Source organism: Haliotis asinina, chromosome 14, assembly GCF_037392515.1.
Source record: "Haliotis asinina isolate JCU_RB_2024 chromosome 14, JCU_Hal_asi_v2, whole genome shotgun sequence".
In the NCBI taxonomy this organism is placed as follows: Eukaryota; Metazoa; Mollusca; class Gastropoda; order Lepetellida; family Haliotidae; genus Haliotis; species Haliotis asinina.
In genome coordinates, this window is record NC_090293.1 from 54344044 (window position 1) to 54451999 (window position 107956).

The window sequence follows — 107956 nt, forward strand, 5'->3', positions numbered from 1 at the left end:
CACCATTTCAGACAAAGATGTATCACGCTGGGGATCAACTCTTCAAGGAAATCATGAAATGTTGTTCAATGCTTGAATTATTTTCCTCCATGAAAGATAGCGTCAAGTATTATAATTGCATTAGATTAATTGATGTCAAAATGTAAAGCTTGAATCTTGCAAAAATCATCATCTTGTAGCAGAAACAGGCACATATCACAAACTACCATGGCATGAACGACTAGGTGTATTTCGTACGATTGCATTTTGTGTATTATCCCGAAAGTTGAGGTTGAATTCTTTGAGAGTGCCTATTTTATTCAGATTTGTGCTACAGTCATCATACGCAATAATGTCATATGTTCCCCGCTCATGGCAAAATGTTTTCAGTATTTTCGAGTGTCTTATCAGAAAAAGGGTTGCAAAATATGTCTTTCTCTCTTTGAAAAAAAACGTAATTCTGTTTTCAAAGAAAAAAAACCCTGTTATTTATAAAGAACGTGTATTGATTGCATTATGTTGCCTATACCATATGCTGGCAATGCCTAATTTAGCCATGTTTGTTGTCTGAGTTCCTGTCATACAGTTGCTATCATGCTCTATACTTGTACAATGAGTCTTGGTTCCTGTTCGTGAACAAACATCATCATAAAGTGTCAGTGTAAAACATAGCCTTACCTCTGCAACCGCATGACCCAGACCAGGAACGGACATAAACTACATCACTTTACATCTGCTGTAACCTCATTGATACCCTACAAACTCCCATAGACAATTCTCATTTAGCACTGTACATGCGAATGCTGTACAGATGGCCTTTGTCATCATGACTGTAAAACATTATAACCTTAGGGAAATATATTTCATTGTTTCCTTATCCAAGATGTAAAGATGATCATAAGAAATACATTCTTTTGCAGTAGGACATAACCTTCGGCAAAACCAGTTCGTTCATGTACCTGCCATGGGCTCGGGTATCAGGTATTTTTCGTAATATCATCTGAGATAGATGAGTTTACAGGAGAGCAAATCTTGTCATTTTTACCCCTTGAAATTTCATCGTCAAAATGTACGTTTCTGATGCAAGCTATAGTATGCAAATGAGACGTACCCACTGTTGGTTTACATACATATTATAAAGAAACATCTCATGCCATTCATCATTTATTTATTTTATCTTAATTGATATACAAAATTAATGATCTTATTGATTTTCTCTGTACATTTTTTCATGATTCGTGACAGTGTGACCTGAGGCGCTGTGACCACCCAGTCTAGATCACATCAAAGGTTGTCGGCATACAGCTACTGATTGATACAAACATCAAAGACAAACCTCGAGGCAATGATCGGCGCACGAGGAGACAACAAACAGATTTGGAGGCTCGGTAATTGTTTTCTTTTAACTCTGTTTGATATGTAACACCCATCATTGCCATTTTAAATTGTTTGAGTCGTCTATGTTGTTTTATGGAAGCTTAATAGGTCTACAGTCTAAATGTTTTTGTCATCGAATCGACTATATCTGCGTCTTCGTAGATGACATTTTGAAATACCTTTAAAATACTTACATCTAAATTTACTTCAAGAAATATTTTCATCTTCGTCGACGATATTAACATCTCCGAAAATGTACGTTCATCTAGGTAGAAGACACTGACATCTACTTAAATGTACCTTCATCTAGGTAGAAGACACTGACATCTACGTAAATGTAAGCTCATCTAGGTAGAAGACACTGACATCTACGTAAATGTACCTTCATCTAGGTAGAAGACACTGACATCTACGTAAATGTACCTTCATCTAGGTAGAAGACACTGACATCTACGTAAATGTACCTTCATCTAGGTAGAAGACACTGACATCTACGTAAATGTACCTTCATCTAGGTAGAAGACACTGACATCTACGTAAATGTACCCTCATCTAGGTAGAAGACACTGACATCTACGTAAATGTACCCTCATCTAGGTAGAAGACACTGACATCTACGTAAATGTACCTTCATCTAGGTAGAAGACACTGACATCTACGTAAATGTACCTTCATCTAGGTAGAAGACACTGACATCTACGTAAATGTACCTTCATCTAGGTAGAAGACACTGACATCTACGTAAATGTACCTTCATCTAGGTAGAAGACACTGACATCTACGTAAATGTACCTTCATCTAGGTAGAAGACACTGACATCTACGTAAATGTACCTTCATCTAGGTAGAAAACACTGACATCTACGTAAATGTACCTTCATCTAGGTAGAAGACACTGACATCTACGTAAATGTACCTTCATCTAGGTAGAAGACACTGACATCTACGTAAATGTACCTTCATCTAGGTAGAAGACACTGACATCTACGTAAATGTACCTTCATCTAGGTAGAAGACACTGACATCTACGTAAATGTACCTTCATCTAGGTAGAAGACACTGACATCTACGTAAATGTACCTTCATCTAGGTTGAAGACACTGACATCTACGTAAATGTACCTTCATCTAGGTAGAAGACACTGACATCTACGTAACTGTACCTTCATCTAGGTAGAAAACACTGACATCTACGTAAATGTACCTTCATCTAGGTAGAAGACACTGACATCTACGTAAATGTACCTTCATCTAGGTAGAAGACACTGACATCTACGTAAATGTACCTTCATCTAGGTAGAAGACACTGACATCTACGTAAATGTACCCTCATCTAGGTAGAAGACACTGACATCTACGTAAATGTACCTTCATCTAGGTAGAAGACACTGACATCTACGTAAATGTACCTTCATCTAGGTAGAAGACACTGACATCTACGTAAATGTACCTTCATCTAGGTTGAAGACACTGACATCTACGTAAATGTACCTTCATCTAGGTAGAAGACACTGACATCTACGTAAATGTACCTTCATCTAGGTAGAAGACACTGACATCTACGTAAATGTACCCTCATCTAGGTAGAAGACACTGACATCTACGTAAATGTACCTTCATCTAGGTAGAAGACACTGACATCTACGTAAATGTACCTTCATCTAGGTAGAAGACACTGACATCTACGTAAATGTACCTTCATCTAGGTTGAAGACACTGACATCTACGTAAATGTACCTTCATCTAGGTAGAAGACACTGACATCTACGTAACTGTACCTTCATCTAGGTAGAAAACACTGACATCTACGTAAATGTACCTTCATCTAGGTAGAAGACACTGACATCTACGTAAATGTACCTTCATCTAGGTAGAAGACACTGACATCTACGTAAATGTACCTTCATCTAGGTAGAAGACACTGACATCTACGTAAATGTACCTTCATCTAGGTAGAAGACACTGACATCTACGTAAATGTACCTTCATCTAGGTAGAAGACACTGACATCTACGTAAATGTACCTTCATCTAGGTAGAAGACACTGACATCTACGTAAATGTACCTTCATCTAGGTAGAAGACACTGACATCTACGTAAATGTACCTTCATCTAGGTAGAAGACACTGACATCTACGTAAATGTACCTTCATCTAGGTAGAAGACACTGACATCTACGTAAATGTACCCTCATCTAGGTAGAAGACACTGACATCTCCGAAAATGTACCTTCATCTAGGTAGAAGACACTGACATCTACGTAAATGTACCTTCATCTAGGTAGAAGACACTGACATCTACGTAACTGTACCTTCATCTAGGTAGAAGACACTGACATCTACGTAAATGTACCTTCATCTAGGTAGAAGACACTGACATCTACGTAAATGTACCCTCATCTAGGTAGAAGACACTGACATCTACGTAAATGTACCTTCATCTAGGTAGAAGACACTGACATCTACGTAAATGTACCTTCATCTAGGTAGAAGACACTGACATCTACGTAAATGTACCTTCATCTAGGTAGAAGACACTGACATCTACGTAAATGTACCTTCATCTAGGTAGAAGACACTGACATCTACGTAAATGTAAGTTCATCTAGGTAGAAGACACTGACATCTACGTAAATGTACCTTCATCTAGGTAGAAGACACTGACATCTACGTAAATGTAAGTTCATCTAGGTAGAAGACACTGACATCTACGTAAATGTACCTTCATCTAGGTAGAAGACACTGACATCTACGTAAATGTACCTTCATCTAGGTAGAAGACACTGACGTTCATCTACGAAGAAGATACTTTCATCTAACTTCTTCATGTTTCGCTTATTTTGACACTTGAGTGAGTATTGCATTATGCCGCATCAACAGGCATTCCCTAGTTCCTGAGAGTGTAGTCGGACGTGTGTTTGTGCGTGTCATGTGGGTAAAGAGAAAAACCTTCTAAACAAATGCTACAATAATCTTCCAGAGTAAATCAACACAGTGAATCATTAGGTCATACAGCGACTACAAGTGCTTTGTCATTGGTCACGTGTATGACTCCATGTGAACACAGGTGACACGCCTGGGTTTATTTCTCTGGTGAAACCTGGCGTCTGTTGCCGTGGGCGTTGGTGACAGTTTCATCACCTGTTACCACAACGACATCACGTACCACCCTCTCCTGCAGGCGTGTCGGGATCAATATTCTGATACAAAAAGGAATAGTCATCAGCACGCGGAACCATGTTGAAGTACATGATGGTTTTACTGACGGATCATGCGATGCTATCACAGTGTGAACACAACCTTGTCATAATGCTTTAATTACTGATAGCCCACACAGAATACAACTAGTGATTACACATCTACGGCGATTGTGTACACTACAGCACCAACATACAATCCATACACAGCCCAATCCATTTACACGCGATTGATTGTATTGTAGCTAGGCGGTTTCTGAATGGCAAGCCAGGCGGACAGAGACCCACCCCAGACCTGATAAGGTGACCCCACATGGAGAGGAGCGAGGGGTACAAAATACCTGTTCTGTCCAGGTGACCTCATGGGGTGAGAACAAAGGACAGCAAGAAGCCTATCCTGCTCGAGGGTTACAAAATACCTGTCCTGCCCAGGTGAGCGCACCTAGAGATAAGCGCTGGATGCTGAAGGCCTCCCATACCACTAATGTTTTCAATAGTTATATAAAACACCTTTTATGGATAACAACAGTTACTTCTTTATTTCGTTATCCACTTCGAGATTTCGTTTGCTGTTATCCATGAAAAGTATTCGTTTTTGTACGCCTCAACCTAAAAAATGCCGCCCAAACGACCGTAGACTACTTAAATTATTCGACCCCGTTGAAAGTGAGACCCTGTTGCCATGGTAACATTCCATTTGTAACAGACATAATTGTGTTTTGATGTGTGTCTCCGAGACAGTTCATTATCCCACAATTACAGTGATTTTAACAAACACTTGTGACCTGTTCAGTCGTTATCCGTGACAGTTAAGGCATCACGGGTGGTCACTGCAGCAGGTCAAATAACCCAGATCGAACTGGCGTAATTTGCTTATCATTGCGGACACCGTGATAAACCTGAAAATTGCAGTGTTTACCGAACGGTGAAGGACGATGAGGATGAGGATGAACTGGCATCTCGGGTAGAGTTTGATCTATCATTACCAAATGGAACCTAACAAGAATCTAGCGTGGAGATTCTAGCACGTCAAACCATGACCAGACATTTAAGCACATACACGCCCCACCCTTCCCATGAAGTCATTATCATAGACGATATCAAAAGCAATGACCAACATCACATCAAGCCCTTGCGCCAATACTCTCGGGGCGGTAAGGTAGCCTAATGGTTAAACCGTTCGCTCGTCACAACGAACATCCATTTTCGGTTCCCCACATGGGAACAATGTATGGGTACAAAGTCCATTTCTGGTATTCCCTGCCGTGGTATTGCTGGAATATTGACTAAAGAGGCATAAAATCAAACTAACGCACTAACTCTTGGATCAATATGTCATTTGTCTTTGCAGTATACTTGTTCCAGGATCCAGTATACTTGTTCCAGGATCCAAGTATCTAGTTCCAGGGTCCAGTATACTTGTTCCAGGATCCAGTATACTTGTTCCAGGGTCCAGTATACTTGTTCCAGGGTCCAGTATACTTGTTCCAGGATCCAGTATACTTGTTCCAGGGTCCAGTATACTTGTTCCAGGATCCAGTATACTTGTACCAGGATCCAGTATACTTGTTCCAGGGTCCAGTATACTTGTTCCAGGATCCAGTATACTTGTTCCAGGGTCCAGTATACTTGTTCCAGGATCCAGTATACTTGTTCCAGGGTCCAGTATACTTGTTCCAGGATCCAAGTATCTTGTTCCAGGATCCAAGTATCTTGTTCCAGGATCCAGTATACTTGTTCCAGGGTCCAGTATACTTGTTCCAGGATCCAGTATGTCATCTAAGTAATCTCTGGGTATCAGCCAGTTCCCTAAGCCTGTTCTAGAAACATGTTATTTTGTTTAGCAATAAGCATCCTTCCTAAACATCCAAAACATGAAACGATGACTGACTCACGATGTGAATTCAGTATACAAGCGCTTGCTTTGAATTTGTCCGTTGTCCTGTGCTACGGATATATCGACATTAACGGACTGTCAATTTGTGGAGGTATCCGATTACTTTCTCCAGCTACCACGGAGGGCATGCTTCAAGGCCTACATTTATTTATGTTTTGTGTGATATATGTTTTCAGACACCAGCTAAATTCCATGAGGCATAATTTATGCTGGTAATCTGTGTCACCTTCTCGCATGAATGCAGCCAAAGAGTGTTTAGCTGTGTGTCTATATACACAACGCTCATATAGACCCACTGAGCCCGTCTAGTCAATCTTTCTATTTAAGTTCTGCAACAAAGACACATGCAGGCGCGATATAGACTCCCGTGGGTTTATTTCAGGTGAAGATTTACAAGCCAGTTACTCACTCTATTGCTCCCTCTCAGGTTCGCTCATGCACAAAGGCGACACTTAGGTTTAAGACGTCCAGCTGTTATGTATGTCGAATGTTTGAAAGGGTAAATATATTTGATAGCTTCTTTGGTCCCGTGAGTCACGTTATAAGAACGCCCAAAGAGTGTCCACACAGCTAGACCAATGTGTTTATCGATGCACCGTTTCCAACCTATAGGTCAGCAACTATGCAAAAGTAAATATCATTTTAATGGACATGATGTGTTCCGGTTCCCTGGTGTCCGGTTATGTAGATGAGGAAGACGTGACCAATGTACGGCGTCGTAATGGATGGCAACATCCAACACAGGACCAGTTATAATGTCTTATCATAATTCAGAGTCTGTAAACGTCCCGTTCAAGTGGATGTCACTTAGGTTTTCAAATGCGTTAGGTTTAAAAACTTTAAAAAAGAGAACGGGAATGTTGGCCCCTATGGTCGAAGACGGCGTTTAAATGGAATTAGGTAACTGCTAATATTCTGTCATGTCATATGATCTAAAAAAATATAATTATGTCATTCCACTCAAAAGCATTTTTGTCATACGCTTCAAAAAGGTAAATACACAGGCAAGCACTAGAAATATTTCCATGGCACTGTAAGTCTTAAACTTGACCGTTCGCTTGTCGTCTTGTTTGACTGATACCTTGATGAAACTGAGGATGGTCTTGTCACATGGGTGTCACATGGAACTTTCCGGTCAGGATGTTATCACGGGCGTTCACTTCCTCCGCACATGTGGAATTCTCCTCCAGTCTCCCTGCGCCGCGCCAGACAGTATTGAGTGTGGCGCATGTTGACGCTGACGAAAACCTCTGTCGATATCTTCCCACGGATGACCTGGAAGCCAGTGATCCGACACGGATGACCTGGAAGCCAGTGATCCGACACGGATGACCTGGAAGCCAGTGAACCGACACGGACACCTGCATTATTATTATATATTGCGTGAGATGTAATGTAGTCATGTCCATACAACGACCTCTATCGGTCGATAATCGAATGTGATGTTGAGGAAGCTTGTCGATATATCGACTTTGCTGTCAGGATCCCCTTAACACCCACTAGGTCAGGTCCATTCATACAATTTTCATGTCTAGTTTTCTCTTTACAACAAATGGAATGTTCCTGTGATAGCCAATACACTATATTTTCAACAAGACGAGACACTTGTCCTTATGTATGACGTACATATATAGCTGTCTGTATCCTAATTCTTTTACTTACCCGATGAAGGAGTGAGACTATACTTCGAAACGGCGTGTGTATTTCGATAAAGAAGTTGACATCTCAGTAAAGAAGTTGACATCAATGAAATCCTGCCTCTTGTGGATGACCTTCGCATTGTCATATCTCCTGATCCACCGGCTCCTTCTTGTTATTGGCATCTTCCCTACGTCCGCACGTATGTTTAGAGATTCATTAATTTAACAGGGTAATGTTTTAACTTTTACGCGATATTGAATCTGCGGCTTATCGACTAAAGCGTATATCATCAAACATGTCAACTACCCTTTTGTCAATGTTTGCCTGTGCTTTACCACACTCTCTGTATTAGGTCAGCTCAGTGGGGGTGGTCTGTAGTCTATCTAATCTGGATCACACCCAATATAGGGAGCATATATATATATATATATATATATATATATATATATATATATATATATATATATATATATATATATATATATATATATATATATATATATATATATATATATATATATATATATATATATATATATACGCAATGTGGATATGACTGCATGCATTGACCATGAGCCGAGGATACGCATGGGTTGCTGAAGACCAGGTCCTGATTTCTCGATACAATCTTCCCTTTTACTCAAATCTCAAACTGAGATTGAGAACTTCAAACAGCTGAGTTTCTTACTCAACTTCATTTTTAAAATCAACAATCCAAAAAGGCTGAAGTAACCTATCTACCAACCCTTATCTGCATACTTTGTTTGAGTTCAATATTCCTTTCAGTGTGTTCAGCAGGGAAATACATATTCCTGACTTTTCTCAAATTTGAATAAAAATTCTAACTTAAGTCAATACTAAGATTTAAGTTTGTTTTGAGAAATCGGAACCAGTCCTGCATCTGATCTTCCCTGGGATAATATACACGTACAAATACTCTACGTAACTGTTAGGTAATGTACTTGTTCTGTCCATGTAACAGGTACGCTAGGTAATGTACTTGTTCTGTCTATGTAACAGGTACGCTAGGTAATGTACGTGTTCTGTCCATGTAACAGGTACGCTAGGTAATGTACTTGTTCTGTCTATGTAACAGGTACGCTAGGTAATGTACTTGTTCTGTCTATGTAACAGGTACGCTAGGTAATGTACTTGTTCTGTCTATGTAACAGGTACGCTTATGTATGTAGTTGTCTATGTTAGCATGCAGACTTTGTGAATGCCCCAACCTAATATGATCACGTCATATTGGTTCGGCAATGGTGGTTCACCACTTGCGCGTTTCCAGACGTTAACACATGCGATGAATGAAGATAATGCTTAACGTCATATACAATCCTGTTCGTGTATTCGTAACTCGGTGTAGAGTGGAGGTTATTTGTCAGACTCCGGTGAGTAAATGTTTAGAGATGGTTCTGGTGGTTTTGGAGAACATGTTTTAAATAAAGTGAGTGAGTGAGTTAATACTTAACGTCACATCGGCAATATCTCAGCCATATCGTGACGAGAACATTCAACAATGAAAAAGAGCATATATAAATCATAAAAACCCGTCAACGAAGGACAGTAAAACAACTAGAATATCACAATTTCAATTAAAACTAGCATGGAAAGTTAAAACTAATACCACTATTTAGACAATACAATATAAAAACAGACTATAGATCGCCAACAACAGAAGGTAGATCACCACACTAGGAACCATGGGGACTTACAGTACCTTTGCTACCTGCATGGTCCCTAGTTGGATTTACACCATCCCTTCAGCTGCTGGCGATTGTATGAAAAGTTAGCCGAAATTAAAAGAACATGAATGCTACGATTAAAATCCTGGTAGACTTAAATTTACTGTGAATGTTTGTGGACTTACGTACCCTCTCAGGAGGACAATAATTTTACAATACTTCAACCCCCTTTGAGGGTACAGCCACCAAAGATTCAAGTTACTAATTCAAACTACCAATCATTAAAATGCATCTATTTACACAACATAATTTCAAAATTCCACCAAAAAATCAATTTCTTTTAAAAAACCAATAATTAAATGACAACTAACAGTGCTAAAAAGGTCCTTGATAGTTTTGACATTGAAAAATTTATCCCTTGTGATGGAGAATTCAACACAGTCAAGCAGAATATGCTTGACCGTGACTCTCTCATCACAAGGGATACAAAACGGAGGATCCTCACCTTTTAAAAGGTATGCATGAGTGTATCTTGTATGGCCAATGCGACATCGTCGCAAAATGACTTCTTCAAATCTGGACTGACAACCCAAGTATGTATAACCAATGTAAGGTTTTATTTCATGTAGTTTATTTATACCTACTTGGGTGTCCCACTTCTTCTGCATCAGATCACGAGTGTAAGCTCTAATGCTAGCTTTGTAGTCAGAATAAGGAATAAGAAGTGGTGTCACAGATTTGTTAAGTGCTGCCTTAGCAGCAAGATCGGCCATTGCGTTACCGGAAATGCCAACGTGGCTGGGTAACCAACAGAAGACGATGTCGCATTGGCCAGTAGCAAGATCATTATATAATTCAATTATTTCTATTAAAAGTGGATGTTTACAAGAAATATTTTTAATAGCCTGAAGGCAAGAAAGAGAGTCGGAATAGATTATATATTGTTTATGTTTATGGCGTCTTTGAATATATTTAAGAGCTGTTAATATGGCGTTAGCCTCAGCGGTAAAAATAGAACTGTTGTCTGGTAATCTAGAAGATATTGTTCTGGATCCAATGACAGTGGCACAAGCCACCGCGCCACCGTCCTTGGACCCATCTGTAAATAAGGATTTATAACTGCTATATTTATGTTTCAATTCATGATATTCTTGTTTATACTGTAATTCATTAGTTTCTGATTTTTTAAATGTGGTCAGTGTTAGGTCCACTTGGGGCCTAACCAACTGCCAAGGAGGAGAAGAGAGAAGACGGGAAGGAGCTATATTTTCCAGCTCAATGCCGGCAGCAGCAAGAAATGGTTTAATTCTTAAACCAAGAGGCGGTGCAAGCGAAGATTTCATATTGTATAAGTCCTCACACAGAGGACTGAAAACACAGTTATATGCAGGGTTTGACTCACTGGAATATAATTTTGTTACATACTGTAAAGCTAATTTGATACGTCGCTGCTCAAGAGATGGCTCATCAGCCTCAACGTACAGGCTGTCAACAGGTGAAGTTCGAAAGGAGCCAAGACAAAGTCTTAGACCTTGATGGTGAACAGAATCTAAAAGTTTCAGGTTGCTTTTACAGGCTCCACCATAGACAATGGAGCCATAATCAAGTTTTGACCGGATCAGTGATCGATAAAGTTGCAGGAGGGTAGCTTGGTCCCCTCCCCATTTAGAATTTGAAACGACTTTCAACAAGTCAAGTGCCTTCAGGCATTTAGTTTTGAGGGATTTGATATGTGGTAGAAACGTTAAATGTGAGTCAAAAATTAATCCCAAGAACTTGGCCTCCTTTACAACTTTGATGGGAGTGCCATCTAGAGATAGTTCTGGGTCCTTATGTGGCTTATATGTTCTGCAAAAATGTATACAATTAGTTTTGGACTTCGAAAATTTGAAGCCGTTTTCAAGACACCATTTATTTATTTTGTTTAAACACAACTGCAGTTGCCGTTCAATAGTATGCATGTTTTTACCTCGACAAGAAATATTAAAATCATCCACGAAAAGCGATCCATCAATTGAATCGTTTAAAACTTTTGATAAACTGTTGATCTTGATACTAAAAAGAGTGACAGATAAAATACTGCCTTGTGGAACACCCTGATCCTGATTGTAATGATCAGACAGGGTAGAACCCACACGGACCTGGAATTGTCTGTCATTTAAAAAGTTGGCAATAAATTGAGGCAAACGACCTCGCAAACCAAAGTCATGTAAATCCCTCAAAATACCATGTTTCCAGGTTGTGTCATATGCTTTTTCAAGATCAAAAAAGATAGACACAGCATGTTGTTTATTAATTAGTGCGTTTTTAACAAATGATTCTAAACGCACTAAGTGATCGACAGTACTTCTGTTTTTACGGAAACCACACTGTATATCTGTGATAAGATTATTTGTTTCCAAGTACCAAACAAGTCGATTATTTATCATGCGTTCCATGGTCTTGCAAACACAGCTAGTTAGTGAAATAGGTCGATAATTGGACGGATCCGTATGATCACGTCCAGGTTTAGGTATTGGTACTACTATGGCGTCACGCCATGACGGAGGAAAGTTACCCGATGTCCAAATATCATCAAAAATATTGAGAAGAGTTTCTAGGCAGGATTCCGGTAAGTGCTTCAGGAGTTGATAATGTATGTTATCAGCTCCAGTAGCAGTGTCATGAGCTTGATCAAGAGCAGTATGGAGTTCATGAATAGAAAACGTTTCATTATAATCTTCCCCATTATCAGAATTGAAATTAATAGTTTTCTTTTCTTCTTGTTTTTGATATTGCTGGAATTTTGGTACATAATTAGAAGAGGAAGAGTGTTTAGCAAGGGTTTCACCTAGTTTATTAGCAATATCTGATTTATCAGTAAGCAATTGATCTCCATGTTTAAGATGATGGACAGTAGATTTAGTACCTTTACCTTTGATTTTCTGGACCATGTTCCATACCTTGGACATGGGTGTCCGAGAATTTATTTTGGACACATAATTTTGCCAAGATTGGCGTTTGTTTTGTTTAAAAGTACGCCGTGCTTTAGCATTTAAAATTTTAAATTTATTTAAATTATGCACCATAGGATGGCGACGGAAATAATGTTCTGCTTTCTTCCTTGCCTTCCTAGCTTGTTTGCACTCATCGTTGAACCATGGTTTTCTTATGTGTGGAACTACAGAGGAATTTGGTATACACTCATCAGCTATGGAATTCAGTTCATCAGAAAAAGATTTAATAGCATCAGGAACGTCAATAAAACGTTCTGGTTTTAGTTTTTCAGCACACAGTGTTTCATATAAAGCCCAATTAGCCTTTTTAAAATTCCGCCTTGATGATGGAGGAACATCAGATGGAGTTACAGCTTTTAATATAGTAGGAAAATGGTCACTTCCACACAGGTCATTGTGGACTGACCATTCGAATTCATTTAATAGTTCGGAATTTGTCAATGACAAGTCGAGAGCAGAATAAGTCCCAGTACCAGGGTGTAAATATGTGTTGGAACCATCATTATAAATACATAAATCATTGTTGGAACAAAAGTCCTCCAACAATTTCCCTTTAGTGTTTGTAGTTACACTACCCCAGAGTGGGTTGTGCCCATTTAAATCTCCCATTATAATACAGGGCTTCGGGAGCTGGTCATATAGAGCTTGAAGATCAGTTTTGGCAAACGTTGAAGACGGCGAAATATAGAGAGAGCATAGCGTAAATGCTACATGTAAAGTAATTCTCACTGCAACAGCCTGCATGTTAGTAATAAGTGATACAGGGCTTTGAATAACGTTTTGTCTGACTAGAATGGATGATCCACCAGAGGCTCTATCACCCGGAGGTGAAAAACAATGATATGTATTAAAATGACGAAGGTCAAATGTATCTGTTTGTTTTAAATATGTCTCTTGGAGACATAACGCTGAAGGTGTGAAATCTTGGACTATTAGCTGTAATTCATGTAAATTAGTCCTCAGTCCTCTGCAGTTCCACTGTACAATATTATTGGAATAAACTATCTTTTGGGGGGATTTATTGGGGATCTACCCCGCACTCTTTTGGAGGGCGACAAGCTATGTGCCCTTGTTTGGATGTTTTCGGAAACATCCATATCTTCCAAGGATCCGAACTTATTAAAAAGTTGGATTTTGTTACTAGACCCCTTTGAGGCTCTTCCACTTTTACCCTTTTGTGAAGATTCACATCTAGATTTAAGCTTGTTTTTCTCAGTTTCTTTCACATTGGATTGAGACGTCCGTTTTGCATTCGTCTGAGATAATTTCTCCTGTGTACAAGGTACATCCTGAACACCCATGGGCTCCGGAAGTACGTCAGCAGTTTGAGTGGATGATTCAGGTAGCAAAGTCTGAGGAGTGTCAGTATTAATCCATGTTAAGTTGGTTTGACAGCAAACAGAAGACTTGATTACATTCACGGTTGGCGAAGGCGATGTTCGGGTAACAGAAGCATAAGTTTCTGTTAAGTCTGATCTTTGGACAAGTTTTTTTGCATCTGCAAAGCTAATGTTTTGAGTATATTTGATTTTGTTGATTTCCATGTTCCGTTTCCAAACTGGACAGTCTTTTGAGAAAGACGAGTGACTTCCGGCGCAGTTAACGCATTTCTTAAAGTTGTTGGTACAATCTTCTGTTGTATGTGTCTGCTCACCACAGTGAGCACACGTGACAGACAATGTACAACTATTCACTCCATGTCCAAATTTTTGGCACTTAAAACACCTTAATGGGTTAGGAACATAGGTATCAACAGCGATGTTACAGTATCCAGCTTTCACAGATTTTGGAGCAGTTGGCGAGGAAAAAGAAAACAAGTATGTGTTTGTTGGAACAGTTTCTTTATTTTTCCGGGTTGTAAACCTTTTGACATGCATGACACCTTGATCTTTCATCTCTGTCCCAATATCTAATTCCGTCATGTCCGCAAACAACTGATCACGATCTCGAATTATGCCTTTGCTAGTGTTGAGCGTCCTGTGAGCTGAGACTGACACAGGAATTCCTACCAACATTTCAGTTGTCATCAGGTTTGTAGCTTGCTGTCGTTTACTACATTCAATGAGAAGAGCTCCTGAACGCAAGCGTCTAACATTTTTGACATCACCCGCAATGCCTTGAATAGCCTTCGATACTGCAAACGGGTTCAACTTTAGTGGTGTCTTATCATGAGTCTCGATCACTATAAAGCGTGGCCAGTAGTCAATTGATTGGGTCGGTCTGTGTTCATTATCATCTTCATCAGGGTCCAGTGGACGTTTTGCTTTTTTAATGGGGGTTTCGTAAGCCATAGTTGGTTTTAAATGGTTCATCATCCGAGCTCCCCACCCACCACGGAGTATCACAAGGACAACGCCAAAGCAAGCGGGCCTCCAGCTTGCAGCACCAAGGATACCCGGATGATATACTCCAGTAGAAAAATCAAAAGATTAATATTTCCACCAGATTGGCCCATGAGCCACCGCCTTCTGGGCATACGACTCTAGGCAAAAACAGATATAAAATGATGAATTTCAAATTACAATCTCCAAAGAGCCAAGCATGAAAAATCAAATTACCAGTTTCATAAATTTTGAGCATGAAATAGTTGTAGCTCAGGGCTTGGCGTGACCAGCCGATTGATAGAACTGGGCCAGTTCTACCACCCGTCTAGGTGAAGTAAGGGCCAAAGTGGTGTGTTGAGCAATAGGAACATTGGTCCTGCTCCCATTGCCCTCAACCACCAGGATCCCCTCCTCCACCGACACAGGGCCGCAACCCACGGCAAACGGGTTGGTGGACCAAATATCCCCCCGGGTCCACTACGGGGGTGTCGGCGAGCTCTTGGCGTTACCCAGCACCCACCACGAGGAGGTGGCTCGCCACGGGTGCCTTTAAATAAAGACGATCGTAAAGAAAACACTCGTGGCATTATGGAGGAGTGAAGACGGTCTTTTAATAAAGATGTATTTAAGTTGTTTGAAGTTGCATTTTGTTTATATATTTGCATTTGGTTGTTGATACAGAAATAGAGTCACGCGTTTTATCTTGCCACTTTATGTATGAGTTGATGTTGAAACATGCAACAGGGGTTGAGGGTGCAAGGGGTTGGGGTGGCAAGGTGGAGGATGGTTGGAGAGGGGGTACGTGACGGGAGGATGGTTGGAAAGGGGGTGCGTGACGGGAGGATGGTTGGAGACGGGGTACGTGACGGGAGGATGGTTGGAGAGGGGGTACGTGACGGGAGGATGATGGTTGACTGGTGGATTTCGAGATACATCCAGTTGGCTCGATAAATGATAGTGGATGGGTAGAGATAATGGGTGGAAATAACGGGTAGATAGATGGGTGGCACAGATGTTCATGGACATGTCCCGGGTGGATATGTAACGGGTGGATTAGCAAAGTTGGATACCTAGATATTAAACAAAATAATTAACATTGTGACGTAACATTCAATCAATCTTTTTTCGGTACTTTTTAGGTGATCTATAGTACATCTGTATACACAACATTTACAACTGAGCAACAGGACAAAATATGTCAGATATTTACAAATTACAATTTTAAATTAGATTTTCTATGTATAAATGCAAAAAAGATACACACTGACGGCTTCTTTCATTCAGAAGTATTTTTATTTATTGTGGTAGGTATAATATTAGGATGTTAAATATTTCCTCCTAAGGTTTTCATAAAAGGAACGTGGGGGTGGGAGGGGGAGCCTGGTAAAAAAGAATCTGGTTATCGTCTTCTACAGCAGTAACGTCACGTAGGCTGCAAATTCTATGATTACGAGGAATGATGATAATAAAGCCCAGTTTCAACAAACAACCCAAGCGATCACCAGCGACATAGTGTTGTACTTGTGTCCAGCACACACGAGCGAACACATGCTTCATGGCAATGATGAAGATATCTATAGCTTTACCGGGTGACTGGATGTACAATGAATTCTTATAGAATAGTGAGAATCATCATAAGACACTCAGTTGCCTCAGGTCGCCATGCTCTCTACACCCATAAGACCAGTCAAGGATGTTCTGTCGACACATCGTTTTATGCTATTCAGAGCGTGACAAAAGCTGATACAACAAGATTACCCCACAAGCAGAGTTGGGTCCCCATTGACTAAAGAACCACAGGAATGACACATCGTTCACTACAACACTACATCGTTCTGCCCAGCTAAACAGAAGGATAACAGACGCATACTTTCCACCCGGTATCCATGGTAACCTCACGGGTGTTTGAATTCAAGACTAGATGTCCATACAACAATGCCAACTGGTGTTGTGTGAATTTGGTTTGAAAGTAAAGGATACCGTAACGGTTTCTTTTAGCTGGTGTGTATCGTAATGGGAAACGACAAGCAGGTCTATAGTTGATGATTGATTTGCATCATATGTTCTCACTGATAAACATGCGAAACAAATCAATATCGTTTCCATTAACTGACTACCACGTGACATGAACGTAAAGTCGTTCTATAAAAGGCACATATAACTGACTATATCTTCAGCTAGTGTTATGTTCTGATAACTCTCAAGCAAATTAACATATGACAGGAATCTCCCGTCATGATAACGACATCTCTAACAGATCAGCTTTACTAGTTCAGGGAGCTGGTATCTGTTGTTTACTCTCGGACTTAGACATTTCAGATCCCTCGTTCGACATATCTTGCTATAACCGATCTTGCCCTTGAGATAAAAAAGACTATTAATGCATGCACGAACGTAAATAATAGAACGAAGTGGTTTGTCTGGTTTGACGACAACGGACGGTTTAGTCAATCCCGCTGATAGCGGGGCGGGTGTGTCGTTGACGACACAAGGTACAGTAAGTGTGCCAACGACAGCTATCGGGCAAGGTAACGCTACCACATATCCTAATGTATCTTAATATTTTCATAGCACCGTTGTTCATTCCTAACTTTGGTTCTTGTTTCTCACACCCGTGTCCAATCTAGTGAGTTCACATACAAGCTTCATGATGTTGTCTCTTCTTAATTTTGGCAAGACGTGAATACCCGACTTTATGTAATCCAAAGTCATGACTGACAGGAATCCAATTAGATTACAAATCCTCTCAGATCGAACTGTATCAGTGGTATTGAAACCCAGCCAAGCATATCTGAGTAATATGGCCTACCCGACAAATCAGCCGTGTGCAGCTAGGGTAGGCTGTGTTAGATGGAGCGGACACAATAGGAACGTGTCGACAACATGGGTGTGTGGCTGTTCAATGTACAATAACCCCGGAGCATATTTCACAATCACGTGGGCTGTGAGAGCTGTGAGTTTCGGGAAGGGTGAGGCAAAGGAGCTCCCTTCAACTGGTCACAACCTATCAATGTTGGGTGTGATCCTACATTCTAAACGGTGAACATTTCCAGATATATTTTCGAAGGTAACGCAGGTGTTTTCATCTCAAGACTAAAATTGGTCCCATTCTTTCTATCCATGTGTGTTCTTATGAAACGAAAATGTTGTGCTCTTCTCTGGATTATCATAATATATGATACTCGGGTATATTTGTACTGATCAGGTTTTGACTGTTTTATTGATTCTTGTCTTTTTCTCCAGATGATGTCGCCCTTGAGATACCTCTTTATACCTGGAATACTTATATTGATCAACATAGGATACTCACATCAACAAGGTGAGATGATTCGTCAGCACAGATATTAAATATCCTAACACGCGTGTCCGTTATTTAAGATATCGTTTATAACACTGTCACGTGCACGTTCTTTAATATATCATTTATAGTATAGTCATTTGCACATACATGTGTAGACACTCATGAAGTTCACGCACGCGCGTACCTAGACGCTATCTATACACAAACCATTTACATTGACTGATTATTTTCATGTTTTCATGAATACATTAAAAATGTAATTAGTTCCATGCATAACATTGTATGGAATTTACATCTCATACATGTGGCAGAAACAGTGGTATATGAATAAGATCAATGGAGTTTGCACTTCAGTCACACGGCTGAAAGATAAGCATAACACAGTTCCCATCTTTTTATGGCTGAAAGATATATACACACATACCACCATATGTATTTTACACGTAATTCATATGACTGAAAAATATACACACATAACACCATATGTATTTTACACGTCATTCATATGACTGAAAGATATACACACATACCACCATATGTATTTTACACGTAATTCATATGACTGAAAAATATACACACATAACACCATATGTATTTTACACATCATTCATATGACTGAAAGATATACACACATAACATGTGTATTTTACACGCCATTCATATGACTGAAAGATATACACACATAACATATGTATTTTACTCATCATTCATATAACTGAAAGATATACACACATAAAATCATACGTATTTTACATATCATTCATATGGCTAAAAGATATATGCTCATAAAACACCATATCCATTTTACGATTTTCTGCACATAACATGATATGGATTTTACACCTCACTGATATGGCAGGACATAAATAAATATAAAGGTTCAGTATTACCTGTATTTATATCTAAGGTCAGTTACATAGCTAGTTCTCATGTTGGGCCCAGTCCCTAACTGGTCTGGATACCATTAAGGCTACTAAGTCTTCACACAGGCCCCCGAATCTGGATGATCACAGCCTGCCTCGCCAGTGTTACGTTATGCTCAAACCACAGGACGATTCATGTTTAATATATTCTGATTAGAGTTGGATTTGGATATGTGTGTTTAACAGAATATATGGGAAATGTGAAGGGATATGCATTCCAGTTTTCAGACAAACATTATTCGACAATTTCAACAATCATGGTGTACTTCTATTTATCTGATTCTTTCTATTATAAGCATTTAAGTCGCTCTTAAAATATACAAAAGTATCTTACGCCCTTTACCCCTATACGTCTGAGGCTTGCATGTCTCGTTTCAAATGTAGTAGTTTGAACTTGTAGTCGATTTGGGGAGATACAGAAATGTCCCATACACTGAAGGGATATGTAAATATTGTATAGAAAGGGGAAGCTCTTTTGCTGAAGATTTATGTCATATATTGCTTGCATGTGAACGTTACTTAACCCTAATAAACAGGTCTCGTAAACAAAGTATCCAGTCTCACTCTGTAGTGAGATTCTTTCATCTGAAAACTTTGCAGGTGTATATAACCTATGTGTATATCAATATGAAGTTCAACACCTGAGGGAAACATCACCAAATACTTCAGTGTAATGTTTGATTCATTGAATCATGCACAGAGACGTTGTCTACAGTATGGGCCAATCCTGTTTTCCTGAATAAACTATTTGTTCCCGATATATTAACACCTCTCCACCCACCCCTTCACACACACACACAAACACACACACACACACACACAGGCACACACACAGGCACACACACACAGGCACACACACACAGGCACAGGCACACACACAGGCACACACACAGGCACACCAAGCAAACCAATGTATTGTACAGCAAACTTTTTTCCAAACCATGCTCTATATTTACTAGCATCGTAACATCCTCTGTACTTCTACACGCTAGTCGCACTTCCAAATTACGACTAATCTATCTGGTCCATCGAGCACTTGATTGTCTGGTTTCTTTACATACTATCGTAGCATGGCAGGAGGAGTGATATGAGGCGACCGGTAAACATGCTTGTATACTTTGGCACACATTCTGTGCTACCTTTGGGACGGTAAATGCTACCGGTTTCAACATTACAACGTATGTTGTTATTACCTTTTTTCGGCCATCAGTTAAAACTATCCATCTCAGTGCTTCCCTTAACAGCAAACGGAAATTGTATGAGGGTATAGTTTAGACTAGGTACTCTATGGCACTGACGTTCTATATTATATTCAAACCCAGCCGGTCAGCCTTGTATTCACCAGAAACTTGTGGAACTGTTCAGGTCTGTTCAGTATCTCGCTTTTTGTAAGTATCAGTAGTTTCCCAGTGTGAGTTGTTTAATGCCTTTGTTCTGCACACGTCAATGATAATTGCAAAACGTCAGAGTATGTTTAGTGTTGAATATCGACCGAAACAGTGATGACGCCGGGTGTTCAAGGAAAGCTTATTGTGTCCTGCTTTTCTTGAATGAACCATCTCTCACACAACTAACATTGATGTTCATTCCAAGTACCATTTCAACTCACTGCCCTACAGTGTTAGATTGATCCTATAAACTTGTATGATAATGTGGGTCAAGTATGGCGGAGAGCTATTAACTCCATGTATGGCTACTGGAATGTAACGACATAATACCCCACAGAGCCCAAGGAGCTGCTTTGTTAGACCCACGGATGTTTTGTATGTCCTCTCTTCTTCTACAGCCAGATACAAATATAGCCAGACGATTTTTGCTGAGCGCGGTCGTTGAAGCGTTACACAGAACGTGGTCGATATACTCCACAGATGAAAGGCATAGTTCCGTTCTGTCCAGTTATGTTGGTTGTAAAACAATAGACAATAGACGACACTGGAGGTTTTGTATATTTCATTCAGACCCAGTAGGGTCCTAGAACCCCGTGTTTTCTATTTGCTGGGACAGTTTCACAAAACCTGTATCCGTGTTTAGTGGTCTTTTCCTGTGGCACAGCAGGTCCACAATACCTTGTCTGACTCCAGGGGATTCAAGGACAGGCTATGGCACTAGAGTATTGACTTACTGAGGGATTCATGGGTTTTCAATGTTTCTTGTAACAGCTATGTCATAATTATCTAGAGCATATGTAACACATATCTTTGTGGTAGTCCTTGAATAATGACCAACATATGTGGTTATGTGTGTTCATACGTGACTAACATACGTGGTTATGTGTGTCCATACGTGACTAACATACGTGGTTATGTTTGTCCATACGTGACTAACATACGTGGTTATGTGTGTCCATACGTGACTAACACACGTGGTTATGTTTGTCCATACGTGACTAACATACGTGGTTATGTATGTCCATACGTGACTAACATACGTGGTTATGTATGTCCATACGTGACTAACATACGTGGTTATGTATGTCCATACGTGACTAACATACGTGGTTATGTATGTCCATACGTGACTAACATACGTGGCCAATGTAAATGATTGTACATGACGACACGAGACCACACGCGTGACCAACATACCAACATACTATCACGCCGCGAGACATGTGCTATTGTGGAACAAGTCTTTTATGTACGTTTTGAGTTGTGTATTTGGCGAGCTCAGTGAACTTCCTGCTTGACAAGTAGATCATGGCACACAAATACACTTCACAAATCTACACAATGAACACAACATCATCGTTGTCTCTGCACCACATTGGACATTTAGTGTTCCACACGATGTGACATACTGTGACGTAACTGATGTAATGTCATCCCCATCTCACTCACTCACTCACTCACTCCAGGGAAATTTAAAGATTCAGTAAAGTGAATGATGCTCCACATGACATGAACATTAGAAATATATTAATTCACAATACAGTTTCATGATGGTGTCCAAGAAAAAATCTGCTCAACGAAGTTATACATATAGTGTGAGTGGCTGTTCTAACTGAACGACATCCTTTCAAAACCCTTTACTTGTTGCAGTAAGGAGACATGATGATCACACTGTGCGGTGGTTATAAGTAAATAAAAGTAATACTTTCTGTTAGAAACTCTCCATCACAAGGCTGCGCGATTTGTTAGTGTTCTTGAAACACGATAATCGAATAGTACTTATGTTTACAGAAACACATTTAACTATTCAAACGATGTCGTATGACATATATTGAGGTCACCTGTCGGCTTATGATGCAGATGTTATTATCTCTGCTCGCTTACCGAGAGATTAACGACTCTCGTAAAGAAACCCTGGTGTAACTGTTTTTTCTTTCTTTTTTTAATCGTTTATTTCTTTGTCTGGTGATGTCATTAATATTGACCAAATGTATCGCAGTTTTTCAGCTCACCTTGAAAAATACCACGATTGCTCCCGGAGGGTTTGGAACTTTAGACGTTCAAGTCGCTGATGGGGTAACGGGCAGCGGAGCGTGGTCCAAGGATGGCAACTCACTCTCATCTGAGCAGGGCAAGTTGATGATGGCAGAAACCGGCCAATATCGTCAGCTAATCCTGTATAACGCTGGGGCGTCAGACGCTGGGATGTATACTTTCACTATTAATGGGCAGTCCACATCAGCGTATCTGACTGTGGGAGGTAGGTTCTGTAGTTCATTTATGCTATATCTGAGTATTTTCAGCCACGAACAGCGTATCGCTAAGGAAATCGTAAGTCTAGTACGTTAAAATGTGAGAGTTACGATCCCTTGGCGCTGCGACAGTCGCAAGTTTATGTTTAAATAAAGCAGTTACGATCTCTTTGGTGCTGCCTCAGCTTTAAGTCTCTGTTTAAAGCTGCGATCTCCTCAGCGCTACGATCTCTTCGTGGAACGGAGCCTTGTTAACAGGATAATACGACTTTAAAAAATATTCCATTTGTACGTGGCATGGTATATTTCACATTCCCTGTGAATGTTCGGATCGCCCGGGTTATAATGCAGTTAAGACTGACAGATCGATATGACCAAGCTCAGTTGAACCGAATGTTTACATGGTGACAGTTATATAACTGACATGATCAATGGGAACCTAAACGGCTGAGATACAACGATATGTGTCATTAGTGGCCTCTTTCGACAGCCATGACGTATGGAATAAACACAGTTCTATGTTCACATGAATCCTCCAATAGTTTCAGGTCCAGTTGACGGTAACTGGGGTAATTGGTCACCGTGGAGTGGACCCTCCTGTCCTGCCACGTGTGGTCCTACAGCCAGACGCGACGTCACCAGATCTAGGACCTGTACTAACCCAGCTCCCAGCAATGGCGGCTCTTCCTGTCCTGGTCAAAGCAGCCAAACTGAATCTCAAGTGTGTGGACCATCTTCCTGTGGTATGTACATATCTGACGCTCAGGGTTACAATTCTCATCCATCATGATACTTAGATACATCCGCTCATTATTTCCCTCACATAGCTTACCTCCAATAGAATAATTTGCATAATCCGTTTTACGTTGGTCAGGATACTTCAACGTCTATGCTGTTCATTTTATTTGTTGGTCCATGGCGATACTGGATTACAAGCTGAAAGGGTTTTATTGTCCTTGCAGCTGTTGCAGTCAATGGAAACTGGGGTGAGTGGTCACCATGGAGTGGACCCTCCTGTCCTGCCACGTGTGGTCCTACAGCCAGACGTGACGTCACCAGATCTAGGACCTGTGATAGACCGGCTCCTAGCAATGGTGGCGCTGTCTGCCCTGGTCAGAATAGTCAAACTGAATCTCAAGTGTGTGGGCCATCTTCTTGTGGTATGTATGGGAAAAACATATCTGCGTAGACCATATGAAACTATATACATTAAGGCATAAGAAACCCGTCAAGATCCGGGTTAGTACAGGTCTTCTGTATGCTTGTTGTAAGAAGCGACTAATCCGATCAAGTGAACAGGTTCGTTGACTTGGTTGACACTTGTCATCGCATCCCAGTTGCATAGATGATGTTCACTGGATTGTCTGGTCCAGACTCGCCACACTCTCACTCTACCATCAACCGTCGAGACGCGATATCGGCTTTCGTAGGTGATGATTAGGGTTCGTCACTCCCGGTGATGCCACTCCCGGTGATGCCAATTCCGATGATGTGTGACCCACTGGAGACGGGCACGATTATGTCGAACAGTGAAGATCAGGCCCCGGTAAGACCTGCGACATCTGACGTTTCTCTGCCCCAAACACCTCCTCACTGTGTCGGCACTAATTGTTCACTGGTGACGACCGATCGTTGTCCATGCAGTTTCCCTAGCCCCTAAGAAACGATTTTGCAAGTGATGATGGACAATCTGCCGATTTTCCCTCAGCCTTGTCACGGGTGGTCATCCACTGCAAGAACGGTCGGTTGTGCCTCCAGTGACTTGGACTCTTTGCTGCAAGAGGGTATACTGTTCGAACGTCAAAAATCATTTGCAAATCTCTTGCAGTCTGGCCAGAACTCAGTCTCATTAAAGCCTGGTCCCTTTGTTCCCTTGATAATCGTGGCATGGCTCTGATGTAGAATAGTGAAAGATTCGGTGCATGCTCGGTAGCTATTCTTGCATGGATGACACCTCGGGAAGCACGTGCAATGTCATTTTCATGAAATGCGCCAAAAACCCATGTCCCATCATTTCTTTAGTAACTTCGTTTTGACGACATATTTTTGTATCAAATACAGAATCTGAAACCAAATGTCCCTGAACATTGGCTACAAACCAGATCTAGCTAACATATAAAAAGTGGAAAAATAATTAAAGTTAAGATGAAGTATAACAGGTATTTTTGGTAGGGTGACGGTACTTTTGCGGTTCAGTATAAATTAAAACACTGTATTTATTGCATTTTCCTGTTGTTTGTTTCCTTTCTTCGAATAATGTGTGGGTTTATTGCTCTAATTTTGCTGTAATCTCCAAGTCTGAAAACAATTACTGACTGTTTAATTATCAATTCATTTGTAAGTGAGAAATGGAAAGACGTTGTAGGCTACATATACAAAACAACATATATTTAAATAAAGTTGGTGTCTTATTGCTGACACAGGCGCAATTGTTGTTACAGCGACGTCCATCTTTCTAATTACACTGTCCGATCAGACGCGTTCCGTCGGTGGACAGGTGATATTCCAGGTGAATCTTGCTCAGTCAGGTATCACAGGTGTCTGGACAAAAGATGGTGTCAACATAACGGCAGACGCAACTCATCAAATCGTTTCAAACAGCAATGCTGCTATTCTCTTTATCGCTAATCTTCAAGTGGCGGACTCTGGACGATATTCCTTCACAGCTAATGGTGAGACAACCTCTGCCCAGCTGACAGTTAACGCAAGTAAGTATCTGGTTTTGAATCACTGTATGCGATTAATGAAGCCCTTTGTGGATAAGTCCTTGTTGTAATAAGCAGGTGTCGTCAAAAGATACCAGTTATGGTCATCAATATGCCATACAGAGTTGTGTCCCTTGTCAGTAGTTGGTTCTTGGCATATCGTGTTGTGATGAACAGTTTGCTGTCCTGAACGTGGAAAATGGGCCTATGGTCTCTCAGTCTGTCACATGTCATATTTATACATATAAGGTGTACAACAGGAGTTCGTTTTGATCCCGTAACATAAAGAGAACATAATAACGCTTCATACATTCATACAGGGTCATTCATACAGGGTCAGTGATTACAGGAAAGTTCCCTAATAGTTCCAGGTGTGGTCAACGGGAACTGGGGTGAGTGGTCACCGTGGAGTGGACCCTCCTGTCCTGCCACGTGTGGTCCTACAGCCAGACGTGACGTCACCAGATCTAGGACCTGTACTAACCCAGCTCCCAGCAATGGTGGCTCTTCCTGTCCTGGTCAGAATAGTCAAACTGAATCTCAAGCGTGTGGACCAACTTCTTGTGGTATGTACACCTCTATTAATTTGGGTTTGAGCTCTTTGTTCACATAATGCTTGTGCCACATAGCTTAGATGCACCATTCATCACCATTGAACACTGGTCACACTCAAAGTCACACCATAGACCAGCTCCCTTTGTGGTTCATCTGACAGAGGCGTATTCACACACAGGTGTTCAGCTTTTTCGGTAGCACAGCGGTTGAGGATTTCGCTTCCGCGACCAGGTATCTTGCTAGAATATGGTTTAACCGTTTTTCACTCAAGCACAAATAATCATTCACGAACTGTTCAAACGTCACTGATGTCTGCAGACTACACCAATTTCTAAATACGTTTACTTTTGACTTCGTAAAACGTTCCTTAGCAATGTCTGTTCTCACCTTGGTATCATTAGGCATACACTCTAGTTTCACCACTGACTCATGTCACCTCCGTTTCATCAGGACAGGACATACATCCTAGTCTCACCGTGCGCCCGTCATGTCCCCTCAGATTTCTTAAACCAGAACACGCATTACCGACTCTTGTCACCTCAGAATTTCAGATCATGTACCCTAGTTTCGTTATTGGCCCTTGTCACCTCAGAGTTCCTAAAACAGAACATGCACCCTAGTGTCACAAATGACTCTTATCACCTATACCTTAGTATTATGACGACAGGACACGCACTGGGAATGAGGCAGTTGTTATTCCCCATTTATGAAATAAACAAAAAGTCAAAAGAATTATGTTTGAGCATTTAATGCACCCAAACTGAAACAAAGCGTTAAAACCAATGAAAAATCCCTACACACTTCACATTCACCGATAATGTGAATGCTAAGACTTCTGTATAAAATGTCTTCCCGATAATGGAAGCTATTCTTAATTCTAATTTAACTGTAACCCCCAGGCTGGTACTCTGTACGGACGTCTTTGTCCCGCAACAGTCATCTAACCAACTGAGAGCCTTTAACTCATAAACGCTGTCGCCAGCTATATCCACGAAATGCACGGGATATTTCAACCCACGTGCATGTACGCACAACGACGGGTGCATTCGTGCGCGCTAACCCACGCTACAAACGAAAACAGTTTCCTTCTGTTCATACCCCTCTCCTTGACAGACTCCTGTCAACACAACACAAGCATTCAATCAATTTCAATACAATGCTAGTATCTCTATCTGCTACAAACAGAAATTAAATACTTTCCAAACTTACAAGCTGAAATCAATATTATCCACTAATCCTCCAATATCCTGTAATGTTTATAACAAGTTATATAATCTCAAACAGTTCATATAGTTCATATAACATTTCACAGTCAAAGTTCAAGACTCACAGTTCACAGTTCAGTGTCAATCTTGATGTCACATAATCCAAAGTCCCAGAATCCGGATAATCTATTGTTACAATCCACAGAATCCAGTGTCTTCACAGAATCCAGTATCACATAATCCGATGTTAGAGAATCCACAGAATCCGTGTTGCAAAATCGAAGCTTCTGTATCCAATGTATCTGAAGTCACAAATCTCTATCACAATTCTCAGATGACCACTCCAGTGGACAAATCTTGTTTGCTGGTCTGGTAATCACTGATTGTCCGATTCGTACATCCACTACACGAACATGTCCGTCTCGTCCTGGATATGTCTTCACAATCCTGCCAAGGGGCCACTGTCCTCGTGGAGTGTCCGGAGAAATCACAAGAACAATATCGTTGGCACACTGGTCTCTGCTTTGAGTTCTCTATTTCCGCCTTGGATTCAGACTTGGGAGCCATTCCTTCATCCAGCGCTTCCAAAAGTGTCTCATCAGTTCTTGAATACGTCTCTAGCGCCTTCGTGGATGGTAATCTGTAGTGTCGACGGATTCTGGAGAAAATACCCCTCCGATCTGGCCGTGCAGGAAGTGATTCGGTGTCAGAGGAATCACATCTTGGGGATGAGTCGACTGATAGGTGAGAGGACGCGAGTTGATCAGCGATTCAGCTCCAGTAAATGCAGTTTCCAGCTCCTCGTCTGTGACATCACCATTCCCTAGGATAGCGAAGATGGCACGTTTAGCCGACTTAATCATCGTCTCGAATACCCCTCCAAAGTGAGGCGAGTATGGAGGGTTGAAGTGCCATTTTACTCCTCGGTTATCCATGGAACGTTGAACAGCATCCTGATCCAGCTTGTGAAAAGTTCCTTGAGTTCTTTAATGGCACCAACGAAGTTGGTTCCATTGTCCGATATTACCTCTTGTGGTAGACCTCGCCGATTTACCATTCTGTAGAAAGCATTTAGAAATGCACTTGTGTCCAAGTTGTATGCCATTTCCAGGTGAACGGCTCGTGTAGTTAAACATGTGAATAGACACAAATAACGTTTTTGACGCGCCTTTCCTCTGCCTTGCACTGTGATAAATGGGCCAGCGTAATCCACTCCTGTCTGGATGAATGCACGGAATGACTTTTTGAGTCTCATTTTCGGTAATGGCACCATCAGTGGACAAACAGGTTTTGCTTTGGCCCTATGACATCTAGCACATTCTTTCTCCCATTCTCGCATAGCTTCTCGTCCTGAGATAATCCAGTATGAACCCGACACTGCGGCCAATGTTTGATTCGTGCCCAGAACGTGTTTACCGTCTTCGTGATACTGTTTAATGATGAACTTTGTCACCCAACTTTTGCGAGGCAGAATTATGAGAAATCTTGCTCCAAGAGGCAAACATTCCGCGTCTCTTAGGCGCCCACTCATTCTCATAACTCCATTTTCATCTAGTTGTGGCTGGAATGCGTGGAGTTTAGAACTGGAAGGCAGCGCCTTTCCTGATTGCAAAGCAGCATATTCTACTGAAAATGACTCCTCCTGTGCATTGGCAATGATTCTGTGTTCAGACTCTTCTATTTGTTGTATGTTCACCTTTTATTCTGTATTCACCCGAAGTGGAACAGTTATATAAGAATCTGTATACCCACGCATTGATACGTGTGAGTTTTCTCCAGCTGGAGAATTTTGAAGGTTCAAGTCTGAACATCTCAATATCAGGTTTCTGTATCACAACTAGAGCAACATGATTCTTGTTAGTTTTTGCTTCCTTGTCATCCTTTAACATGTCAAGCGACAATGCTTTGTTTCATGGCCATTCAGATTCTGGTCCAAGCAGAAACATAGGTCCATACCACCATAACTGGTTGTTTATCAGACAAGAAACCATCATACCTCTTGAAAGAAGATCTGCAGGATTTATTTTCTGCCGAAGGTATGTGTCGCCACTGATTTGGATTTGTGATGCTGTGTATTTCACCAATTCTGTTGGCAACAAAGGGTTTGAAAGTACGACTGTTGTTTTTAATCCAGCACAAGACATTCATGCTGTCTGACCAGAAAGTAACTGTTTCAATCTCTACCTGAAGGATCTTGACGACTTCACAGGTAAGTCTGAGACCAAGTATAGCTGCCATGAGTTCAAGGCGTGGTATACTACAAGCTTTCAACGGAGCGACACGACATTTTGCAGCAACTATCCTGCTAGATTTTTTCCCGTTCAGGTAAGTATAAACGGAATATACAACAGTCCCGTATGCATCCTGTGATTCATCAACAAAGGTGTGAATTGATACTGAACAAACCTCAGCGTCTAGACGCAAACATCTTGACACCTGAACACATTGTATTTCTTGCAATTGTACGAACCATTTGTCTATTTTCTGTTGCAGGTGTTGGGGCAATTCATCATCCCAGTCATGTCTTGTTAACCACATTTCCTGTAACAGAATCTTGGCAGTGATGATGAATGGTCCTATGAATCCTAGCGGATCAAATAGTCTTGCCAATTGCCTATGAAACCCTCTCTTGGTTGTTTCTTTTGAATAAACGTTCCTGCTTTAAATGTGAAAATGTCTTTTTCAGCAATCCACATGAGCCCAAGAGCTTTTACAGATGGCAAATGGCCCTTTCAAAGATCAATCTCGGAAGCTCTGTCTTCTTCGGGGATGTTATCTAGTACTTTCAGTGAATTGAACAACCATTTTCGAGCATGCATTGCAGCACTAGGCCATAACTGAGTTAAGACTTTGTACAGTTCTATGCCTTCATCGACATTCTCTACTGAGTCCATACTGTCATCCATGTAGGTGGATTTCATGACCGTTTCAGCGGCCAGAGGGAGATCTGCCACATGTCTCTTAGCATGTCCTTGAGTTACATACTGAGCCAGGAATGGAGAAGAGGTGTTTCCAAATACAACACGACTGAACTCGTACACCTCAGGAGGAGAATCTGTATTCATAGATCTCCAGAGAAATCTGTGGTATGGTCTATCCTGTGGTGAGATTTTGATCTGCAAGAACATCTCTGCAATATCACAAATAAGGGCTACTGGTTTTCTCCTGAACCGTATCAGCACATCACCGAGACCTGGACTGATTACATCATTTAGTGATGTGTCTTGAAACTTTGCTGAACCATCAAAAACTATGCGGACTTTTGTTGTGGCTTTATCTGGGCGCAAGATTGGGAAATGAGGAAGATACCACACATCTTCTCTATTGAACCCTGCATCCCTAATTCGGAAGCTACATCAGCATTGATATAGGACCTCGTACTTGCATCATCCAACAATGCGTTAACACGAATCCTTTTATTCCCGTTCTTCAGTATTACTGGGACTGTCCTAAGTGCTATGAGAGGTTGGTCATTATCCAATGGTACGGTTGCATGCACTCTTTCAGAAAACACCTGATCATGACCTTTTGTTACAGAACTTACCTGAGCATTTTCCCTATTCGCAACTGAACCATGTCTCAAGTCCAGATTGCGTTCTGAATAATCTGTTTTGAGTGTGTCATCATATAAAAGCCTGTTATGGGTTCTCACACACCCATTGATCCCGCACCGAGATGTGTGTCTACATTGGGCACCACGATGATTGCCACCAAGACAACGGAAACATAATTTCAGTTTTTTTGCAGTGTTCCATCTCTCGGAAACAGTCATGTTTTTGAACACGTTACATTTCCATAACACATGCTGATCACTACAAACCTTGCATACAACATCCCTGTATGACTTTCTACTCTGTCCTATCTCACCGACAAACGAGCACGATTCTTTTCTTTTGCTCCTATCAGAAACACCATGCATTGTTTCTGCAGCTATTGTTTGGTATTCAGCTTCCTGAAGTACCCATTCTGTCAATGTCTCGACTGTCTCTTGTCTATCTCTATCATGAAGCCACCTCTGGTACTGAGCTACCATAGATTCTGTCAGTTTCTTTTGTAGTGTGGCATACAATAACCCATTACCTAGCTCTTCTACTCTATCTGCTTCTCTCAAATTAACGACAGCAATGTCTAAAACATCGGCAAATTTTTGAACATCTCTGACAGAGCCTGGGCGAATAGGCTTCAAATTTGTCACTTCTTCTAACTGTAACGCTACTTGACGCCTTTTACCACCATACTTCCTATCTAGACGTTCTAACGCAGTATCATAGGCCACAGCACTATGTCCCAAACCTTGAATTGCTTTCAAAGCGTCCCCAGCCAGATATTGCCTCAGCTGCAATAGCTTGTATTCAGCAGTCGCTGGTGCTTGGTCTATGCATGTCAGAAAAGCAGCTTTCCAACTTTCGTAAGATTTTACATCGCCAGAAAATATTGGGATAGAAACTCGTTTGAGTTGTTTCCATAAATCAGTTCCTATTGCATGACTGTGCGACTCAGTTTCATAACAAGGCGTGTTTTCCTGTGGTTTGTTTTGAACAAAATGTTTTTTGGTGGCTTTGTTGTGAACGCTTGGTTCACTTTGAGCAGATAGTTGTCCAGATTTAAACAATCCAGGAAGTCCCCTACTTGACGTAGATGTTGCATCTGTATTATTATCTAAGTGAGCTTGTGCCTGTTCAATCATAGCATTAGTTTCATCTTCAAGATGACTAAGTTCTTGTTCTGTTTTACTAACATTTTCACCCTGTTGATTCTTTGCATAAGCCAAAGTGAGTTTTGTCATAACATTGATTGCTTTCACCTGACATTCGTTCACTTTATTTATGCCATCTCTAATGTCTGTACGAGATGGTTGATTAGGCGATTCTAGTTGACTGTACAACTTGTTTTTAGCTTTGGTGAATGTTGACTTTGCATTGGCTTTTACTTGTTCCAGTTTCAAAATGTTCTCAAGTTCTGACTGAGACCCGTTTGGTTCTTGGGGATTGAATTTGCCATTCTTTATAGAGCCTTTCTCCTGAATGTCAGACATGACTAATTATTGACTTACCGTTTAGTTAACTGACTTACCGCTTGAAACCACGCTCTGCTACCATATGGAAATGAGGCAGTTGTTATTCCCCATTTATGAAATAAACAAAAAGTCAAAAGAATTATGTCTGAGCATTTAATGCACCCAAACTGAAACAAAGCGTTAAAACCAATGAAAAATCCCTACACACTTCACATTCACCGATAATGTGAATGCTAAGACTTCTGTATAAAATGTCTTCCCGATAATGGAAGCTATTCTTAATTCTAATTTAACTGTAACCCCCAGGCTGGTACTCTGTACGGACGTCTTTGTCCCGCAACAGTCATCTAACCAACTGAGAGCCTTCAACTCATAAACGCTGTCGCCAGCTATATCCACGAAATGCACGGGATATTTCAACCCACGTGCATGTACGCACAGCGACGGGTGCATTCGTGCGCGCTAACCCACGCTACAAACGAAAACAGATTCCTTCTGTTCACGCACTATAGTTTCACCAGTGACTCTTGTCACATCAGTATTCTTGAAGGACATGTACCTTAGTTTCACCAGTGACTCTTGTCACATCAGTATTCTTCAAGGACAGGTACCCTAGTTTCACCAGTGACTCTTGTCACATCGGTATTCTTCTAGGACAGGTACCCTAGTTTCACCAGTGACTCTTGTCACATCAGTATTCTTCAAGGACATGTACCCTAGTTTCACCAGTGACTCTTGTCACATCAGTATTCTTCAAGGACATGTACCTTAGTTTCACCAGTGACTCTTGTCACATCAGTATTCTTCAAGGAAAGGACATGTACCTTAGTTTCACCAGTGACTCTTGTCACATCAGTATTCTCCAAGGACAGGTACCCTAGTTTCACCAGTGCCTCTTGTCACATCAGTATTCTTCAAGGACATGTACCCTAGTTTCACCAGTGACTCTTGTCACATCAGTATTCTTCAAGGACATGTACCTTAGTTTCACCAGTGACTCTTGTCACATCGGTATTCTTCAAGGACATGTACCGTAGTTTCACCAGTGACTCTTGTCACATCGGTATTCTTCAAGGACAGGTACCCTAGTTTCACCAGTGACTCTTGTCACATCAGTATTCTTCAAGGACAGGTACCCTAGTTTCACCAGTGACTCTTGTCACATCAGTATTCTTCAAGGACATGTACCTTAGTTTCACCAGTGACTCTTGTCACATCAGTATTCTTCAAGGACATGTACCCTAGTTTCACCAGTGACTCGTATTCCGACGATGGGATTATTAGATTTCTGAATATAGAACCTTCATTCTGTTTTCTTTACTTATCCACAAACTTTGAATATGATTAATCTGAATTACAAATTAACGTGTCCGAAGTCAAAAGTGAGTTTGGATGAGTCCCTGTGTGATCTATTTCTAAAACATTTAAATGCACGCGGGACTCCTTAATTTCAAAGTAGGTATTGATCTTTATACCGTATCAAGCAGGACTTGCAGAGTACAGCAGTGACGTTTTGAAGCTGTGATGTATAAACTTCCGTCAACTTCCAAGAAAATTTATGCTAATGAATTTCTTTAACCTTTAGATCGCACAATATTTGAGGTGTGCGTAGAGCAGCCTGAAATACCCTGATGTGCACGCACTCTAGGACATATAGTGTTGATTTGCTTTACCAAACTAATCATATCTTCACAAGCCTAGTTCATATTAACCTTCTTCGATCAAAGATCATCGATTACATTAGAGTGATGGTAATTTAAACTTCTTTTAACATGAATTATATATACTGAACAAAATAAGTTAGGGATGTCTGTATTTATAAGACTGATATTTCATCAGTGTGCCAATGAATATATAGATCGTTATTTATAATTTCAAAATGTACATATATCCCTAATTATTTTTGTCCACTATAGTATAGTATAGCATTGAAATATTAATTATTGACTGCTTATAAATATGCAAAGACTTAACATTTTCTTTCGCGTATCAAGGCACTATTGTCTTCGGCCTGCGTAACATAACAATCCCAGTGGGCCAGCCAGTAGCCTTACAGGTCACCGTGACCGAAGCAGGCCTCACAGGGACGTGGCAGCGTGATGGGGCCATCATTACTGGGGGCTCAGGATACCTGATCTCCTCCCCTGGTAACACCCAGGTTCTCTTCTTCACCAAACCTCAGGTATCGGACTCGGGACGCTATACGTTCACTATTCGTGGGGACGTGACCGAGGCGTGGTTAACAGGTACTCACGTACTTAACGTATGTAGATGACAGTTGCTGAGTTTGTCCAATAACATACTTATCTTACATACAAATCTAAAGACGTTTATACTGTTACGAGTGGAGCATCCCTTGAACATTGGTAAAGTTGCATAGAGCATATTTGCTGCAATGATATATTTCAAAGATATCCGCTTCCTTTTTGATATGAACTTTTTTGGGGTTTTTTTAGTGTGTGTGTGGTTTTTGGTTGTTTTCTTGTTTGTTTTGTTTGCTTTGTTTTGTTTTGTTTTTTGTTTATTTGTTTGTTTGTTTTTTATTTGTATTTTGTTGTTGCTTTTTTTGTTTGTTTGGGGTTTTTTTTTTGTATTTTGGTTTTTGTTTTTTTTGGGGGTGGTGGGGGTGGTGCAGTGTTTTTTTTTGTTTTGCTTTGGTTTGGTTTTGGGTTTCTTTTTTTTTTCTTTTTTTTGGGAGGGGGTGTTGGGGGGTTGGATTTTGGTTTGTTTCTTTTTTTGTTTTTTTTGTGTGGTTTTTTGTTTTTGTTTCTGTTTTTGTTTTTTGTGTTTGTTTTTGTTCTTTGTACTGTTTTTGTTTCTTTGTTTTATTGTTTTTCGGGGTTTTTTTCTTAAATATGACGAAATTAATTCCTAGCTCTTGTATAATATGTTTTCCAACATTCGTGTTAATTATATTGTCCAACATGACAATGTTTATCATACCGCATTTACGCGATACCTCACTAATGATCTAACATGCATGACATAATGCAACGAATGGTGATGATTCGTCATTTCTCTCAGCAGTCGATCTTATTCTAGACACTTTAGGAAAATATACTTATGGTTCAAACTAGTATCTTTCAAAAGCGTAACGATATCTTCTGAAAGTTGTGGAAAATGAATATAGTTTGTGTTTGCAAAACCTTTCTTCAGTTCCGAAAATCATACATTCAAGGTTCATTTGTTATTGAAAAGCCATTTCTTTAATCTTCTAATGGAAATTTCAAATGTTATATCTTTAGAAAATATCAAATTGTTCAAAAATCATTCGTTGTTAGTTTGAAGGAACATTTAAACCTTCAAAGTATCCCATTCTTTGATGGCGTCATAGTCTGACAAATGGCAGACGTAAGGAGAGTCGTGTATGAAGTTTATTCCGACCAAGGGCCTAAGCAGAAGACTATGATACGGAGACATTCCGGAAGTCACTCAATAAGAGTTCATGCAGAGTCGGTGATTAAAGGAGAAAAAGTAAACAGTTTCAGGCACACCAGTCAATGGGAACTGGGCTGAGTGGTCCCAGTGGATTGGCCCCCCATGTCCTGCCACGTGTGGTCCTACAGCCAGACGTAACCTCACCAGATCCAGGACCTGTACTAACCCAGCTCCCAGCAATGGTGGAAGTACCTGTCCTGGTGTTGACAGTGGAATTCAGACCGAACAGTGTGGACCAGCTGCCTGTAGTATGTACAACAAAGCTGAATTGTAGCTCAGCTATTTCTCACGGCACTCCATTCCCTCTCCTAAACATGAACCATAATCTTTAATACTATCACGGAAGGACGTTTTCTATATCATCAAAATCTCCTTGAGACAACCAAGTTCAGTTCTGTCATAACATTTGACTTTAAACGTTTTACAAAACTACCCCAAGTGACAAACAGAAGGGACAACTTCTGACTTGATCAATGGGTCATTTTTTCATGTAACGTAGTGAACAAGATGCAGAGACTAGAGACAATTTGTGAAAAATGAAAGTTTATTGAAAAACACAGAGTTCATAACAGGGTTGTGTTTATGTTTAAGTTCATGTACGGTTTCAGGCACACCAGTCAATGGGAACTGGGCTGAATGGTCCCAGTGGATTGGTCCCCCATGTCCTGCCACGTGTGGTCCTACAGCCAGACGTAACCTCACCAGATCCAGGACCTGTACTAACCCAGCTCCCAGCAATGGTGGAAGTACCTGTCCTGGTGCTGACAGTGGAATTCAGACCGAACAGTGTGGACCAGCTTCCTGTGGTATGTACAACAAAGCTGAATTGTAGCTCAGCTATTTCTCATGGCACTCCAATCCCTGTCTCAAACATGAACCATAATCTTTAATACTATCACGGAAGGACGTTTTCTATATCATCAAAATCTCCTTGAGACAACCAAGTTCAGTTCTGTCATAACATTTGACTTTAAACGTTTTACAAAACTACTCTAAGTGACAAACAGAAGGGACACCTTCTGACTTGATCAATGGGTCATTTTTTTCATGTAACGTAGTGAACAAGATGCAGAGACTAGAGACAATTTGTGAAAAATGAAAGTTTATTGAAAAACACAGAGTTCATAACAGGGTTGTGTTTATGTTTAAGTTCATGTACGGTTTCAGGCACACCAGTCAATGGGAACTGGGCTGAATGGTCCCAGTGGATTGGTCCCCCATGTCCTGCCACGTGTGGTCCTACAGCCAGACGTAACCTCACCAGATCCAGGACCTGTACTAACCCAGCTCCCAGCAATGGTGGAAGTATCTGTCCTGGTGTTGACAGTGGAATTCAGACCGAACAGTGTGGACCGGTTACCTGTGGTATGTATGGAATGATTTCGTCTTCATACATAAATTCTGATTTTAGGTGCCGCGGATGAGACGCCTCAGTATTATTGTGCACCACACTTGCAGGAGCATATTGAACTGTTTATAGTATCATGTCGTAGTTATATCATAAATTGTTAGGTGAACAACAAAACTATGGTTGATAATGGGATAGGTTAAACTACAAGTTTGTCTCAAAAATGTTTGACATTTCTAACTATTCCATGTTCTCTCTTGAAGGATCTTCAGTAATATCTACCCAACTTCAGAACGTTACAAGACGTGTAGGCGAGCAGGTAGTCTTCCAGATCTCGTTGACACAAACGGGTCTTACAGGGGTGTGGCAGAAAAATGATGGTGCCATTCCTACGGATTCCCGAATTCTGGTATCAAACACTGGCAGCATCTACCTATATATCAATGGTGTCCAAGTGTCAGACAACGGCAAATACACCTTCACTGTCGGCGGGGAGACGGTGACAGCCTTTCTCACCGTTACATCAGGTAAACAGCGAACCGTCCAGTTCTCTGTAAACCTTGACAGATTAAAATCGAAACTGAACACAGAGCACCTGTTATTTCTCTCATCATGTTTCCGGATGTGTGTTAATCCATTTACTTGAAAGATGAATAGCCATTTATTGAAATCGATAAATAACTGATTAATGGCATGTCAAACAGTTATTCTTCAATACAAACTTTCCACACAACCACATGTCGGAATCTGACAGAACAGCTGTCCATGATCTCAATCGATTCACTTAGACTTGCAGAGTTGTGCCCCTTGTTAATACCTGGGTCAACTTATTGGGTTGTAATAAAGAATTTGTTGTCCTGAACACATAGTTCGTGTACTGTTTCAGACTCAGCAGTAAACGGAAACTGGGGTGACTGGTCACCATGGAGTGGACCCTCCTGTCCTGCCACGTGTGGTCCTACAGCCAGACGCGACGTCACCAGATCTAGGACCTGTACTAACCCAGCTCCCAGCAACGGTGGAAGTACATGTCCTGGTCAAAGTAGTCAAACTGAATCTCAAGAGTGTGGCCCATCTTCCTGTGGTATGTACAACTGGTGCATTATTTGTCCACAAGACCTTGTGACGTATTACAACTCACGTAGTCTATTCTGTACTGGAAATCACTGACTCGCTGACTGACTGACCTACAACCTAGAGTACCACAATCACTGACCACTCACATTTACAAAGAAGAGAGTTTTCCTGTTAATTCTGGTGAAATCACACAAAAACTAGTCGTTCAACTTGATGGCTGTCTTTCACTCTTGTAGACAGGGTTTGATGGATAGTTGTAGATAGTGATCATGGCATCCGTTTGTTGGAATATCACAATTCTTTGAATTGAAAAATCATGATAGGATTCATAATGGCATTGTGTTTAAGTTCATGTACGGTTCCAGGCACACCAGTCAATGGGAACTGGGCTGAGTGGTCCCAGTGGATTGGTCCCCCATGTCCTGCCACGTGTGGTCCTACAGCCAGACGTAATGTTACAAGATCCAGGACCTGTACTAACCCAGCTCCCAGCAATGGTGGAAGTACCTGTCCTGGTGTTGACAGTGGAATTCAGACCGAACAGTGTGGATCGGCTACCTGTGGTATGTATGGAATGATTTCACCTTCAATATCAGTTATGTGGAATTGACATTAGATATGAATAAAACGCCCCCGTAGAGGCACGTCAAAATATATGAGCACTTGGAGACTCTTGTGAAATTGTGTGTAGGCGGTCGACACGTGGTACGTGTTCAAATGACCTGTGATCCATACTTCATTACGTAACATATGTTGTATGTCAGGCTGCCCTCTGTCATGGAGGTTCCATTCAAGTGATATACCATTTAGATTATCAGACTGGAAGAGCAATATTGCGCTGCAGTAATACACGCATTCAACAGAGAAGGATGTTCTACGAGTATGATTTAACGCCGTTTCTAGCAATATGACGGCGGGTCGCACCAGAAATGGACTTCACACATTGTACCCATGTAGGGAATCGAACCCAGGTCTTTACTGTGACGAGTGAGCGCTTTCACTACTAGGTTACCCAGGATTACAGTCTTTTATGATGTACAATATATTCACATTAAGGACTTTATGGGAGTAATCTTCATAAGCTGCAGGTCTCTATTAGCTTTTGAATCTTCAACAGGGCATGGATATGTATTTTGACCTTGACATTTCTGGTCTTCTCATTAGGTGGTGTAGTGTCTGAGTGGGGTAACTGGAACAATCCCACCTGCCCTGAAACCTGCGGCCGCGCCGTCTACCACACACAAAAACGCACCAGAACATGCATCAACGGGACGAACTGCACGGAGACATTGGAAGAGAGCCGGAGAGTTATTTGTATGGACAGGTTTTGTCCAGGTGAGTCATGCATATTCCTGAATGAGTAGAACCCAAATACTCAGTCACACAAGTGCCCCCTTGTCACTCCACAGATATATGGAATCTTAGCTGGCACATTGTCGCATGTTTGTATCATCAGAAAGAAAGCAATCAATACTGTTGAAAACATACATTACAGCGAAGCAATGCGACCGTTTTGGCGAATAATATATTTTACTTTTAGTAAACAAAGGACGTTCTTGTGATAGAGTGAATAACAAAATCATTGAGACAATTTTTATCTTGATGTGTATAATTGGACGGACCTGTGACCAGGAAATGTGCAGTGGCATCTGTAGGTTCTCTTTGTAAAGTTTTTCTAGGTTGTTCTGAGAATTAAATGATAACGGTATACAATGTTTAAAATATCGTAACATCTGAGGTGCAGTCTATACTGCCTGAAATAACTGAGTAAGTTTTATGTGGTGACAAATTGCTTGCCGTGCAGTTGATGGTGGCTTTACACAGTGGAGCATGTGGACCACAACACGCCCCTGCAGGGAAATATGTGGCCCTAGTCTAACGAGGACACTGGTCCGTACACGCTCCTGTACCAACCCTGCCCCGTCTTTCGGGGGAAGAGGCTGTGCGGGCGAAACCCAGCAAACTTCGGAGGAAAATTGTAACCTACCGGTCTGTGGCGGTGAGTTATAAGAATGTTTTGATTGGTATAAAATTGAATAAGTTGTAAAATTATAAATGCCCCGGCCTTATTTATCGTCATAATCTTAAGTGAGTGGTTGGGTGAGTTTAGATTTACTCAGCAATACCCCAGGTATACAGCGGTGGTCTGTAAATAATCGAGTTTGTATCAATCCAGTGATCAACAGCATGAGCATCAACCTACGCAATTGGGATCCGATGACATGACATGTTACTGAAGATCAGCCCTAATCCCACTTTTCACAGGTTCTTAAGAAAGGTTAAAATGTTATACGTGACAATGAAAAAATGTTTGGTATATGTGAAGATTTGTATTTTGCAGCCATTGAGTCCCATCTACAGAATCAGTCGGCGGCTGCAGGTGGATCGGTCGTCTTTGAAGTCGTCTTGAGTCAAGACAACGTTGTGGGTTACTGGCAAAGGAATGGAATCACACTGACAAACTCATCCAAAACGCGAATCGAATCCATCGGGAAGACCCAGAAATTGACGATCTCAAATATTGAGGCGTCGGATGTCGGCAACTACTCCTTTGTTGTAGACGGCGAGACGACAACGGCTGCTCTCACACTTCGGTCCACTGTCCCTGGTACAGATTACGTATAACCTACCTGATTTTATTATGCAACAATCGCGATCTTCTCCGATCCCCTGAAACAATGAGCGATGAAGTCCTTCCTTGGAATTCAGGTCCCCCTTTTTAGTTTGCGCACGAATCCACATTCAGCTCTACAATCAGCTACAGAATATAACCCTGACATGTCTGCCATGCGTTTGTGTGACGTCGGCTGTGATTAGTTACGTTAATACGATGATGTTGTACGTTGTTGCAGTCGATGGTGGCTTCAGTGAATGGGGCACGTGGACGAGTGGTCAGTGTTCAGTCTCGTGCGGCAACGGGTTGACGACGGACACAAGGAACCGCACGTGCACTAACCCTGTACCTCAAAATGGAGGTCAGCATTGCTCAGGGCCTACTGCCGAGACGAGGACATCCCCGTGTAACAGAACCTGTATAGGTGGGCTAAACAATACAGTTCACATGTCAATGTAGGATAAACTGTCACAATACCAATAAGCTTAATATGTGCAAGCAGGCTAAACTGGCACAATACTAATCACCTTAATATGTGGATCCAGGTTAAACTGTCACACTACTAATCACCTTAATATCTGGAAGCAGGCTAAATTCTCACAATACTAACCACCTTAATGTGTACACCCAGGCTAAACGGTCACAATACTAACCAGCTTAATATGCATATCCAGGCTAAACGGTCACAATACTAACCACCTTAATGTGTGCATGCAGGCTAAACTGTCACAATACTAACCACCTTAATATGCACATGCAGGCTAGACTCTCACAATACTAATCACCTTAATGTGTGCATGCAGACTAAACTCTCACAATACTAATCACCTTAATATTTGGAAACAGGCTAAATTGTTACAATAATGATCACCTAATATGGACATGCTCGCTAAACTGTCGCAATACTAACCACCTTAATAAGTGCATGCAGGCTAAACTGTCAGAATGCTAATCACCTTAATATGAGCATGCAGGCTAAACTCACAATACTAACCACCTGAATATGTGAATGCAAGCAAAACTGGTTTACACACATTTATTTCTGATATATGGTTCAGAAACTGGATCGGCAAACTAACAAGAAGCCTACTCCAGACAAAACTGATATGGTGGAGTAGACCCTAGCATGAACACAGGCGGACTTTACTATGACAGCACCACAGAACCCAGCGGGCACAGTGGAACCACAGCACATCTAGCGGTGTCGACTTGGTCTTCGGCAACACATGTTTGTCTTTAGAGGGACTAACTTGATCGGGTACTCAGGTTCTTGGATGCCACATGTCAGAATATCCCAGTTGCGTAGATCGATGCTCATGCTGTTGATCACTCTATTTTGTGGTGCAGACGCATTTATGTGACCGCCGCTGGGATATTGCTGAGTGAGACGTTAGAAACAAACTAACCAACGACATCTCCGTGCACGTCTTTCTGTAAATGCTTACCCTTTCCACCAACACCGGATGTCGTCACTAGTGTATGATGATTCCGTCATATAACATCACTATTGGTCCACTGGACCTTGTGATCAACACCACATGTACATGTGTGAATCTAACCTTCAGTTTATTGCATGTTTCAGTGAACGGGGGCTACACCCAGTGGAGCGGCTGGGTTGTAGGCTCGTGCACGGGGTCATGTGATGAGGGAACACAGACAGACACGAGAACTCGGTCGTGCACTAATCCTAGACCACAGAACGGAGGTCGGGAATGTGCTCCACCGTCTTCCGAGACGAGGACGACATCGTGTATAATGGCCGAATGCGCAAGTAAGTTAACCTTAAATTAGTATGTAGTTCAGGTACAGTGAAGGTATAGGTGTGATGCTAGACAGGTACTGTGAAGGTATAGGTGTGATGCTAGACAGGTACTGTGAAATGTATAGGTGTGATGCTAGACAGGCACTGTGAACTGTATAGGTGTGATGCTAGACAGGTACTGTGAAATGTACAGTAAGAAAATAGACTTTTATACTAACATGTAAAAGCAGGTAAATGCCTTACCCAGTCAGAGTAGATTGAATGTTGCCTCTAGAAAGTTGTCAAAAGTACATGAGAGACTCTAGTACTTTGTGGATTGAGTCCCATCCGGGATTCTGACAAGTGGTACCGAATGACCGGAAGTTAAGTTTCCACAGTGTCACTGAGATGTCACTGAGATGCCACTGAGATGTCACTGAGATGCCACTGAGATGCCACTGAGATGTCACTGAGATGCCACTGAGATGCCACTGAGATGCCACTTACTGAGAAAGTATAATCCTGAAGATAACATATGTACATTGTAAACGATATTGACAACTATTTACAGTTCACGGTGGCATGACAGAGTGGGGTGCCTGGGTCAACCAATCCTGCACGGAGACTTGCGGTAAGAGAGCCACGAGAACTGTGGACAGACACCGAAACTGCTCAAACCCAGAGCCGAAGCATGGAGGGCGCCCTTGTACGGTTCACCCGTATGAATCTAAGGTGGTCAGTTGCGGACTTCCGGACTGTCCGTCGACAGGTGAGTGGCTGTTCGTCCGAAGGCAATGTCGATGTGGACACACCTCAGATGTCAGTGTTCTTTTATGATAGTCACAAGCATAGTGTTAGTGTAACACTTTGCATTAAGTTGTTTTTGACAAGTGACATGTTTGGTTTGACATGTTTTGACCAGTGACATACCGTTTTGTCAAGTGGCATACCGTTTTGTCAAGTGGCATACCGTTTTGACTAGTGGCATACCGTTTTAACAAGTGGCATACCGTTTTGTTGACAAATGACAAATGACCGGTATGAGTGTTGTGACACGCAACAAATTCTGTGTTGAGCAGGAGCTAGTTCTTTCACACTGGAAAGAGGTGGTTTGTACATTGGGCTGATCGCCGCAATCATCGCCATCGGCGTCTTCCTCATCATCATCATCGTCGCCTGTTGTTTGTGGAACTGTAGAAAAGAGTAAGTAGGAGAATCAACAACTTCCTTGTCTCGTCTGTCTTTGTCTCTTGCATTGTTAGCTAGGCTAACTTGTGTTGTTAAATGTTAGTCATTTTTAGCTACACTAATGTTTTGTCAAATGCTAGACAAATCTTTGAAGGGCGTGTAGAAACAGTTATGGATGCCAACTTCTCTATTGTGAATAACATGATATTATCCTTCATCAGGACACGATCTGTCTTATACCTGATGAAGGAGCTAGTATACACTCCGACACGTCGTGTTATTCACAATAAAAGAAGTTGACATCCACAAATCTTGCATTTCAAATGTTATCAAAAGTGAGACTGTGTTTAGTTTAGCTAATGTATTATCAAAAGTGAGACTGTTCGGCAAAACTAATGTGTTATCAAATGTTACCACAGTTTTAGTTAAGCTAGTTTGTTTTGTCAAACGTTTGACAATTTTGTCTAAGCTCAAGTGGAAATTCAGGTTAGTCTGTTGCTCCTGAGCAGAGAAGTATCTGGTAGGATACGATTGGGCTGGGATGTTGGTAGATTGAAAGGTAGGCTTGAGGCTAGGTGGATGTCGCCTAGAGACCTGGACTATGGGAGAAACTATAAGCTTTGGGGCACTTTTGACTCCTTGCTTGCATAATTATCCTGTTCTGGTATATGGTACTCAAAACAACGGGTTATACGTTGAATTGACCGAAACGGTTTCATTTGATGCCTCGACTACATCTAGCTTGCTGCTACCGAAGTGGTGAGTGAGTGAGTGAGTCAGTCAGTGAGTGAGTGAGTGAGTGAGTTTAGTTTTACACCGCAATCAGCACTCAGCAACATTCCACTTATTTGACGACGGTCTATAAATAATCGAGTCTAGACGGGACAACCCAGTGATTAACATCATGAGCATGAACCAACACAATTGGGAACCGATGACATGTGTTAGCAAATTCATCGACCCATGGTGAGTCACTGAACTCTGGTAGTTTGAGAAAGAAACATATGGCTGAAAAACAACATAACAATCAAATTCAAGAATAAGTCAGGATTGTGAAAAGCTATCGCTTTTCTCATTACAACTTTCACTGCTCAAGATCAGCCAGAAGCGGGGCTGACAGCTAGAAATGACAGCATGCACGGAATAAGTCCAGGAGTGAAATATTTTTTATCACTTTGAGCATGCCTTAGGGTGTGGAATAGGTGCGTCATAGATATTCATTTATTGGTGTCAGCATTGGTAGTTTGAAGGTTCCACGGTGTGGTCAAAAGTAATCAGCTCTTAACACTCTAGACCAGACCACCCACCCCAGTCCCATCAGTGAGACCTTTCACCTTTCAACAAATTCTAGAAATGTATATTTCAAGCATCTTTCTTTCGTTTCCTTGTCTGTTTCAGTCCATTGCCCGAGAAACATGGCAGCTGTATGTCTGTTTTCTGATTTAGTAACTATATACATGGCTTGTGTAACCTGACATATAAACATGCATTGGCGTTTCAGTTGCTCGACAAACTTTGTCTGATTTCAGAACCACCACGTCAAAAGTGAAAATAAAAGATAATCATGAACTTCTGAAAATATATCATATGGACAAAGACGGGTTTTAGTTCAGTGATTAATCCAGAGAAGGTATTCTATAGCCCGGCTACTGGGAGCTATATATATCAACACAACCCCTTCAGGCGACTTCCGTTAGGTCATTGCTCTCGACAACGGTTGTAATTATCTTTACTTATGTAACACTGACTCTTTTGGAAAAGAGGAATGGAATACATCTTAGGATCCTTCTTACGATATCTATTTTGACTATCCTGAAACAGACCGTTGCCAGATACTTCAGAATTTTACAAAATGGGAATATCTGATTTTTATTGCATGTCGTTAAGATTGGTCAGGCTGTCCGTGAAGACGATGACTCAGTGTATGACTTCTCATGTATTCATCATACCTTTTCTCAAAGCATTTTTTTTCTTCTCTCTGGATCATTGTCTTTCAGACACCCATTTCGCTTTGAACCATATCCCTAATTCAATTATTATATTTTGCATCATTTAAGAAGCCCGCCTGTTCCGAGATGTCATATCCGTATTAGGTGCCTTGTGGTTGTTCATATGTGATGTTACGGGATTCGCCTGGAGATCAGCTACCACTACACCAAACCCTTATAAAGCCGTTTTATCGTTGTACTACTAATCTAGTTATCATTATTACTATTTGACAATTTTTAACAGTCTGGCATGGCAGAGCCGTATCACATCAGAGCGTCCCGTCCCCATCACAGGAATATTGCTTAGCGAAGATCTTGTACTGTATGGTACAGTCTTCATTACGACACTGTTTCTTTTCCCCTCACATAATGAAGATTGATAAATGTTGGTCAGTTGCCATATTCGGTTTTATAACTATGCTGACCTTGTGATTTCAACATGATACCACTGGTTAATAAATAAAGTCATATATCTTTTCGACCACTTACAAACACTACAGATGGTACACAGAATATCAATACCACTGACGTGTATACGAATGCTTAATGTCGCATACTAACTCCAATTATCACTTAAACCAGCTAACAATAATTCTGCGCATGTACGCATGTATGTTTTGGTGATGGACGGAGATGGGTTTATGTAAGTGTTGCGGTAATATTAGAGGCGCTTAGTGATTAGGGTTATCTTTATGTTCACCAGTGATTAGGGGTATCTTTATGTTCACCAGTGAATAGGGGTATCTTTATGTTCACCAGTGATTAGTAGTATGTCGGGGGAAGTGTGTGCATTATCTGCCTTTTCTCATGAATACATGGATAAATGTTGCATATATCATTTTATGCGTGAAGCTGATTTCCCTGGTGGGCATTGTAGAAGTTGGGGTGATGAAGAATATTGATACTTTTGATGGATATACAATTTCTTTATTCTGTGAAAGGCGACGTTCCCACATAGATTCTAATGTCGTTGTCGGGTAATTAGTGAATCTCTGTCGAAAGAGATACTTTTCACAGTATATAGAAATTGTATATCCATCAAAAGTATCAGCATTCTACATGTAGTTGAGCTTGTAGTAAGTCAACACAATGCATTCTTAATAGCATCCTATCCCGTATAGTTATCCATCTGTCTGGATTATGTATGTCCTATTCAAATCATCACATGTTATCTGTCATTGTGGCAAGGTTTGTGCATCGTGACATATGGTTTCAATGGTGTTATTCTGATTTCAGCGCAAAAGCCCATCAATACCAGGATAAAATGAATTCATTTGACCTTGAAAGTATCTCCCGGCCCAATGGGGACTATGTAACACGAGGGAAGTATATGGACCCGTCTTTCAATGGAGCAGACTTGGCGAACAGGGCGTGAGTTGTCAACAGGAGGGGTTCCTTTGTACAGAGAACTGACAACGAATTGAAACCACTTGCTATAACAGTGATAGGAACATGTTACCCGGTGCTCTCCACATCACAGGAACCTCGGTAACACACCTACAAGGACTGTCTAATGCAAGCTGTTCACAGCATGTGTCCAAGGGCGATAGCTGTCTTACCTTCTTATTTTCAAACGAACTTGCGTAAATAACAGAGACAAACTGGTAAGGTCACTGTGAACTACGATATTATGTTCTGTCAGAATAGGACATTAAGGGTAACTGTATGCTACAACTACAAGAAGTGGTTATGATTCATTTATCAATATTCCAGTATTCTATTGTGCTCATTGTCATGTCACTGTTACCATAGCCAACCATGCGGATGTCACATTTCATCACTCGGAAACATGTCACAGATGTCTGATGTCACTTAAGATACATCCAGGTCAGATGTGTGACGTTCATTAATCGATAGCAAATCCATACATAATACACGTGCACACCTGAAAAACATGAATACGTAATACAAGATGTTCCTCTACAACACACGATACAACAAGATGTTCCTCTGATAAATGGAAACACTTGCTTCAAAATGTTCCTCTGGCGAATGAATGCACGTAATACAATTTTTTCCTTTGGCCAACGGAACACACGCTATAACACACGCTACAGCACACGCTCTAACAACTGGACACACCTGATCTGAGAAATGGAAGCACAGACCAGGATGATGATATAACAAATTGAGCATGTGATATTAGTTGTGCCTCTGACAAACTTTACGTAATACAATATGTGATTCTGCTCTCCAAAAGCATGTGATAGTTCTAACAAATGGAACATGTCCAACAATGGAGAGACTCGGTGCTTCAATTCTGACTTATTTCAAGATAAAATTATTATCGCTGATAGTTTCTATTTGTTGTTGCCTGTCATGTATATAACGATGTACATATGTCGCCGTTGGAGACGTGTTACCCTCCCTCTACATCATATCTATGTTTGACCTGAGCATCCTAGCTGGGTCAGCATCGCTTGTGGATATACGCAGACATTAATTTCAAAGGCTTGGTCCTCATGATTGAACAATATGCAGTATATTTTCAAAGGCTTGGTCCTCATGATTGAACAATATGCAGTATATTTTCAAAGGCTTGGTCCTCATGATTGAACAATATGCAGTATATTTTTATTACAGCAGCGTGTACATATGAATGATGAATGGTATTGCTTGTTAATGTATGTGTAAAATACATTGTGCTGTCATATTTATAAATCTATAATTCGGAATGTGTTGTTTTGTTCATACGTAGCTAACAGGCTGGTCACCTACACTAGAACAGAATGAGTGGTTGGGGTAATACCATACCTAACTACAATCTCACGTTGAAGCTTAGTGGTTTGTCATGCTTCCATAATATTACGATCTGGCCTCCGTGAAGCTTTCCTCTCGTCAGACGCGACAAACCTGACCCTGTTGTCTTGTACGTCTGACTTTGCTGAATGTCATCATATCCTAATTTCATACACTGGTGCTCACTTTGTAGTGCACGTCATGCTGTTGTCAAGTCCAGGCCTAAAACTACTGCTGAATATTGTTGAGTTTAACTACAGATGGACTAAAATCTAGTCTCTGAAATGAACATATTTTACACAAAAGAACCGTTCATAAAAATGATCATACAATGTAAGTGAAGAGGAGGTCGGAGCCTTTCATCGTTTTCAACCCTAGACTCGCCAAAAGCTGTACACTTGCATCGGCTTTCTTGGACATTCAGGGTTCGCATAACATAGTAACCACAAACAACAAGCCTTCAGGCATTTCGGCATGTGTGTACACTGAAATGACCTATTACTGATCAAATACTTGCAACGCATTCACCAAATCTTGTCATATATTTATCGATGATACTTGGAAGTGTTACTTACCGCCTATGTCATTCCTAAGGTGTAAAGTGCAGACAGGGTTATAAGAAAACTTTAATGTGCTCAATATGCACACTTTCAAATTTGTAGTACTATTTAAAAATTAAATTTCAAAGTTATTTTTGCAAATGGGGAAATACCTTAATTATGAAGCTTCATTGTGAATACACCTGGGTGAACTTCATTAAAACATCAAAACTTTACAGAGGAAACGTTTTCGAGTTACTACACTCATATGTGTTGTAATGTCTTTAGGATAGGCTCGGAAATTTCAAGCTTATTTTTGTGTTGAATACACATGATGACTGAATGTGTATGGTATGAAATTGAAGTTAATAAATACACTAATCGTACACCACATATAGTTTATCAAATATATTCGTGTAATTGTAGTCGGAATCGTTCGGTGTACCCGGCAACCTGCTGTTTCTTAATGATTATTATCTGTGGCACCTTTAATGAGATTAATTTCCAAATGAATTCCCATCGCGGTTTAATGTGTTTGTAATGTCATGGTCATGTAAGGTTGACAAATGTCTTGAACACCACCCATCCATCCACCCTGTTAGAAAGTCGTCAAATGTGACATTTATATTCCTGACTACATATGTTTGGTAGAGGTACAGATTCTAGAACCTTTATTAGACTGAGTCCCATCCGGGATTCGAACCCAACCAATTGCAAGGAAAGCGTGATCTCAAAGCGTGATGTCAGTTTGTCTGTCTGTCCAAACAGTTTCGTCTGTTAACTTTAACTCCCGTATTTAACACTGCACTAAGGTTACCTTAGTGACATCTTGGCGCTTTGTGAAATCAGACCCTGTGCTTTACGGATCCTGTTCAAACAGATTCCACAAAACCCCTGCGCAATAACGAAGGGAAAATGCAGTGAAGAGGAATATAAGAAGATGGTGGAAATCAGTGATGACAGCGAGATGCTCGCGAAAACAGACTGACTCTGTAGCGACGCATACAGATGAGAGCACGTTAGCCTTGACCCCCAGTGATCTACCAGTGATTTGACACTAAGGAAGGGCGGGGTGAGGGGAGTGATTAGTTCTTTTCTCACCTAAAACATGTCTTTGGCATCTAATTGGTCAAACTGGTCAAAACTAATGAGCTTATTATAAAACTCGAGGACTCAACTGACAGGAACATCAGTCTAGTGTTTGGTTATCTGTCGAAGGTTCCTCTTGGCGAGATCGGTCAAATATCATTAAGTGATTTAGATCCAGTGAAATCATTTCATTAAATCAGTGAAAGATAATTTGCAGCATGGTTCAGACATTTGTTTACAAACATCATGCAGCTGTGATACTGCTCAAACAAAGTTCTACTCGTGCTATAGTCAGTTGTACAGTCGACTGCATTTGTCGCTTCTGTTTTCATGTGTAACAGTACATGCAAAAATTCAAACACAACACAGAAAACAGTGCGGAAATATTTATTATTAATCATTTATGTCCAAAGTTTGAAATTTATACCATATCAATATCAAAAAACAAATTATAATATCTTTTACGTTTCTTTTCTGAAAAAAATAATAAAAGAAACAAAATCTCAACTAAGGCAATATTTTTGTACAGTTGCTGACAACGATGAGATCATTAGTGGTTTAGATTCTGTATACTCTCTGACAAATGTTACTGGGAGTGGCAATGTAAGTGAGGTGAAAATATGTATATATATATATATATATATATATATCAATATTCATATATAACAAACTGACAATAATTTAACATGAATTCATAACCGCATTGTATAACATACAGTTTAACAATGTAACTTTTGTTTCTTGTGTGACCTGTATCGGGAAAGGATTATTTTCAGAGGAGAGAAATACTCTTGTTGTCATGGAAATAATCTACTGGTAAAATAGCTAAAATATACTTCTGGCAAGGAGCTAGCCAAGATTAATATACAATATCAAATCTTAAAAACACTGTCGACTGAACTTATGTTTTAAAGGCGAAGGAACACAGTAATGCACCGACTATATATTAATATTGCATACACGAAAACGGTTGCTTCTAGAACACAGAAGAGTAAAACGCTTGCCTGACCGGAATATTCAGGAATCTACATGCTTGCAAGAAGACAGTGAAATATCACACGCAGTTTACCATATGGCAGAGATCACACTAGAATATTGACACTAGAATATTGACGTCAAACGGCAGTTGCTGACTACAGATATTCATGGCACGAAGGAAGTGTACACGTCTTCTCAGATTGTGTAGAGTGGACAAAGTCAGTGGTCCCCTCAATACAGGTCGCCTGGGTCACACTTGTACAAGTTTATCTGAAAACGAGGGTATGTCTTCAGTACGATACATTAAACTAAATTCCCTTTGTCTAAATGTCACAAAGCTGTTTTTAGATACGTTAGAGATACGTCAGTCCCAAGAATTCGAGCCATTCCATTTGGTAAAAGGTAAAATATAACTTGTGTCAAATACACATCATAAATCACAACATTGTTAATGATTTTACGAGTGTTGATTAATTCTGTATACATGTCAGTTCCTTCAGTCAATGACCCGTGAAGGTCCCGGGGGAGAATAGACCTTCAGGAACCCATGCTTGCCACAAAAGGCGATTGTGCTTGTCGTAAGAGGCGACTAACGGGATAGGGTGGTCAGGCTCGCTAACTTGGTTGACACATGTCATCGGTTCCCAATTGCTCATGTTGTTGAATACTAGTACTGGATTGTCTCGTCCAGACTCGATTATTTACAGACCGCCGCAAAATAGCTGGAATATTGCTGAGTGCGGCGTAAAACTAAAGTCACTCAATCCTTCAGTCAATATGGCTACAACTATCGGCGTATATTGCAAATGACGTGTAACGCAGATCAGCAGTCCATTATTGAGCAATTATCATTGATCGTGGCTCCTGGTAAATTTCTCCACTACACCTCATATATTTAAATGTTGTAGTCGTATATCAAACGTAGCGGTGTTGTCATTGGAGCAACCTACCTCACCCATCTGGCCATCGAACGCTGTCAGCACAGAACCGTCGGAGCCGAAGGTCAAACCGCACGCTGCCACGTTCACTTTGGGCGCTGCAGATAACAAAGGGGATTGTACACATATGGCAATGATACTGAAATCCCCGGGATGCAAACGCTGGGTCTAAAGATATTCTCATATGTAAATGCAGCTATCATTTGTCTGGTCCCAACACCCTAGAGTGATGAATATACAATTGAAGAAATTCCTGCTGACGTGACATTTTGATTATCAACATTTGTTTCTTTATTTACTACTTCACAAGGTCAAATCTACCATGATGTATGAACCTCGGGCATGACTGTCGCAGTGTAATGTATCAAATATTGATCATACAACAATATCTTGGAACATAATATTATTCATCCCATGAAACCACAAACGTTGTTACCTTTACAGGGTATAATTAGTGCATTGTCTATTATATGAGCCGTTTGTTGATACTTTACTTTGACTCATGGGTAATATGTATTGTTACGTTTGCGGATATATAAATTAAATCATTGTGGGGATTTAGTGTAGATGTAATATCCTTATGATATCAAAATCAGCTGCATCAGCTCCACTTACCAAACAGTTGTAACTAGTCCACTTGCAAACATCCGTTTCTAGTCAATTTACCGAACGGTTACATCACTTCCACCAACTAAGTGGGTGTTACAGCTACAACTTTCACCAGCAAATGGGTGTTAGAGCTACAACTTCCACTTACCAAACAGCTGGCCCATCACCCTGTAGTTGCCCTGCCTGATGATCCCGGTCAGGACCTTGCCGTTATACATGAAGGTGACATCCTTCCATGTCGACGTGGCCAGACCCTAAAGTTGTAATCATATCCTGTAAATTTCACTATTTACAATATTCGTGGAAATCATAAAACAAATCTGAACGTCGTCTTACGAACCATGAAACCCTTCTCCGCGAGATACGTCACAGGCAGAAACCCTCACGTCATTGTAAGAGATCTTTACGTTATAGAGCGTTGGTAGAAAGACCAACGAATGTCAGCCCTCGGACTACTACAACGAAATATCTCTCTTCTACATTGGTACATTGGTGCAGTTTATTTCCTGTAAAGAGCACAGTGTGACTCATTGCGAGGACAGGAAATAGTCATCATACATTCTCCTGATGATGTAAGTACGTACCGCTGTAGACAAAGGCATGCTTAGTAGCGTCCCGTACCACGACGTCAGTTCAAAGGTCAGAGTGCCGTCTTGGAGGGCAATGATCATTGTGTTGCCATGACGACAGTCGCTGCTGCTGGCAAGAACCTGTCTCCCGCCACTTCCGTTTTCTCTGTACCTAAACCTGAGTACAACTGGACATCCGACACCGGCCTCGGCTAGCTTCACGTCAGCCACCATTTTGCCCACTCCAGTAAAGACGGCGACGCCACTGGTAACGTTCACTGCGTCAAGTTTCACCATGTCTCCTTGAATCGCTGTCTGGTTGTTGACTGTCAGCGAAAACTCTTGCTTGCAAGCTGCAAATCCAGATAACAGACACTTACAGAATGTGTGTAAAGCAGAAAGTTAGGTGAACGATAACAGAAAGGGCCACAGATGCAAATGTGACAGAATATTGCTAATACATATAATTTATTAACTTAACTTCATACAGAAGTGGTTCTTAATGAATACAATAGGCTATCAATATAGTTAACATCAATCTATTATTGAAAAGAAGTGGTATATGTTTTAGATATCAACTTCAATATTTTCGTTACTGTCTGAGCCACGGGGATGTTAACATGACGAGATGATGACTTACTGTCATTCTTGCGCACGTTGCAGCCGCACTCGAGGATGTCGAAGTAGGCGCCGGGGATGCAGCTGGTGTTCATCCATCCAAGAAAACCAACGTTCATTTTGTAGTCCTGAGAGTTGTCCCATACGGGGGCTTTATCGCACGTCTCTGTAACACATTCCCGTCATTTCATCAATTCTGTATGCGCATAGGGGACTTCATGTCTTCCATACCATATGTATTGTTTGGTCGATTTAATACACATTAAGCACTGTAGCACTGGTTTAAACAATACAGCTCTTCTTCCATTCCACTGTTAACACAGCAGTTATAATTTTCCCTTACCCCTCCCTGTGGCAAAGTAGGATATTCGGAATTGCCCAGAACGAAATACCTGTATCAATATCATATATCATATCATCTGCCTTTGAATGTTGGTATCGGTGACCATCTATCAATGGCAATGTTGGTATCAGCTGCCCGTACGGTCATCCGTATATGTAAGTAGTGGTCACGTGATGCTGGTAGTGAGCCTGTACACAGCACGGAGGATGCGCTCTTATATTTAGGTAATTCTTACTCTAGTCCACTGTTAATGCATAGAAACAGAAGCGACCAAACACTCTCTGCATCGATTAGAAATGTGTTCGTAATGCATAATCGATTTTACAACTGACTCTAAAATGAATACATATTTGATTCGGCTGTATTGAAAGTGTACTTTGTTGTTTATAAAATAATTGGGTCAGAACAAGGCAATCCATAGATAGTCACCATGCGATACGATAACGGAGCATGTGTTTATCAAATCACTATGAATTAGTGGTGATATCAGGTCTTCGCGAAATGGTATCCTGCCTAAATAGGGGTCACACGCTTCGTCAAACTAATTGTTCGCCTGAATAATTCGGGAATGCATGATAGAAGCCAAAATAGGAAACACCATGAGACATGAAAGTTAAGTTGACGGTTGGACAGTTGAAATCATACCTTTTGTCATACAGCATTGTGGAGAGTTTCTGTCACTCTGATTCTTTATGTATAGGTTTAAATATGAAACAGTTGAGGCAACCTTAATTTCAATAGTCTCCTTAATTTCAATTTCAAATGATTAAATTAGCCGAAGGCAACTGGCAATTTGATAGTTATTGAACGATATCAAATCATCAATGCATCGGAACCTTAACTTAAACTTCTTGCCCAAGTTACCATGTTTTGATTTTGCCAACCCAGGCAGAAATTCTCATATATATGCGTAAAGAAACAAATTTTCAAGGAGGGGAGCACAAATGGTACCCATGGCGGTGCCTGCTTCTTGGCGAAATGTTTGCACTAAAGTTCACAAAGATGTCCTCAATGAGAAAGTCAAACAACTTCTGAGCAAGAGCAACCAGCGTCAAAGACCCACGGAATCACGTTACACTTACCAGCCGGCGTGCAAGGCGTGGGGCAGGGATCTCGACAATACAGGTCCGGGAAGCAGCCTTTTCCTACTACGTATCGGGAGCCTACAGCGCAACACTCAGCTTGGGCCTTGCCCTTGTCACATGACCAATAGGCGCGACAACTGCCCTCCATGTTGTATGTCGTCATGCATGTGTCATTGCACTTCTCTGGTAACATATCCAAAGCAGGTACTTACACTCTGAGAACATCGGGAATACCAAGATAAAACAAAACTTTGGTGTCCCCGAAGAAATTCTGTTGGCATCAAAAACGGCATCAAAATGAATACATAGAAAATTCACAAAACGCACACAATAATAAGGTGCACAAAATGATCTGTGACGATTCCATATAATTTACCACATAGGTAGACAGGCTGAGTTTGTAGTTATCGCATGAATGATGACTATTCAAAAACATTTTTGTTGTATTAACAAGACGAATACTGGATAGTATGATAATTCCACATAGGAGTAGTTTAAAATGGTGAGCTAAAATATGGGAACTGTTAATTCTACTTTCAGGTGTAAAGAAAATTGTCTTTACACAAAGCTAGAATATTTTGCGATGCCTTTACGATAATAATGTTCAGAATCAGAAATTGGACCAGAAAGAGCGGCGTTATCTGCAAATTTCACAGTAACCATGTCATTTAATGAGAAGTGACAGTCATTGTTATACAGACATTGGTGTCCAAACATTGGTATACAAACATTGGTGAGCAAAATACAGAGTAAGGGTGAGAGAAAAGAAGACTGATAGCCATTGACACTGATGTACTTCATCAATATTATATTGACAGAATTTGCAACTGACCAGGAAACACAGATGAAACTAGGAGCTATAACCGAATTGCAAACGTCAAGGGACATCAGTTTCTAGCGGTCGCGTCTGTTTTAAGGAACAATTAGCAATCATATGGAAACAAGTAGTGCTGGCTGAAAGCAGACCTTTTCACCTCCAATGACTTTTAAAGAATGACTTGGTTGAGACTGGGCGTTTCAGAATTGATGTTTTGGCCATACAGATTTCTTTGTTGTGATCCAAGTTTTAAAAAAAATATATACAGTTAACTGAATTTGTTGCTTCCATATGCTTCCATATTGTATTTTTCAAACTGGTTAGATTCAATGAGGGAAAAAATCTGTTCTGTTTGAATAATGCTTGTTACACTTTGAGTATAGATTTAAATGTATTTTTCAAAGAGTGAAAAATACACCAAATTATCCCTATGTAGCCAACATATTCATCCTCGAATGCATCCAACTATCAAACTGGACAGGCACTTACCGTGTGGACAGGTCACCTTCCATGAGTGGTCACATCTGAGGGTCGCCTGAGACCAGTAGTGACCAAATGGACATGTGCGGTACACTGCTGTAACCTCGCCGTTGGGGTTGAAGTAGCACTGGACGTACTTGTCACAGTCATTGGGGTGGTAGCGGTAGCCGACGCCACTTACGTTCATGACGTTGGCGCACAAACCTGGGGTTCAATGACACCAAAATGAGTCATTCCAAAAAGTAGCGGATATTCAATTTTGAGAGCATACGACTAGCCAATGACAATTCAATGAGCAAAAGTAATGTACATCCATGAAACATTTCCAGAGGAATAGAATAAATTGTAACATTTCCCCCCGTAATTTTCTCTTCACCATCCGTCTCCTCCTTGGCGTCATCATTTGTATTTTATCAATCTTGTAAATCCAATCTCCCCTACTTTTAGATAGATACTGAAGTCCTACAGTCTACACTGTAGGAGGAGAGATCATAATGATTATTCTTGCTAATACTGGACAAAAAACATTTTTAAGTATGCGGTAATAAATGTGAGGATTTAGCTATAATCCCATGATGTTACGACGTGAGACCAGGACGGAATTACTAAGACCACCCTCAAGTTAGACAGTTTTCACCGGTCCATACTCATCTGTTGACTCTGTGATCACCTGATCTACTCTTACCTGGAACATCTGTAAAAAAAGAAAAAGTGTGGTCAGTCCATGTTCAAGCATTGCTGGATGTTCATGCCTTTAATGGTGATGAGCACATGAAACCTTGTCCAAGTCTTTACGTTCTTTTCATTCGCAACGTTCCGTTAACGACTTTGATACTTGTACAAAGATGTGAATTTGACCTAAAAGCAGTAATTGGTTGGATGGTTGGTTGTTTTACGCCACATTCATCAATATTCCAGGTCAGTGAGCCTGCCCAACCGATCTCGTACATTTTGTCTTACGACAAGCCAGGAGACTAAAGCAATTCTGACCCGGATCTTCACAGGTTCCGAGTCACAGTTATACCTTTACAGGTTGGTATGTTGCACGCATCGTTCCTGTAGTCAGTGTTGCTTCCTCCGCAGTCTGAGTGCGTTACAGAGGCTTTGTTGCACACTCGTGTTCTGCTGACCCGTCGTACAGTGTTGACCGGCCCACAGAATGGGCAGTTGGGCAGATTCCAAGCCGTCCATGCAGACCAGGTTCCTGTGAAAATATATGGGAATGCAGTCCATTTACTTCATGTTGCTTTAGCTTGCATGACTGTTGTTTGTTTATCTGTTTATTCGTTTTGTTTGTTTGGTTTATGTTGCTATATGTCTTGTTTTGTTTAGTTGTTTTTGGTTTCTCTTGTTTAACGCAGCAACCATCGATGTCCAGTTACAACGCCCATTTGCAAATAAGTGAGTGGGTGAGTTTAGTTTTAGTTTCACGCCGCACCCAGCAATATTCCAGCTATATGGCGGTCTGTAAATAATCGAGTCTGGACCAGACAACCCAGTGGCCAACAACATGAGCATCGATCTGTGCAATTGGGAACCGATGACATGTGTCAACCACGTCAGCGAGCCTGACCACCCGATCCCGTTAGCTGCCTCTTACGACAAGCATAGTCACCTTTCATGGCAAGCATGGGTTGCTGAAGGTCTATTCTACCCCGGGACCTTCACTAGTCGATTTGCAAATAACCTTGTCAGAACCAAGTAATCCGGTGATTGCTAAGGACTCCCGTCTATGCATCTGGGATGGGTCACGGGCATGAACCAACTCTGGCCCCTCTTTGCTGCCGGTGACCTCTTAGAACAAGCTTTCACACAGTATCTGCGGCAATAATGTCCGACGAGGCACAAGCGACAACAAAACATTAATGCGCTGCAAGTTTATAATCCACGAAATAGTAATACCTTGCAAATTTATACACGACAAAATATTAATACCCTTCAAGTTAATATACCTCAAAACATTCATAGCCTGCAGGTTCTATATATCACGAAATAGTAATATCTGGCAGTTTATACACCACAAAACGTTGATACCTTGCAAGTTTATACACCACAAAACATTGATATTCTGCACGTTTACACATTTCAAAATATCAATACCTTGCAGGTATTATATACCTGAAAGTGTTTATACACCGCAGAATGTCCATATCCTGCATAATTATACACCACAAATTATTATGACCCTACACAACCAAACAACCATACTTTGATTGATGACACCCCACCAAATGTTTGTGCACCATATTACTTCCGCACTTGTCATGTACACTGAACGTATACAACCTTGTCTCAGGCGCACGTTCATCACGACTACATTCAGATGCATGTTGCAAAACAAGTACTAACGATGGAAAAGTACCTATACAATTGGCAATGTTGCAAGTTCTAACTTGCTGGTCAAGACTGGATCCAGAGCAAAACGCTTGACCCGGCAGCTGGTTACATGTTCTGGTTCGAGAGGCTGTGCGCGTGATTCCCACCCCACAAGATGGACAACCTGGATCTACCCATGCGCCCCAGGTGTTCCAGGTAGCTACAACACAACATTTACAGACTACACAACACAAACACAACAAATGTGTCATAAACATCAAAAGCACATTCACAGATTGGTGTTACTACTCCAGCACAACTAGAAGCACACTAATATGACATTGTTCATGACATACTCTTGAAACAAATTCACCCGTAGATTGATCTGGTGCCATCATTTGTACATACCCGTTCGTGTCGAAGAGATACATACCTGTACATACGGGAATTGAACAGGTATCGAACCTGGAGTCAGTGCCTGACCCTGGACAGTCCTGATCAGTGGAAAGTTGTTTGTTGCACACCCTGGTCCTGGTAACCTGTCTTTGTGTACCTACTGGTCCACAGGTGGGACAGTTAGGTGTGCTCCAGCTGGTCCACGCTGCCCAGGTTCCTGAAATAGCCAGCACGTGTTAGAGATGTCATCCTACGGACGAATCAGCCCGTGACCAATGTGACCCTGTCAGCATGGTATTGTGCAGTATCACTCAACATGGCCAATATGTTTAGCCTGTGCGTAGTGGCACAATTATATGTACCTATACTGGGGAATTTAGCAAGGATATAATCAGTGAGTAAGTGAAACACATTTTCTATATTATATGCTGCATAAAATTATGCAATATTTTATACCCTGCAAACTGATGCAATAAAAACCGTAGTCACAAGCGACTTTAAGCAGAAAGGAATCGGTCGTAAGAATCGTTGTGACCACACCTCTACCTGAAGTCAGCATTTGAAAAGAGTTTACAATGTGACACTAATGCCGCTAGATTAAGCAAACCATAGATATAGATGTATATATATATATATATCAAACCTTGGCAGTTGGAAATAGTGCAAGTCCTAGTTTCTGATGAAAAACTGGAACCAACGCAAAACGCTGCACCGGGAACTTGGTTACATGTTCGGGTTCTTACTGCAGTTCGTTCTATGTTCAACCCACATGAAGGACATCCCGGGTCAATCCATGCTCCCCATGTATTCCAAGTAGCTACAACACAACACAACACAAGCCCACTGTAGCGACTACAACATCAACACGACTAATCTCAAACGGGGTACAGGTAGGAACTGGATGTTACACAGCACAAACACAATAGGATTGCAACATGAACACGCATGACAGGAACTGCATGTTACACATTCCCTGCACTCTACTCGGGGTGGGCGATTCATTCAAGGGTGTGGGTAACGCTTTTAAAAAAACAGACAATACGATTATTAGTCACTGAAAATCAGGGCACCTGTCCAAATGATGCAATGGGGTATCGCAAAGCCTTAGTTGTACCTGTACATAAAGGAATTGAACACTGGTCGGTTCTAAACGATGTGCTGAGTCCAGGACAATCGGCATCAGTCGATGTCGCTTTATTGCAAGTCCTAGATCGGGACACTGATCGTGTTGTCCCCGATGGTCCACATGTGGGACAGGGAGGTCCATCCCAGCTTGTCCACGCAGTCCAGGTTCCTGGAAGTGTTTTATATTATCTTCTTCTTTATGTATTCATGGAAGTCTCACATCACGCGGGTTTTAAGTAAGTATTAAACAAGTGTTTCCTATTTTGTTTCTGAAGCCTATTCAACAGGATGCGTTTCAGAACTGTTTATCATAATTCAATCAATAAGAAACATCGATTCGTAGTTAGACGTTTACAAATGAATCCCTCACCTAAATCAGAGCAAAGTAAATTTTTAAGTGAAAGGAAGTATGGGATATGAGAGACACCGAAGTAATGTGGTTACTCATTTGAATAATCAGACCTATGCAGTTGGGAATGATGCACGTCCTGACTTCAGTGCTAAAACTGCTCCCCGAACAAAATGTTTGGCCCGCCAGCTGATTACATGTTCTGGTTCGAGAGGCAATTCGTGTGACCCCCTGACCGCACAGTGGACAACCTGGATCTATCCACGCGCCCCAGGTGTTCCAGGTAGCTAGAACACAAGACAGTACAACACCACTAACATACACCAATACAGCATACAGCTATAGTCTGTTTGCAGTGAAAACGTGCCGATGAATTTCACATTAAACACAAAGGTAAATGGAATAAAGTGAAATACAGATTGCGAATCATAATGTTGGTCGCTGGCAGATACAACACAACTTTAAAACATTTGACAACACAAGTACATCCCATCGACACAAATCACAACATTGATAACATTTAAGCTGCAAAAACAAATGTGTCGATCGGACACACACCACAACCGTACACACAATGACATTGAGAATATACCAAGCAGCTTAGTTCAGTGGACGTAGAGATTCGAAAACGAATTTTCGTTTTGAAAACATATTCAGGACTGTACTGAACAGTTTGATTACTTTCCAAACATGGTCATATGAATGTGATAGTCTTGCCGGGCTACTGACGAGGACGTGGTCGTTTTATTACCTTGGCACTGGGGAATCTGGCAGGTCACGGTTTGCGTTTCACTTGTAATGCCAGGACAGTCTGTATCAGCTGCATCGGTCTTGAAGCAGGTACGGGTTCGATTCTGTACGGTGGACACATTGTTCCCACAGGTGGGGCAGTTGCCGGCTGACCATGCCGACCACGCCGTCCACGTCCCGACTAAAACACGATATTACACAGTAGCTTGTTATTCTGTGATTTTCTATGTTTAAAAATGTGCTAAATGTTATCTGAATCATTTATCCTAAACTCTCGACACCAATGATATCGCAGCCATGTCCTAGGGCACTTTCATGTCTGAAAGTAAATAGGAGCGATTGATGCCTGGGAGCTGTATCACGTCCGGATGGCCTTTCACATTACGTCCACATGTTGACGAGAATACTGTTAACAATATTTCTTATTACAGAACATGGGACTTCGGTGGAACAAGTGACCGTTTTGACCTCTAGGCTACATCCACAGATTTAGTTCTGTGAGAAATAAGAGACACACTCACCTCGACATGTGACAATGTTGCATGTGTCTGTTTTGGTGTCTGAGGCTGGACCAGGGCAGTCTGAATCTGTGCTACTCGTTTTGTTACATGTTCTGGTCCGAGTGAAAGTTCCTGTGGACGTGGAGCCGGTAGGGTTACATGATGGACATCCGGTGGCCACCCAGCTGTTCCACTGTGTCCAGGTTCCTAAAAATGATTGTACATGCCGTGATTATCACAAGGTATGTCGTATAACCAGTTTCTGAATAATATGACTCCAGCTGGTTTACTCTTGTTTTAGTTTCACCACATGCAGTGGCGGTACATTTTTGAATCTTGAACCTGATGAATCTGCTTCAGTGTCTGTCTTGAATAACCAAGGCGTATTGTATGATTACTTATTTATTTACTTTGGTAAATAGGGCTTGAAACTAAACTCACTCTCACGCTCTTGGGAACTGAGTAGCAAATATGAATATGTTCATCACATATCAATTTAAAATATCTTAACTGGATCTGAAAAACAATATATTTCGAGATCATCATACCTATACAATTGGGAATGATGCAAGATCGGACTTCTGTGGAAGTGCTGGAACCAGTACAGAATGCTTGACCGGACAGCTGGTTACATGTTCTGGTTCGAATGAAAGTCCGTGAGATGGCCAGACCACATGATGGACAAGGGCTATTCCACGGACCCCAGGTGTTCCAAGTAGCTACAACACAACATTGATTCACATCTCGAGAAGAGAATAAAACACAAAGACAAACATGTTACAACTTGTCATATCCACAAAAGAATATCCACACTTAACTATCACTCAACAACATTACACAGGAACATACTACACGCACCACATGACAGGAAAGACAATAGATAAGACGTACATATGGCATTAATAGAGTAGGCTAGCTAATCTCGAATCATTTGTGGTCTCACGAACTTCATAAGCCCGTTTTATATACTTTGAATTCAAGGGCCCATGATCATAGTGTATTCATCTGTACATGTCCACCAGAGACGTACCTGTACATACGGGAATTGAACAGGTATCGAGTCTGGAGTCAGTGCCTGACCCTGGACAGTCCTGATCAGTGGAAAGTTGTTTGTTGCACACCCTGGTCCTTGTAACCTGTCTTTGTGTACCCACTGGTCCACAGGTGGGACAGTTCGGTGTGGTCCAGCTGGTCCATGCTGCCCAGGTTCCTGAAATTCCCAAGATCGGTTACCCTTGGTAGAGCTAGAATCAATACTCATGTGGTAAGGGTGATTTTTGGAGGCTCAGTCTGTTGCTCCGAATGACAGCATATATAAACTGAAGGCGAACAACAGGCGAAGGCGACCTCAAAAGCACCTAACACAACAAAAACAACAAAGGTAGCATTGCTAAATATATTTTACCATTTAAATCTGTAAATATCTTCGTTATGAGGTTTATTGGAGGTTTGCAGTGATTCATGAAACACGATTCCGTGGTTGTACACACGTACATGATACCTGATAATATATTTATACAGGTCCATTTCTACTCATCCAAGGTAGTTGAAACGAGTATGGAAAGCAGGACATGTTACAGTATAAATACCTATACAATTGGGAATGCTGCAAGTTCGGACTTCCGAGGAAGTACTGGAACCAGTACAGAATGCTTGACCAGCCACCTGGTTACATGTTCTGCTTCGAGTGAAAGTCCGTGAGATGCTCAGACCACATGATGGACAAGGGTTATTCCACTGACCCCAGGTATTCCAAGTAGCTACAACACGACATTCACATCACATCACAAGAAGAGGACACAACACAAAGAAAAACATGTTACAACTCAAAAACAAGTACAACAAAAGCACATCAACACAAAGGTGGCATGCAGCAAGATTGCACAGGAACACACACATATAACAGGAAAAAACACAAGCAAAGATGTGTCTATGACAGGAATAGAGCAGAAATGGTATGTATTATACATTCGTACATGTCCACCAGAGACGTACCTGTACATACGGGAATTGAACAGGTATCGAACCTGGAGTCAGTGCCTGACCCTGGACAGTCCTGATCAGTGGAAAGTTGTTTGTTGCACACCCTGGTCCTGGTAACCTGTCTTTGTGTACCCACTGGTCCACAGGTGGGACAGTTCGGTGTGGTCCAGCTGGTCCATGCTGCCCAGGTTCCTGAAATTCCCAAGATCGGTTACCCTTGGTAGAGCTAGAATCAATACTCATGTGGTAAGGGTGATTTTTGGAGGCTCAATCTGTTGCTCCGAATGACAGCATATATAAACTGAAGGCGAACAACAGGCGAAGGCGACCTCAAAAGCACCTAACACAACAAAAACAACAAAGGTAGCATTGCTAAAGGTATTTTACCATTTAAATCTATAAATATCTTCGTTATGAGGTTTATTGGAGGTTTGCAGTGATTCATGAAACACGATTCCGTGGTTGTACACACGTACATGATACCTGATAATATATTTATACAGGTCCATTTCTACTCATCCAAGGTAGTTGAAACGAGTATGGAAAGCAGGACATGTTACAGTATAAATACCTATACAATTGGGAATGCTGCAAGTTCGGACTTCTGAGGAAGTACTGGAACCAGTACAGAATGCTTGACCAGCCACCTGGTTACATGTTCTGCTTCGAGTGAAAGTCCGTGAGATGCCCAGACCACATGATGGACAAGGGTTATTCCACTGACCCCAGGTATTCCAAGTAGCTACAACACGACATTCACATCACATCACAAGAAGAGGACACAACACAAAGAAAAACATGTTACAACTCAAAAACAAGTACAACAAAAGCACATCAACACAAAGGTGGCATGCAGCAAGACTGCACAGGAACACACACATATAACAGGAAAAAACACAAGCAAAGATGTGTCTATGACAGGAATAGAGCAGAAATAGCATGTATTATACATTCGTACATGTCCACCAGAGACGTACCTGTACATACGGGAATTGAACAGGTATCGAGTCTGGAGTCAGTACCTGACCCTGGACAGTCCTGATCAGTGGAAAGTTGTTTGTTGCACACCCTGGTCCTTGTAACCTGTCTTTGTGTACCCACTGGTCCACAGGTGGGACAGTTCGGTGTGGTCCAACTGGTCCATGCTGCCCAAGTTCCTGAAATAGCCAGCGAATGTCACCCTCCGCGAAGGCAGCAACTTCATACCTAAACCTGTACTGAAGTATTCGAAAGTCAGTCCCCATTTCGTTTATGATATTGAAACCTCTTGTCATGATTTATGTTTATAATATTATTTCTAACAGTCAATAAAGCATTTTTTCTTTGGGGAAATTCCCCAAGAAACAAATGCCAATGTTAAATGACATTTACAGCGAAGACAACAATTTCAGCAATATCATGTCGGGGAAACCAGAAATGAGCTTCACACATTGTACCCATATGGCGAATCGAACCCGGATCTTCGGCATTACGAGTGAACACCTTAACCACTAGACTACCCCACCGCCCCTGGGTAATATTTAAAAAAGAAGTGGACGATTTCAGTGGTGCTAAATGAAGACAACTCACAGCGGGCCTCTTTCGCTATACATAGGAAACAGAATCTCTGTCCGGGTCAGTAAAATAAAACAAAGTAATTTGGACATGATTTATCGGAAAGTTTCCTTGATGATCTAATGCCATTCAAGAACCGCTTAATCTAAAACTGGAAATGAATATGACAAGGGAGATCGCCTCGCGTGTTTCATATTTACATAAATTATATACGAAAAGATCTAGTCTGTAATGAATCTCTCTCCACAAAGCTGCATCTTAGAAGGAAGGATATATTCTTTCCAGTGGTCAGCTTTCCTTTCATGTCGATCAAAAATCACAAAGTTCCAACATTTGCAGTTCACATTTTTTCAACTGTGAAAGAAATGATGTTGGATGCCGTCCTCTATTTTGACATGATCTATACCGTCCCGGTTTTTGTCATGTAAACGTCTGACTTAGCATGTGTTTGTGACACGTGCAGAATGTGGGCCTGGACACGCTGACGTTTTCGTGAATACCTCGGACCTTCAGACCTTCGGTAGTGTCATAAACACATGTTTATAACACAGCCACCAATCTACCATTGCTTCAAAGTTTAGCAAAGGGTTTAAGAATATGGAAAGTGGGTTTCTTGAATATCATGGTAGACTGTAACTAGCAAAGATCATACAAAAGCTATTCATTAAAATTGAAGAGTAGGAAAAAACATACGTTTCTGTAGCATACAAATAGAGGCTTAACCATCTCAAAAGGAAATACAGTTTGTATGAAAACGATGTCATGTATCTGATAAATTTGCTTCAGAGAATGTCCTGTTAAAATGCTGCATTACACTATGCTTTACAATTTCTGTAAAGCATTAAGGTTTCAGTTTGCATTTCGATTCTGATGATAATCAAATGATATCGTGTGGCATGAAGACATTTTTTAAAATGCCTTAAAGTACAAACAACTACCAGCTCAATCGTACCGAAACAAAATGTGTGAAATGAATGTGGAAAATAATTAAGGTCGAAGGCAAAATACCCATCCATCAGGGAATGTTAGATATAAATATATTTTCTAAAGGCCCGTTCCACCTCAATCAAAGTATTTGGAATGGACGGAGAAAACAATAAACGTCGAGGTTAAAATACCTATACAATTGGGAATGCTGCAAGTTCGGACTTCTGAGGAAGTACTGGAACCAGTACAAACTGCTTGGCCGGACAGCTGGTTACATGTTCTGGTCCGAGTGAAAGTCCGTGAGATGCTCAGACCACATGATGGACAAGGGTTATTCCACTGACCCCAGGTATTCCAAGTAGCTACAACACAACATTCAGATGACGAGACGAGGACACAACACAAAGAAAACCATGTAACAACTTGAAAACAAAGACGTCAAAAGCACATCAACACACAACATTTAACAGTACAAACACAAGCGAAGACGTATGTAGGACAGGAATAGAGCAGATATGACATGTATACAGCCGTACATGTCCACCAGAGACGTACCTGTACATACGGGAATTGAACAGGTATCGAACCTGGAGTCAGTGCCTGATCCTGGACAGTCCTGATCAGTGGAAAGTTGTTTGTTGCACACCCTGGTCCTTGTAACCTGTCTTTGTGTACCCACTGGTCCACAGGTGGGACAGTTTGGAGTGCTCCAGGTGGTCCATGCTGCCCAGGTTCCTGAAATAGCCAGCAAGTGTCACCCTCAGTGGAGCTGGAACCTTCAAACCCAAGCCAATACTCAACTGTTTTAAAGTCAGTGTCCGTTTTGTGTAATTGTCATTAATTCCCGTTCTTACTGCAATGATTCATGAAACATGCGATTCCGTGGTTGTACACACGTACATGATACCTGATAATATATTTATACAGGTCCATTTCTACTCATCCAAGGTAGTTGAAACGAGTATGGAAAGCAGGACATGTTACAGTATAAATACCTATACAATTGGGAATGCTGCAAGTTCGGACTTCTGAGGAAGTACTGGAACCAGTACAGAATGCTTGACCAGCCACCTGGTTACATGTTCTGCTTCGAGTGAAAGTCCGTGAGATGCTCAGACCACATGATGGACAAGGGTTATTCCACTGACCCCAGGTATTCCAAGTAGCTACAACACGACATTCACATCACATCACAAGAAGAGGACACAACACAAAGAAAAACATGTTACAACTCAAAAACAAGTACAACAAAAGCACATCAACACAAAGGTGGCATGCAGCAAGACTGCACAGGAACACACACATATAACAGGGAAAAACACAAGCAAAGATGTGTCTATGACAGGAATAGAGCAGAAATAGCATGTATTATACATTCGTACATGTCCACTAGAGACGTACCTGTACATACGGGAATTGAACAGGTATCGAACCTGGAGTCAGTGCCTGACCCTGGACAGTCCTGATCAGTGGAAAGTTGTTTGTTGCACACCCTGGTCCTGGTAACCTGTCTTTGTGTACCTACTGGTCCACAGGTGGGACAGTTCGGTGTGGTCCAGCTGGCCCATGCTGCCCAGGTTCCTGAAATTCCCGACATTTGTTACTCCGCATAAAGCTGTCAGCTTCAAACCTAAATCTGTATAACTGTTCTAAAGTCAGTTTCCGTTACGGTTCTGATATTGGAACCACTTGGCAGGGGTTGTTGTAACTAATTCCCTTTCATAGAGTCAATGGTGATGTCGGGAGGCTCAATATTTTGTTCAGGATAATTTGTGCAAAAAATGAAAGTAAATTTAAACTGACCTCGAGTACAAAGAGAATATTGGTAAATCTCTTTTACCATTTAGTTTTAAAGTTTGTATGGATGGCACAACTAGAAGTTGGTGGTATAGAGATGCCAAAACTTTATGGATGATCAACCTTTTTAATTTGAAAATTACGACGTTTTGGTACAGCTTCATATACCGTTTTCAAGCATATGACTTCTTATACTTGAAATATGACATCTTATGCTCGAATGCGGTATAGGAAGCTATATTGGGAACATAAAGAAGTTGATCATCCATTACGTTTTGTCATCTCCATTTTATTCTATAGACATCTTCGTGGTGGGGTTTATTGGAGGTTTGCAGTGAGTCATGGATATGCGATTCCGTGGTTTTACACATGTACATGATACCTGATAATATATTTATACAGGTCCATTTCTATTGAACCAAGGTAGATGAAACGAGTATGGAAAGCAGGACATGTTACAGTATAAATACCTATACAATTGGGAATGCTGCAAGTTCGGACTTCTGAGGAAGTACTGGAACCAGTACAGAATGCTTGACCAGCCACCTGGTTACATGTTCTGCTTCGAGTGAAAGTCCGTGAGATGCCCAGACCACATGATGGACAAGGGTTATTCCACTGACCCCAGGTATTCCAAGTAGCTACAACACAACATTCAGGTGACGACAGGACGACACAACACAAAGACAAGCATGTTACAACTTGGAAACAAATACGTCAATAGCAGATTAAGACAGAGGTGGCAGACATCAAGGTTACGCAGGAACACACAAAACAAAACAAAACAAAACTTGAATAGCACAAGCAAAAACATGCATACTGTACTTATAGAGCAAGATAATAATGTGTACATCCGCATATATCCACTAGAGACGTACCTGTACATACGGGAATTGAACAGGTATCGAACCTGGAGTCAGTGCCTGACCCTGGACAGTCCTGATCAGTGGAAAGTTGTTTGTTGCACACCCTGGTCCTTGTAACCTGTCTTTGTGTACCCACTGGTCCACAGGTGGGACAGTTCGGTGTGGTCCAACTGGTCCATGCTGCCCAAGTTCCTGAAATTACGATACATTACCTTTTGTAAAGGTGTCAATTTCAAACCAAAATCTATGTGTGTTCTAAAGTCAGTGCCCGTTTTGGTTTTGACAATGGAACCACTTAGAGTGTATTATTGTGTTGCATCGGATAATTTCTAAAAACATGCCAGATTAATTCTGAACTGATATTTACCGCGAGGGCCATGTGTAAACCCCTGCATATCTATCACTGATAACAATTATTTACATTTGGGCAAGGGCGGGGATTTGAGGTATTGGGTTGGGTAACTTTAGACGAGAAACAGACACTAGCATGGCTACAAAACGATCTTGGTCGGCTCTCTTTCCTTACACATAAGACACAGAATCTCTACTCGGGTTGCAAAAATAAAGACGTTTGATTTAAGTTTCAGGTATGTCGCTGACCTAAAGTCATTCAATAACTATCAAACAGCCAATTAACTTCGTACTGACTCATCAAAATTGAGCTAGAAATAGAGGTGACAAGTGAGATGGCCTCATGTGTTTCATTTTTACATATGCACGTAAAGATCTAGTCTGTCATAAATCTCTCCACAAGGTGGCATCTCAAAAAGGAAGATTTACTCTTTCTACTGGTCAAGTTGCCCTGCATGTCGATCAAAATTCCAAAGTCTTTGTAGTTTTACAGTTCACCGCTTTTGAAGTATAATTGAGCACGATTTTTCTATCCAGGTTTTGAAAGCGGCAAACATAAATCTTGAAAACGTTTTACGGTATTCATCTGCAGGTAGTTTCAAAATTATACCCATGAGCGACACAAATTATGTCTGATACAATTCCTTGTTTCCAAGTGTACCACTTTGTTTAAGGTGAAGAACTGACTTTGTACATGATGTATTGGTGAATTTGCTTTGGTTTTCGTCTTACCAAAATATGTCGTATTATATTATTATTCAGAATTTCTGTAACAAAAAGTCACTTTGATATCGGATGCTGAAAGAACTTCCAGTGATATCGTATGATTTGAAGATAATCACTTCAGACTCATTCCTACTTAATCAACGTGTTTATAATGAGTGTGGCAAACAATAAATAGCGAAGTCGGAATACCTATGCAATTGGGTATGCTGCAAGTTCGGACTTCTGTGGAAGTACTGGAACCAGTACAAAATGCTTGACCAGCCACCTGGTTACATGTTCTGCTTCGAGTGAAAGTCCGTGAGATGCCCAGACCACATGATGGACAAGGGTTATTCCACTGACCCCAGGTATTCCAAGTAGCTACAACACAACATTCAGGTGACGACAGGACGACACAACACAAAGACAAACATGTTGCAAGTTGGAAACAAATATGTCAATAGCACATTAAGACAGAGGTAGCAGACATCAAGGTTACGCAGGAACACACAAAACAAAACGTGAATAGCACAACATACATGTTGTACTTATAGAGCAAGATAATAATGTGTACATCCGTATATATCCACCAGAGACGTACCTGTACATACAGGAATTGAACAGGTATCGAGTCTGGAGTCAGTGCCTGACCCTGGACAGTCCTGATCAGTGGAAAGTTGTTTGTTGCACACCCTGGTCCTTGTAACCTGTCTTTGTGTACCCACTGGTCCACAGGTCGGACAGTTTGGTGTGGTCCAACTGGTCCATGCTGCCCAGGTTCCTGAAATAGCCAGATACATGTTACCCCCTGTAAAGTCATCAGCTTAAAACTTATATACTCAACTGTCCCAAAGTCAGCGTACCTGTTCATTTAATATTAATATCCGTTATAAAATATATGTTCTTATTTTCTTTCCAACAGTCAAGAGTGACGTTTGGCGACGCAATCTGATGTTTGGCCGATGTAATGTAACGTTTACTGAGAAGATAATGTATGGAACCCTGCACTTCCTCACTGATGACAAATAAGAACATTTGGAAGATGACTTTCAGAGTGAGTGAGTTTAGTTTTACGCCGCAGTCAGCAATATTCCAGCTATATGGCGGCGGTCTGAAAATAATCGAGTCTGGACTAGACAATCCAGTAACCAACAACATGAGCATCGATCTGCGCAATTGGGAACCGATGACATGTGTCAACCAAGTCAGCGAGTCTGACCACCCGATCCCGTTAGTCGCCTCTTACGACAAACATAGTCGCCTTTTATGGCAAGCATGGGTTCCTGAAGTGACGTTCAGAGGTACAGTGTGTCAAAACCAAACTATCCCAAATTAGTGGAAGGCAGTTTACTGAAATGAGTTGGTAGACAACCATACGTTTATATACCATGCAAGTCATCGGACAGTTGAAGATAGAACCTTTATTTAAGAGTTGACCATTTGTATATTTTCATATACAGTATCCCACTAGGTGTCTCTTCTTTTCCTGGGTTACATTCTGTTACAGCTTCAATATCAGTGTAACCAACTCGCAAACGGTTTGTATGAAAACGATATACAATATATCTGATGAAATTGCTTCAGAGGGATCGCGTACAAAACATGTTGAATTCTGTTGTGCCTTACAATTCTTTTACACAATATTTTAGTTCATTTTCTCTTTTCTATGGCAATCACATCATGTCATAAAATTGACAGTTGTATGTTTATAGTATATAATATCTAATTCTATGAACAAATAGGTCTTGAGATTTATGGAGGTTGGTAAAGAATGATGGACATATACATGGTACGTATATATTCTAAAAAATGTACGAACATTATAATTCGAGATATAAAATACCTATACAATTGGGAATGCTGCAAGTTCGGACTTCTGTGGAAGTGCTGGAACCAGTGCAAAATGTTTGACCCGAGAGCTGGTTACATATTCTGGTTCGAGTGAAAGTCCGTGAGATGCCCAGACCACATGAAGGACAAGGGTTATTCCACTGACCCCAGGCGTTCCAGGTAGCTACAACACAACATTCAGGTGACGACAGGACGACACAACACAAAGACAAGCATGTTACAACTCAAAAACAAGTACAACAAAAGAAAGGAATGAGACTACAGGTGATAGCTTTTTATTTGTTTGTTTGCTAGCACTTACCTTCACAAGGAATGAGATTGCAGGTAATTGCTCTGTTATCTGTTGCACTGCCGGGACAGTCCAGATCAGTTGGGTTGGCTTTCACACAGACTCGGGTTCTTTGCTGGTTGATGTTCGGGTTGGTGCCACACAATGGGCAGCCAGGAGTCCATACACCCCACAATCCCCACTGACCCACGGCGGCTGTAGACAGATTGCGGCTTATATAGAAACATGAATGCACACGGAAGAAATGAACTTATGTGGAAGACTAGAGACATGTGTTTGACACATCGGTAATAATGAGATGTACAGTAGGCATGGAGATTGGCTTTAGGAGGGTTTTATGCAAGTATTAGTGTAGTATTTCCTAAATCTTAAAAACATCCAAAATTTTCTGACGGAGAAATACAAACACATTCCCGTTATCAGTGTCTAGGAAGGACGTTTCGTGTAAATAAGCATTTTGACGTTTTCTCCGATGTGGCACCTCACATATTTTCTAATCCTATAACAGATGCATCACGAATGTTGTGTCACGTATATAGTAACAAGAAGAATAAACGTTACTGCCAAACAATAACTAATGTTGAAGAATCATCGAAAGAGACTCTATCCGGAGTTACATTCGAAATAGTTTTGCAAGAACCAGACAAACACTAACACACTTTAATGTACTTTGTGTCAAACCTTTAATCCCGACACAGATCTAGTTAGAAGTAAAACAATGACAATAAAATTAATTTATCAAAACTGTGTTCAGTATTTCTTCACGGTTATCTAGTGATAACACCAGCAGTGTTCGTGGTGTCGTTATATTTATGAAATAGATATTTGTTTTATTTGAATGGCGCAAAACTACCTAAGCTGATTGTATAGCGTAGACAGTTACACAGGCTCACGACACCAGCAACAACAAAATGACCGTGCGAGTGTTTTGTGAAAATAACTCGAAAGAAAATGTTAAGCAGTAAAATAAATCTTCCAACTTTTAGAGATTATTTCTGATGCTGTTATCACCATGACCTCAGGTAAAACTGACAGTGTATCAAACCACGAGAACAACACAACAGCGAGACACGGGACACGGGAACAACAGAGTGACTAAACTGTGGGCACAATATTTGTCGCTGTTTTTACAGACAAGACACTCAGTTGAGGACATATACAACAATCCAGCTGGAGCGTGGTTTATAGTTTAGAAAGCAAACTGTTTTAATAAGGCCAGGGAGGTGAAGTGGGGTTTAGCGTCGTACGTAAGAATATTTCGCTCATATGATGATGTGCATGTGTGTGTATGTGTGTATGCATGTGTGTATGTGTGTCTGCATGTGTGTGTATGTGTGCCTGTTTGTACTAACCCAGACGTAAGTTGGTGTTCAAGTGCTAGCCCACTGAGATACCATTCCACAGTTAAGCATGAGTATCCCACTCAGACACGTTATACTGCAGACCAGTCCATATTGTACCCATAAATGCCTGTAGCTACAGCCATTCCAGGGACGTGGAGGGGAGCTCGCCCGGGCTCTCCAGGCGGACGCTCTAGCCACTACACCAAGAAGCAGGTTTAGTAACTATAAGACGATTGGAGTGGATTCCAGGACATCAGCAGCGTACAACCTTGTGTCAGCGGAAACCGAGAATATGGCGGAACCACTCACCCATAGTAACACGTTGACTGAGACTCTTTAATTCGAGTTCTAGCTCAGAATAGGAACGTGACCAAGTTTGGACAGACAGTTGGTTCGGCATCGACACGAGTTCTAGCTCAGAATAGGAACTTGACCAAGTATGGACAGACAGTTGGTTCGGCATCGACACGAGTTCTAGCTCAGAATAGGAACTTGACCAAGTTTGGACAGACAGTTGGTTAGGCATCGACACGAGTTCTAGCTCAGAATAGGAACGTGACCAAGTTTGGACAGACAGTTGGTTAGGCATCGACACGTCATGCATCTAAACGTGAGTTTGAAACACTTGCTTCTCTCCTCAAAGTATTTACTGTTTTGTGAAACATTTCCTTTTATATTGTACAGAACACATTCTTTGAACATCACTCTTCCGGTAGATTTCACGGCAAATTCACCATGGCATTATGCTAAATATTGGAGGTCTTTAGGTGGTAGGAATTATGGGTTTTTTTTAAGTTTTCCTATTAAGCAATAGGTATTGAAAAACATATCGAACTTATAGTCGTTGAATGAGTAGTGCACAGGATGGTACATGTTCCCCTCAAACAACTGCATATCCGGTTTGAATTTGTTTCCCCTACCCATGCAGGTGGGATCAGGCGGCCAGGATAGCTAACATGGTTGCCATATGCCATCGCATCCCAAATGCGTCGATCGATGCCCCAGGTGTTGGATGGTCATGTACAGACCTTTCAAAAACTGGAATATTTCTGAGTCTGGCGTTAACCAGCAAACTCAAAGAACTTCCATGATCGAAATGCTCCTTAAAATGCACACGCATTCTGGTATACATATCGGGGAAACGGACGTAATAGGGCCTTTGTGATTGACTTGACATGAAAAGATCTGGAGGTAAAGTAATGTGACCCTGTGATATTTATCCCCATTGGTTAGTAGACTGTATGACAACAATGTTACATTATTTCGGGGTGGTATCGTGCCAGGTGCGTCTACCTACACACTGAAGACAGAGATACGAGACAGTGACCTGGGCAGGCATCTGTGTTACATGCTACTTGGAAGGTTTCAGTGGAGGGACCAGCGCACGAATTAGTGGGGTCTTCACATGTTCTGGTGCGGGTGACTGTGAGCAGCCCTCCTCCACAAGAGGCCGAGCATTCAGTCCGGCTCTCCACCCAATCCAACCATCGGAACGCTAGGGTTTAATGATAATATGTTATGATCTGAGAAACTACCTATGTTTAATGATAATATGTTATGATCTGAGAAACTACCTAGGGTTAATGATAATATGTTATGATCTGAGAAACTACCTATGTTTAATGATAATATGTTATGATCTGAGAAACTACCTATGTTTAATGATAATATGTTATGATCTGAGAAACTACCTATGTTCATTGATAATATGTTATGATCTGAGAAACTACCTATGTTTAATGATAATATGTTATGATCTGAGAAACTACCTATGTTTAATGATAATATGTTATGATCTGAGAAACTACCTATGTTTAATGATAATATGTTATGATCTGAGAAACTACCTATGTTTAATGATAATATGTCATGATCTGAGAAACTACCTATGTTTAATGATAATATGTTATGATCTGAGAAACTACCTATGTTTAATGATAATATGTTATGAACTGAGAAACTACCTATGTTTAATGATAATATGTTATGATCTGAGAAAATACCTATGTTTAATGATAATATGTTATGAACTGAGAAACTACCTATGTTTAATGATAATATGTTATGAACTGAGAAACTACCTATGTTTAATAATAATATGTTATGATCTGAGAAACTACCTGTTTAATGATAATATGTTATGATCTGAGAAACTACCTATGTTTAATGATAATATGTTATGATCTGAGAAACTACCTATGTTTAATGATAATATGTTATGATCTGAGAAACTACCTATGTTTAACGATAATATGTTATGATCTGAGAAACTACCTAGGTTTAACGATAATATGTTATGAGCTACGAAACTACCTATGTTTAATGATAATAAGTTATGATCTGCGAAACTACCTATGTTTAATGATAGTATGTTATGATCTGAGAAACTACCTATGTTTAATGATAATATGTTATGATCTGAGAAACTACCTATGTTTAATGATAATATGTTATGATCTGCGAAACTACCTATGTTTAATGATAATATGTTATGATCTGCGAAACTACCTATGTTTAATGATAATATGTTATGATCTGCGAAACTACCTATGTTTAATGATAATATGTTATGATCTGAGAAACTACCTATGTTTAATGATAATATGTTATGATCTGCGAAACTACCTATGTTTAATGATAATATGTTATGATCTGAGAAACTACCTATGTTTAATGATAATATGTTATGATCTGAGAAAATACCTAGGTTTAATGATAATATGTTATGATCTGCGAAACTACCTAGGATTAATGGTAACCACTGGAATGTTTAATGCTATTTTTCTGATTGCTACTCTACCCAAGCTGACCAGTGTGGCTTCATCGTAACATATAACATGCCAAACTACAATAGCCCAAAGCTGGACCACTTGGTTTATCGTAAGTATCTCTGTTGGACCACGTTGGTTCATTGATGAGCTATTATTTGTCTAATTAATCTATCCAAAAACTAGATTGTATTGGTTTTGTGATCACCCTTTACTTGCCAATCCAACCTATGCAAAAATTGGTTCACTGTAGGTTAATGATCAGTAATCAATTGCCAAACCAACTCATGCAACAACTAGATCACTGTGGTTTAATAGCAATGCTACTTAGCTAAATATGAACAGTGGCTTTTAAGTGAAAATAGAATTACGGTAGTAAATAGTTATAAATACCTCGGTATATTATTTTCCTCAACTCATAAAATGGGAAGTTGTATTGATGAATTAGCGACGAGAGGTAAGCGTGCACTAATGGAAGTTATTATTAAACTAAGTAAAGTGGGAATGATAAATAGTAATGTCTTCTTCAAAACATGCGACACGCAAATACAACCAAACTTATTGTAGGGGGCAGAAATGTGGGGTATAAAAACATTTGATAAATTAGAAAGAGTGCATTTAACTGCATGTAAAAGATTTCTTAAGGTTAACCCCCATACCCCGGATGCCATTGTATATGGGGAATGCGGCAGGTATCCGCTTTATATTAACGCAATGTGTAAAACATTAAGGTATTGGCTGCGAGTTTTAGTTATGCATAAAAACCGGATACCTCTCAAGGTATATAAAATTCAATTGTATTATTCTAACTGGTTACACGACTTATGCATCGTATATTCGTAAGATCTTGTTCTCACATGGTTTGGGTTATGTGTGGATGTTCCAGCCTGTAGGAGATATATGATCCTTTATTCATGCCTTTACAAGTGTTGCTATTAATATGTTTTTCCAGTCTTGGACTTGTACTCTGAATAATAGCTCCAGATATTGCAGTTTATATCGTGAATATAAAAGCATTTTAGCTCCTGAGAAATATCTAGATTGCAATATTGACAAAGGACTTAGGAATATATTTGCTAAGTTTAGATGTGGTTTGTTAAGATTAAAATGTAGCGAAGGGAGATGGTTAGAAATAGATAAATCTCAGCGTTTATGTCCGTATTGTAATTTAGCTACTGAAGACGAGTACCATTTTTTATTCATTTGTACATTATATAGCACGCTACAAATTACGTACCTCCCTTCTGTGTATCATCAAAATCCGAATATGTACAAATTTAGATCCCTTCTATCAACGGATAATGTAGTAGTTTTAAAAAGCTGAAGTAAATTCCTATGGCATGCATATAAATTAAGAGAAAATACATGTACAACTTTAGATAATAGATAGATATCACATAGACAGTATATGTCTACCATAATATATATAATATACATTGTATATACAGCTGTATACTGTATATGGGCCTGAGGCCTTCGTACTAGAAATAAACACTTGACTTGACTACTGCATGCCGTACTACTTCATCTAACAGGTGGAACCACTGTGGGTATGTGATACTTTATTGTTTGCTTAAATGATCAATCCAACAGCTGGACCGCTACAGTTTCGTTATGTTTTGTACTTGGGAAACTACTTTCATTGTGGACCGAGTAACATTTGCCGCTCGTTTTTGTCGTATTAAGGTTCGTTCACTACACACCACAGAAATGTCACTTGAAAACTGAACATATGTGTACTCGAGGTCATGTATGTAGTTTGGCGCTGAATATTTAACCTGAGCGCAATAATCACCCACTATTCTACAGTATGGTTGATGTAGGTCTGCGGGTAACATAAACTGACGATGCCTTTTGTTGTTTTGTTAAACATAATAAGATATGTGAGAACTACTAGAATATGCTTTGGACGTATTCTTGAACATCGGTGTTGTGTATGGTTTACAGGTAATGCGATATTTACGAAAAGTGGTAAATCTCAAGCTTCAGTACTTACATGTTTATCATCAGCGTCTAGTTGTCCCTCTATATATTAGGAGCGCACGTTTGAGAACTACTTGCAGTGAAGACTAATACGTGTGTAACAGAGCATGCAAACTAGTGTCCGATACTACAGGGGTACAGGGAAACACCTACAGGAGTTATGGGGAAAATAGGAAAAGGTTCACTTCTAGTTTTGGGGGGTTATTTTCGTTTTCAAATATGTAGTCAAGATGTTTTCAATAGTGTACTTTGATATATAAATTAGCAATGTCTGCCTTAGCTAGCCATGATCCAAACATCTTTAGTAGTTACTAAGACAAGTGTGATCAATCTAGTAGGTAATAATAACATGTCGTTGTAACGTGGAACATATCAAAGGTCATAATGATATGCTTCATGTGACATTGACAATTTGACAATACACAAATAATGGTAATATCTTTCTAACAGACACTGGCAGATGAAGTTTGGACCAGTCAGCGAATGAGGTGAGCCTCTTGATGTATATCATATATCAACAAGAGCGCTGTGAGTAGGAAATTATGCATAATGGATGGATGGAGGGATGGAGGGATGGAAAGTTGCCCACTGAAATGTCATACATAAATGTAGAATGAGATTGCACGGTTTACTCACTTTGACAAGCCTGTGTGTTGCAGGCCTCGTTACGGACGTCCCTGCTGCTCCCAGGACAGGTGTTGGTGAAGGCCGTGCTGTTGCAAGTCCGGACGTATGTTCTCTGCTGGGTGCCGCCACCGCAACTCCGACTGCACGGGGTTCCAACTAAAGGCTGGGAGATCCATTCAGACCACACTGCAACTGTGACCAGTGAATGGAGAGATCAGGCTGTCATTCGATGTCCAACACGGTTAAAATAGTTGCTTTTCACATTGAAAATGGCAGAAAGTTCAGACTGTTACATGTACGGTGTCACTGTCTCTATTGTTCAGATTCACGTTAAATGTATTTGAATATGAGGGATGAAAACCATTTTTGTAATTATATATATCCTTTATTAAACAGTGAGGATCCGACTCCGAATTTCTTTAAAAAATTAAATAGAAGCACCAAAACCATTTCCACTTTTGTACAGATCGATGTTTGACACTGATGACACAAGGTGTGTCTGATAGGGTAAGCATATGCCTCCTACCCCCAACCAACCAGGGGCTCATACAAAATACACGCAAGGACAAGTCAATACCTCCGCTACACTGGTTGGTGATGTTGATGAGCTGTGGGGCAAGTTGTTGGAAGTTAGATACAAGGACCACCATATTTGGAGTTGACGCCAGATTGGCCAGTTCTGCCTGGTTGATGAGGTCACCAACACCGACCGTCATCACCTGGGCACCGTTATTCTTTAACGTTGTAGCTGCTGCAGCTGTTGCTACCAAATCGTCGGATTCTCCATCAGTGATGATGATGACAACTTTGGCTGCGTTTCTATTGTTTGCAGTGAATAGTGCGTTGATTCTATTTAGAGCCAAGTGTGTATTGGTCAGGCCATTCGGATAAGGAAGGGTTGCCACCGACTGACTAAGGGTGGCACTGTCGGCTGTGAGATTTAATTCTCCTCTGAGATCTGTACTGTAGAGAACGTAGCCCATACGGAGGTCGGTTGTGCTCCGGAACATTTCACCAATGAAGGCGACCAGAGCAGGCAGAAGGTCGAACTCGAACGGGTCGGGATTGATGCTGTTTGATCCGTCAATAGCCAGGAAGACGTCAAGACTTTCTTGACAAACTGGTCAGAAAGAGATGCACTATATACTTCACTAATTTCAATGTGACATTGATTAATGATATTCGTTCTGACAGCATTTTTACTGATACTGTGTTCACCATACGCACTGTTTGAGGACATAATTATAACACTTATATATCGTCAGTGTTCAAAATCCCACGTCAGACAGCCGGTCTTGTACTTTAACAAATTTCCAGTTCGGACACAAATGTGCCTGTTTTCAACAATAAACATCAACAAAGATATCAGGTTTCTGCATAATTTACTAAGTATTGTAACGTTAAGGCTAAGCTACATGGTCTGTTTTAGAAACTAGAAATATTTTGCACGATATGTTGCCTCACAATCAACAGAAAAATGAATCATGGTCTTAATCAGCATGGTCCTGTTGTTTTTCTCAACAGCATCTGCTGGTGGATGCCGCTGAAACACAATAACATCCTTCAGAGGTGTTAGAGGTAAAACAAATCTAGCAGACAACCAGACAGGCCATTCTGAATGCTGAATGTTGAAAATAGATGCAACAATATTTTGATTAAAAAATATTGTTACAACTTCGTGTTGTTCTGGACTCCGTTGACTGCAGGGAACCCTCACAATGATAATGTACCCATCCAAATGAGAGTCTACCTATCAACAAGACTTGATTTTTGTTCGTGGCTACATTGTGTGTTCAATACGGAGTTTCATGAACAGTGCTGAAGCAAGATTTTACATACCTGCTCTTGGTTGGGCTGCAAAACAAACATAAAATGAGAAATACATAAAACAAACAAAATCAGTTTTGCCAATCAAGATGGTAAGGAACCATGTACAAACACGCTTACAATGTGGAGGTATGGGTGTTTGAACACTCACTTTGTCGTGGCACAACAGTGACCGTGGCCACGGTGGTCACTCCTCCGGCCGAGAGGACGTATTCACCCTGGTCGGACAGTTGCGAGCCGGTCACTCTGAGAGTTTGATCTGTACCCGTGGTTGAGATGGAGAACCTGCCACCACTGACAACCACACTACCGCCCTTAGTCCATCGGACACCAGTTATATTGGCCTCGCGAAACACAGCCGTCAGATCGAAGCTGTCACCTTCGGTAACTTGGATGTTGACCAGCCTCTGCAGAACTGAAATCAGGTCAATGGGATTTCCCGTATTTACGCCCCGGGTTTATATACGGAAAATCACTGTTCTAGTGATATAATATTTTAACCATATTGAATCCCAAGGCTTAATTTCGGAAATGCACAATATTTTGATAAAAATGAAAATAATCAGGATTTATTAAAACCCTTTAATCAGGAAACTGGTCCATAAATTCAAAATTGAAAATTATCAAAATATTTACTCTTAAATGCAATGTGAACACAATGATACAGTTAACATTCTAAATGATGCAAAACAAACTGTTTTGGGAGGACTGATTGACATTTTGGACAATGACTACTGCAGTCTCTACAGACTCTGCAAAGTCTCTGCATTTGAAAAAGGATATCACTCTAAACACCGAAGAATTCGATCCAAAGTTAAGCCCATGAGCTCAAACGTGGAAAGAAGTACGGGAAAAAATCCGGCAAGTAGAAACGTATAGCCCCACTATCACGCAGATTCCATGCCACAGCCATAGAAGCGACAACCGTGTTCTGCTGAATGAACAGAATGCTAAACAGACAAGACTTTTCTTATCATAGTTACCATTGTTGTTATGAACATACTATCAAAATACGATAAAACCTGACATCGCTATTATGTGGACGGATAAGATGTACAAAAAGTGTGGACACTCACTGGTACAAGCCGCGACGTTGCAGTCGACTGTGATGGTTTCCGTGGTCGGGCCAGAACATCCTCCGCTCTGGCAGGAACGGGTCCTCACGACAGTCTGGGTGCCCCTGTTACACGGAGCCGAACAAGTCGACCGACTGATTTCAGTCCAGCCTGTAAACACTCCTAATGACACCAACAAGTTGTAAGTTTACTAACTGTATTTATAGGTGGACAAGGTAACACACAAGGTTGACACAAGTTCCCTCGGTTTTCATAAAGTTGTTTCAAGGTATATAAAGTCGTCTGATGAGAAAATCGAATTATATGCCAGATGTAGACTCACAAGGAGATCCATTAAAACAGAGCATATAAACCACGCATTTGTAGAAATACAGTGTCCTTTACGAGAAAACGACGGATTGTACGTATCTTAAGAGAGAATATGAGAATGACACATATGATTGGAGAGTACAAGATGGACAACTCAACTTGATAATGATGAGCATATCGGAAGATGTTTCCATATAAAGATAAACTTCCACACATTTTGTTACTGATTATTTTCCTTTCATCATTTACGTTCTCATTTGCCCATTTTCAAAATCATATTTGTCTGCGTCTTTCAAAGAATATCAGAAATATAGGCCATAGGACAAAGGCCCGGATGAGAAGAATACATGTTGGTCAACTCCTAATGGGAGTAAGGTTTAAGTGCCCTGTAAATAATGACGATTAGCGCGCTTACAAGTGGCGTCGTATTTTGGTGGGTGACGTTTGTGTACAATATGTAAAGAAAATTAGCGGTGTTAATTCTGAGCAAGGGTTTCGGCATGTAATCGAAAAATCCGATTTCCAGAGCCTTCGAAAAACTAGTTCTGAAATGACGGTTTCTACTTTGTGTGATCTGTTTCATCTCAGCTTAATCTTCTCACTTTGAAATGTACAACAAGTGCGTGCCTGAACAAACGTGGAGTGTTGGCCTTATATCATTTCATATACCCTGGTAGCGAGAATATATATTATCCCCCAAAAGAAACGCATGGGTGCTATGCATCTTTAAAAATCTATCAATTGTGGTCAAACCATCGTCAAAATAAGTAACAAAAGTGTCTTTACAACTGACCTTGTCTTTGAAGGACCGTGACTCGGGCAACTGTGGTCACGCCACCTACAGACAGTTGATACTGCCCCGCGTCGCTCAGCTGAGCGTTGTTCACTCGGAGGACCTGATTGAATCCTACCCCCGAGGTTGAGAACCTGCCACCATTGAATATTGCCGTCCCTCCTCTCGTCCAAGTCGCTCCGGGAATGTTAGCCTCACCAAAGACGGCCCTCAGTTCAAATGAGTCTCCCTCAAAGACCTCGAGATCGACAAAACGCTGAAGCACTAAAACAATAGTATGTATGTAATTAAATAGTTAAGATTGCAAATTGTTGCATATTCTCATACGGTATTTGTTCACACTTACATGTACAAGGGGCAGTATTACAGATGACAGAGAGAACTTCTCTTGTTAGTCCTTCACAGTTTCCTCCAGAACAGGTACGTGTCCTCGTCACGGTCTGAGTACCTCCACCGCACGGCATGGTACATGGGGTACGACTCTGTTCTGTCCAACTGGAGAATACACCTGCTCGCGGAAAATATTCACCATTTTAAAATCTTTATTGCCAATTCAAACTTCAAGTGTGCACAAAATACTGAAAATGATGTCTATATATATGTTTATGGTTCCATTTTCCAAACCGCCATATACTAGTAGCTGGAATATTACTGGGTGCGGCATTAAACAACAAACAAACCAATCCTGTTGGTTATGCTTATAATAACTGTGTATCCTGGTCAGAAGAGGTAAAGAAGGTATCATTCCATTACATGCTGACTCAGCAATGTTCTAACTATATGCAGCTCCCGGAGCAGGTTGGGAAGTAAAATCACTCATTGACATGACGAGCACTGACCACCATTAATGGGATATGATAGCATCCACCAACCTAGTCAGTGGGTCTCTCCCCATGCTCTCTTAGTCTAATCTTGCGATGAGTACAGATGCAACTACCCGAGTAATATATATACTGAACATTAAAAAAGGATACACAACTCTGTTTGTTTTTTGTTTGTTTCTTTCTTTCTTTCTTTCTTTTTGGTCAGGTTTTATAAATAGATGACATAAACATGAAAGTTTACTTTATGAAATTTCATCTTTTTCGAAACTTGCGTTTCTTTTACTGTTAAGTATACTTAAACTAGACACACCGTTACACTGGCTTGTGATATTCAGTAGCTGTGTCGCTAAGTTTCTGAAGTCGTCAACCAAGATGACCATGTCGGGCGAGGATGCTAGGCCACGGAGTTCGTCTTGGTTAATGAGGTCACCGACTCCGACTGCAATAATCTGCACTCCTCTCGCCTTCAAGTCCGAGGCTGCCTGTGCAGTTGCCGGTCTATTATCAGAAGCACCGTCTGTTATTACCATGACGACCTGAGAAGCGGTGGCCTGAGAAGCGTCAATGAGCTCCTTGATGCGGTTGAGCGCGAGATGGGTACTTGTCAACCCATTGGGATAGATCTCGGACAGTAGCAATCTACGGAGATCAGCATCACTTCTTGTCAAGTTGACCTCGCTATTGATGATGTTGCTGTAGAGAATGTACCCCATACGAAGGTCGCCATTGGTTCTGTTGAACATTTCATCCACGAACGATACTACTGCTGGTAAAAGCTCGAACTCAAAGGGGTCGGGGTTGATGCTGTTCGAGCCATCGATAGCCAGGAACACTTCGATATTGTCGCTGCAAACTAGAAAGAAACAAGGATAACATGACTGTACATATCTACAAAACATGTGATCCCCTTATAAATATCTACAAAACATGTGATCTCCATATACATATCTACAAAACATGTCATCTCCATATACATATCTACAAAACATGTCATCTCCATATACATATCTACAAAACATGTCATCTCCATATACATATCTACAGCACATGTCACTACCATGTGCATATCTACAACACATATCACTACCATGTGCATATCTACAGCACATATCACTACCATGTGCATATCTACAACACATGTCACTACCATGTGCATATCTACCACACATGTCACTACCATGTACATATCTACCACACATGTCACTACCATGTGCATATCTACAACACATATCACTACCATGTGCATATCTACATTACATATCACTACCATGTTCATATCTACAACACATGTCACTACCATGTACATATCTACCACACATGTCACTACCATGTACACATCTACAACACATGTCGCTACCATGTACATATCTTCAAAACATGGAATCACCATTTACATATCCACAAAACATGGGATCACCATGTACATATCCACAAAACATGGGATCACCATAAACATATCTACAAAACATTGGATGCACATATCTGTTACTTACGAAATATGTCTCTAATTGAGCACATAAGAAAAACAACGCCAAAAAATATGTTTTCAAATAGCATCAGTTTTTCTCAACAAATGTTGATTATGAAACGTTTTAGACTGAGCAACACTTGTCAATTTAAAGATAGGACTATTTATATATTTCATGATCAAACTAGTTTATTTCCTGGAATTAAATCAATTAATGTCTTATTTTTTGGAGACAAAGACGGAAAATATTTACCTGCGCTAGCTCCTGGATCTGAAAAATTATAACACATAAGTTGACAATAGGCCATGGTCGAAATTACGTATTCATGTAGGCCAAACTAATGAAGAAAAAGAGTCAGTAATTTGTTGTAAGGATTTTTAGATTTGGGTTCAGTTTTACACAGGTACACCACATGGCATAGCTGCTGATTCAACGCAGAATATGTACATTTGTGCCATAACATTACGTACTATATTTAGTATCTTAAAAACGACTAGAGAAATCAGTGAAGAGTCACTTTAAAGGAACGTACTGGAATTTCCTTGTACAAAGACTTGAGCGTCAGTACTGACTCCATTGATCGTGAGCCTGTAGGTGCCTGCATCGCTAAGCTGCGCATTGGTAATAGTTAGCCGATGTTCGAATCCAGAACTGGAGAATGTAATCCTGGGATCATTGGGTATCTGGACGTTTCCTTTGAACCAGAGAACATCCTGCAGACCTGACTCACTCATTATGGCGACTAGGTTTATTGTGTCTCCAACAGAAATGGTCTGGTCAGCAAGCCCCGTCGAGACTGTCACTGAAACCCAAGGCATCAGCATCACGAGAAAGCCATAATGGGATGGCAACTATAATGAAGTCAGTAGCACATGTACATATATGGAACGTCATACTAGTGCATTTAAAACCTTTGCATTGAACAAGAAGAGCATGGAACTGTCATGGCAGCAGAGAACCAACAAGTTCGAAAAACGAGCCCAAAAGTGTTAGTAAGACGTTCTACATTTATTACACACCGTCCTATTTTGATCTGTTGTAATGAGCTTTGGAGAAAGTAAACGACGTTACAATATGGAGGTGGTTCAGTACGAAATCTGGGGTGCAATACTAAAATTAACCACATCATCCGTATTGTCTCCCTTTGCTACTATCCAAATTTACATGGGTATATAATAATGATGCACATAAAAGGGGGTTTTATGGGTGTCAGTTTCTTCATTGTGAGGAACACAACGGTTCGGAGGATGACCTTTCTCCTTCATCAGATGCTGTTGAATAATTTAACAGTCTTCTGCAGAACTCTGAACTTTACCACAGTCACATTTCTACCTGGAACCGTGATACTTACATTGTGTCACGCAGACTTCATTCAGGAGACCACTGGCCAGTACAGACAGTTGGTCAAAGTTGTCGATGGATAATCTGTTTTGTGGTGATGAAGCGATACGGTCCAGTTCCCTGGTGTAGTCGTTAATAATTCGTTGAGGAAACAGACGTCTGTCCAGGGTTACCCCTACGCTGTACATTGTGATTCCCTCGGCCCTAGCAGCAGCTGCAGCTATTTCGGTGTCTTCGGGGTTAAAGGACAGACCGTCAGTGAGGACAACCATAGCTCGGATGTTGCTGGTGGTGTTTAAAAGCTCCCTGGCAGTGTTTATGCCAAGATCGGTGTAGGTAGCACCATTTTGTGGATAGACAAGCGTTTCGAGAGCCTGAATCACTGTTTGTCTGTTGCTGGAAGGATATAGGCTTTGTTCTATGGTTGTACCATAGACAACAAAACCTAATCTGAGATTCTGGATACGGTTAAATGCTTGTCGTGCGAAGGTCGCCGTAGCTGATCTAACTTTCTGGAAGTTGATTGCGCCAATGCTTTCTGAGCCATCGATGGTTAGAACGATGTCCATTCGGTCACTGCATGCTGGAGGAAGGAAAAGACTTATTTGTATCAGCTGTAGCCTAAATTGTTCCTGTTATGTAGCAGAACAGATTAATTGTACACAGTTATTGTCAGAGTAATAAAATGACTGAAACGGTTGTAAAATGTCTCGGGCGCTGCGGCCATATACATTAAGATTCACCAGAAGATGACAAATCTCCTTCCCACAGATGTTAAAGAACAAGTTATCTGTTACAAGAAGTCCAAATCATTTCCATGGAAATCATGAAGAATATAAACACCAACAATCTGCTAATAGCAAAAGGCATCTGAAAAAGATCTGAAAATGAAACAAATTGAAACCTCATTAATGACAACTTCTTATTTATGGCCAAGGGCAGTGTCCATATAGATTCTGGTATCAAGCTAACGGTGGCTACAACCAAATGGTGAGAAGTAGATCTTTATGGTGTGTTGTGGCAAACAGCACACTGGAACAAGTCGTGACGAATACCTTGTATCACTTGGTTCCTTCACATGAGTCTGAGACTGTACCGTTCAAGTCATTAGCAGTCATTTATTTGTTTGAAGAAGGGATATGACTGAGTAAGTTAGTGAGTGAAAATGGTTTGACGTCACTTTGACGCAGCATTACATTATCGGTATATGTGTAATGAAAACCCGAAGTAATGCAAGTATGCTTTCAACACGCTGTTTAAAAGTAGGAACACAACCATATGTGTTTAATATTTCGGGAGTCGCAATATAGTGATGTTGTGCGCCTTAGACAACTTGGACACCCGGGTTTCCTATATAAGACATCGTTTCTTAATTATCACCATTTCTTTGTTCTTTGTGAACCTCAGTTATACAGTGATATCAATTGCTATTAGTCAGTCGTTTATTACGTTTGCATAGATGTCACCAGAAGCTCAGTGAGAGGTCTAATTAAACATACGTGTGACCTCCGTGGACAATGGTAGTGAGGCTAATTGAGATGGCATGGAACAAGCAAACAAACAAACGTAGGATATATAAACTGGTGGAGACCAGTGGAGCCCAAGTAAGCCAGCAAAGGTGTATTGAGCAAGCATGCAGTGCATGGTATTATTCGCCGTGTTGTTGCTGTCGGTGGCGTCAGATACAACAACTGCACCCATGTGTACCAAGCTGTGCACGACTCTGGCTACAGAGGCTATCGACTGGTGTCTGACCAAATTCTGTCATAGAAACCATCTACTGAAACTGGCAAGGTTCGGGAAACGAGGAGACACTTCGTCCAGGTTCAGCCCAACAGTTGGAAAGTTGAAAGATCTGGATATTGAAGATGGCTTGATTCGAATCGGCATCGATGAGGTCACCGCCTCAGATGAAACCTAGCAATATTGAAAGACTTTGTGACCAGGGAAGAACGACAAGACACACGACTATCTGGATTCAGCGCCAGAATGTTACCCAGCATAAGTGTTTAAATTTTGTCATAGAAAGGCCATACTACTGTCATTGTTTTGGGTTTTTTTGTACCATGAAGCAGTTCGCCACTGGGAAATGTCAGTGAAAATGTAACGTTATTGTGACAATGGTATGTGATCCTTCCAATAGGTACTGCCATCCTATAACTTTAATGTTCAGTTAACACATCCCTGGACCGACGCCTAGGACCCTTTTCGTCTGGAAGAGGGAATACTGAAATTCCTTACAACATAATGATTACTTGTGAGTACTTGACTATGTTTAGAACAACAGACGTACTCCTATGTATCGATGTGTTATAATGGTATAAACATTCTGATATGTTCTTACTTTCCGCACTCGAGACATCAAGGCTAGGTCTTGGCGCAGTTCGCGTCACGCCAGTGCATCATTTGCTTAGTATATAAGACAAAACATTTTGTCATGTACCTCAAGGTCTGTTATTTGGTAGCATTTATTGATGTCTGATGTCTGATTATTGATGTCTCTTTTTCTGTAGTCCTTGTAACCTCAATACATTCGTCTATGAGTGTGTGTATTATACCCGATCCGGTATTTCGCCATTTGCCTACAAACGTTGTGTTTAAAGTGTTCAATATTGTCCATCAGTTTAAATCGGACTGTAAATCAATCTCTACACGTGATGACACGTGGAGACGCTCTCCAAGAAAGCAGCTTTTACGGAAATCAAAATTTGGAATTAAACTTAGTCCTTAAATCTACAGCTCTTGCGTTTGTGTTCAGTGACATTGCGTATAGCCTTGCTACGTCATGTGTCATTACTTACTGAGTGTCATCACTATCTGGTGTCATTACTTACTGAGTGTCATCACTATCTGGTGTCGTCACTATCTGGTGTCATCACTATCTGGTGTCATCACTATTTGGTGTCGTAATGTATAAAACGTTAAAGTGGGTGGGTTATTTGGCTGTACGTAAACTGTGAATATGTTATCAATATCTGAAATGGAACACACAGGACAGAACCCTCACACACAGCCATGTGGGGAATTGAACACCGGGGACTCGAGATAACAAAGTCAGTGGTCGATGAACAACTGTATGCTGTGGCCACTGGTTGTCTGTGATACTTGGCCAGGCGACCAGGTGACCATTCATCAAACGTACCAGCGCCACGACGTCTGTGCAGATCGGCCTGTGCTTGTAATAACTTGCAGTTGTGTTGCTATTAACTGGGCTGTAGGATACTTACCCAACAAGCAATAACAATATGTGCTCCCATAGATTACATGACGAGAAATTACAAACTGTACTCACATGGTCCGGGATTTTGAGCACTGGTAAGCAGCAGTGATGTGGCAAGCGCCAAGAAGGAGGCGGGTAACCGCATAGTCGTCCTGTCTTGTTGCCTGGCAACATACAAGGAAGATGTGGCATCATTACAAATCTCACTCACTCACTCATCCACTGACGGTATTCACTCTATAGTCTATCGACCCGTGAAGGTCCCGGTGTAGAATAGGCCTTCAGCAACCCATGCTTGCCATAAAAGGTGACTATGCTTGTCGTAAGAGGCGACTAACGGGATCGGGTGGTCAGACTAGCTGACTTGGTTGACACATGTCATCGGTTCCCCATTGCGCAGATCGATGCTCATGTTGTTGATCACTGGATTGTCTGGTCCAGACTCGATTATTTACAGACCGTTGCCATATAGCTGGAATATTGCTGAGTGCGACGTAAAACTAAACTCACTCACTCACTCACTCACTATAGTCTATCGATATCAAACTTGCACATTTTGTTTTGAGTTTTACACAAATAGAATATGTTTCAGAGGACAGTTGAGACTGGGTATTCTCTGACTTTGACGTTTAATGTCACATCTACACACTGATGTCTCAGACACTGATTTAGATTTTGTTTTCATTTCAGGAACAGAAAACTGAAGAAAACAGAAACTAAGAAATAAACGCCGCTTTTAGCAATATTCCAACAATATCACGGCTGGACACACAAAACAATGGGCTCCACACACCGTACTCGTTTGGAACCCGAACCCGAAACCCGGGTCTTCGGCGTGCCGAGCCAACGCTTTAACTACTAGGCTACCACGCCGCCCCAAGTAAACTAAAGGGAAAGTGTAAATACGAAACGCGATAAATCAACACATTTCACAGGTTATGTAAATGTGGATATATGACACGTCACATGACTATGGAGACAAGGGTGTGAGAATGAAATTATTACTTCCCTTTGGCATATTGTATTGTAAACAGATGAACTCAAGCTTTCATTACCAAGTACAATAAAACATTACAAATATCAATATCAATCTAAGAACCCATCAAGATTTAATCAAAATTATGATCAGTTATAACTAGTCAGTTTTTAGAGATACATTACGCGTATATGACTTCAGGATGTACATATATTACAAACTACTAATGGACCACATAGTCGTCAAACGCCTTCAACTATAAATAAGGAGCCTGCATATAGTGTTAATATTATGGATATCGCCACCGATTATTCCCAGACGCATGCCGGTACCTTTTACAGGTTGTAATAGAAAATAAATTAATACATGTATCTCTCTTCCACCAGCAGAAAATGGGTACCTGGTGGTTTAAGTCATGTAAACTTCTAGCTCCTCACAGCCTGCATAATTTACCCTGGGAAATAGTAACAGCGTTTCTTAACATTGCTACTGCGTTGGAAGCGCTATATAAAAGATAACATATAACACAGCATTACTTTTTTATTAATTCATAACTATTTCGAAACGTAAGAAAAAGACAACAAAATGTGCAAATAAAACCACTAACATTCCTGACCGACATTTGTAGAAACCGTTTGCCAATTAGTGTGCTTGCTACAATCTTTTGTTAATACAGGGACGAGATATGTCATCACTACTATTGCTAATCGACTCGTAAGTCCTTTTATCGAGATGTTTGACACAATGGTCGCCATGGGAACTGCATCAGCTATCACCTGAGCAAACACTCTTGCCTTCTGCCATTGTCTGAAGGTGAGAATCTAAGTCCTTGTCCTTTGTCCATCAACGTGTATTGATCGTTAGCCACTTACACAAAGCATAATATATCATTGATATAAGATATTCCTACGTTGTTGTGAGAGTTGTTGTACCTTATATGATTCACTGAATCATGTCTTCAGTGAGATATTTCACGAAGCCGACATGGAATAGCTCGACGGTGGAAAGGAGTGTTTCCAACAAAATTACAGAAATAAAGCGCCCAACCTTTTCCCAAAGCCATAAGAACTCGACTGCTTGATACCGCCTTAAACAGGAACCTGTGTTTCTTTTATCTGTGAATCGCTAATAAATTGACGATACAAGATGTTTGTGAAAAGGTGAACGTATCCGACTAGATGCGCCCGTCAAGAATACACGCAAGGACAAGTTAACCGTTCACCTGTAAGCGCAAGGAACGCATAGCACATGCAATAACATATCATGGGAATACAGCTGTACCGTCGTGAACAGCTTTTGAGTCGTAGGACGCTCTTCAAATGTGCTTTTGTCTGTTGTTAATGTGGGGTTTTTCCGTTGAGTGAGTGAGTGATCGATACATCAGAAGGTATTACTTGTGTAATGTACATACATATATAAGTTACTGTCAGATTGTGAAATAACATCATTTCTTGAAATGACTAAACATTTCAGTCATTCGTGAAATAACTAAAAGGGTCAGTCATTTCGCGTTATTTTGTGCAACAACAATCAATATACCTCAACATTTTCATCTATATGTGGTGGACAGGGGTTTGTGAGGTGTGGCTGTTCTGAACACAGCAAGGGTCAATCAAACAGGTGTAATTTCTGCCACAACAGTTTTAACTGTCAGTGACAGTAACTGATGTTGAAATTGTGATCCACTTTTGTAAATAAAGGTATTAAGTGAAATTTCAACAAATGACTGAAGTATATTGATTGTTGTTACACAACTGATTGTTAGACTTGAGATGGAAATACACAGAAATATATTCATTAAAATTATGCATATATATAATGTGTGGACGTGTGTTATAAACAAAATATGTTTGACAGTATATCTTACTTTCTTCTCGCCATTACATACTGCTGGCTGTGACGTAAAACGCAGTCACATATCACTTATAGATGGAACAGGTGTATCATAACTGAAAATTTAGATCACGTATATCCTGAAAAGAATAACCTTTATCTTACAGCATATTTTGGTATTTCATAACTGTCATCTAGTTGACAGTAAAATGCTAAATAATAATAATAGTAATACTAATAATAAGAGTACTTAAGAGGGGATGTCAATACGTTTTGAGCCTTGAGCATTTTTCATACCCAGTTGTCACAGCCTATGGTACGACATTGAACCTTGGGGTGTAGCTAATGAGATATATAAGTTTTGGTTTCCTACTCTCAGAAGTTATTGAACAGCTCACATTGACAGAAAGAGACCCACCTCACGGCAGTGAAAATGAATAAAATTGAGTGTAGAGCAGTAATTAAGTTTTTAGTTCTTGAAGGAAACTCGGCGAAGAACATTGAAGAAAGGCTTTCAGCAGTTTGTGGGAAGTCTTCCCCTTCATCTGCTACCATCAAACGATGGGTCAATGAATTTAAGCATGGTAGAGAGAGTCTTGAAGATGACCCCCGTCCAGGTCGCCCAACAACAAGCACTAGTCAGGAAAACATTGACAGAGTGCAAAGACTTGTGCTGGAAAATCGTCGAATCACACTCCACGAGTTAGAGGAAACCACAGGCATTTCACACGGATCCATCAAGAAAATTCTTCATGAACATCTCGTCATGTCTAAGATGTGCGCAACATGGGTGCCAAGAATACTTACAGATGAAATGAAGCAAACAAGGGTCACCATAAGCAACTCCATGCTAACCAGATACAACAAGAATCCAGAAGTTTTTCACTTTAGGCTAGTAACCTGTGATGAAACCTGGATCCACCACTATGATCCTGAGAGCAAACAAGAATCCATGGAATGGAAACGTGTCCCTTCTCCCAGGACCAAAACATTCATAGCCTCCAGATCAGTGCAGAAGGTAATGGCGACAATCTTCTGGGGTAGCAAAGGCATCATCCACATAGATTACTTACCAAAAGGAGTGAGTGAGTGAGTGATTTTAGTTTTACGCCGCACTCAGCAATATTCCAGCTATATGGCGGCGGTCTGTAAATAATCGAGTCTGAACCAGACAATCCAGTGATCAACAACATGAGCATCGATCTGCGCAATTGGGAACCGATGACACGCGTCAACCAAGTCAGCAAGCCTGACCACCCGATCCCGTTAGTCGCCTCTTACGACAAGCTGAGTCGCCTTTTATGGCAAGCATGGGTTGCTGAAGGCCTATTCTACCCCGGGACCTTCACGGGTCCTTACCAAAAGGAAGAACAATGAATGGGGAATATTACGCTAACTTGTTGAGGCAAGTGCGACAGTCAATCAAGGAGAAGCGCCGGGGCAAGATCAGACGTGGTATTCTTCTACATCAAGACAATGCTCCAGTACACACCTCTCGCGTTGCAGCCGCTGCTGTCCAGGAATGCGGGTACGAAATCTTGCCGCATCCCCTCTACCTGGCACCAAGTGATTACCACCTGTTCCCAAATCTCAAGAAACACTTGCGTGGTCGTAGATTTCAGGATGATAATGAGCTTATTGCTGCTACTGAGGCTTGGTTTGAGAACCAAAATGGCGCCTTCTACAGAGATGGCATCGGCGCCTGACAGAAAAGATGGAACAAGTGTCTTGACTCACAAGAGGACTATGTTGAAAAATAAATGTGGTTCATACCAATATTTTGTGTTTTTCTATGCAAGGCTCAAAACTTATTGACATCCCCTGGTATATGGCGCCTCATCCACATCACATCATAAGCACACAACATACTGATCATCATTATTATTACCCCGGATAACCCAAACTGCCTATTAGGGGCTAGAGGGTTATGGTCACATGACTTTATCTCACCGGGTACCCATTTTCTGCTGGGTGAAAGAAATCGTTTTAAATGCCTTCTTTCTTACTTGGTGAAATCGCTCTCTGGTATATTGGGTAATGGTTTCTGTAGCTCGACACAAGTACTTCCCAATTCCCAGTTCTCAGAATTTTAATGTATAGGCAATTCGGTCGTAGAAAATATTATGATGACAATATATATATGTATTACACGTTTGTTTGACGGAACGGTTTCAAGTCAAACACTTAACATAAAAGGTTATATCAAACACATCAAACCGCATATCTGTCTCTTCCTGTCCTATAATATTACTGCATACATGTTCTGCATCTCTTCAGATATTTGTCAAGACAACAAGAAAGTCAATGTTGTAACGTCATTCGATGAAGAGCGTGTGACTAGAAAATACACCCACTATAATTTGACTAATAGATCAGTTTTTAATCTACTTAGGATTACAGATTAGTGTACTTACTTATGTATTATCGAATATGAAGTCCGCCATTTTCAGTACTTGAATGTTAGTGAAAAAGAATGTCGGTTAAATCGTTCCACATTTTGAAAGTCGTCTGTAATCCACTGAAAGTGTTCATTAGCTATAAGACGGTATTCAGTACAACAGTTTGTTTCACATTCGTTATCATAAATTGACCGTGCCAAGAATTTCTGGGGAGGACAAGTGTACAAAGCAAATGAAAATTGTTAAGTGCGTTTTGGTGAGCCGTTTTAAATCTTGATTACAATTATTGTTCCAGATTACTCTTTACCTGCTATAGCCTACATCCGATGGGTTCAAATCTAACTGTAGGTCACAGCATGTCGACAAAATATCCATAAATGCGAAAATAACATAACATAAAAACACTTCGTGATTTGTAAATTCTCTGGTTTTAATAATGTCTTAATTTAATGTCATTTTAGAAGTTGATGAATAATACGAAAGGTAGGATAGTTGTTGGATGAAAACATCTTTATCATACTATGATAGGTACGTATAGGTAGTTTTCGCGGCATAGTTACTTATACCGTTGCCAGGCAATAAAGAAGTTGACATCCATGGAGTATCACGTCGGAATTGGAAAAAAAAACATTAAGGTGCAAATGACCAACACGTTGATTCCTTGGCGCCGTGTGAGTGTTTTTGTTCTGGGAACATAGATCATGGATCTACTAACTTTTATTTAAAAGTGTTTTTGATGTTCGTGACCTAAATGTCAACCATTTCTCCAGAACGCGCCTCATTGATCTGTTAAACTGTTTCTATGATACCATGAGTCAGTGTAAATCTTGCCTCGGGTGGATGTAGGCGCAGAAAGCACTCCGTTATAAAATACATGATGTGTCAATACAACACTACTTCAATACAGCGTCCGTTTGTGTGTGTCTAATCTGATGCGTGCAGTTTCAGGGCGTTGTCGTTTGACAGGTCTTGCCAGTGTGAAGTGGAAATATTCCTCCCGATGAAACGGTCAAGCCACATCGTACAAAATATTTTGAAAACATCTCACAAACATTGTATTTATTTTAGAAAATATACGTTTGTCGTTTCAATATCGGTTTTTATGAGTGCCTTAAGTGTTGTACGTTTAGAGTCAATCGATTTCACTGGGATGACGTGTGTAAATACAAAAAAACATGCTTGTGCATACACACAGGGAGGAAATGGAACTGGAAACATCATAATTTTTTAAATAAATAGAAAGATTGACAAACATATATGTACAGCAAACATATAATAGAAGCAATACGCACGTATAACCGAACTGATAAACACAGATTCTTTGAGGTGCTGCTGTGTTATTAGGTTACATACAGAGTAGGTTAACACTACCATATATAGCGGAGTGGACATATCAACTTGATAGTTCATGCTTACTTGACGTAGTCACAAGTGAGGGAGGGAATATTGCTATACAGTGCAATCACAAATACTTCAGATGTATCAAAGCTTCCCACAACCATTCAGAAATAATATCCCAGCTGTATTATTACTCCAGAACACAATTCAGCAATATTCAGATGTATCAACGCTACCGAGCAGAATTCAGAATTGTCAGAGCTTCCTGTGACAATTCAGAAATGCCCCAGCTGTATCCGAGCTTCCTATGACCATTCAACAATATTCCATCTGTATCGAATGTATTAATTAATAAATATATCTTTTAAATCATAGATTACGTAGTCTTCTGATCACATCATTATATCTTATTCCATCTATTAAGGAACAAACTAAATATCGTTCAAATCCAGCTCACAATCGGTTGGCATTCGCGCCATGGAATCGGAAGCCAACCGATCGGTTGTTTTTCAATGTTTGTGAGATTACGTGTATCAAATGTCATTTCGCTACCGCCTGTGGTATTGTATGAAATATTTCTCACATGTGTCTATATATAGATTCTCGTTTATGCTAACTGTTGTAATGCGTGAATCAGGGGAAATGTGGTAAATGTAGAGTCAGTAAATAGGACAGGTCTACTATTTCACGTATGTGGTGAAATGTCACGACACTTCGTCACCACAAAGGAAGTTTCATTTCAACACAGATATTCTTCAATATGGGGTTACCTAGTGCAAGAGCTGAACCGCCCTACAGATATCAATGATGGTAAATACGCCCCACTAAAGGTTGTTTGACATACCGATTTGCACAGGTGATTTAAACCTACTGTGCCGCCATACATAGGCTGTGACTTGTGTGCAAGAGTGCATTAGTGATGTTCCTGCTTGATGTAGACATAGTTTAAGTTATTGATCCTGGTTTGTTTTTCACTGTGGAAAATATGTATCCTTACAATATGTTGTGAACATAATTTGTGCCTATGAATTATATGTTGTTCGAGTATGACAGCTATAAGTCTATAATCTATCCTAATAATTAATTTATTGAAGTAAAAATAATACTGATTACATTAGACTTGCTGATTAAAACTGCTTGGGGATATATAGCATTGTCAGCTGTGTTCATCCCTCAGAGTGTGACTGATGTCATGTACGTCTCACCTCGGCGTGGTAATTAATGGAAAGTAATTAGAAACTAACAAGGCATGGTTTACATAATATTCTTTTTAGTATTTTTATAGTGTAAGTGAGCTGATGAGCGGGTGTCTTGAGGAGCTAACACGGAATGGGCGAGGTAAAGTGTTAATGTGTCGCTACATCGTCTCAACAACGCTGACACCTAGCTAATGAGATGTTACCTGTCACATGCATTCATCCAGGTGTACATACAGGTAACAATTATTCTGCCGTCGTCACCTGCCTTGGGATTTTCATGTTGCTAATGAGATGGTTTTAGATCACGTATATCTGTGGTTGTTACCTAAGGCGTGTGCAACCCACAGCAGGCGCTAAGAAACAAGTGCGTTGTGTTTTTTGTGACTTATAAAGTTAACGCTTTAATGCCTTTACGTGTTTTATTAGTTCCAATACGTTGCATGAGTGTATGCAGGTTTATGTTGTTTTAATACCGTTCTGTACTCAGTTTTCTCACAGCAAATAATCAGCCTTCCCGTTTGCCTACCCCTGTGCCCGTGTCTGTCTAATTTAACGTGTTAGCTGTATGAAAGAAAGAGTTTAGGTCAAGTGATGTTAATTTGGTGAAACTTGAGAAAATAATTGGAGTACTACTTTTGGCATCGTATTAACGCGACCTGCTTTATCCTACATTAATTCTGCACAAACTACGTTTAGCAGAGATTTCGTATGCGTGTAGATAGGGGGTTTGCCGCTTTTGTCTACTCATGAATAGCAACCAATAAATGGAGTGAGCGAGTGAGTCAGGGTTACCGTGTTTAACATTAGTCCACCAATGGCATGGTCTGTCAGCATGCGGGATGAAAACCCGAAGTAATGCAGGTCTAAAATAATTTTAGTAAAACCCACTAGCGTGGGTATGGTGCTGGAAAACGTTGAAATATAATCAGAGCGATAAGAGATTAGATCCCATTATACTGTCAGGGAGAACCAAGTTTACAGCAATACTGCCGATGTTGCCATCATATGGTTAGAGCATGTTTATAACGTCTGTCGATGTATCAGTTGTAATATAACAGCATGGCTGAGGAAAATCTACCTGTATACACCTGGTGTATTAATAGATGACAAACCTATCATACTCTTCATATGTGCCACCACCTAGTTCATAAGGGGGAATGTTGACTTAAATATGAATGAACGGCCAGGGCGTAATGTTTGCTCCTAGCATATAGACCATTGTAGAAACTGCCTGCCAATATTAGACGAGAGGGCATGATTTGGGGGAGAGAAAGAAGCGACAGAATGTATGCCGGTATACTGATTTCAAAAACATTGTTAATAGTTTCCAGCTCTACACGAACGCCGAATCATCATGACCTAGAAAAAGTTTCATAGAGCTCACAGTCAGTTGTAAATTTTGTAAGGTTGTTTAACCTATTTCAACACATGTGCCATTATGAGGCAGTTTATTCTGGCGTGTTACCTGTTGTGGACCCACAGAAGATGTCTATTCCATGTACATTGCACTTTGCTGGAGCATGTTTGGAAGACTATCAGTATATTTTCTGTGTTTCGGTCACGAAGTGGCTTTTCAGTGAAATAGAAAAGCGTTTTCTCACCTCAGTCTTCCCCGATGTTCAAATTGGAGCCTTGATGTGACCCAAAAAATACTGTTACTCTTACACACTGTATTCATCTACATTTTGTTAAATCGTTTCCACAGCAAAGAGAATTAATCTACATCATAAAATAATTTTAAATATATTACCAGGTGATCTAATTTTTAAAATGCCATTTCAGAAAGTCACATATTTAGTAATAATCCCCCTTTTCTATTATTTCTGTGTTAATTAGGATCCTCGCCCGTCTAGATGGTTAGAATTGAAGAAGAACGAATAAAAAATGGAAGGCCTATGCTGAATAGCTGGTGTCCGTGTCCACAAAGTGCCCTTTGAACATGAGTACACCTCTAATGTTTTTCTATCAATACATTGCCCTGGATTTGTTCCAAGGTACAATACGACTAATAGATACTTTCAGAAATTATGGATAACCGTAAACACCTGCGCCCTCTAACGGTGAAAGTGTGATTAATTATATTTGGATGGATCAGGATTTCTGTTTAACCATGGCAACTACTACACAAGGGATGGGGCTGCTGATGTTGAATAAACAAGAAGTACACTAGGAACCACATCTCTATTGAGAAGCATCAGTCGCCATTATGGGGGTGTGCTGTAAATGCAAGCTACGTTAGCACAGCTGATCATGGATCTAATTGCCAGGGGTGAACTTTGAAATGTATGTCAAATAAAATGATATAAAAGTAGCATTTGCTTTTCTAATTTTTTTTTTTTTCAAAATCATCATTACTTTTCTGATTGTGCGTAGTAGTGTTGAAATAGATACTTGTAGGTGTATGCTATAGGGGTTGTAGGAGTCATTCAGTAGGGCAATATGGACACTCTATACTGACCCCTACTGGAACAGTCTGTGTTCTATTTATTTTTAAAAAGCACAGTCCCTTTATGTTTATATTTTTAAATGAAGAGACTGTTCATGCTCGACCTCATGCTCACAAAACAGAAGCTCCATTACTTGACATAAACTCGAGCATCATCGTCACTATTTCCTTGTCGGATCACATCAAATATTAATCTTTACAAAGGTTTCTTTTAATAGGTCAGTGGCAAATGATGAACACGTGTTTTGCAAGTGGATTGATAAAGTGTCAACCAAAACAAATATTTGTCAAATCGAAAAGATAGAGTACTCCTTGTTTCCTAAGAGAAATGTCGCTGAACAACATCACATTACATCAAAAGTGTTGGGGGTTTTTTTTCAATCACCATCATCAATGAAATCTGATGATTTAGTAGGGATCTTACAATGAAAGATTTCACCTGATTATGGGAAAGGTTTTATGTTTTGTCAAACTGGGTAATCCAGATATTAAGGGTCATGTCAGATGGACGTTAATTGACGTGGATACCGGCTTGCAGCGATAAGAATGTGGTTTATTTTTTAAATAAGACAACGGTTCACATGAAAAGAATACATTGTACAGTTTTCGAAAGCGCATTGCAAGCATTTTGCACAACATATATTTACACAGAAAATACAGATCATTAAATATTTGTTCTATAAAGAGGAAAATATATTTATAATAACAAATTTTGATTAATTATTATTATGAAGTTTGAATGTCCACATGGGCAAGGGGAATCTTGTGATACAGGTAACCCTGAAAGAGCCCCTGAGTACTGCCTCGTCAATTGGTGGTATGTTCTACTTACTGAAAACCTGGTAAAGTGGTCATCAAAAAGAGCAACGGTTAAAATGCATTTTATTAATTAATCATTATTAATTATAGTTAAACAGTCAACATTTTGACACGTAATCTGAGTAGGGAAATTAATTTCTCTTTCGTCCGATTATAAAGCTACTTAAAGAAAGTGTTCTTTAAACACATTTACCCGGGTAGGTTCATTAATTCATCATTTAAACTTGGCGTCTCACAAATGAGAGCAGACCTCCGGGGTTGTTTAATTGAATGGATAACACTGAAAATAATATTAATTGTGTAGTTAAAAGGTAACATGATTTAGTGCCAGCACATTTTTACTTCATTGTCCATCCAATAAACCATTCCAGGGTAAGTGGTTTCCCCTAGCGAAACATCAGTGTGTAAATGAGAGCGACTTCAAACATCAGCTTAGTTTCATAAGCTCCATACACGCTGTTTCTCATACTAACTGCGGCATGATGTTTCTCATAAGTATTGATACCATAGTACTGATTGTTGCATCTGAAGTTCTGTACACAAACACGGCTGCTGGCAGTTGATACCATATCATGTCCTTATCGGGGAGGCTAATTACAGCAGTGTGTAGCTCTGAGGTACAGTATGGTTCAAAATTATTGAGAATAGCTAAAGCATTTCTTATTATTAAACGAGAACAAATCAGATAAAATTGAATGTATTGTGAAAGTGAACTGACCTTTTCATGTTGTGTAGGTAACAATTTAATATTTTAGCAAATCTCCTTGAGCTTCATGGCACAGTCTAAGACGGGTAGGCATACTTCCTATCAGAGAGGTTAGTGTCTCGTGAGTTATGCTGTCCCAGTATCGGACCACTTCTCTCTTCATGTCTTCAATTTTTGTCAACCCCTTTTGATTCACACATTCCTTCATCATCCCCCAAATGTTCTCAATGGGATTTAAGTCAGGACTATATGCAGGAAATGGTAATGCAGTCACATTTTTCTCCTGAAACCACTGCTTGGCATGTTTTGCGGTGTGTTTAGGATCATTATCTTGCTGCAAAATCCAGTCATTTCCATAAAACACATGTGCACTTGGAAGGAGAAAATTATCTAATATGTTAGTGTAGCGTTGACTTGTCAGATTTCCCTCAAACACACACAGCAGGGTCGTTCCTAATAAGGATATCCCTCCCCATACATGAAACTTTGGGCTGTATTTAGGTCGTCGATACAACGGTGCTGACGCAGACTTTGTCCATATTTTCACATTATTGGGATATACCCATATTGAGCTTTCATCAGTAAAAATCACATTTTCCCAGTCAAAGTTTTCATGTGCCAAACACCACTCAACACGCCTGTCTTTATGTTCTTGTTTCATGAGAGGAGAAGGAATTCCTGTCTTTTTCTCCCATCCGAGATCAATCAAATTTCTTCTAACTGTAGATTTTGATACAACTGTTGATCCCCTTTCTATCATTTCATACCTGATGTTGGAGATGCTTGCCCTTTGCTTTTTAGACGCTAAAATTCCCAGCCGGACGCGATCTGAGAAGTTCAATTTTCTGGGTCTCCCTGCTCCTTTCTGGTGCCCAAAATCCTTTCCCTCTTTAAAATTCTTCCTAATCCTATACACAGTAGAAAGAGGAGTTCCTGTTCTCTCTGCCAATGTATTTACATCATCAATTCCTTGATTACACAACTCAAAAAATCAACCTTCTTTTATCTTCAGCAGACATTGTTGACAGTGCTGAGGAAAATGACGTCTGCTACAAATTCAGGGGAGGTAACTCTAATTGTACTATACTCAGTAGGCCAAGATGAGTTACCTCCCTTATACCATTACTTAGTTTTAAGTATCAGTGAATCAGTTGAGGTGTTAGGATAGCTCAAAGTAAGAAGAAAAATTCTCAATAATTATGAACCAGACTATATCTTAGAGGTTGAAGCGTTCGTACTCAATACGAGATGATTGCCATATCTGACGTTAGTTCAGAGAGTGTTAATGGTGATTGTTCGAAATATGAGGTTACATCTTATAGGGATAACACCCACAAACTCGTTCCGGATCGTGTGCTGGGAAGATGCACCTCAGACATTTTTTATGTGTTTTAACTTCTCAGAGAGAAGCTCTCCTGAAAGTCTGTTTCCCCTCATTAACATAAACGTCTCTTTGGGCGACAACGTCACCGTCATGTGACGCCATTGTGTTATAGACGTTCAATAGGATACACAGCTATCATTGTCCACACTGTAGTTAATTAAAGTGAAAACAACATTTTCATTATAGAGAGAGACATATAAACGATGAACAAAATGTTTGCCAAATATTTTCATCCAATGAATATTTGAACACGTGATGAATAAGGATGGTCAAATCATGGCTTAAATATGCAATTTCAAATGAATGAAACACCAAGTACATAGCTGACAATTCTAATCTGTAGCCGATTCTATTAGATATTTCCACGGATTGAAACAAGTGTTGGGGTTATAAGACAACGAAGACTTGTCAGTTTCTCTCGAGACATCAAGTGGCACCGTCTTCATACATGAATCGAGATGAACAAACTCGAGGTGGAATCTTTAACAGATTGTCACCCAGGGTCACATGTAATTCAGTAAAGAAGATGTGTCAAAGATAATCCTTTAAGCGTATTATTAATTCTAATTTAACACATAATTAGATCGTTACTTTGGATATGTAAAATACGTACCTCTGTTGGGTGGTTTTATATCCTTCTCGCGAAACGAAACGAAATTTCACCAATGTTGTCAGTTAGTACCAACAATCTTGTTTCAGTGGTGAATTTCCCCCAGCGAGAGTATTGTGTCTCTCCGTGCTGTGATGTAGTCCCTTCTAAACAGGTGTGACAAGCTGCGTTTGGTGTACCCCAAGACGCTCCCAGTAGATGCTTCCTTTATTAATTGTACTCGTTGTATCCACCCGCAAAACATATAACAGTTATTCCGTTATGAAAAGTCTTAGTGTAATTCATTGCAAGAAGTAAATATGTTTAGGATTGGCCGTGTTTGCTAATGACACGCACACACACTATCGTCCTATTTAAAAGATTTGTATAGAGTGAGGGACGTTTTTAATAGGCCGTCGCACAAATGATACTGATGTATTTGAACTTGTGGGTGTTCAGTGGCCCCGTCTCTAGCCCAGGCTCAGCCCCGACCAGCATCACGACATCTAGGAGCGGACATAATGAAATTAAGATCTTGCTGACGAGATGTTTAGATACGGGGCGTTGAGAGAATCTTTTGTTTGGCCCACAAAGCATGGGATGCCTGTGACATATAAACAACTAACGCTACATCTATCAAGGGGATGATTCAGGAGGGACTGGATCACAGACAAACACTTAAGGTTCCTTGCTTTTCTTCCATGCAACACTTAATTGCTTTTCTGTATACACAGTTTAGGGAATGTCATAGATATCTCCAACTGCACTCCCTGAGCATGTCATGTTTGGAGTATGCAGGTATTTCTATCACTAGCATCTACATATAATGGTGTGATATATATGTTTTATACCAAAATGCACTTTTAATGTGATATCTATCTATCTATCTATCTGTCTGTCTGTCTGTCTATCTATCTATCTATCTATCTGTGTGCGCTTGTGTGTATATAGAAAGATAGATAGATAGATGTAGATATACATTATATGCCACGTTAATGGAGTATTAATGGATGTTTGTGTTCATATGAAACTGCACATGTTAAGGGTGGATATGTATGTGTGTTTATATCAGAGTGCACAATTAATGGTGGATATATACATCTGTTTATATCAGAATGTGCATGTCGTGACTGATACAGACGTTCTATATCAGAATGTGCATGTTGTGGCTGATACAGACGTTCTATGTCAGAATGTGCATGTTGTGACTGATACAGACGTTCTATATCAGAATGTGCATGTTGTGGCTGATACAGACGTTCTATATCAGAATGTGCATGTTGTGACTGATACAGACGTTCTATGTCAGAATGTGCATGTTGTGACTGATGCAGACGTTCTATATCAGAATGTGCATGTTGTGGCTGATACACACGTTCTATGTCAGAATGTGCATGTTGTGGCTGATACAGACGTTCTATGTCAGAATGTGCATGTTGTGACTGATACAGACGTTCTATATCAGAATGTGCATGTTGTGGCTGATACAGACGTTCTATATCAGAATGTGCATGTTGTGGCTGATACAGACGTTCTATATCAGAATCTGCATGTTGTGACTGATACAGACGTTCTATATCAGAATGTGCATGTTGTGGCTGATACAGACGTTCTATATCAGAATGTGCATGTTGTGACTGATACAGACGTTCTATATCAGAATGTGCATGTTGTGACTGATACAGACGTTCTATATCAGAATGTGCATGTTGTGACTAATACAGACGTTCTATGTCAGAATGTGCATGATGTGGCTGATACAGACGTTCTATATCAGAATGTGCATGTTGTGACTGATACAGACGTTCTATATCAGAATGTGCATGTTGTGACTGATACAGACGTTCTATATCAGAATGTGCATGTTGTGACTGATACAGACGTTCTATATCAGAATGTGCATGTTGTGGCTGATACAGACGTTCTATATCAGAATGTGCATGTTGTGGCTGATACAGACGTTCTATGTCAGAATGTGCATGTTGTGACTGATACAGACGTTCTATGTCAGAATGTGCATGTTGTGACTGATACAGACGTTCTATATCAGAATGTGCATGTTGTGACTGATACAGGCGTTCTATATCAGAATGTGCATGTTGTGGCTGATACAGACGTTCTATATCAGAATGTGCATGTTGTGACTGATACAGACGTTCTATATCAGAATGTGCATGTTGTGGCTGATACAGACGTTCTATATCAGAATGTGCATGTTGTGGCTGATACAGACGTTCTATGTCAGAATGTGCATGTTGTGGCTGATACAGACGTTCTATGTCAGAATGTGCATGTTAAGCTTGGATATATACTCGTAAAAAAGTAGGGGAACTGTTCTTTCAATGTACGATTGTCGAAATTGGGAGATATATGGGATTGAATCAATGTCGATACAATAATAATGGATGTTTTGAGAATGCATCACCACGTTCGTTCAGTTATCTCTCGTGTTAGGTGACAGGAGTATGACATGAAAATTTCAGGTTTACAATTTCCAGTCTGTAGAGTGCTATTTGACCCTGAAAACCCTGACAATGAATAGATGCAATAAAAGTGTGAGAAACAAAGTATCTACTGTAGTTCATCGACCTGCCTGAAATAAATTTACGTCAAGATTCATAATGACACCCCATGGACCCCATGACACCCCGTGTCTATGTCTGTCTGTGTCTCTCTCTCTCTCTCTCTCTCTCTCTCTCTGCGTGTGTGTGTGTGTGTGTGTGTGTGTGTGTGTGTGCACGTGTGTAATCAGGGCATAACTTGGAGTTTCCATAATGAAGCACGTGTGTCATTATATCAACGTGGACACGGGTTCAGCATAATGACGTTTTTGTTTAAAAGTTCAAATATTTAAAATCCCAAATGAAGTGTTTCTTTGACAAACATTCCTATTGACTACATTCAGCACATGCAACTACAAAACTTCATTTACGTCTTAGTGCTGGCCCCGGGTATCGCCTATCCCGGGTATTTGCGCTCCTTCCCTCTCCACGATCTCCACACACTGTGTAGGTACATGCTTTTATTCCGGTGTTAGTTTAGACTAGATTCATGTTCCGACACACTTGCAATACGTACAACATTTTTCATAATTAATAAAAGAAATGCATTTTTATTGCACCGACGAGTGTTCAAGAGATTTCAGTAAGAGGTATCAGGAAAGTGTGTACAATACAGTGTACCAAGGGGTACATCGCCATCCTGTTTACATATATGGATGAATGAAGGCTGCAAATATATGCATATGATATATATGTCTTGTATTTAAAAATATGTTTCTTATAGTTTCTTTTCTGTGTTTACATGTTGCAGAATTTCTGCACTTGTTCACAGTCGACAGAATTCAAAATTCAGTGTAACGTTTTGATTTCAATAAAATCGGTAAATGCACGAGTGCCTAACTGGATATTTCTGTTCATCAATTGATTGTCTGGTTTGATGACATATCTACTGATCTGCGGGGTCAGAGAACCTACACATACTGTAGTTTTCAAATGTGTGAGTAGTCAGTGTAAGACATGTTTAAACCTTTTAGAATACCTGGTGTTGTATCTAATGTTTTATTAATATTCTGCCTCTTCACACTGAATGGGCGGTGGGGTGGCCTGACACCGAACACCCGGGTTCGACTATCTATATGAGTCAAACGTGGTAAAATCCAGTTCTGGCGTCCTCCGTCGTGATATTGCTGGAATATTGACAACAGCGGCGTAAAACTAAACTCACTCGCAACGATACGTAGGAAAACTATACTGGTTATTCTGTGGTGAAGCGACAGGTGCATGCGATGTTTGTATTGAAGTATCAGAAACAGTGCTGTTACAAACGTATTACTCAGGACGAACTTGATGCACAAAACATATATCTTTTAACTAGTTGAGAAAGTGACATGAACTGAACTGCCGCGACAGATGACAGTAGTAAGTAATTTTAACATTATTTCGCAAGAAATTCCATAATCGTAGTGACATCAGCACGCCCAACATTATTTGTTATCCAACAACAACAAAAAACACTTCGTGTTTCAGTTAGGAGCAATGTGTTGTGCAAATATGTAAATTTAATAAATGTGTATAATTAATGAACATAAGTATACTGGACGAAGATGTGAATTTTACGTATTGCAAGCCGTCAATTTGCAGGTGTACATACTCTTGTCGTCACGTGACGTAGACACCATGTGCTAACTCCTTTGATTCCTTATAAGGACAAAGAGGAGTGACCCTATGTTTGCATTTTCTGGAATTGTATGAAATGATAACCACAGGCCATCGTTAACAGAAGTCGCATG

General features: G+C 40.5%; 2 protein-coding genes across 9 annotated transcripts; one reads left to right on the forward strand and one right to left on the reverse strand.

Moving 5' to 3' along the window:
- The first annotated feature begins 17535 nt into the window (after nt 1-17535).
- LOC137260935 (SCO-spondin-like) lies at nt 17536-48508 on the forward strand. 8 transcript variants are annotated; one of them, XM_067798500.1, is made up of 23 exons: nt 17536-17621; nt 18337-18412; nt 22705-22965; nt 23500-23700; nt 23920-24117; nt 25399-25665; nt 26028-26228; nt 34434-34685; nt 35922-36125; nt 36486-36683; nt 37045-37242; nt 37489-37752; nt 38112-38309; nt 38668-38865; nt 39467-39637; nt 40107-40301; nt 40644-40910; nt 41155-41340; nt 42499-42687; nt 43229-43426; nt 43737-43860; nt 45244-45269; nt 47070-48508. In XM_067798500.1, the coding sequence occupies exons 2-23, from the start codon at nt 18337-18339 to the stop codon at nt 47099-47101; spliced, it is 4104 nt and encodes a 1367-aa protein (XP_067654601.1). In that variant the 5' UTR covers nt 17536-17621; the 3' UTR covers nt 47102-48508. The 8 variants fall into 8 exon arrangements, with proteins under 8 accessions (XP_067654601.1, XP_067654600.1, XP_067654597.1 ...); XM_067798499.1 differs by lacking the exon at nt 45244-45269 and adding an exon at nt 45375-45475; XM_067798496.1 differs by lacking the exon at nt 45244-45269.
- A 2857-nt stretch (nt 48509-51365) lies between these two features.
- Nucleotides 51366-90121, reverse strand: LOC137260901 (uncharacterized). The gene is given in 43 exon segments (XM_067798440.1): nt 51366-51448; nt 52129-52214; nt 52874-52979; nt 53310-53647; nt 53935-54078; nt 55338-55523; nt 56647-56849; nt 57652-57841; nt 59000-59173; nt 59387-59566; nt 59993-60166; nt 60464-60643; nt 60937-61110; nt 61575-61754; nt 62095-62280; nt 62622-62792; nt 63195-63317; nt 63645-63833; nt 64069-64248; nt 64628-64798; nt 65034-65213; nt 66729-66899; nt 67093-67272; nt 67533-67703; nt 67939-68118; nt 68805-68975; nt 69213-69392; nt 70467-70637; nt 70858-71037; nt 72100-72270; nt 72409-72591; nt 75067-75234; nt 79127-79309; nt 79695-80263; nt 81092-81359; nt 82021-82182; nt 83123-83386; nt 83469-83630; nt 84257-84799; nt 85668-85685; nt 85948-86217; nt 86767-87339; nt 90049-90121. Coding segments are annotated over 43 exon segments (8565 nt in total). The 3' UTR covers nt 51366-51409.
- Between the last annotated feature and the right edge of the window lie 17835 nt (nt 90122-107956).

What these genes read in the sequence shown, in the direction of transcription:
- LOC137260935 (XM_067798496.1), top strand. Translation starts at nt 18,337, where the DNA reads ATGATGTCGCCCTTGAGATACCTCTTTATACCTGGAATACTTATATTG. An exon ending in GTGTGGACCAGCTTCCTGTG is followed by an intron (nt 36,684 to 37,044) that starts GTATGTACAACA and finishes GTACGGTTTCAG; the next exon opens with GCACACCAGTCAATGGGAAC. An exon ending in TCCGGACTGTCCGTCGACAG is followed by an intron (nt 43,427 to 43,736) that starts GTGAGTGGCTGT and finishes TGTGTTGAGCAG; the next exon opens with GAGCTAGTTCTTTCACACTG.